The sequence below is a fragment of the Pelecanus crispus genome, chromosome Z (genome assembly GCF_030463565.1).
Source record: "Pelecanus crispus isolate bPelCri1 chromosome Z, bPelCri1.pri, whole genome shotgun sequence".
In the NCBI taxonomy this organism is placed as follows: Eukaryota; Metazoa; Chordata; class Aves; order Pelecaniformes; family Pelecanidae; genus Pelecanus; species Pelecanus crispus.
In genome coordinates, this window is record NC_134676.1 from 64,596,124 (window position 1) to 64,740,302 (window position 144,179).

Consider the following 144,179-nt stretch of genomic DNA (forward strand, 5'->3'; position numbering starts at 1 on the left):
GTTGATTAGTTTTGTAAAACGCTGCATGATTAGTATGACCTCTTGTGTTAAACATGGGAATATTCATTTGTTTATTCGCATTAATGAAACAATCAAGCAAGTAGATAAAATATCCAAAAGCCAGTAACAACACTGTCCTTCCCATTTCTACAAATAAATAGGATAGCAACAGATGTAGTAAAATTAGGACTTGTAACTTTTATATATGAATTAGAAAAATAAATGCAATTATTTCCCCATATAAAACACAGCTATCATATATTTTAGTCTACCAAGACACTAAAAAGATCACTTTTTTCTTCACATTTCTAATAAAACCTTGCATGACCAGAGTAGATGAAATTACAGGACAGTGCCTTGGTGAATTCTAAATAAAACATGAAGATTTACCAGTTTCTTAAAAAGCCCTTCATGGTAAACTAGGTCCTGAAGACTTTATCTTCTGTTAAGGAGAACACTTAAAAGAAAGTATCTTTCAGCAAACATAAAGGACATGGCATGCACAGAAAAGGAAAGATGAAACCTAAGCCTATCTAAATCTTTAACTAGTTCACAAAACATACACTCTGACAGCATGTTTGTGCAGGACTCTTCTTTACAGAGTGATAAAAGCCCAGGTTCACTAAGATTTTCATTTTCTAAGATCCATGTAATTCATGTGTGTGTTTGAGAACACAGGCAAAATGGGACTAGAGAGATGGAATTATAGCACCATGTTTTTTCAAAAAAACAATGGAAGATCCACAGCTGTGTTAAAAAAAAAAATCTTAAAAATAAAACTTTTTTTTTTTTTTTTGGTCTTTGGTGCTCAGGAGAGCTGAGTGCAATGGAGAGTATCCAAATACACTTCAGTATAATTTAAAAACACAGAGTGATGTCTTTGGAAAGTGCTTTATCATTGATGCAAGAATGTGTGTGTGGAGTTTTATTCAAAATTTGGTTGTTAAACAAATTGTGAATTATCACAAGGCATTATGATGCTGTATATCACACACACTCCTATTTATTCGTGCTTTTTTCCAAAATAACCTATGCTATGTAAACATACTCAGCCATTTTTAATTTTTGGTCCCGCTCTGAGTAGTCCACCTATACTGTACAACCAAGATGTTTACAACCTTAATGACGGTTGTTTGACTGTGTGTGTGCAATATGCGTTTGCTTTAAAAGGTACACCTTGGTTAGGAATTAAGTCACTGAAATAGTGACTTATAGCAGAGTGTATTTAAAAACTTCATTATTGATGGTGCCTCACTCAAATTTCTAAAATGCAAGCCATTCAAGGGTGTAGAGTTTCAAAGGAAATGGAATGTTGTGTAAGAGACAGAAATCATATGGATGTAGGCTTTTATCCTATACAGGCTTAGTGAATTTTGTCTTTGACATTAGAGAGCAGTTAAAGATGTAAGGAAACCTCCCACACTATTACATTTTGCAGCCCATTTTTTAAGCCACAGACAGTGCTGCCTGACTGGGGGGGGGGGGGAGAAAAAACAACCCCAAACCAACCCTCTTATAATCTCACCTAGGTGACAAGAATGGCACAGCTGTAACAAGGTAAATCACTTACCGCTTTCACGGTTCTTCCCTTAAAGAATCGTCCCTTAAATAGATGCAGAAAAGAGACTTTACCTGGTGCAGACGTTACTCTGCCCAAGGGAGCTGCGGGAATGAGTTATTCAGTGAGTTTGGGAGGGAAAGGAAGGGGAAGAGGCAAAACGGCAGCAGGCGACCAACTTAAGGAATGCAATGGCGCTGCATGCCCGGGAACCGGAGCCGCAGCCGAAGGCAGCTACTCAGTGACACCGATCCCGCTTGACGGTAAAGCTCCTGCCGACCCGCCGGAGCAGGGCTCCAGCCCCCAAACCCCCCCTGCGGAGCCCCGGCTGGCGGCCTCACGCCCCGCGGGCCGGCTCTCCCTCCTCCCGCCGAGGGAAGGAGCGGCCGACAGAAATCCGCCCTCCCTCCGTGGCAGGCCCGAGGCCTGCCGGGCAGTGTCCCCGCAGCCCGGCCCCAGGCAGCCCGCGGGGGCCGCGGCCTCTCCCCGCTCCCTCCGGCGGGCCCGGCCCCAGGCCGCGGCGCAGGCGGTGAGGGGCGCGGGCCCGCCGGGCCGGCGGAGGGGAGCTGAGCGCGACGCTGTGTTTTGCAGGGCGGCGGCGGCGGGCAGGCGGGAGGCGCCGCTGGACAGCTCCGGAGCGCGGCGCGGCGCCCATGTTCCGGAAACGGCGCAGATGTGAGCAGCGGCGGGGAGCCGGGGAGCCCCTTCCTTCGGCCCCGGGAAGCCCCGGGTTCCCGCGGCGGGCGGGGCGGGGCGGGGGCAGGGGGCGAGGGCAGCCCTCACCTGCGGGCGCGGCGCGGGCAGGAGGCGGGATCCCCGCGCGGGGCGGGGCGGCGGGGGGACCCCGCGCCGCCCCCGCCGCCTCACGCCGCGGCCGGTCCCCCCCCCCGCTTCAGGTGACGTGATGCCCGTTGTTTTGGTCCGCCCGACCAATCGGACGCGGCGGCTGGATTCTACGGGAGCCGGGATGGGCCCTTCGTGGCGGCAGCAGGACTCTCCCCTGCCGACCATAACGCATTGCGCAGGGTGCACCACCGCCCGGTCCTCCTGCGGCTTTAACGGCCCCGGCATGGACGCGCCGCGGCAGTTCCCGGCGGGCTTCGGCCCCGAGCAGCAGCAGCAGCAGCAGCAGCAGCAGCAGCAGCAGCAGCAGCAGCAGCAGCAGCAGCAGCAGCGCCCGCCGCCGCCGCCGCACTGTCAGCAGCAGCACGGCCAGGACAAGCAGAGCTTCCTCCAGCAGCAGCAGCAGAGCCCATGCCTCCAGTGCAACAACTGCGCCTACTACGGGGCTGCTGCGGCAGCCGCGGGGGATAACCTGCCCCTGCTGCTCCGCGCCTCCTCGCCCCTCTCGGGCGCCTTCCGGACTCACTCCTCGCCGCTCTCCTCCGCCGCCTCCTCCCGGCAGGGCAGCCAGCTGAACGTCAGCGAGCTCACCCCCTCCAGCCATGCCGGCGTGTCCAGGCAGCCTCACCAGTACCCCCAGTACCACCAGTGCCATAGCCTGCAGCAGCAGCAGGCAGCCAGCCCCAGCAGCAGTGTCAGCAGCGGCAGCACCCACCACCATCACCACCACCACCACCACCACCACCACCATCATCACCAGCAGCAGCAGCAGCAGCAGCAGCAGCAGCAGCGCCGGGAGAGCAACCCCTTCACCGAAATAGCCATGAGCAGCTGCAGGTACAACGGCGGCGTCATGCGGCCGCTCAGCAACCTGAGCTCGTCCCGCAGGAACCTACACGAGCTGGACTCTGAGTCGCAGCCGCTCCAGCAGCCGCTCGCCAGCCCCGCTGCTGCCGCTGCTGCCCCCGGCACCCCCGCCGCCCCGGAGATCGTGGTCTCCAAGCCCGAGCACAACAACTCCAACAACCTGGCGCTCTACGGCCCCGCCGGCCCCGGCCCGGGCGGCCCCAACAACGGCGGGGGCAAGTCCAGCAAGAAGAAGAACCAGAACATCGGCTACAAGCTGGGGCACCGCCGGGCGCTCTTCGAGAAGCGCAAGCGCCTCAGCGACTACGCGCTCATCTTCGGCATGTTCGGCATCGTGGTCATGGTCATCGAGACCGAGCTCTCCTGGGGCGCCTACACCAAGGTACCCGCCACCTCATGCCCAGCCCAGCTCGGCAGCCACCCCCAGCACCCCGCGGAGGGCCGGCCCCTTGGAGAGCCCAAAGCAGCGGGGCTGCTCGACCCCCGTCCCGTCCCGAGGCGCTCCCCCCAGCCGGTGGCGGGGGTGCCGCGGCCCCCGCTCTGCCCCCGGCATCGTGGGGCGAGGCGGCCCTCCCCGGGGCCAGGGGTGCGGGGGGGGGGGGGGGGGGGAGCAGCCCCTGCGCGGGGGTCTCTGAGGGACGGCGGTGTCTTTCTCTTGCAGGAGTCGCTGTATTCCCTCGCTCTGAAATGCCTTATTAGCCTCTCCACGATCATCCTGCTCGGGCTCATCATCGTGTACCACGCAAGGGAAATCCAGGTAACCTTTCCTTCCGTGGGTCAGTGCGTGCTGCTGGCATAGCTGGGGGTGCGAGGCGGTTTGTCTAAGGGCACAGCGGTGGTCAGCACTTGGCGCTTCCTGCTGGTTCAGAAAGCAAAAGTGACCGCTGCGCGCCTGCCAAAGTTCTGTGAATGGACCTCAGCCCTGGAGAGAAACACGGCGGGTTTATACGTGCCAGGAAGCTCTGCCTGCTAGGGACTGTTGCCTGCGGCTATGCTATAGGATCGCTTAGCCCTGAGGTTGTAACATGCTTTCTTGGTGACGTGCCTGCCGTCTTCTATAGATGTACAGCAACAGCCTCATATTTCCCAATGACTAAATTTCATGCTGTGCGTTTTCTCTTGACGGCAAGGTTAATATCTTCACTGTATGAGGTATGATATCTTCACTGCGCTGTCTTAGATACGCGCATACACTAGCAGAATGTTTAAGAGGAGGGGGAAGCTTAGGTTCGACTTGTTTTATTTAATGCTGTACAGCCACTAGGAATATGACAGGGGAAAACTGTTGAGAAAGGTAGGGCTAAAGGTAGGAGGAACGTAATGATGGAAGCTGTAGAGTAAGTCTCGCAAAAACACTCACAGGTTCTGTCCGAGGGACTTAGTTCTAATTTCAGTTGTAATTTTTGTGACCAAGAAATTAAAATTTGGCATTTTAGCTCAACTGAAACATACAACAGATAGATTTTAAAGTTTTGAAGGGAAAAATACCTTACTCACAGATACATCGGTGCTTTTGCTTTTTCAGATTAGTTAGAGATACCTTCAGATACAAGCTGAAACGACAGCTTTCAAGGACAAAGAAGACTTTTTCACTGGTACCAATCAGTTAAAAAAAAAAAAATTAAGAATTGTATAGTACCCTGCTTCTGTGCAAATGAATGCTGTAGTTTCAATGTGAAATGGTACCATAGTCTCCTACTTAGGGTAATGTTAGAGAAGTATTATGTTACAGAAGACTCTTTGCCAAATTGGATCCTGTTGTGCAGTCATTGCACATGCAAAACTTCTATTCCTGGCTCAGAACCCAGTTTCTCTGGATTAAAATCAAAGACATTGAAAGCTGTTTAATGATATAGTACTCAATAAACAAGTGTTCTGGTGAAAGAGCATCTTTATAAACTACTGGAGTACTAACGAAGAGGTTTCTTTATCTGTATAAAAATAAGTAAGTGGCACTGCTGCAGTGTGGGAGCCGCCTTCTCTGGTGTATTTTTCCCACCCAGTGTGGGTGCTTGAGGCATGGAGAGCAAAGCTGAAAAAAATCTCTGGAAACATTTGAATTACTCTATGCATTTTCCAGAAACTTTAAATGGAAAATTTTTTGCAAGATAACCAAGTAGTTGTAGGTCCCCATACGCATCAGCTCGTAGTAAGCAGTCACTCCAAGATTCGGCTGGGGTTTTTTTCAGGTCAGTAGTTACAAATTTTCATTCCCTTAGGAGTGTGTTACAGACCAGAAAAAACAATCTTAAAAAAGTTGTAATTCTGTTGTTTTTTTTTTTTTTATTGATAGTTTTAAAGAACTTCCTCATGTATGTGACTACATGGAAGGAGTTACACAATCATGTGACTTAATCAAGGTCAATGTAGTTTTCAGTGCTGACTGACAGTACAGAACACAAGTATACCTGCCTGTAAAACAGCAATACCCTGTGGTTTTGTCCAAGAGACACCAAAAACTGCAGTCATCATGGCACGGTCTGGAGTGAGCTGCAGCTTCAAGGGGGTCTGTCATTCAGCCTGAAAATGAAAAGGAAGTTCTCTTTTTCAAGGAGCCTGTTAGAAGGAAAGATAGTTTTTTAATGTAGGCACAGTCTGGTTTTGACAACACTTGACTTTTGAAAAATAAGGTGAAGAACATGCAGAGCAGAATTTACATCCATCTGTGGTCATAAATTTATGTTACACTTGACATCTGAAAACAAGAAGTACCTTTAAAATACGTACCTTAGGAATATAAGGAATCTTCTCCAGGCAAAAGAAGTTACTGCATAACCCTGATAATGTAATGGGTTTTAAATAGTCTTTAAAGCTGACTGTTTTCTGAAGGCACATTTGCTTTTAATTCAAGCAAATACCCTGCAATGTGCGGTAGAATGAATCACGTCTGTAGAATCATGCCCACAGATGGTTGGTTGTGTCCTGGAGGACTGTTGGCACCAGCTATTTGTCAATCCTGTTTAAGTTTGAACATTCCTTTCTAATTCTTCTCTGAAGCGTACTTAGACTTTACCAGTGGGTATAGTGTAAATAAGCAGGAATTCATTGAGAGAAGAAAAATTGTTCTATAGAACAGAAGAAGGTCAATGTATTCTGCTTGCAGCGTGGTACCTTTCATACGCTGGTGGAAGCAAACCAGCCTAAACATAAGTAGATTTTTCTACAAATCATGAAACTAAACATGTTGGGAAATAAAAAGATGACATTTTAGTAATTATTACTCCTTGCAGATTTAATATTCAGAAACTCCTGGTGACCTAAAATGCTGGTAAACGGAAATCGGCGTTTTTGTTCTTTTCAGTAGTCTGTGACCTTGATTTATTGGTAGGAAGTCCGAACAGTCTTGCTGCAAGCAAGTCTATGGCTGTGCCTAGCAGCATAGCAGATGACTCTAGTCTTTCCATTAAAATGACATTGGCCATATGTTTTGCTTTGAAAACAGTCAGCCGGTCAGTTAAACCACACTCTAGAGCTGGCCTGTCCCAGAGCTGCTGAACGTTTTAAGGGAGTTGGAAGTTTCTGAAGGCTTGCAGGGGTTCTTCACAGGAGCCGAGAGTCGTATATCCATGTGAGGGGAACGAGTTTTCTCTTTTGTCTTTTCCCCCCTTTGGACCATGGTTGATGTGCGGTGCAGGAGCTGGAGCACCGTCAGTCTTTTGGGGCGGGGAGGGGGTGGGGGGGGGGGGGCGTTTTCCGCCGCCGCCTGTTCAGCACCGCAGACAGCTCCGCACGGGGCGCGCGGAACGGCACGGCCGCCCGGTGAGCCGCCCGGTGAGCTCCCCTACTGCCCGGTGAGCCGCCCGGTGAGCCGCCCGGTGAGCTCCCCTGCCGCCCGGTGAGCCGCCCGGTGAGCCGCCCGGTGAGCTCCCCTACTGCCCGGTGAGCCGCCCGGTGAGCTCCCCGGTGAGCTCCCCTACTGCCCGGTGAGCTCCCCTACTGCCCGGTGAGCCGCCCGGTGAGCTCCCCGGTGAGCTCCCCTACTGCCCGGTGAGCCGCCCGGTGAGCTCCCCGGTGAGCTCCCCGGTGAGCTGCCCGGTGAGCTCCCCTACTGCCCGGTGAGCCGCCCGGTGAGCCGCCCGGTGAGCCGCCCGGTGAGCCGCCCGGTGAGCCGCCCGGTGAGCTCCCCTACTGCCCGGTGAGCCGCCCGGTGAGCTCCCCTACCGCCCAGTGAGTTGCCTGGTGAGCTCCCCTACCGCCCGGTGAGCTGCCCAAGGAGCTCTCCTACCGCCTGGTGAGCTGCCCGGTGAGCTCCCCTATTGCCTGGTGAGCCGCCCGGTGAGCCGCCCGGTGAGCTCCCCTACCGCCTGGTGAGCTGCCCGGTGAGCTCTCCTGCCGCCCGGTGAGCTCCCCTGCCGCCTGGTGAGCTGCCCGGTGAGCTCCCCTACCGCCCAGTGAGTTGCCCAGTGAGCTCCCCTACCACCCGGTGAGCTCCCCTGCCACCTGGTGAGCCACCCGGTGAGCTCCCCTACCGCCTCGTGAGCTGCCCAAGGAGCTCCCCTATTGCCCGGTGAGCTCCCCTATTGCCCGGTGAGCTCCCCTATTGCCCGGTGAGCTCCCCTATTGCCTGGTGAGCTCACCTGCCGCCCGGTGAGCCGCCCGGTGAGCCGCCCGGTGAGCCGCCCGGTGAGCTCCCCTACCACCCGTTGAGCCACCCAGTGAGCTGCCCGGTGAGCTCCCCTACTGCCCAGTGAGTTGCCCGGTGAGCTCCCCTACCACCCGGTGAGCTCCCCTGCCACCTGGTGAGCTGCCCAAGGAGCTCTCCTACCGCCTGGTGAGCTGCCCGGTGAGCTCCCCTATTGCCCGGTGAGCTCCCCTATTGCCTGGTGAGCTCCCCTACCACCCGGTGAGCCGCCCGGTGAGCTCCCCTACCACCCGTTGAGCCACCCAGTGAGCTGCCCGGTGAGCTCCCCTACTGCCCAGTGAGTTGCCCGGTGAGCTCCCCTGCCACCTGGTGAGCCGCCTGGTGAGCTCCCCTGCCGCCTGGTGAGCTCCCCTGCCACCTGGTGAGCTGCCCGGTGAGCTCCCCTACCACTCGGTGAGCCGCCCAGTGAGCCGCCCGGTGAGCTCCCCCGCCGCCCAGTGCGCTGCCCAAGGAGCTCTCCTACCGCCCGGTGAGCTGCCCGGTGAGCTCCCCTACTGCCCAGTGATCCACCCAGTGAGCTCCCCTACTGCCCAGTGATGTGCCCGGTGAGCTCCGCTACTGCCCAGTGATGTGCCCGGTGAGCTCCCCTACTGCCCAGTGATCCGCCCGGTGAGCTCCCCTACTGCCCAGTGATCCGCCCGGTGAGCTCCCCTACCACCCGGTGAGCTGGCCGGTGAGCTCCCCCGCCGCCCGGTGTGCTGCCCAAGCAGCTCCCCTACCGCCTGATGAGCTCCCCTGCCACCCGGTGAGCTGCCCGGCCGCCCGGCAGCACATGCATCCCTGCGGGCTCATGTTTTTAGCCTCGCGTTCAAAACCTGTTAGCACAATGGCTTTGTTTTTGAATTCCCTGGAACGTGCCCAGAGCTCTGCATCTGACAGACCAAAGTATCCATCCAGGAGGCTGTAGCTGCAGTATTTAGGCAAGAATAACTGTATGGATGCTGCGTAGTCTTGTGAAATACTGGAAATGTTAAAATATTTTCATCAAATAGGTTTTTGGTGATCGCGCTGTGTTAGTTATAATTCTGTATAACTTTAAAGAATAAAGGAGGAGCTGTTACTAAATTTAATAAATGTGAGTTAGTGTTAAGACTATAATAAAAGTCAATAAAAGTCAATATAAATAAAAGTCAAATGAAACTAGAAATATTTAAATGACAATTCATAGCTTACGTTATCATTTCCAGAAAAGAGGACAGAAATTATAAGCAAGTTCCCTTCATATCCCTCCCCCTCCTAGAAAAAAACCCAAATGAACAACAGTAGCAATGTTGGAGTTGAGGATAGTCACAACCCCAAATCTGTGTGTTCTCCTTTTGGTCCATTGTTGTCATGCTTATAATGCTGTTAAAAACATCACACTTGGGAGATTATGAAATACACATTGCTTGTCTCTCCAAGCTTGTGTGGTTGTTGATTCAGTTCTTCAGAGCAAGTGCCCTGTGTTTAGAAGATCAATGGGAAAAATTTAGTTAATCATTATCCCAGCCTAGAACAGGTATTTCTCCGACTACTATTCCACTTGAGAGTTTAAAGAGGTAGAGGAGGGAAGACCTAAGAAGATAGCATGATCCAGTTAGCATAATAATTTTTGGTGTATAAATTATCCACTTCATGCATAAACAGTTTGTTACTTAATAACTACTTTACATAATTGAAGCAGGAGCATGGAACATGGTTAAAATTGTAGTTCCTAGACACCTTATTGTTCCATTGCACATTTCTCTAGCAGAATTTGCTGTTAGATCAATAAATGAAGTGGAACGTAAGAAAGTTTTAGGTGGCAGTTCACATGGTAAAGCTGCAGTTTTTCTACTTTTATTGAAAAATCAACCTCTCTCTGTAGTCCAGCTGGAGATAGAAATACTTTTTAAGTATGCACTCCTGAAGTTCTACTGGCACTTTCTTGTATTACTCAGAGCAAAGGATTAAAATCAAAATTCTCTGAGGTTGACAGTAAGAGGTCTTTAATGTCTTTCGTTGGGCATTCCGTCATAGCCTGGTATTTCTTGAGAGATGGTGGTCACTGAGGGAATGTATCCACGAAACACTTTTCCTTTGATGCTGGACTGCTTAGTGTATCCCTTCTGTAAATAAACATTGCCCTTCTGTTGCCTGTCCTGAGTAAGACTGACCTGTGTAATGATAACCTGTGTTCTCTTGGACAGAATGTGAACCTCTTTTCCTTCTCCCTGATACAGATGCTGTCATGCAGAAACATGAAAGTTGTTGTCATTTGGTAGAAGTGAATAGAAATCTTCATTTTTTGTATGCCAGTTGAGATTTCTAACCGCTTCTAAAATGTACTGCTAGTTCATGCTTAGGTAGAATGCCTGTGGAAAGTCTTGCAAACTCCAGTGTTAAGGTTAAGCCATTGCTTTCACAGCAGAGCCTCCCAGGGCTCCAGGGAGAAAGCACCTTCAGTCCCTAGGTGGTTCTGAAGTGGTGGGAAAATAATGTGCTACTGATGGATTTGGAGTGAAACACTTTCAGTCTTCATTAACTTTATGGAAAGTTGTAACAGCTGAGAGCCCAAATATCTTGCTGAAGAATCAAGGATCTTTTCTTCTTTTCCCTGTTTTTGAAAACTTGAAGTGGAACAGGTAGTATTAGGAAACAGCGAAGGATGGTGATAAATACATAACTTGACATGTTTATTGTGCAAATAAATTCCATAATACATTATAGTAATAAACAGTTTACGGGACTTTCATTATCTTATTGGCATCAGTGGAAAGTTCTGTAGTAAAAATTTTGCAGTCATGAACAAATACGAAGTTAAACTCCCTTATAGTTTCCCATCATAAGTAGTAATGGGTATTCTGCTGGCCAAATTATTTATTTGTTTTTATCTATATTATTGTTTTGCCTTCACTGGGGTGATAGGTGTGTATCTCCTTAGCTGTCTTGTTAGCAATCTGTTGAGTCTGTGCTGAGTCTAACTTGCCTTTGCTTAGGTATGTTGAACCATCAGGGATTGCACACACAGACTGTAAAACTTCTGCTGCAGAAACAAATTAGTTAGATTAAAATCACAGAGAGCAAGTCTATTGAATAACAGGTGAAAATCAAGAAATAAACTTTGAGTGATAATTTTATTATGATCTAAAGTCTGTTGAGAATTAGTGATTTTTTTTCTATTTATTTTAATAGGCCTTGGATCGGGCAACAACAAAACTCATTGTGTAGCAGTTTTGATCCAGGATACAGTAACTTCATGTGCAGACTCAAAGATACGCTTGTACCAATCAAGTTTAATACACATTTCATATGTGTATTAAACAGAACATTCCATATGTGTAGTAAACAGCAGGAAATCATGTAGGAATCCAAGGGCACCATATCTGTCAAATTAATACCGTATCTGTCAAATTAACGCTTTAGAGTGTTTTTGTGCAAATACTTGTTTTAGTTCCATTCAGTACCTTTTTGACAGATTGTATCTGCAGAATCTGTTGACCCAGGAAAAGTTACAGGTGCCCAGTGTCTACGAAACTCAGCACTATAATGCATGCGGCACAGAAGGCAGGCTAGAAAATCCTTTAACGCTGGTCAGCATCCAAAAGGGTCTGAGGCCTTTTGCATTGAAGTTACATGTAGAAGATGCCTCTATTTCCAACAGGCTCCATTAGAACGTAGGAGGAGGTTGTACCTGATGGTCAGGACACTGAATGGTTGGCCTGGCCATACCTAGGATTATCTATTCACATGCACTGGTGTTCTGAGCATTTTTTAATGAGGCTGCTAGAAGTTTATTAAGACATAGTAGTGCATAATGAAGTGTGAGAAGGTATGTTATTGTCCCTGTTGAAGGAGAACATTTTTAACCAGCTGTCAGATTCTGGATTTGTATAAATTGTGTGGCTTAGCTGAAATCAACAGAGGTACTGTTGTCTATGATCTTAGAGGCATTCTACGTGCCCATCTTAATGTGAAAGTATTGTACGTGTCAGATCATTCAACTGTGGGGACTTCAGGTCAGAAAATTCTGTCAGGTACTTGACTGCAGCTCTGATTTGCCTGAGTTTAAGTGAAAGTGTGCCAAGACTGACAAGTGTAGATTAACACTATTGTGATTCTGGTTCTGGTTTGTGTGTGATCTATGAAATGTAGTATTCTGGGCTTTGAATTTGATTTGAGACATGTTTATGGTCCATTTTGAGCAGAGCTTAAAACAGGAATGGCTGCTGCATAGGACTTGGGAGAATTAAAAAGCTGTGTGGAAGCTTCTGTGCAACTTCAATCAGCTTTTTTCATCCTTGATTTTGATGATGAAAGCTGTTGTCATGCTCCCTTACTAGAGGATGAATTACTGCTCTGAGCTTATGAAGCTCCTTTTAAGACATAAATTACCCCTAAGAGAAGAGGCTGTAATTGATCTTGTAATTAGCTTTCAGGTAAGCTGGATATATTCGTCATTGTACAAAGTTTCTTTTATTAACTGAAAATAAACTGTAAAGTATGCAGAAAAACAAGTAATTTTGTGGGGAAGTTTCCACAGCTCTGTTCTGTGGAAAAGAGAAAAGTTACACATCATGACAACACACAAAAAAATAGAATTTAATACAACTTTTTTATGCTTTTTTTTAAGTAACATAAACAAACTATATTACATTGAAAAATATGAATGGAAAGACTTCCATTCAAAAAATGTGATATGCCAAATACCTACGTATCACAGTGTATTTTTAATGAAGTTGTGTAAATTGGCTTTGGCCCATTATTTTAATGAAAGCTACATTAAGTAATTTCTTCTTACAGTTGTCAGAAGATCGGAAGAGATTGTCATGAGAACATGTTTTACAGCTTAGAAAGAATTCATGTGTAAAGAGAGTGGTAAAACATGAACATTTTGTACTTTAAACGGGTGTATCTGAACCCAGGACTTTGCAACCAAAAATGTTCTGTTAATATCATACATAAATATTTTATATAATACTGTTTTAATGTAGTTGCTGGGAATCACACATTTATAACTTACAGATTCATTCAGCTTTTCCCTCTTGAACAGTCCCTGCAATTGTGCTCGTTCATCTGTGTGAAAACAGTCCTTAATAAACACTTTTATACTGACATTTTAAAAACCAAAAGGGTATGAATGTTAGATATTCAGTGACAGAGTGAAGAGGGATGAATTCTGAAGAGGGATGGGTGCATCTTCTACAGTGCTTCCTTATCTCACTCATTTTGGTGGAGACTGATGGACCTTTCAGAATAAAATCCCTTTTGAAGAAATACTAAACCTTTTGATGACAGATGGAAATACCCCTGTGAATTTCGTATAAAGTAAAACCAAAGGATAGGCCTTAAACATCTTTATATTTTAAAATCGCCACTCTTAGCCCTTTTAAGAGTAATTTGCTCTGGGTTGTTTTTTCTGTAAAGAAATGTATTTATTAAAAGAAAAACCTGCTCTGTCAAAGTGGCACCTTCTAAAGTTTTTTGCCTATTAATACTGTAGAGCTATCCTGATGATTAGGGGAGAGCTGGGTTCTGTGTTATGTGACTGACCAACACAATTGTTTATTGAATTCTAACTGAATACATATCGCAAAGTTACTGAAGACTGCAGGAGCCACGAGGCTCGTTAAGCAGAGTTAAAAAGCTGTACAGGTGTAACTAAGTATAATTTGTCTTGCAAAACTGTTGCTGCTGGTTAGGATGTGTCTGCGGGAAGGGACCTAGCTTGTTACTGAGTCTGGGTATTCAGAAGAAGGTATCAGAGGCAAAGGAAGAGTTTTTCCTTGTAAAAGAGCATATTTGAAATAAAAAATAATTGAGAAATAAATATATATGGGCTCACATCCATAGATTTTATTGTCACCTGTGGGTAAAGAGCTTCCTGAGCTTTCTTACCTGTAGTCTGCAATAAATATTATTGCCTGTAGTATTTTAGAGTGTAGCTGTGTGTCTTCCATAAACAGTTATACATCAGTTCTGTGGTTTCATGGGTAGGTGTAAGTTAGCCTGTAAAGAAGGAAGCACATGTATAACAAGCATTTATATTGTAGTTTTCATTGTTAAAAGGAATTACTTAGATAAATCCTCAAATTTTTTTCTGTCACTTAAAATCCTCAATTTTTTTTCTGTCACTTAAATGGTGTTTTTACAAAAGGAAACGCTGAGACCAAGTGTTCAAGTGCTGTGGAAGTAATGTGGGGGAGGCTTTGTAACTACATTTGAAGCTCAGGCTTGCCTATCTTGTAGCCTTATGCTCAGATCAGTCGTTTGTCACATAAAGAAGACACTGTTGTTGCTGTCCAGCTATGCCTATAATTTTCAAGAACAGCCTGCTTTAGTGGATGTCCCAAAAACTGCCATGTAAAATGAATGCAGTGCTCCACAGTATGTCCTAATGAGATACTGTTGGGAATCTTTATGAAGCGTTTTATTCCTATTACAGTTGTTTATTCCAGCTTTCACAGCACTGCTACTTCTGTAGCATTACTGCAGGTGTATGCAGACATTCACACCTGCCCTACCCCTGACCTCTGACAGTAGTGTCTTTCACTAGAATAATGCATTACAAAGCAATGCTTCATCTTCAGTCTCTTAGCAGAACAAAGATTCATCCCAGGTCGTGAATGGTAGTTCTTGTTTCATGAAGGTTGTTATGCTTTTAAGAATAAGATCTGTTGCAGCCAGGGAATGAGGCATGTCTTTAATTAAAAATAAAAATTGCATAGTAGCTTTGATTCAGTCCATACCATTGCATCCATAAAATTCACATATATAGAACTCTGATTTCAGTCTGGGAAACTGGAAGAAGACTGAATGTTCAGGTGTGGCTAGACAGCACAAAATAAATTGTTTTCTACCTGAAACAAATAATCAATATGACTAGCAAGAATGAGCACTCAGCATTCACCGATAGCACCTAGGTTTAATGAAGTTTTCGTCAAAAGTATTCTCACTGTATTTCTGATACAACACAAGTTACCATTTTTACACCAGTCATGCGTATTTGAGGTGTGTTTTGACTTCAGAGGAGAATCTGTATTTGTGAGTATCTAAATTAGTGGGATCTTTAGAGCCTTTCAATTTAGAGCATCCTGATTATATGCTGAGGATTTGATCCTTAACACCTTTGTTATTATTAAAATATCTTTTAAAGACAACTTTGAAACTCTTGAACAGACATTGATTTATGAGTAAGCTAAGGATGCTCTTTACCCACATTTTCTTTGCCCATGGAGCTGCTTTCTATGGTAGCCGTAAAATTTAGTTTTGGCCATGCAGCTACTACACCTGGCTTGTAGTGGGTTCCTTTGATTATTGATTCCTTTGTAGGGTACTGCCCAAGCGTGGTTCTTGGGCTCTGCATAAGGAATGGGCCGATACAGGAGAAATTCTTGTCTGTCCAAATTCCAGTATAGTTGAAAAGCTACCCTGTGTCAGCTACTACTGAACACGATCCCCATCTGAATGGTGTCTTGGGTAAAGTGGTTTCACACTAAGCCCACCCCCTCGTTTTGTTCTCATTTAGCCAATAACTTGCATTCTGTTGTGATTTCTGCAGTGTGATAGTTTAGAATAACTAAATCTGTATGTGGTAGGATAGACCAGTGCTAGGCCTGATGTATTTCCAGTTCAGCTTCCATATAGTTTTAAGATAGTTTAATGGCAAAATGTGTAAAAAAAAAAAAATTGATAGAAGACTACCCATGGGCAGTCTGCTTTCCAGATTTGGTTGTCAGATAGGAAAATGTTTGGTTTTCCATCTTTATCTGAAGCCATATATGAATACACATTTGTCTACCTCCCAGCAACAGAATGGGATGCAGTGGAGCCAGATGAGAAATTTAGCTGTGTGGCTGTAAGCTGGCAAACCATTCTTTTCCCCTGCCATTTGGTAATTGGAAGGAAAATAAAAAAGATGAACAGTTCTTTTATATACAGCCTGTCATAAGAGATGTCACTCATCCAAAATTAGTAATTCTTGCATTTCATCTGTGACTTTTGTTTGTATGTTGTGGCTGATGTCATCCTGTGTTAACTGCTGGACCTCAGATTTTTGCTGCCGTGGACTGTCCAGTTGAGCATAATGGTTGTGAAAATAAAGCTTTCTAAAACATTTTGAATAGCAATTTTATGTTTAAACCATGGAAGATAATGGGGTTGGCAGCATTCAGAGCAAACTTGTTTCATGTTTCCCCTCACTACAGGAAAGACATTGAGGTGCTGGAGCATGTCCAGAGAAGGGCAACGAAGCTGGTGAAGGGTCTGGAGCACAGGCCTTATGAGGAGCGGCTGAGGGAACCTGAGGGAACCTTATGAGGGAAGCAGCTGCAGTCGTAATTAGTAGTGATCAAGTAAAGCAGTATTTTACCTATAAAGAAATACAGGTAAATACCTGTAAAGAAACTTGTGACTTTGTTTAACCTGATGTTGAAAGTTGCCCTTCTTAAAGATATTTTAACTTAATCTTTGAAGCAGTTTGAAGGCTGTATCTGCTATATGGTTTAGCCAGAAGCCCACTTTAGGACTTCAGGAGTAACACGTACTAAGTAAATAGCTGTTTTATTGTTGCTCCCTCCCTGTTTTTCTTGCCAGGGTGAATTACAGAGGCACTTCTTGCAGGAATGCCTCTATACACTTAGGATTAGTGCGTGACTATGTTTATTAGGATTTTTAAATACATAAGTACATCTAACTCCACTCTGCTTCTCCTGCTGCCCAGTTCTTCGTTTCCCTTATTTAAGTGGTCATGCTTTAGGACAACACTTAAATACTTAGATTTTGCATTTCTGTATTTGGAGTTATTTTAAACATATCCTTAAATGAAGTTCCCAGTTTAACTGTGTTTCTAAGACGGTAAAAACACTACAGGGACTTCATAATTCCTGGGGTGCTGATGTGTATTCACCCATTGTCAGTTAAACAAAAATTTACCCAGTTTAAAAGAAACACACAAACTTTCCCAAATACCTGAAGTATTTGTGTCATAAGGAAATACTAAGGGAGGAACTGAGAAGACAGATCCATGTGTATATGATGTGTTGGTACCAGTTATTCCTTAAAAACAAGTTCCTAAGTTTAGAGTCAGGTGTACTCCTTTGGCAGAATGAATGAGTTAGCTCATTTATCTAGCTTCAGATTCAGTGTTTCTTTCTTTAACTTCTGTTTCCCCTGTTCACTTGCAAAAATATTGCCAATTTCTTCAGAAAATACATCCTTTTTTTAATTGGTTCCAGTTCTCCTAGGAGTAATGAAGCTGATCATCCCTGAAGAGAGTGAGGCTTCTCTCTCATTGGGAACAGTGGCAGATGGCAGCTGTTTTGGGAGATGGCATTTCTTTGTGCAGTGATCTGTAGAACAAATTATTTTTAGTACTGAATGAAGAAAAACAAATCCTAAATGAAGAATTGTAAAATAATAATTTAAAATTAACAACATAAAAATACTGAAATGTAGATAGTTCTCCCCAGTGAATTTTGCTTCTGCAAGACAACTGTAGAATCAGAGTTACTTTATTTCTGAGGTACTTGAAATGGGGAAAAATGTAACACAGACCACTGCTAGGTTTCTTAAAAAATGCATTCTAAAAATTAGTTCTGTAAAATGGCACGGTTATTTTATGGGAAGATGTGCTGTGTTCTTCATGTATGAAGTTCTGGAACTGCTCCTTCAGTGCAAAACTAAATTCATGCCTGACTTTGAAATCGGTGTTTCCATCCCTGTACTGGCAAGATCAGTGTAGTAGTTGTAGCAGACCAGAAGAAGTTTTTAAAGAGATTTTTTTGTTGTTGTTTTGGGATTATTTTATTATCATGGCAGTTTTTTCAATGTGGTCATTGTTTATATTTGTGAAAGTGCAAAGGGAACCTAAGCAGTTAATTCACTATTTCTTTGCAACTTTCCCTTTTAGATGTAATAAAGCTGGCATAGCTCATGTCCTGCTGCACTTGCTTAGCAAGGAGAGTGAGGCAGAGCAGGCCAGCAAAAGCAGCGGGTAGAGTGGGGTGGTGGCTGATGGAAGCTGAGTTCTGAACAAGTTGTGGTTAGGTTAGGTTAGGTTAGGTTAGGTTAGGTTAGGTTAGGTTAGGTCAGGTGCTGAAATGTTTTATAATGGCTGGCTACATTCAAATAGCCTTGCTCAGTCCCTAGGTTCTTGCTGAAAAAGCTGTGGTTGAAAACTATATATATCTTTTTCATTCCAACAATTGTATGAAGCTGCGATTCTGGATTGCTCTGGGTCACCCAGTGTATGTATTTGCTAGTAAATACATCTCTTATGTAGTAACATACATATTCTTTTTATTTTCTTTGTTATTTCTTCCTTGTTTTTTAAATAACAGAATAATAAATAGTATAAAACAAGATTCATGCTGTTTTAGTGAATTGGTCCCATTTTCAGAGTTTGCATGTTTATGCAGGAGACCTGTCTCAACTGTTCCTGCTGTGTTACTCTTCTTGCATTTAAGTGATATTCAGAACTTTATTAAAGTCATGCTCCTTCTGTATGTGCTTGGAGAACATTTTGACACAAGAGCTTTTGGGAACTGCTGGTGCTGGATGGAAGCCTTCCAGATGTGATAACTTAAGGAGCTTATTCTTATTGTGTTTTAAGCAGCTGGAGAGTGTGGGATCTCAAACTTTGGTATAATGAAATAGCTGTTAAATTAAGAATATTGTTAAAATGAAGAAATACTTGTCATGGACATTGACTTTGTAGAAACTCCTGATTCAGTCAGTTTAATTCAGTCACTTACTGGAGGGGTCTACTGAGTACCTGAAATGAGTATCTGAAATGAATATGGTAACCCTGAATGGTGGACTTTTATTTCTGGACCTCTGATTTAGTTCAAAGGTTCATAAAAATTCATGTAACTAAATATCTCCCTGTTGATTACAAATCTGAGGAAGCTCAACTGTGATTGTTGCAGCAAGAGTCCAAACTAAATTAAATTAGGAGATTGCCTTGTGAAATATCTTTTTAATGATTAATGTGAAAAAAATTTTGTTTTGATAATAGTTTTTTTTCAAATCAGCCCTTTCTATTAATAAGAAGTTCCTTATCTAATTCTTTTGATTTTGTTATATATTTATAAGCTTGTGATGATTTCTTAGTCTGATGCATAATTATGCTTTTCTCAGGGGGTTCTCCATAGCATTAAGAAAGAAATCTTGATACCTTGGAATGTCCTTTTTCTTCCTTTGTAGTCCTTGGATTTCAATTCTTAACGCTATTACCTGCATAGAAAGTTACTGGGTAGAAAGAACGGCATTTTTATGAATATATCACCTTCTTTGGGTCCCTAGGGCACATACATATATGTGGAGAGACCTGTATGAAAAGAAATTATGTATGTTCCAGCAATTGCTGAGTCCTATAATGGTCTTTTGGCATTGTAGGCTGTCGGGGGGTTATGCTATTTCACAGTTGTTTGAGATGAATGACAGAGCTGAAAGTCTGGCCAGTACCATTTAAAAATACTGAGCAATGCCTCTGAGTATCTTTGGAGAGAGAAAGCTAAAAAGAATACTGTCAGTATGTGATGTAAACCAGAAAGGAAATATGGGTAGGCAGAATTTAACGTTGTGTGCTTAGGCAGAATTTAACCCTGTGTTAGTTCATGTGATCACATTTATGATCATAAATGTCCTTTCTTTGTAAAAAGTCTCATAGAATATTTGGGGTAGGTTTTTTATAATGATCTGAGGGAGAGAGGGTAAAAAAGACAGACAAACCTGATAAGAGCATTGTTTAACATATACCTGTTTTTTAAAATGGCTGTGTTTATGTGTGGCCTGTCAGAGTAACTAAGATGTATTATTCAGATGTATTTTAATGTGAAGTTTTTGATGCTGTACTTCTGAAAATATGGTTCACAAAGACTATAAATGGTCTGAGCCTCTTTTATGCATTCCTTCCTGAGATGGTAAGGTTTAAACCCGGTCTTTGAGAGAAGTATTTTGAGCCTGCTTAGCCACCAGCAGACATAAACATGAAATTTTCTTTATATGCATTGGTGTACACAGTGTTTATAGCAAAATGTCAATTACTGTGAAAAACTAATTTTGCACAGAGATGCCAAATTTAAATAAATATACTATGCAAATAATAATTTTTATGCTGAAGCCAAGTACCAGACTTCCACAATCCTCTGTTTAAATTGACATTTTTATAACTGGGGGGGTGGATCTGTATGCACATATACATGTATAAGTGATAGAGCAGTCCAGCTTCCCCATTTGAATGAACTAAGTATATTTCATTAAGTAGATAGCTATATCCACGAGAGCTTGTGGATCAATTTCTAATGACCTCCTAGAAAGTTTGGTTTTAAATCTGGGCGGGGGAAACATTCTGGAAAATATAAGATAGTCAAGCCCTCATGTAATTTTGTGAAGAACGTATTCTCTGCCTTCTGTGCTTTGCATGCAGAGGTGTTTGATGCCTCATGACTTTATGTACGACTTGAACCCGCTAACATGTCTGCTCTGAGGTGGTGTATTTAGCATGAGGAGTACAGCAGCCCTCAGGAGCTCCTGCAGGCTCTCCAAGGTCAAGGACAGGCCTTTAGATAGCTTATAGACCATTTGATTACATCTCTTCTGTTGATGGAAGAAGGTCTTTTTCGTCCCCTAGTTAGGGGGAACTGTGTTAAAGGCTTGAGATGTCTATCTCCCACCACCATATGGTTTTAAATCATTTGTACTTAACGGGGTGCTGTGGGGCAATAACTTGGCTGTTTGGAGCACTGAGACAAAAGCAGTATCTTCTATGTTCTTTTTTGAGTACCATAATGGTCTTTTTGGTTGTATTTGGGGGCTACAAACTATAGAAAAATGTCTGGTCAAAAATTTTGGTAAATCAGCAGCCCCAGAGGCTATATTTTGCTACTGTGAATCACAGTCCCATCAGTTCTTTCATAAGCTTTAAGTGACTCCAGTATTTAACCATTTTAAATTTGGATTTTTAAATTAAACAATTGCAACAATATGTTTGTGAGTACAGTTGATTCCCCTTCTGCAAGGAATGCTTCCAGGAGTACAGCTGATGCTACCTTATCACTGTTTATTGCTTCCTTTTTACTCCTGTGTTAACGTATCCCCACAGTATTACAGTAGGGTAATGATACAGTTTTCAGATTTGTTCTTTTACCTGGATTGTAAAAGCATTTTTAGAAAATAGCTAGTTTCCTTGTTGTTTGCATGCACCAACATCCTCTGATAGCCTGCTATGAACCTGTTTTGATATCCTAATGATTTACAAAATTAACTTCTCTCTTTGTTTTAAGTAGCTTCAGAGAGTCTCTGATCTAAGTTGTCATTGTGTGCAATCTGTCTACTTTGAATGTGTTTCTCTTTTTCTCATCTGGTGTTATATGAATTTAACGAAGTCCCATGCAAATATACACATACCTATATAAATAGCTATGATATGATATTTATATTTATGTTTTTACTGTGTGACATTACAAATACCAAGTTTATTTGAAGTTAAAGATTGATTTATGTCTTTATTTACAACGTGCTGGAAATACATAATTTCAGGTGAAAATAACTTCAAAATTTTTCTTATAGAGTGCAGACTTACTAAAGGTATATGAGAGTTCTGTATTTGAAGAACCTCACAGAAAGCTGGTGAAGTACTTGTATTAGATTTCAACACTGAATAATTGTAAGAAACTTGAAAGCTATGAACAGGCAAAACATCTCTGACCTTGTCTGGAGTTTGGCCTTCTCTGTGGAGTGCAGGACTCAATTCTATAGGAAGACCTTGCTCACTCTTTTAATATGTTCTCTTTTTATTGCTAGCATCGTTCTCCATTCAAAAACTTGCATTTAATAGGTTGCATAATTGCAAGTATATAAAATGTGCATGAAATCCTGTACTGATTTCTGTGTCATTTCAGTATGTCCCAATTTAATTGTTATTCACAGCCTGGTTTAGAGGCCCGTATTTGTTCCAGAGTGTTTGCTATCCATCCTAGTTCGAATTTAGAGACACAGAATTGTAGAAATTCTCCTCATAATGATTTTGAAATGTTAATATTTTTATGAAATAGAAATGTTCATACTGGTTCTTTGGTCCTTTGTGCCTTCTGGTGTTTTCTACCTTCCCTGTTTTCACCTTCTAAATCTCACTATATGACAGCTGAAGATATTATCACTTTAAAATATTATTTTCATTAGAAGAAATAGGCACAACTGAAGTTGAGGGAATTTGATAGGGATCTTCTGTGTCTGCAAACATAACCCATTTCACTGAGGACTACTGAGAAACTTCTGTCTTTGTAGCATGTTAGGATTTCTTCTGCTGTCAGGTGAATATGTTATCAGGTATATATTCCATAATGATATCTTAAAGTTTTTTAAAAACTCAGTGATTAAATAACGTTTTCTTCTATGAGAATTGTAAGATCAAATTTTAATGCCTAAGTTTAACTCAACATTCTTCTATTCTTGTCTTTTAAATTGAACCAGTACTTAAGGTATCATTTTTCTTGAATTGCTTTTCTGCATATAGAATTCTTTTTGAAATCTCTGAAGATGGTAGGTAAAAGGGGAGGACAGAAGACCATTGCTTTTTTCAGCAGATTTTCCAACTTTAAAACAAATTTTAAAATACTGCCAGTTTGACATGTATTTGATACGTATCTGAGAATTGAAATATTTAACTCTGTTGTTAATTTATTCTTTTATTCAGAGACCTACACAGCACTTGAAAGATTTGATATTATCTAGCTCTTTTTCAGTCAAGGTGCTTACTATTCATCTGTATTCTGGGTGTTCTAAATACCTGGACCTCTTCATAACTTATGTACCACTTCTGTGATCTGACTGACAGCATTTGCAGGCTAAACACAAGAATCAAATGCACTTGAGCCTTACTGTAGTTTGAAAGTTTGGCCCTTCATACCAAACAGTACATTTGCTAAGTGCAAACCAGCACTTTTTTGGTAATACATGTATGCATACATACATGTATACATACATACATAAATTGGCCTTCCAGTATCTATTTGCATATCTAGTATGTGAAGTTTGCAGAATGACCACAGGTAAAAGAAAGCGTATGTGCTCATGATGCATACACTGAATTCACTGAGTGTGTTTCTTTGTCTTTAATAGTATTACAGTGGAGGTAAGAACTATATGTAAGTGTGGTGGTTTGACCTTGGCCAGCTGTCAGACGCCCACCCAGCTACTCTCTCACTCTCCCTCCTCAACAGGACAAGGAGAGAAAATGAGATGAAAAAATTCGTGAGTTGAGATAAAGATGGGGAGATCCCTTACCTATTACCAGCAGTGGCAAAACAGGCTCAACTTGGGGAAAATTAATTTAATCTATTGCCAGTTAAACGTAGAGTAGAATGGTGAGAAACAAAGACAAAAACTAAAACACCTTGCCCTGCTCCCCTCTTCCCAGACTCAATATCTGTCAGTCATTCCCAACTGGAGGTTGGGCTAGGTGATCTCTAAAGGTCCCTTCCAACCCAAAGCATTCTATGATTCTAACTCCTCTCTCTTCTCCTCCATGAGTGGTGCAGGGGTTATGGGGAATGGTACTCTGTCCACAACACTTCCTCTCTGCTGCTCCTTCCTCCTCACGCTTTCCCACTGCTCCAGTGTGGGTCCTCTCCATGGTCTACAGCCCTTCAGGCTAAACCTGCTCCAGCATGGATCCTCCATGGGCATTAGTTCTTGAAAGGAGAATCTGCTCCAGCGTGGGCTCTCTGCAGGTGGCAGTTCCTTCAGGAAATATCCACCTTGCTCTGGCACAGGGTCCTCCATGGGCTGCAGTGTAGGCATCTGCTCCAGCGTGGTCCTCTCTACGGGCTTCAGCAAAACACCTCCTTCACCATGGTCCTCTCCATGGGCTGCAGTGTAGGCATCTGCTCCAGCGTGGTCCTCTCTACGGGCTTCAGCAAAACACCTCCTTCACCATGGTCCTCTCCATGGGCTGCAGTGTAGGCATCTGCTCCAGCGTGGTCCTCTCTACGGGCTTCAGCAAAACACCTCCTTCACCATGGTCCTCTCCATGGGCTGCAGGGAAATCTCTGTCCCAGTGCCTGGAGCACCTCCTCCCCCTTCTTCTTCTGAGATCTTAGCATTTCCAGGGTTGTTTCTCACACTTTTTCCCCTCACTCCTCACTGTTTGTGCAGCGTTTGCCCTTTCTTAAATACACTTTCACAGGAGCACCACTAGCTTCACTGATGAGCTCAGCTATGTCCTGCAGTGGGGCCCACTGCAGAGCAGCCCCTGACCTTTTCTCACAGACATCACCGCTGCAGCCCCAGCAGTACGAAAACCTTGTTACCAACACCCAATACAGCAAAATGGAGAGAAAGAACATAAAGGGATGAAAAACAGGTTCACAAATACAGAAATTTGTTTTGTTTTGTTTCTTAGTATGGTTAACTACTTTGTTTCTTCTAGTATCAGTTCAACTGCAATAAAGTTAATTTGAGGTTATCACTTTCCTAAACAAATGACTGGAGCAATTTTTGGAAAGACAAACTGAATGCATTGGGAGGAGGATGTAGAGTGTGTTTTTGAACTCTAAAAACATATGCAGAGAGATTAGGCTAGTATTTCTAAACTGAAAGATGGAAAGGGGTAAAGAACACTGCAGGTGAGTTTTGGCTGTGTAGACGGTGTATAGTGTGCTGAAAATACTCTTCTTACAATAAAGATGGCATTCTTTGTATACTTTTCCTTCTCACCTGTTGAATTACTTATACATTTTTGAATAATCTAATTTTAAAATCCTGCAAAAGTATTTCCTCTTTCCTCTTTCCTTACTGAACAGCCTTGTGTAGATTTGGACTATAGTTGAAGTGATGAGCAGGTCTTCTCCTGTCACTGAGATTGTTATCTTCTTTGTCATTGTGGGTGATGTTCCTTTTTGAAAAGTTGCCCATTTGCAACTTCTTACACACTGCTACTCTGTACTAGCGAAAAATGCTTTTTGATTAAGTAAGATTTAAGTTTAATTAAGTAAGATTTATTTAGTAAATCATCAGGAACATTTACTGAACAGTGTGAAATGTTTCAGTACCTTTGTTCTTGGGTGGCAAACTGAAGTCCTTGATTGTGCAAGAACCAACGTGTTCATTTAATTTTCAGCTACTAGTAGACATCACCCAGCTGCCTGGGCTACTCTGATATTTGCCAGTTTTTGCTTTTCCGATTTTCACCATGAGATACCTTTCTGAGCCTTTGTGCAGTTTCTCATGTAGTTTTGCATCCTACGTTAGTCTGAATTGGTGCCTGAAGCTTGAAGACAGCTTAGATAGTTCTACAAAAGCTGTAATATCACCCTGTCTGAAGCATGGATATGCTCTAGTGTGGGCTTAACACTGCATCTTAGAAAGTATTTTCAATTTGTAATTCAGATATCCATTCTGAAAACACTTTCTTAAATTTGTCACAATTTCATGAACTTAGAGTAAGCAATTGATTTTGAAGGGACAAGGCTTAATTGGTCCAGAGTTTTGTTTTATCGGAAATGACAATTAAAGAAAATATGAGGAATTCTTAGTAAATAATACGTGAAAAATTAGTTTCATGTAGTTTTAAAAATAGTGCATTAAAAAATTCTTTTTGTCTTAACCAGAGTTATGTTTCACTTCATAGCGGTGCAGTAATGTCATTTTCTGAAACGGCATATTTAGTTTCTTGTTAGTGGTCAATGGCAGCTCTGAAAACTCTGGTATTTTAGAATGGATTTATAACAAGGTTTGTTAATGATGTACTAAAGTTAACCTTATATTTTATTATTTCAGTTGTTCATGGTGGACAATGGAGCAGATGACTGGAGAATAGCCATGACTTATGAGCGTATTTTCTTTATCTGCTTGGAAATACTGGTGTGTGCTATACATCCCATACCTGGGAACTATACATTCACATGGACAGCCCGGCTCGCCTTTTCTTACGCTCCATCCACAACAACAGCTGATGTGGATATTATTTTATCTATACCAATGTTCTTAAGACTATATCTTATTGCCAGAGTTATGCTTTTGCATAGCAAACTTTTCACTGATGCCTCATCTAGAAGCATTGGAGCATTAAATAAGATAAACTTCAATACCCGTTTTGTTATGAAGACTCTAATGACAATATGTCCAGGAACTGTACTGTTGGTTTTTAGTATCTCGTTATGGATAATTGCTGCATGGACTGTCCGAGCTTGTGAAAGGTAAGGTTGTTCTGTTTGTTTCATTCTTTCTTGTGTCTTTCTGGTTTTCTCTCTTGTTTTGCCTCTTCACTTTTGGATTCAGGGGACCTAAATATTTAACGGAAGGGAGGTTCCAGGTCCTTGATATTTTGAATGTTGGTTGGGTTGTATTCTGTGTCACAGATTGTCAGGAATGCTTTGCCTTTTAATCTGAAGGACTTCTGCAGAGAGGTTTGTGCCATGCTGTTTACTGTAGCATTGTGATTTGATTTCAGTGTTTTGATGTAACTTCAGGTATGATTGCTAAAACATAGTGGACAGATACCATAAAATGTCATTAAGAGAAGTTGTTGATATTCTGCATTGATATCAGCTTTCATTTATTTCATTTGTAAGTTAAATTTATTGAGGATAAAGTAGGTAAAATGGCCTTATAAAATTCCAGTGGAAAATGTTTGGGGTTTTTTTAATTTGAGTTTTGTTATCCTGTTAAAAAAAAAAAAGTGCAAAATATTGTTGGGGAGTTGGCAAGCTCAAAAAAGGGGAACAGGCAGAACAGTTACAGTAATAACTCTTTTTTCTTCCCCTAAAGATCAGAAAAACTTCATTTGAGAGGCAGACTTTCATTCATTCCAGCTAGTTTTCCAACCTCCCCCTCCCACAGACTTCACTGTAGGTGCAGAATAAATGGCTATCGGTGCTGACAGCTTGAAATTGAATTTCTCAAATGTAGCTTTAACAAAAAAGAAATGAGCTTCTGATTGGATAGGATTGCTTAGGAATATACGATAAGTTAACTCTAAGGAGACAATTAGGATGATTCTCTTTGAAAGATTTAATGTCTGGCACAGATCTTCAATCCTGTCATGAATTTCTCCTTACTTAAGCTGGAAGATCTTCAACATATTTAAGGCATTTTTGCTGCTGGTTTTTGACCATTTTGTTTTTCCTTTTTCTTTCCATGTCTGCCCATTTTAGAAGCAGTTTAGGAGAGTTACTTGTGAAAGCTAGCCGATTTAAATCAGCAGTTAAATTGCACACCAACTGTTATGTTACTTTCAGAAGTTATTCCTTGCATTACTTCTCAATTTGTTATAAAGAAAAATAGCTGATCTTATAAACTGAGTATAAAGATCATGTTGACATTGTAGTTTTTATTGTTAAAATTGGCAGCATTGTGGAATGTAGTTTGTTACAGTAGATGCTTTGTGTCAATGTTGTTTCCTCGTGTTATGGCAAGACTAATCATTTAAGAATGTTCTGAAAATGCCACGTTAACAGTGACTCTTGTGGCTTAACCTGGCGGGCAGCTAAACACCACACAGCCCTTTGCTCACTCTCCCCCTCCCTGTGGGGTGGCGGAGAGAATCGGAAAAAAAAGTAAAATTCATGGGTTGAGATAAAGGCTGTTTAATAGGACAGAAAAGGAAGGGGGAGGGGGGCGGGGGGGGAAATATACAAAGCAAGTGATGCACAGTGCAATTGCTCACCACCTGCTGACTGATGCCCAGCCAGTCCCCAAGGAGCAGCAATCGCTGCCCCCCAGCCAACTCCCCCCAGTTTATATACTAAGCATGTCGTCATATGGTATGGAATAGCCCCCTGGCCAATTTGGATCAGCTGTCCTGGCTGTGCTCCCTCCCAGCTTCTTGTGCACCTGGCAGAGTATGGGAAGCTGAAAAGTCCTGACTAGTGGAAACACTACTTAGCAACAACTAAAACATCCGTGTGTTATCAACATTCTTCTTCAACTAAATCCAAACCACAGCACTCTGTCAGCTACTAGGAAGAAAATTAACTCTATCGCAGCTGAAACCAGGATAGTGACATACTCTAGTTTTAAAATATTCCCCATAGTGGGAGCAGATGGAGTACTCTAGATATTGACTGAATCTAGAATAGTTGTGTTTTAGTAAGCATGTTCTGGTTTCAGATGTAACTGACTTCTGCAGTCTCTCCTCTTTGTGTCACATTCTTCACCTCTGTTCCCACCAGTTTTCTTTCAACAGAATTACTGCTCAGGAATTCCTGGGTGTCTACTCAAGCATTTCCCAAATCACTTGTGAAGTGGTTCACAACTTCATATAATAACTTCAGCATCCATTGCTGTCACTGTTTTACATATCATAGAACTGGTTATTAATATATATGTATTATTATTATTATTAAAAAGTAGCATTAAATAGTCACTGTGTTATTAACTTTTTAATAGATGCACATTCAAAATAAGCTTATAAAACTTGTGCCTCTCACAGTGAAAATTACTGAAAAATAACTGAGGCACTTCTGCATTCCTGTGATCCTGGGAAGATGCTTATTTGCTTGGTCAGGTACATTGAACTCAGGGCTGCGAACAAGGCTGAATTTTCTTCAACTCTCTGCTAAACCAGTAATGGATTTTCCACATTTTAATTTGCAGTTGCTGTCCTTGAAGTGATGGTAATGGTTTGGACAGCAAGCTGGATAGCCACTGACTCCTCTAAAACTGAAACAAAACACAATTAACAGCAAGTTAAATACAGAAGTATGAGAGTAATATGTCTCTAGCATAATTACCTTCTGTCAATGGAGCCCAGTCCAAGATTATGTTCCTTCACATTTAACAAAATTGTCCATTTTATGTTTCAAAAACACTAAAAGGGATATATTCTGGCTTTGGGAATTAGATACTTGTGTCATTCATGCAGGTTGCACAGCCAATTTTGCATGTTTTGCATCAGATCTTTTCTTGAGGGAATACGCAAGTATTTTGCCAAATGAATGATACTGGCCCTGGATTCCAGTTACTAATTAGTCCACCAAAAACCTGTAGATCCATAGCCCACAGAGAAGTACATTTTTAAACAAAGCTCTCAGAAGAAAACCCCAAAACCCAACACATCAGAATGCTCTTAACACTCTGCCATCTGAAGCTAAACATCCCTTTTTGTATAGCTGGAGACAGATATAATGGCCATTTGTCATGGGAAAGGACAAACATGGCCACTGAATCCATTTTGTGCTGCACAAGAGGTCATAGTCCTCAGAAGATATCTGCTGAGATCTTAGTGGCTTTGATTTGCTCAGAAGTTAGAAGTTTCATTTATAGAAATAAAATACATTTCATTCATCTGCTCTTAAGTTGATTTTTTTTTTCCTCAGTTTTAACTAGAGGGAATCGTTATTTGTTGGAATAGACTATTTTATGTACACAGAATGATCCTGAAAATAAATGTTTTCATTAGAAGGAATGTTTGCTATTCCGCTTTACAGTATATGTGAAACCCTGATGAATTTTGATACATTTAGCAGAAATTAGGAATTAAGAAACAGTCTGTTGGCTTTTTTCTGATGAGGGTGGATGTAAATGAATGAAATTTGATGGTGTTAAACAGGTCTCAGCATCACTTTAGCACCAAGCTCTTTAATTTATGGCATATAGTAGTTTTACATAAAGCTTTGCCCTAGCAGTTTTAGTATTTCTTCAGTGTATCAGTTAGCTGCGTCAGTTAGCCATCCAGTTGGAACAAGATGATGGTGATAAGATTGAATAGATTAAAATATGAAAATTTTGAAATGGAGATGAAACATTCTCATGTTATTCCTTGTCCTCAGTGAGGGTAGAACTCGAAGTAGGCAGTGTCCTTACTGTGAGTTGTGTGTGCTGAGCAAAAGCTGTTTCTGCTGAATGACAGCCTGATTTTGAGACTGTTGTTCTATTCGAAGTCAGATTTTTCTCATTAGAGGCTGTCCTGGGAATAGGAACAGAGATTTGGAAGCACCACATTTCATAGCAAGGAGAGTAACATGAAAAAGCATCATTATCCATCTCTCTAAGGAAAACCCTGTAGAGACAGGTTATGGGTTGAGGCAAGCAAGTTGACCATCTGAATAAAGGCTTCACTGCTTTAATGGTCATCTGACTGATCACTTGATAAACACTGAACTAAGGCCCAGCATGTGCCTTTCTCAGTGCCTTAATGGCTGTATTGTTAGCTCCCAGAATGCTAATTATAGCAAGTGACACTTTGGGTTGGTGAGCAAGGTATTTTCCAGGATTGCAGTTTAAGGTCATCCATGAGTGCAGAATGTAGTACAGATAATGATGGTGGGCCGTCAGCTGAGTATAAAGGGGTTGCTAGGGCTGCAGAGTAATCCGGCTGAGGGAGTTCAGGAGGAAGAGGTGGGGAAAGCACGGAGGTGTTGCTGGATACACAATGCCAGAAACTCTTGTTTTTTTATTGCTCAGGTTTTTATGTCTGTTTTGAGGGGAAGATTACATTACATAGGTTTTAATATCTGCCTTTTCATTGCCAGCATCAGGATATTGCTGCCTGTCATACGTGGGCTTCATAATGAAAATCTAAATTTTTTATTAGGTCTAACTCAATAGATGTTTGTGTTTATAACATCTCTGAGGCACATGATCTAGAACACCTATGAATACATTACTTTCGTATATGGATTATGAGCCCTGTAAGCAGATTACTTTTTGCAGTCTGATCTTGTTAATGAAATAGCTCTGTGCATGGTTATCAGTTGTTTATAGCAGTTAAAATAGAACTATTTGGTTTCTCAAAAAAAAAAAAAAAGGATAATATGCACAGCATTATGTCATTGAAAAGTCTGATAAATTTGCTTCACTCTTCTGGAGAGGACCTGTCTCTTCTGTGAGAAGTGGTCCGCTTTTCTAGGATATGTAGAAGGTAGTTGCTCTTGCTGATCTTTTATTTTTTCTGTGCAAAGGAAGAAAGAACCTTGTCTTCTGAATGCACATATGGCTATAACGTGCCCATGTGTCAGGGCAACATGAGCCGCATGTGGCCACGTTACACTGTTGTACGTCCAGAACGGCTCATATCACATGCCTGGAGTTACTGTGGATTTACAGCAGCAGAACTGAGAACAGAAGTGGATTTTCTGCTTACCCAGAGAGCACGTTTTTGGCACCATTTTTGGTTCTGTTTGTACCTCTCTCTAACTTCTGACAATGAAGTCAGTTCAGATTGAGTGGTTTGTTTAGTCAGCATGTCTTCCTCCCATCAGCTTCTGCTCTGTATTCTTTCCTTGATTTAACAAAAAAGCAAACAAACAACACCCCCCCAAAAAACCCCTTTCTGTGTGTGAAGGTGAAATCCTTTTCTGCTCTCAGGTCATTTGTGTTTTCTAGAAATAAATAAGTATCTGTCTTAATTCTTGGAAATGCGATGCCACCACAAAGCTTTTAGTAAGCAGCTTGTGCATGACAACTGCTAGGCAAATGTTAAGGATTCATTTGATACAAGCAGGTGGATGTACCAAGACTTTCAGTTGTAATTCATGAAGGAAAAAATGTTTCTTAGCTATGTAATTTCCTTGCAGTATGTGTTTGGTTTCTTTGGTTGGCTTAAGTACCTTATCTGAAGTTGTACACTGCACATATAACCCAAAGGCCACACTCCACTGGAAGTTGCCTTTAGCAGTCTCTGCAGTGCCAGTGTGAAGATTCTTGCTAGTAGTTTAAAAAAAAAAAAAAAAAAGAAAAAAAACAACCTTGGGTATTTAGTTTTAAACCCATTTTTAGCCCCAAAAGCTCAGAAGCAATGATGTAGCATTTTTATTTTTTCTAGCTAATACGTGTAATTACTGTCAACAGATCAAATAATGTTTGTGTATTGACAGTGCTGGCTGTTTATCACAATTCTTTACCTTCTCTTGTCTCACTAAAACTAAAATGTGTTACTTGCAGTCAGGTTTCTCCAGTGGTGGCAAAAGTTAAGTGTTGAATGTTCAACACAACAGTGATCAAAGATGACCCGTCATCAGCTTGACATGAATCTGTGCAATGAATGAGTCTCTGCCTTCTAGTCTTAATTCCTGGTTTTGCAGACTGATTGTAGATTAACTGTAACTGTAAATGTTAGGTTACTCATTATATTTACATCTCAGAGCAACTCGTAACTAAAACCAGATGCAACTGCTCACATTTTCATTGCAAATGTTACCAGTAGACATCAGATATATTGTTTTATCAAACAATGAAGGCAACAGGGGAGTTTATTAGTGAATGTCTGATACACATAATGCAGATCCAAAAAAGAACAACAGATCCAAATAAAAAATTGGTTTGCCAGATGTATCCAGAAGGATTAATAGCTAAATTATGTGTTCTTCAGCTGCTTGAAGACAAAACAGTTTATGTATGTTTAATGGAGGAAACAGAGGCACCTGTCCTAATGCATGTAGAGTTTGAGGGCTATTCCTTTAAATTCACATTTTCCTTCCCTTTAGAACAATGCTGTTTGTGTATTCTCAGCAAAAGAAGTTTGGGAATACAAATAAGAACATATTCTTCAGTTTGTTTGGATTTAGCGAATTAGCCTTATAGCTATGGAAAGTAACAATAACTGGTGCAGTAACTCTGTGGATATGGTCATCCCTTTACAAAAATTTATCAAGCCAAGATAGATTGGTGTTTCTCTAGTCCAAAAATAGCAGACCCAACTTGGGGGAAGGGAGTGCAAAAGAAAAAAATTAAGAAACAAGCACAAAAAAGTCCCTTGCTTACTTAAAAAAGATCTTATATCTGTTTTCCAGGGTCATCTAACTAGAGCAGGAAAACTCTTTGGTAGGTTAAATTCCCTTTTATTTACAAAGGATTTATATGTACAACAGTTGTATGAGAACAGAATGGAGTGGAAAAGCTGATTATGTGTAGTTTCAAGGTCTCATAAGAATGGTGAGCAAAATGAAAACTATTTCTCTAAATGCAAAAGTCTAAAGAGAAGGAGAATACCTATAAAGGAGTGCTTACCTGCTTTCAAGGACAAAATGCCTTTTTTTTTTCCCCCATTAATCTTGAATCTGTAAAACATAATTCAGGGAACAATCTTTATTCTGTTCAGCAAGAATGGTTGTACCCACTCCAAATTCTTTCAAATAAGAGAGCAATTTATGGACTTTTTTTAATCATTATTTCATTACTGGATCGAGAGATACACTCCCTGGTCCTTGCATTTTTAAATGCGGTAGTTCATTTTTTTCCTCCCCATTTTAACCAACACCTTAAACTATTCAGAATCTTTTGCTTCAGAAGTAGTCAAAACTATTTTTCATAATACTTCAAAAGCAGTCCTTAGAAAATATGATCCTACTGAAGCAGAAATCAATGTGTTATAACTTCAAAATATAATTTGTTTCTCTAGTAGCTTAATATATTTTCTCTAGTAGCTTAATATATTTGAAAAATGCACCCTGAAATGGGGATTTAGGCTTTACTACTGATGTTCTTTTGCTTCTTGATCTGGGTATGAGGCCACAGTAAGGAGTTTGTATCATGGTTGTCACTTAAGTGCTAATAAATGGGCAATGTGCTGACTGACCTCTGACCTTAGACATTAAAGAATTCCGTTTACTGGGAATTTACAATTCAGTCCTAAAAATTCAAGTCTATAAGGTCAATTACAGGCGATAGTGTGTGGGGAGTTGCACAGTTTAAATAAATTAATGGCTATATGAAGATAGAGGGAAACATCAGAAGGTGCTTTTTAAATATTTTATATATTCTTTATTTTACTTTTCTGTGTTCCTCCTCCTTTTAATTTGTTGTCTCAATACTTTCAGATTTTTTTTGCTTGGGTAGTTTTTTGCCTTGAAAAGTTCCAAGTCAGCTATAGTTTTTGCTACAGCTGTTCTTGAAATGGTAAGTGATTTGCAGCAAATTGGTAATAAGTATTGCAGAGGCATCACACTAGTGGCCAGCTTATGCTTAGAACTTCTGCTTAGGGATACAGCTGTGCTATATCCCTGTGTAGTTAACATATATATGGGGAGTACAGCTCACTAGACAAATCTTTACTACCAGTAGGTCCTATAGCTGTATATATTTACAGGTTACTTTAGTTTTTACCATGTAATTTGGTACTGTTTTGTCAATGCAGATCTGAAAAATCCTTATATTAAAATTGCTTATTCAAAGGGTCCCCAACAGTGTTTTCTTCAGTACAGCTCAGTTATGTACACAAGCCCATAATCCCTATGGAAACATTTGATATTTAAACGCCCAACAAAGTTTAACAGCAACTACAGAGAGCCCTAATTTTGTGTCATGCTGCAGACCAGTGCCCTGTGAGTGGAATGGTCCCATCACCAGCCCTTTTGGAACATTACTGAGGTATTTTATCAGTGTCAAGTTTAGAAATGGCAGCTTTCTTCTCTTAGTGGAAGAGGGCACAGCTCTCCTGCACAGCTTGATCTGTATTGCTCACTGTAAGAAATTAGTGCTGCAGGAAATAGGCAGTACGAAACTGGAGTGATGTGTACAGCATGGATTAGGGAGATCTGCCTTGACATGACACCCCTGGGTCAGTCTGTGAGATGGGCGCACTTGTCGCGTGCAGCTCTCCCTGAAGAGTCAGACTGAAGGCTGCATCTGTTCACTTGCCTTCTGTTCTGAGGAACTCGCCCTTAGTATTTTTTTTTAAATGGTTTTACATTAAAAAAAAAAATCGTTAGTCAAAGGAAAAGTGATGAAGTAGTAGAGGAAGGACATTTTGCCTTCTATATTCATTGCAAGTGACAAGGCTCTTGCACATTTTGGCCCAAAACACAGGGTTTCTCATATCCTGATACAAGTATTTCTGAAACACGTCAACCATATTTCTGGACTGAAATCCAGACACCTTTTTCACTTTTGTTTATACTGATTTACTTCAAATATTTTTATAAAAATACCCTATATTCTAACATTTGTAGTATTTTTTAGACATTTGTATTTGGGTAACTGAATCAAAAGGAATGCATTATGATTTGTTTTTTAACAGAAGCTTGTTCTCCTTTTTCCTCCATCATTATCAGTGGATGTGTATGTGTTCCTGGGATCTCAGTGTTCTCAGGTGCTCAGTGCTTGCTAACAATGAATTTGGAGTTAGGGCCATGATATGTGACTTTCTTTCTTAATCTTTTAACTGTGGAAGTGTTCGTGTGTGTTATCACCTACACACATGCTTCCAAAAACAGTGATGTTATACCAGTTCAGAGCTTGTAGGCTGGTGAATCAAGAACATTCTTGAATTAGAAAACAGAACACGAGTCTACTTGCAGTTATTTTTCTCTAAAATAGAGTGATACCCAGTATTTCTTTTTAAACCTTATTCTGTGTTAAATGAAATCCATTGGCAAAATTCCTATGGGTTTCCACAAGAGTGGTTCCCTGAATTGAAGTATGTTAATGGAAAACTGAAGCTATCAGTGGAATGTGAATTGTATCTTGGATTACTTAAGTTGCAAGCTTCTGGGTCAGGGGCTGGCTTTGTTCTGTGTTTGCACACTGTTTAGCACAGTGGTATCCGAGAATAACACTTACATATAAGATATTGCAGTAGTAATAAAAGTAATAATTTCCAGTGAGGAAAAAGGGGAGCTAAACACTTCTGGAAACTGGTGGTAAAGATTAATGCCTTCATGTGTTGACATAGCAATTTAAGACAAACGGTTCAGTTTTGATTGATGCCAAGCATGCTGACAGCTTGGGCTGAGAACACTGCCCAGGCAGGAGTAAGGCCCTGCTAACTGGCTCGTTTTCCCTGCAGAGACTCGCTGCCCGAAGTGGGGAAGGCTTAGGTGAGAGGCTCTGTATTCTCACTTGCAGAGGGGAAGCTATGTTCATGTCAGTCTGGCAGTGGGACCTTAAAATCCATGATCTAGTATGATCAGTCAGCTGTACTCCTATTAGGTGTGCGCAAGCACTGTGCACAGCACTATGCTGCAAACATACATCAGGTTGAGTTGGAATGGCCTGGCATTAAACTGGGGTCTCTGTGCTGTACTTTCATTTACGGTGTCTGCGATGCAGTGCTTAATTATCTTCTGATGCCAAGCTCGACAGCAAAAGAGACCAGTCCCTGATCACTGGTGAGATGCAATGGAAACAAAAAATGTTCCAAATGTCTGAGTAGCAGCTACTTGAATAGGATAAGAGCAGAAACAGTAATAGATAGTGTCACTGCCATGGGGCTACAGCCTGCTTTGGAACCTGATGCAAAATCTCTGGAAGCCAGTGGACTTGCATTGACTTCAAGGACTTTGATGATGGAGCTAAAATGATTGCATCCTGACTGTGTAATCACACAAATCATGCCAAGTTGTTGGGATGAGCCTTGGGTAAAACTGAAGTATCAGTTGTAAGGAATAGTGTACAGGTCTGAAAATAGGTTTTGCCAGGCTAGGAAATAGGGATGCATGGCAGAAAAAAATCTGCAACAACTGTTACTGGCATCAGTGTGCGTGAAAAACAATCTTATCATCACCTCGGAATATCTATCTCAGTGTGCGTTTGTGTGAGAGGGAAACAGGGAGAAGGATATCTGGCAATAACTACAAATAAAACAGCTGTTTTGGAGGGTTTTTGTTGTTTTTGAAAGATTTATTTATTCCATTCAGTCACTAAGTACTTACAAATAACTTTGACTTGCAAAAGACTACTTACAAGGTGAAAATAGCAGTAAAAAACAGTGTATGCTGTCTTTGAAACAATAAAACATATTGTAATACATAGACAAGAAATGACAGAATGATTAAAGATGTAACTGTAGGACAGAAGATTTTTATTAATGTTGATGTAGGCTTCTGTGATAATCATGATCACCTAGAACTGTAAACAAATGATTCACTTAATATAAACTGAATCAGATTCATATTGTGGGTATGCCAGGACTGCAAGATTGTGTCCCAGTCTTAGGAATACAATGATTTATTGTTCACCAGTGCTTATTTTGTTACGATGACATAATAAAGCAGGCCATGATCATGTTAAAGAGTATTCTTAATAATCATAAACTTGAGTAGATACAGATGCAGTTACATAACATTTGCTTTGTCTCATTGGACAGGCTGCGTTAAAAATATTTTGAGTTTTAAGCAACTGTGAAGTACGAAGCAGAAAGGTTTTAAAAACCTAGGAACTGAGAGTTGTGTGGGCTGAACAAATGAACATGTTCTTTCAAAGATCAGGATTTTGTCTAAGAAGATTAGGATACTAAAAACTAGCTTTCGAGAGCCATCTCTGCAATTCAGGGGTTTTCACTTACTACAGCTATGCTTTAATTTCCTTGCCTATAATGCTGTGACCCCTCTTGGGGCAGATTATTTGGGCGTCTTCAGCGGGTACAAAGAGACTCTGCAAGCAGGGTATGCACAGCTTGAAAGTGCAAAGCAATTATTACTTACTAATGGACCCAAAAGCTAGCTGGAATTTAGTGGACTACTAGGCTAAATGTCAGGCCACTCACCACCCCAGTAAGACACCAGAAGAGCCTTTGCTAGCCACGCAGGCATGAGCTGGGCGGTGAAGGTCTGGCCTCCACAGCTCCCAGGGACAGTCATCTGTGCTGCTGCATTGCCGCCTCCTGCCGTGCTGCTGACATTGATGGATGGATGATCCTCCTTGGCCTCAGCCAGACCAACCAGTCTGACCGGCCTTCTGTTTTTTTCCTTTAGGACCTTATACCTTTCCACATTGGGGTTTTACCTCTTGAATCCTTGAGCTACTAACCATCCCTCTCAAGCAGAGGAGGTATAGTTCCTTCTAGTTAGAGTAAAATCTAGTGATTATGACCTAAGGCACTGGTAGCTTATGGACATGCATTTTGGAACACATTCATCATTTGTAGAAAAGTAAACATTTGCATCTTGCTGCTTGAGCAGAGCCGCTGAAATTCCATTTTATTTCATCCTTGTATCTTTAGTTGGGTGTTTCTTTCTTAGGATCAACAGCAGACCAACAAAGATAATAAAGGATGCAGTTTCAAAGTAATATGCTTCTGGTCATTGCACAGTAGAGCAAACAGTTAAGTAGGGATGCGTTTAAAAATCTTTAAAAATTTGGGGCTCAGCTGTCAAAACATTTGGGGCTCAGCTGTCAAAACCTATGCAGGTTCAAGCTGTGACCTGGTGATCTCATGCTTTCAAATGAGAAGTCAGCATGAGCCATGAAAATCAATGTTCAGGAATGAGTACTGATTGAATAACTGGTGCTAAACTATCTAGGACTTAACAGTTGTGTGATACGGAAGTGTCATTTTTTATAAGACTTAAACCAGTGCCTAATTGTTATCTTTAAAGTCTATGATCTTTTTCATGAACACGAGAGAATAATATAAAAAAACCTAGCTGAAGTACCTTGTCTTTGTTTGCAAAAAGGACTACAAGCCAGTAATGCTTTTCTGCCCTTAGTTTGCTGCATATTAGCTGTCTCGTGCTGTCTGGATGTTTTTGAAATGAAAGGAAACAACAACGAGTCAAAAGACATTGTTGGCCTAGCTGACTGTGTAAGTGTTAAACAGAAGAATTTGATGTAAAAGGAAGAAAAAAATATTTTAGTCCCATTGCAGCTTGATGCTGATTGAGGGGAGAGGAGGATTTTGGCTGAGTGCATTTTCCTTTTTTGGCTTGTTTTCTACTGCTGCCACGTCTCTAGTAGGTATAGGATGGGTATAGGACATGAGATGTAAAGGGAGAAGCTGCTCCCTTGCTCCAGCTCCGCAGAAGAGTATGGAAGAGCATGGAAGGTATTTTGGTTAATAATCAGTCATGTCAGAAGGGTCAATGGCTTTGTTTTGAATTCAGTGTTTGGCTGTGGTACATCTGAGGGGGAAACTTAATATGGGTTTATAAAACCTTGCACACCAGCTGCTGGGTTTGCGGTGGGGTGGTGGTAGGAGAATGTGGAGTTTACTCTGGTGCAGGTCCTGTTTGGCAAATGCACCATCAGTTCGCTGCTTCAGGCTTGCTTGTGGTAGTTACAGAGGGATGACGTTAATCTTTGTCCCATCTCCTTCGGCCATAGTATTCTTTGTTGTTACTGAGAAACCTAAATTTATCAGTTGTGTAGACACTTAGTTTAATTGGCTTGACCTGAGAATTGTCCAGGATGTTTTCCTTTGCGACCTTTGTGTCAGTCCAGGGGCTGGACTGCATATTTCTGGGCATGCAAAGCATATGTGGGAAATGACCTTGCAAATCATTTACATTAAGTAATAGTCTTGAATAAAAAAGAAGATTTCTCTCTTCACTGAGTTTCAGAAAGAAGATACTTGACATTCTAATTCCTTGAGCTAAAGGTGATCTCTCACGTTATTTTATACTTTAAAGAATGCAATAGATGTACCTGCAAAGCTTCCCACAGTCTGAAATTGTAGAGACGCAACATTGCCTGAAATTGAACAGTGAGATTTCAGATCAAGTATTTGTGCCCAAATGTCTTTTCCTTTTGACTTTGTTTTTAATCATTCATCTTTTCAGAAAATCATCATACACCTTCAGACTAATGAGATTCTAAAATTGTAACCTCGACTGTTTAAACTTTGGTGTTAAATTGCGGTCTTTCACAGTAGATTCTTTCCAAGGTATTCAGAAGCACATTGTATGTTACATTTAGTTAAATTAACACCAAAGACGCTTGTCAGCTCTCAGTAATACTTGCAGCATTAATTTTCTTCCTTTTCCAAGCCTACCAGCATTTAACAAAAATTATGCATGATAATTCTTGATAATAATACTTTTAGAGTGGTATTTGTTCAAACAGTTGAATCTCCTTGCAAGCAGATCACATGGGTTGCTTTCCTTGTTCTTTGTGTGCTGGGAGGCAGAAGACCTGCTGACGCAATCAGTGTACCACAGCAGGACACTGGTGTCCTTCAGTGATTGTATTTTTGATGGCAAGGAGTACGATTTCTCTTGATTTTTGGAAAATGAGATCTAGCACAGATAATTGGCCAAGAAGCAGATGCTATGGCCTGATGTTCTAGTCTCTGCTGGAGACGCAACAATCTGCACCAGGAACTACACATTCTATTGGTTCATTTTCACTTTCTTTCAAAGGAAAATAAAAATTTAGACTAAAATAATGTTAGCATGGTTTTAATTGGATCAACCATAATGCTTTGCTGTTACTCAGGTAACCAGCAGTAGTGTTGTTGCTAATATAAACATTGAAGTGAAAGTTTTAGTATACCAAGAAATGTATGCTAAATGTATACAAATAATATGTAAATTCACAGAAGTATTAAAAAGTGGAAATTTTTAGTGGAAAATGCCATTATTTAATGATATAGAAGATGTTCTATTTGTTAAAGCATGAAATAGAGAATCCATCCTACAGTCCTGTTGTGACCTTGAACAAAGTCACTTGAGCTCTTTGTGTCTATTGCATGCAGAGAATTATACTTAGTGTTTGGTGTGGTGTCCTTATACTGAATAACAAAATGGTTTGAACTTACCCAGCAAAAAGTCCTATTAAAGTATGATCACAGTGCTAATGCTTTTGTAGTTTTTAAAATTATTGTACAGGTAGAGATGCAATCTAGCTATACCCATTTAGAGGAGCAAGGGGAGGGGTGTGAAAATGCAGGAAATGCTCTTAATTCTGTATGCTTACATTTGTCTTTCTCACGGTTTGGAGAAAGATATTCAGAAAATGTAGGCTACTCCTGCAGAAGGCTGTGTGGCTGTGCTGCAGCTCGGCACCTACTTCTCTTCAGTCACAACTCCCAAACCTAAAGGAGGAATTGACTGAAGCTGGGTGGCATGGAAAAGTAAGACTGTAAATCTTATGTACATTCCAGGTACTTTTAATCCGTATAGTTGGAAGTCTTTGTCCTCTTCCCCTTTGGGGGACTCATAACTAAATTTCTTGAACTCAAAAGTTGCCATCTAGAGAAGCCCAATATTTTTTTCTTTTAAAGATGAAAGATAATTTTACCTTTAGTCACATCTTTTCTTGAGTTCTATAAAGCTAACACTCAAATGTAGTTGAACTCTTACAGGAAAATTTTTCAGTCTGTGTTAAATATGCTTTGTTTATAAATTTTTATAATTAATATTTTGTAGCTGCAGAAATACAACTTAGGTATAAAGTGGTCCCAACTCTACTAGAATGAGACACACATCTTCAGTTCATTTATTCTTTAATGTCATGGGCTTTTGCTAATGCAATAAGGTCTCTTTGACCTGTAAGCCAGTGGTCATTACTCATTTGAAATGAGGAGCAAAACCTCCCAAAAATAGTCTTTTTTGTTATGCCTTGCGATGCTTTCAAATTATAATCTCAAGATACTTTTTATGAAGCAGGACAGCTGAAACAGTTAAGATACCAGAAAGTTGTAGCTCTGCAGTCACATTTGGAAATCTGCAAATGCCTGTGATTTTTTTTTTTTTCAATTGGATTCCGTTTCTGTTGTATATGTAAAGTCTTGCAGAAGGCCAGTTCTGCCAAGCAAGAGAAAAGAGGAGGATTAATAACTCCGTAAGGGCAGCATTCTTCTTGCTAGAACTAGACTTGCTTGTGCATATACACTTCCCTGTGTTTGTTCCATCAGTGAACTCATCTCGTTTCTAGGGCCAAGAGAGCACTGTAAATTAGATTTCAAGTTTGTTTAACATTTCATCTTCCTGCTTGTACTCTTTGTTGCAATTTAATACTAATTATGTTGACAGCCTTTATGAACCATTCCAGTCTGAAAAAGGAATAATTAGCAACAGTTGAAATTAAATCTAGTTTTCACATCAAGCCAGTATAGTTACAGACAGCATACCCAAATTCACATTCCCATCCTGTACAGCCTTAGTTAAGCATGACCCCTGATTATGTGCTTGTCTGTCTGAATCATGACCGAAAGACTTAAGTATGAAAGTCACAGATACCTCACACATCTACTGTATGATTTACATAGAAATTACCAATAGAGCAGCCAACAGGCATTAGATAATTTGGAATCATAGAATCGTTTAAGTTGGAAAAGACCTTTAAGATCATCCAGTCCAACCATTAACCTAACACTACCAAGTCCACCACTAAACCAATTCAGGGTAGAGTAGTAATTTCATGTTTCCTGGCTTGGTGGCTGGATTATTTTTTAATGAAAGTAAAAACTAGGAATCATTAAGGTTGGAAAGGATCTCTAAGATCATCAGTCCAACCATCAACCCAACATCACCATGCCCACTAAACCATGTCCCAGAGTGCCATGTCTACATGTTCTTTGAACACCTCCAGGGATGGTGACTCCACCACCTCTCTGGGCAGCCTCTTCCAATGCTTGACCACTCTTTCTGTGAAGAAATTTTTCCTGATATCCAATCTAAACCTCCCCTGACACAGCTTGAGCCTATTTCCTCTCATCCTGTCGCTAACTACTTGGGAGAAGAGACCAACACCCACCTCACTACAGCCTCCTTTCAGGTAGTTGTAGAGAGCGATAAGGTCTCCCCTCAGCCTCCTCTTCTTCAGGCTAAACAACTCCAGTTCCCTCAGCCACTCCTCATAAGGCCTGTGCTCCAGACCCTTCACCAGCCTTGTTGCCCTTCTCTGGACATGCCCCAGCACCTCAATGTCCTTCTTGTCATGAGGGGCCCACAACTGGACACAGTATTCCAGGTGCAGGCTCACCAGTGTGTGTCTCTTTTATTAAAGGATTTTTCCAACACGTTCAACATGTAGACTGCAAGACCCATGCTATAAGTGTAGATAGTGCAAAAAGTAAGTTCAGTTGCCACTCCATCCAGACTTCTCCCCCCCAAAACAACAGATTGACAATATGTAACTGCTCTTTCTTGCTGAAAATGTCATCTGCTGTATTACATTTCTGATAGCCTGACTGAAACTGTGGGATTCTCTCCACTTGCATTTGCCTTGAGAGACTTGTAGCAGAAGTCTGTCCCATAGTTGATCCATGTACGCACTCACTCCACCGTAAGACATATGGCACCAGAGAGACACAAAAATGTGTCTTCTGTGTAGATAACCTTTCTTGATCCCCAGTAAATGAAGGTCCCTAGATTAATCACAAAATTCTCCCTGAAGTACTTTCCTAGCCTTATGAATGAGTTGATGAATAGAACAGAACTGAAAAAGGGAGAAAACTTTGTTGTTGTTGTTAAGCGTTGACAGCCTCATGCTGAAATTTTATATGTTAAGAGTGTAAGTGGAAAATATTTATGTTACAAGTGTTTTCCTTCTTTCATTTTCTATCTAGCACTATATAGTTATGTTTTTATACTTCTTTATGTTTTATAACATTAAATGTACTAACTGTCCCCAGTACATCAGTAACGAACTGTTAGTGAAATCTGGCACAACTTTCAGATGACTCTCAAAAGTACACAGACTTTGGGTTTGGAATTGTCTTTATAAATATTCAATAGAATCTGTCTAGTTTCAAGCAGTGTGACTTGCAGCAGCTAAACTCAATACAGCCTTTACTTTTCATAAAGGAAATTAAAATATATTCAAGGAATAAGTACACTTTAGCTTGATTTAAGTTAAGCATATGGCTCCAGCAGTGTCCATGATACAGGGTGTGAGCCTAGTCCCAAATGTGAGGCAGTCAATGAAATTTTTTCACTGACTGCAGTTACTTGTAAGGTGCTGTGCTATGTAAGACAGTTCTATTCTCCAGTTTATCCAGAACATATATTTTGATGAATCTGTAGGTTATTGTAGTTTTTATTTCTAAGGAAAATTAAATTGGCTTGGGCTTTTTCTTTTTTCTTTTTTTTTTTTCGGTCGTCTGTTTAAAATGTTCAATTCATTAGAGAACATGTGTGTGTTGGTAGAATTGTTGATTTTCTCATGAAGTTTGGACCAAAAAAAGCAGGCTTTGAGGCTGTAAGCTTGTACTTAATTCCTTTTTAAGGAGGGTAATACATCAGCTTCTGCTGTAGAAAACCAAGGTACTAAAAAATAATTTCCATAATAATAAATTAAATTAGTTCCATGAGAGAAAAATAGCTTCAGAGTGTTTGGTTCGTCAGAAAGTCTTCTCTGAAAATTCAGCATCATCTTTGCTGTATAATTTCCCCTCCTCCTCTTTTCTCCCCCCCTTTCCCACATACAGGGGAAAAGAAAGGCTAACTTTTACCTAGTTACGCCATATGTCAGAAAAAAGGATGGGCTTAATTTTAAGTGCATAATGATTAATTCTATTTTAATTTCTAAAACTTCTATTTCTGAAGTTTTTCTTCAGCAAATTACTTCAGATTCTTTAGACATCAATTGCTTCTGATGATCTCAACTTAAAAAAAGAAGAAAATACAAACCTTTCCTCCATCTGGGGGGGATTGTGTGTGTAAAATAGTAGCAGGGTATCTCCAGAGAAAATGCAAAATGCAAGGTAGTGGAAAATTTTAGAAGGGAATTAGTTGCTAGTGAATATAATGAATGATTCACAGTACAGCTCATTAAGAAACTCTTTGATTTTTAATGGTTCATATTTCTGTCACAACACAGCTTTAACCAATGCTGTTATAGACTTCAAAAATTAAAGCAAACCTTAAAAATAGAATCATAGAATCATAGAATGCTTTGGGCTGGAAGGGACCTTGAGAGGTCATCCAGCCCAACCCCCCTGCAGTGAGCAGGGACAGCTTTAACTCAGTCAGGTTGCTCAGAGCCCCGTCCAACCTGACCTGGAATGTTTCTAGGGATGGGGACTCCACTACCTCACTGGGCAACCGGTTCCACTGCTTCACCACCCTCACTGTAAAAAACTTCTTTCTTATGTCTAGTCTAAGTCTATTCTTCTTTAGTTTAAATCCTTTATTCCTTGCCCTGTCACAACAGGCCTTGCTAAAAAGATTGCCCCCATCCTTCCTATAGGCCCCCTTTAAGTACTGAAAGGCCGCAAGAAGGTCTCCCCACAGCCTTCTCTGATATACAGAACTTTCTACTTTCTGTAGAAAGACCAGCTCATGGATATTTTGGGTTTGATTTTTATTAGCCAATGTGTATCATGGTTTAATCCTAGTCAGTAACTAAGCACCACACAGCCACTCGCTCACCCTCCCACTGCCCCAGTGGGATGGGGGAGAGATCGGGAAAAAGTAAAATTCATGGCGTTGAGATAAAGGCAGTTTACTAGGACAGCAGAGGAAGAGAAAGTAATAATAATGATGATAAAAGAATATACAAAGCAAGTGATGCGCAGTGCAATTGCTCACCACCTGCTGACCAATGCCCAGCCAGTCCCCAAGGAGCAGCAATCGCTGCCCCCCAGCCAACTCCCCCCAGTTTCTATACTGAGCATGTCGTCATATGGTATGGAATAGCCCCCTGGCCAATTTGGATCAGCTGTCCTGGCTATGCTCCCTCCCAGTTTCTTGTGCACCTGGCAGAGCATGGGAAGCTGAAAAGTCCTTGACTAGTATAAACACTACTCAGCAACAACTAAAACATCCGTGTGTTATCAACATTCTTCTTAAACTAAATCCAAACCACAGCACTCTGTCAGCTACTAGGAAGAAAATTAACTCTCTCCCAACTGAAACCAGGACAATGTGTTTGCAGTCTCAGTACTTTCTGGACTATTTGCTGAATTTTGCTTCAAAAGCAGAGCTATTGTTTACTCAGAAGAGTGGTTTGTCAGGGATTGGGACAGACATGTTCCCTTCTCCAGCTCCTGTCCTAAACCTTTAAAGCAATCATTCCACTAGATTAAAGAGTCACGCTCTTTCCATTTTGAATGCAATTTAAAGTTGAAGTAACTTCAAAAAGATATCTTGAGATACTATCACAATCTGTATCCTAACAGGCAGGGCAGTGAGATGAAGATGTTGGTGTCAATCAGCTTTGTGATTGAGAAGAACTTAAAGCAAGTTTGCTTCTCATGGTGAATGCTCTCGTCATTAAGGTGCTAAAGTAAAAAAAATGGTATCGACAGCTCTTTTTCTTGTGCACTGTGGGAAGCCTGATTGGTTACTTTTTCCCTAAGAATTTTTTCATCCATGTTGCTTCACATATGGATACTGAGGCATTTAAAGGGCTATTTTGCTGCTTCAGGACATGCCACTATTTTTGACAAAGTGAAGAATTTTGGTGTTATGCAACTTTTGGATGTCTAATTTAAGAGATTTATTTTTAAACATACGTGTTGTTATAGAGGACTGAGTTCAGTGGTTTTTAGTCAGAGCTTTGAGCATCCAGGTCAATCGAACTGTGAAGTGTGGAGTTGAAAGCTCAGAAGGTGAAGACCACCAAAATAATGGTAAGCTGTAACAAAGATGGTTAACTTTATGCAGGGAGTCTGCCAGAGAGCTATGAAAAATTAAAACATGGTTTTTCATTTCCAAAAAATGAGGCAGAAAATTGTACGACAATAAAGTATTTTGTGCTATGGTTGTCCATCCCTGGAGCAGAGCTGTACTTTTAATTGAAAAAAGTACTAGTGTATTTTTGTGAAGACTAAAAAGTAGCATATGATCATGGAATTATGGAGTGCATTGTAATACATGTGCCAAAGTTCATGAATAAGGATTGTTCCAGATCTTACTGTTTCAGTGCCAATGGCTACTCTTGATCCAGCAGCTAACAACCATTAAAGCCTGAGTTTGCCTCTTAGCACTTGAGTGATGTGAAGCATACTTAGTTTTTCTGGACAGTCTGGATATGTGTATAGGAGTTGGGAAAGGCTAGAGAGTTGAGTTTTTAAAATCCGAAGGCAACCCTGTGAAACAGGAAAACTGTTTTTGTTGGAGACAAAATAACATCAAATGTAAATAAATTTCAGTAGAGCCGGGAAAAGCTGAATCCCTGAGCCTGCTCTATAGCATGAGGAAGCTAGATCTATTTGAAAGAAGATTGTCTGAATATAATAAAATGTGTAAGTCCAAATACTTAACACTGGGCAAAATTTTGCACAGAGGATAAGTAATCTAAGTTTTCTGAAATGGGAAGAATCAGCCATGTGCTACTGTTAGTCCCCGCTTTCATCTCTAAGGGACAGAAAGATATTCCTACTGGCTTTACTTTCTTTTCTATTTCTCTTGTGCATATTTTATTAAAATAAGCCATGTTTAGACACAGTGAACCTGATTGTTTTTCAAAGCAGTCAGGATATATGTTTAAAAAACCCTGCTGCAGGTAGAGCTCATTCAGGTCTAGGAGTTAAGGGTTGGTTTAAGATTTTGGGTGCAGCTTTCCAAGATCTTAAGTTTTATTCATTATTCTACTGAGTCACAACAAGCATGCTGGAAGTAAATACATGTTATAGCTAAGTTTAAATCCCCAAACAAGCATTTCATTTCATTATTATGCTTCTGAATGTCAAAGAGGAAAAGCATAAATTTTTACATTTTTTTAGTTTAATTAGCTTAGCAATTTTATTAGGATGTTTGTTGATATACATAATGATACTCATAACAGAAAAGCTTTATTGGCATCAAAAACATCAGATGAAGACAAAGGCAAAATAAGAATTCTGAAATGGATAAGCATGGAAACACCAAATGGAAACATTTTAAAGGATGATCAGTGGAAACTCTGGAAAAAAAAAATAGAATAGAAATCCTGGTCCTATTGAAGTCAATGGGAGCTTTGCTGCTGACCCGAGTGGAGATAAGATTTTACTTCAGTTATGTCACTGCAAGAACAAAATAGCTTGAAATTGCTCGAAAGAACACAGTGGGAGTCAGAATATTACTATATTGGGGGATAAGCCCCAAAGGGGGAGTTTGGGGGGTGGTGGGTGTTTCTTAACTGAGGAAAGAAAAAATTCTCCTTGAGCAAACTCTCTAAAAACTTTCATAAGACACATTAGCATTTTCATATAGTCTAAGACCTTCTGAAGCAGTAGTTACCATTTTATTCACAGCAGTACTTTTTTGTACGCTGATACTAGGCACTCGTGTCTTTGCTCCTGGTCCTTTTAGTGGATTGCTGTCTGTCGCAAATCTAAAGGTTTCTCAATTTCTCAGTACTTGTAGAACTGATTCAACAGATCCTCCTTAACACTCTTACGCTTTTATTGAATGCAGGTTCAAATTACCTGCAAAAAAAAGCAAGTGATACTTTCAAGGAGCTTCAGCAACTTTGATATCTTCAGATTATGCTTGTAGCTGCATGGCTTCTCTTGGAAAGATGGAAAATCTTTCCATCTACCACAGCTGCAAACAGGTATACTGATTTAGCAGAACATCAGCTCTTTACAGCGCCAGGAAAACAAGAGTTTCACCAGTGGAGGTCAAATAAAAGTTTAGTATCCTTTGAAAAAATGGCAATTGGTCCTTATTTATTTATTGGCATGTTACCCATTGCCCAGGCATTGAGAGGTAGGTATCTGACAGCAGCTAGGGGTTTAAATAATTTTGTCTTCACACTTATGCTTAAACTGCAATTTATATTCAAGAATAACAATAAAATTTCTTAAAATATGCCATCTCACCCTTCTATATTTTTGTTGATTTCTTTCTCTCCTCTGTCCTCTTGTTTTCTTTTAGGTAATTTTTTCCTTCCATCTTAGGTAACATAGTAACATATGCTACTTATGTAATGATATTTAACATTTCTCTGTTGGATTTATTAGTTTTCCATAAATAGTGCACATTATTTTCTCTTAATAGAAAAATCACAAACGTTTTGACCCTGGTAGAAGCAATCCAGACAGCTTACTCACACCCATTACTTCTGGTTGGGTTCAGAACTGCTACTGATGTGGGTCTATCTGTATGAAATCCAGACATTTGCTATGGTGTTTTGCACTTTCATGAAGCGATTTTTGTGACAAGAACATTTTTGCTGCTGTTCATAAATATTTGGGGGATGTCAACAGACATGTTAGAAAAAAAACAGAGTGATTGTGCACTTTTCAAGCTGCCTTTCTGATCCTAAACCCATCAAGGCAGGCAAAATTTCTTCCACTGACTTGAGTCAGCCCCGCTGTTCCTTCCAAGAGCCATTGTGGGTTTCTTTTCTTTTTCTTTCTTTTAAACAGGAGGAAGTGAGAAGAAATAAAAAGACCTGTCTATTATCATCACTGTATTAACAGATAAAAAGCTGCCAGTACCTACCATCTAACTAAGACTAAAAAGGCACTTAGTAACAGAATGGCCTGATACTGTGGGAGAGCTCTAATAGCTGGTTAGATCAATCAATGTCTTAGCAGAGTCTTGACAAGTTTCTGATTTAATGGGCTGAGCCTGTTTCCAGCTGTTATTAGTCTGGAAGTTTTTAAGGTTTGATAAGACTAAACTCAGCCTGGATTGTCATTGTAGTGCAGGCCAGGAATTTCTTCATGATTATGGTAAAAGCAGGCCATTTCTTCCCTGCAAAAAGGGTCATCTTTATAACTGTTTTTTTCAGTTCTTTCCTTGACTTTTTCAAGAAAGCAAACCAAAGATGGCAAAGTTATCAGAGGCTGTCCACGGAGGCAAGATAAACTGAAATTAAGCTGCTAAGTGTGAATTAATGTGATACTTTGTTTCTTCTTATTCATCACTTTTTAAGATAAATGTGTCTTAGATGTTGAGATGTCAATGTGTGATAACTGTGTGCAGCTAAAAAGCAGATGTTTTACCAGTTAGATGAAACATCATCAAATATAAACATAGTTCTGATGGAAAGCAGTACTGAAAATCATGATACCAATAGCAAAACCAGAAGGAAAGGACTGCTGTTTGGTAAAGAATCTGGAATATTGCTTTGACAACCCAAGCCACTGCAGTATTGTCAGCTGAGTAATCTATTTATGTCTTCCTGAGATGAATGGTAAAACTCCCACTCAGTTTGGCTTGGGAAGGAATCAAGCTGTGTTATTTTTGCACAAATGTAATCATTCAGCTATTTTTGGTTTAAATTAGAGTAGTCTCAGGACTTATATATGCTGGTTGGTGAGAACTGGATAGTGGCGTTCCACAGGATGAGGATTGCCTGGCGAGTGGTGTGTTCCAGCTGCAGCACCGCCTGCCTGCTAGCACATTCCTTATTAGAGAAGGAGAGAAAAAATGGTATATAATACTTATGCCTGTGTGACTTCAGCCAAGGATTTTCCTACCTCTGGGGGATACACAGCTTTTCTAAATGACCCTTTATTCTGATGCCATGTGAGGCTGGACGTGATCCAGAAAATCAGCCTGTTTATAGCTGCAGTTTTAACACAGTTAAATACTAGCTCTTGTCTTCAAGTGGCTCACTGTTTCTAGTGCAAGTTTTTATTGGCTAAGAATAGTGGGCTTTAAATATTTAAATAAATATTTTTCTAGTTACTTGAATTTAAAACATAAAAATCTTTATAAAAAATAACCTTTATCAAACTAAAGATTAATGACAAGAAGTTTATATTTTGGAATTTGGTTGGTAATGACTGGATTTTGCTTTGTGTAGAACTCGTTGCTGAAAGGAAATCTTTGTTTCTTTTTCTTTACTTCCTGAGCTTTTGGGTTTCCAAGCTGTTCATGGTACAGTATTTTCCTGTTAGATTTCAGAGCTCTCAGGTACAGAGTGAATGGGTAGTTTAGGAAAACTGCAGTTGACTTCTGGAGTGTGTTACATCCAAGCTGTCTTTCACAGTCCAGCTGGAATGAGGAGATGTTTGTAGTGGCTGTGATGACTGATAGTGAGTGAGACAGCTCTGCTCCAGCTGTTCATGTGGATGGCTTTTCTCCCTGCTGTAATGTCCATTGCAATTGGCTCTGCTGGGGATAGTCTCAATAGCGAAGTGAAAAATACAGTGATGAGAGTGACTCTTCTCAGGCCTTCTGGTGACTTGAGTGCAACACATTAGAGGTTGTTGTGGTTTAAACCCCAGCCAGCAACCAAGCACCACACAGCTGCTTGCTCACTCCCCCGCGGTGGGATGGGGGAGAGAATTGGAAGGGTAAAAGTGAGAAAACTTGTGGGTTGAGATGAAGACAGTTTAATAGGGAAAGCAAAAGCTGCGTGCGCAAGCAAAGCAAAACAAGGAATTAATTCACTACTTCCCATTGGCAGGCAGGTGTTCAGCCATCTCCAGGAAAGCAGGGCTCCATCACAGATAATGGTTACTTGGGAAGACAAACACCATCACTCTGAATGGCTCCCCGTTCCTCCTTCTTCCCCCAGCTTTATATGCTGAGCATGACATCATATGGTGTGAAATATCGCTTTGGTCAGTTGGGGTCAGCTGTCCTAGCTGTGTCCCCTCCCAACTTTTGTGCATTCCCAGCCTGCTCGCTGGTGGGGTGGTGTGAGAAGCAGAAGAGGCCTTGGCTCTGTGTAAGCACTGCTCAGCAGTAACGAAAACATCCCTGTGTTATCAACGCGGTTTTCAGCACAAATCCAAAACGTAGCCCCATACTAGCTACGATGAAGCACATTCTCCTCGCTTTCCCCAAGCAAAGGCAAACCCATCCATGGGGTTGCTTTTGCTGAAGGACCTGGGCACACTTGGTGGGTGATGCAGAAGAATGAGGAAATCCAATGTGTACCTGAAGGGGATTTGATTTTGGGTGAGATTAGCCAGTGATGATGTTAACTGCTATATGATACTGTATGTCATCACTACTATGGTTGCTATATGCTATATCAATGGTATTATAGTAAGAGTCACGCAGATTAATGAAAAATGAACTTTGATAGAACCGGACAAGCACAGCAGTGATGGAACCAGAACTGTGTTCAGTGTGCCACAATCCAACACCACACACCATCTCTGCTGCCCTGAAGGACTGTTATGACAGATGGAGCCAAAAGTCATGGACTGAATGAACTCAACAGACTTTTTAGGATGGCCCACAGACTAAGGGAATCGTATCTGTGTGTATATATAAAAAGACAGGAAAAGTGGCGGTGATTAATTGGAATTTATTGGAAAGGGTAGAGACCTGGGCATGGTGTAGATGGTATAGAATAAGGGGTGGATACTGTCCTGGTTTCAGCTGCAATGGAGTTAATTTTCTTTCTAGTAGCTGGCATAGTGCTGTGTTTTGCATTTAGGATGAGAATAATGTTGATAACATACTAATGTTTTAGTTGTTGCTAAGCAGTCAAGGACTTTTCAGCTTCTCATACTGGCCTGCCAACAAGAAGGCTGGAGGTGCACAAGAGACAGAGAGGGGGCACAGCCAAGACAACTAACATAAGCTGGCCAAAGGGGTATTCCATACCATATGATGTCATGCTCACTATATAAACTGGGGTGAGTTGGCTGGGGTGCAGCCACTGCTCGAGGACTGGCTGGGCATTGGTTGGTGGTGAGCAATTGTTCTTCATTTGCATCACTTGTTTTTCTTGGGTTTTATTTCTCTTTTTGTTATTTTCCTTTTCATGACATTCTTCATCATCATCATCATTCTTATTATATTTTATTTCAATTATTAAAGTGTTCTTATCTCATCCCACAAGTGTTCTCACTTTTACTCTTCTGATTCTCTCCCCCATCCCATCGCGGAGGGGTGAGCAAGCAGCTTTGTGGTGCTTAGTTGCTGGCTGGGGCTAAGCCACAAGGTGCACTGATGGAAAAACATGGGCAAGTTTAACATCTGCTGTGTTCATTTTACTGTTCCCTGCATAAATGGAGTTCAGTCTTTAGGGCTGTGATAACTTTGAAAGTAAGTCAAAAAGTAGATGAGTAAATTTCTTTCCCCCTCCTCAAAACAAAGCAATTTAAATGCCTCCAATGCTCATTTTCAGTCATTCTCATGGCTGTACAAATAAAACGTTGCAATTCCTACTTGTTTAAGAAATTGCTTTTCCTGTTTTGATATAGATGTAATAGTTTGCTACCTGATGGTGGATGCAGGGTAGCCAAAGGCTCCCCTGGCTTTGCTTGTTCAAGCTTGAATCCCAAGTGATGGTGGTGCCTAGTGGCATAGCAGAGCACTTGGAAGTGTATGCCATCACAACTGTAATCTTATGAAAATCAGAAGGATGTAGGCATGTACCAGAATTACTAACCACAGAGATTCGAAAATCATGGGTGAGGCTGCAAAAAACCAAGACAAAAACAATCCACCTTCCTATAAATCTGTCACAGAAATGATGGGATTGTCAGGGCAGTGACAACACACAGACCACACCACACCCCCCCTTTTAGATTGTCTCTATTTAACTTACAGATTTTTAACTTGAGAATTCAGTCCTTCAGCTTTCCCTGTACAGTTGTGAGAGAAAGAGTTTTTTGATTCTGTTGAAAGATGAAATTAGGTTGTAATTTGCACGCTTTGCCATGCTTGAGCAGTTGAGCCCGTAAAGAGGGTACAAAGTATCCTTTTTTTCTTAGTCTCAGTAAAGTCATAAGTATTGATGATGATTTTTAAATTAAGTGTGCACCATTTGATTGCTGAACTATATCCTTAAAATCACAACCAGGTGAAATATTCAGAGTAGGAAATCCAAGAGCACTGAGCTAACAAGATAAAAACATTTGAACAGGTCCTTGAAGTGCGCTACTGAATATGGATGCAGACGGCTTTAATGAATATTTCATCTAGGGGACCTTACTAATTAAGATGTGTCTCCAATGAAACTTGAAAAACTACTGTTGTGCTTTTTAAAATTTAACCCTATGTCACCTTTGTTAAACTATCTCTACGTAGATTGGCTTCTGTGTTTTCTGGCATGGGTAAGGGAGGAACAATGGATAAAGGCTCCATTATCTTTTCCCTGTATTGTTCAAAGCTTAAGAGAGAGGGTTTGGCATTCTTTATGTGAAACTGGTGTTTATTTCAGGAACTTACTGTGTTGGATTTGAATATTCTGTTTTCAGTCATATCAATACTTGTATAATTATCACCATGTAGGGCTGACATTTTTTAAGTATGTAACTATTTGGACAAAATGTAGAAAAAATCAAAAGCATTGCATTACATTTTCATCTTCATAGGAAAACTGTTTTCTGTCTGAAGTACAGAAATGGCCAGGTTCAAAACCTGAAGAGGGGCATTAAAGAAACGTATTATAAATATCTATGTAAGCATTTATTGGTATTTAACTGCATTGCTAGCCTTAGAATATGTGTTGTGGCTTTAGCGCCCTTGAGGCTAAATTTTGGATGAAGCTCATCCAAAACCCATAGGTTTTTGGTCATATCACTTACATGAAACTCTGTAGGGACTTGCATGATACATAGGCTTTCTTGTTGCCTCCTGGATGGGATGAATGTGTCTCTCTCCCTGCATCCATACATTTTGCAGCTGGTTTTTGTGAAGTTTGTGAAGTGGAGACTAAAATCCATAACATTTAGTGCAGACTGGAAAAAAAGCAATGTCAGATCTCTTTTTGTTGTGCAGAGCGCTGTGGTCATGAGTTAAATCAAGTTCGCTGTCATTTTACTTACTGATCTTGTTGCTGTTGTGGTTATCATCATTTCTGTCACTGTCATCCTTAGGAGCTCCAAATGTGGGTTGTTACTGCATTGTTCTAGGTGCAGAACTAAGAACCTTTGAAAGCTTATATGAAGGATGTGAGAAGAACGACACTGACACCAGGAGAGAGAAGAGTACAGCCGAAATGTGGAACAGACTTGTTTGGAGTGATTGCTGTAGTCTCTGGCAGTCAAAGAGTTTTTAGGTTGTTGTAACTATCAGGGCATAGGTGGGGCTTTGAAGAAGGCAGATATTTATAGTGAATATCTTGCAAGTGAAAGCATAGGGAATTTCCTGAGACTGTCTGTGCTCACTCTGCATTCCTGCTCCATCATGGAGACTGCGGTCCAGAAAGGAAGAAAACTGAAGCAATTATTTCTGTTGTGGAAAGCAGGTTGCTTACGGATTTGTGAGCTAATTCTCTAATGGCCCTCTGCGACCCACTGTGAGACACGGAGTTAGGAACCGGTTAAAATAATGCCCTTGAGGATCCAACAGCACAGATAGCTAGCCTGAGGCTTCACAGCAGCTGCAGGGGTTATTGCAGCCTCGAGGCTGCAGTGGCTGCCACAGTCTCTGTTGCAGAGCTACTCTGTCCAGGGACCAAAATTCCACCTACATTAGGTAATTTTTCCCCAACAGAGTGAGTGTTGACAACAAGTTTTAGCCCTAAAACGTGTCCTTTTGGCTTCCCAGTTGATTAGGCGTATATGTCGTGTGAAGACTAGATTATTGATCCAAACTTGTTTTCTTTGAAAGAGAAAATGACATATTCCGCTAGAATATTAAAACTAAGACAACAAATGGCACATCAGAAAATTACATTTAATAGCTGACAACACAAAAGGGAGGTTTTGCTATATTTAAGGGAAAGATCTCTTGCCTAGTGGATGAAGGGAAGGCAATGGATATAGTTTTTCTTATTTTAGTAATGCTTCCAACCTGGACAAGTTGTCCAACTGTGGGATGAGCAGGTTCACGGTGCGCTAGGTGAAGAACTGGCTGAAGGGCAGAGCTCCAAGGGCTGTAGTGAATGGGGCTACATCTGCCTGGCCACTGGTCACCAGCATTGTTCCTCAAGGTTCAATCCCAGGGCCAGTTCTGTTCAAATATATTCATCAACGTTCTAGATGCAGGAGTTGAAGGCACCATTAGCAAGTTTGCTGATGATGCCAAACTGGGAGGGGCTGTTGACTCTCTTGAGGGAACGGAGGCCTTGCAGCGGGGTCTAGATAGATTTGGAGAGAGAGATTGGAGCATTGGGCTATGATTAATGAGATGAAATTTAACAAGAACAAATGCTGGATTCTGCACCTAGGGTGGAGTAATGCCAGGCACAAGTATAAATCGGGAGAGGAGTGGCTGGAGAGCAGCCCTGCAGAAAGGGGTCTGGGGGTGCTGGTTGACAGCAGGCTCAACCTGAGTCAGCAATGTGCCCTGGCAGCCAAGAGCGCAAACCGCATCCTGGGGAGCATCAAACACAGCATAGCCAGACGGTCAAAAGAGGTGATCATCCCGCTGTATTCAGTGTTGGTGCGGCCTCACCTTGAGTGTTGTGTGCAGTTCTGGGCCCCACAATTTCCGAAGGATGTCAGGGTCCCTGAATGCGTCCAGAGGAGGGCAACAGTGCTGGTGAAAGGGTTGGAAGACATGTCCTGTGAGGAATGGCTGAGGACATTGGGTTTGTCTAGTTTGGAGAAAAGGAGGCTGAGGGGTGACCTCATTGCTCTCTACAGCTTCCTGAGGAGGTGAAGTGAGAAGGAGGTGCTGGTCCCTTCTCTCTGGTATTCAGTCACAGGACACATGGGAATGGCTCAAAGCTGCACCAAGGGAGGTTCCGACGACATTTAGGAAGCACTTCTTTACCGAGAGGGTGGTCAAAGACTGGAACAGGCTTCCTAGAGAAGTGGTCGATGCCCCATGCCTGTCAGTGTTTAAGAGGCATTTGGACAATGCCCTTAATAACATGCTTTAACTTTTGGTCAGCCCTGAAGGGGTCAGGTGGTTGGACTAGATGATTGTTGTAAGTCCCTTCCAACTGAAACTATTTTATTCTAGTCTATCTTTTGATTACGAGAAATACAATGGCATACTTTTCTATTTATCTTGAACATATTGAAGGAGAGGGAAGATCTTAGGTTGTCTAAGTCAGCATTTACGTGATAGTTCATGATTAGATTTCTGATCACAGACTTACATTTAGGCCAAGGGGATGGAAATGTGCTCTGCTGTCTTCTTGCCCACACATCCTTTTCTGACTTTCATATTTACCTCAGACTGCAGCAACTATAGCAGACTTGTGTCTCATGCCACTGCAAAGGATTAGCAGGACTTGTACCCCTGATGAAGAGATTCTATTAAAAAACAAAAGGTTTCTGCTATTTTAATAGTAATAACAGAATACTAAATTATAAACCAACCTGACTATCTCTACTACTGGTGCTGTTGTACCTTCTGTTTCTTTACTGCTGATATCATTGTATTTGAGTTTTATTTAATTCCTTATAGCTGCTTTTAAAAACGAAATAACTGTAGAATACAAGAATGGTTGTATGACCAGTTAATGAGATTTCTTTCTGACAACACAGAAGTTTAACAAAAGTTTTCATGATAAAGAAATTGTTTTCTGTTTCTTTTCAGGTACCATGATCAACAGGATGTTACTAGCAACTTCCTTGGAGCAATGTGGTTGATTTCAATAACTTTTCTATCCATTGGATATGGTGACATGGTACCTAATACATACTGTGGGAAGGGAGTCTGTTTACTCACTGGAATCATGGTGAGTGTTTCTGAATGTATTAACTGGATACGAGATTAAGTTTGCTGCAATTAATCCCAAAACTCGTCGTAGCCATAAAGAAATATTTATTTGGTGGCTTGTAGAGTATATATACTTGCTCACACCATTTCCATGGTATTTCATTGCTGGTAATGGAATAGAGTGTTTTCTTCTTCTTTAGGTAAAATTCAGAAGCTGTGTAATGAAATACAGAGAAACAAATTCCACCCTGACGTAATTTGCAGCTTCAAAATCTCAATAGAGTCTTTCATTAAATGTTAAGGTATCATATAATCTCAATTTATCTTTGGACTTGTGTAATTGGACCAGTACTAATAATTAATCTACAGTTCTGACTTTTGTTTCTTAAAATTAAGTTACTCACAAAGAAATGTGATGGTGGCTGATCTAAACCATTTTCCTTGAGCACAGTTTTCTACATTATCTAAGTCTAATAACATACTATCCATAGCATTCTGTTGCTTTAAGTGGATTTATATAGTGCAATTTTCACTGTGAGAGTTTTTGTTACCATTGATACAATGCAGCAATTGTAGTCCATGCATATTCAGTATATATTTATTAGCTGTACTGAACGTCTGGTTTTAATTTTTCTGTATTGCACCATTTGGTCAAAGTTAGGCAGGGAGTAAGGCAATGTATTATAATGTCTGGGAAATTTATGCATATCTACAGTAAATTAGAAGTAAAAAAGCTCCAGACTCTGCCACTTTTATTTGTATCAACTTCTGTGTAAATGTCCCTGTGAATGAGAAGGGCAGAATGAACATCATGTATACTGTAGATAACAGTAAGATACATACTTGTTTCTGAATTTTTGCCATTGATCATAAGTAATGCAGCTCCAATATCTACCTTCTGTTAAAACAGGTATATTGGGATTATGGCTGAAAACAAATGGGATCGATTAGTTGCCCCTTTTGAACATATGTTTTGGCAAAATTTTTGTTTATAAGAGCGTATTTTGTGTCCAAAGAGTAAAACAGATCAATATATTTTTGTAATGTTTAAGCTTTTTTTCCAAATGCCTTTTTTTTTTTCTTTTAAACATCTAACAGGTTTCAGGTCATTGGCCTTTATTGAGAAAGACTTCCAGTATATTTTGCCGGTGGTGGCAAATGCATGTGTCCTTAAATACAGGGTTTGCAATGTAGTTGGAGGTACAGGCTGAAAGCAGAGAATGACTCAGAAAGGTTTTTTTAAAGGATGTTGGCTAAGCTCAAATCTGCCATCTTCTGGGGTATTTGCCTTTGCTCCTCTTTCTGAGCTGGATTTTGATGCCAGAGAGAATAAAACGTGGTCATAAGTTCATTAGGAACAAAGGAGGACAAGCAGTATATATTGCCACAGGGATGTGCAGAATGCAGACAGAACCCTGTTACACAGCTTTCCTTCTTCCCAGGCACTGTTCAGAAATAAGAAGCAAATATTTGAAGACGCAGGTATCAGATCATGTTGTTCACTCAAATTGTTCAGCACTTTCTGGCATTTCATTATGAAAAAAAGTTACAGTAACAGAAATCTAGGACCTTCAAAGCCCTGCAGAAGTGTGATGAGAACAGTAGTACTGATATTAATCATCTATGGGTTTCACACTGCTACTGTGTTTATGCTAGTGCAAATGATAGCAGCATCTGGACTGTTATTTTGAATAGCTGTGGGTAGCCTTATGATTTTATTATGATGAAAACAAGGTGAAAATAAAATCAGAAAAACAGACTCCAGATTATTGCAAATATTATTCTAAACACCTGTGAATGAACCACACAGAAGCTGAAATTGTAAGATTTATTTCTCATTTTGCTTATGACAGCACCATTTGGCTTCAGATGTAAAATTATTTATGGCAGTTGCTTCTGTTGCTTTGGTGAAAAACTAAAGTACTGACGAATACAAACCATTTGCACACACAACATGTATTTTTCACAACTGTAACAAGATTCCATTGAAAATTAGGCTTGTAAAATGTATGGATGATACTCATCTTCATGTCTTTGATTGTTTTTATGATTAAAAATTCTGCAGCTGCTTTGAAAGCATGAAGGCTCCGATCAGAATCTCATGGTAACGAGTTTGGGTTAAAAACCTCCAGAGGCAGAAAGCATTCTTAACCAAAAACCAAGCCAGGTAGCTAATATGTGATGATAGGTAAAACAATACCGAAAGCATGACCCCTAATTACACTTTTAAGGACTCCGCAATATGGCTTTGGCAAACATCATCTTTGAGAAAAAAAATATGGAGCAATGGGAGAAAGTCAGATGTTGAAATTACTCTTTTATTTCTTTTTTTTTTTGTAAAGGTTCTGAAAGATATGAAGTATGAAACAGTGAACAAAATAATGAACTATCTTCCAGCCTAACCTGCAGTACCACAAAGTTTATAGATCTTGAGTATAATTCTTTAAAACCAGCTACTCTTCTGAAACTTGTATAGTAACTAATTAATGTTCATTGTGGAAAAGATACAATCCTAAAAGAACAGACTGACAGATTTTTATTTCAATAGGAGTGGTTGATGGTCTAGTTGAAAGACACACCAGGATACTTGCTGAATGAATATACAAACCGTGTATGTGATTTTAAGAGCAAAAATGTGATTCCCTAGCATCCAAAGTAGCAAATGCGTTGTTGGATTAGTGTGATCAATACCAAATACCACTGAGTTTTTGCTTTTGGATAAGGTCCTGTTAAAAAGGTCGGAAGGGAGAATAGAAATACTTGTGAATACAAGAGTAGTTACACAAACCACTGAAGAGTTAATATTGGCTTTGCAAAACTGGTGGCCCGTGGAGGGCTCCTTTGGTGCCTTGACCCCAGTGAAGGGAGAGCCCAGGTGCCCTGATTGTCCTCCCTCTTCTGCCTCAGGAATTGCTTTGTGTGTGATGACAGTTGTACGGCTCAGGCTGAACGCTGCATTGTGCTCCAGCACGGGAAGTAGTAGACTTTATGAAGTCTGCTGATGGCACCAAGTCGTGATGGCTATTGCAACTGCAGCTACTGCTCTCTTGAGACACTGGCTCAAGTGACATCTTTTAAATTCTGCAGATGCATACTGCTGGAAAATAGGAAAATCTTTACTCATATTCAGATTATACCAAATTAGGAAAAAAGCCTTGGGAATTGTTAAGTAAGCCAGCAAAGAAGTCTGATTAATGTATTAGAAAAATTAAAAAAAACCAAAACAACAAACCTGTGAACAAAGAAGGCAAATACTGAAAAAATATGCACTGTCATATTGAACAATTTACTTTTTGATCTTGCAAAGCACTTAAATATATGAAACCTTAGTGAAAATATTGACAGAGTGTAATACAGTGTTGGTGGCATGGGTTAATGCAGAGATGCTTTACAGACAGGTAAATGAAACTGAACTGGGCACCTCAACTCGATTACCTATCAGTGTTTTTCCAATTTCACTAGGCAGCAGTAGTAGACTATGGGCCAGGTGGACTATAAATCAGATAGCAAATGTGTCCTCTGCTATCTGTATACATTAGGTAGATCTGCAAGAACATGATGGATGGATAGAAATATGAGTGCTGTCAGTGTTACCAGAACATGATATAGAGGAGATGGGGAGACCTATGTCATTTTCACCATGCCATGCAGCTCTTTGGAGTGTTGTCTGCCCACTGAAGATGCCATCCATGGTTGTCAGTGCACATGGAAGCAGATCTCTCAGATCGTGGTCAGCAGGCTGAGCTCAGCTACAGGTGGAGCACTTTGTGCTGGTGCTAAGTGGAACTGCTTATATAGGCAACACTTCTACCTCCTTAATGGCTTTTTGGAGTTAGGGTCTTGGAGTGGTTTGCCAAATTTTCCTTGCTTTATGAGGAGTATAATGAAGTTAACAAAATTTAAAGAAGGAAAGTAGAAATTGATGGAAGTAAAAGGAGGGGGCAAGTGTGAGAAGATACAGGAAGATGCATAATTATTGACTGTGAGAAGGGTAATTTTTGCAGATCTTTGTAAGCTTTTGTACCTATGCAAGATAAAATAATGGCAATCCATTCTTCTGACGCCAAATACAAGGATCTGTTGCAAGGCTTGAGAAGGACTTTTTTCCTTTTACATCCAGCATTATGTGGTGAGCTAGTGCATTTATTGTATAATGCAAACCTAAGGATGCAGAATCTTCCTGCAGAGCCAACTGCCAACAGTTAGAAGCGGACATGCAGAACTAGTAGGTCAAACCTATGTTGCTACAATAAAAGGCATGAGTTGCAATTGTCCTGTCACAGGATGTACAGGGTGGTTGGCTATAGCTTGGATGAAGATTGCTTTAAATGAAATAGCTGTTACTTCAGAGTGTCTGTCTCCCTAATGCTGAAAGTGCAGCTTAAATGCTTCTGTTATTCAAATGAACTCCAAAGACATTGTTAAGCCTGTGAAAGAACCAAATAAATTAGGAAAGTTTTCTTACATTTATATCATAGAGGTGGACAAGATTAGATGTTTCCTTCGGAAAATTTTTAAGTAACATCTTTTAACTGCAGGATTTGAACACCACTCGTAGGTGGAGAATTCTTTATCAGAGTAGTCGCAATGCAGTCAATGTGTACAATCTGGCCTTAGCGATACCAGTTTTTATTTGTTCTAAATTGTGAATCAAAAATTAATCAGATCTGATTTCAGAGGTTCTTGTGCTGCAGCTTTTAATGTCCTTGCGGAAGTCTGCATTTAGTTCAAAAGAATCACAATTCCTTTCCTATGCATCATGAAAAAAGTAATGAGGATGAGGTGTTTCTGAGAATAGGGGACTCTTCATCTAAGATTAAATTGCGATGTTTGTGCATACAGTTTTATCTCAGACTCAGACTGGTCTTACCAACAAATACAGAGAGCTATCTAAAAGAGGAACATGGCACCTAGAGTAGTATAGTTTTTAACCATATGATTTTTGTTGGTAGCAAAATCTGAACTGTAGTATCTTTGAAATTTAATAGTTACTAGATTGTAAGAAAAAGAGAAAAAAAGTAGATTCTAACTGCATAGTTAACATTGGCTGCAGATCTTCTGGGAGGGATGATTCCTGAAAAAGAGAAAAAGAAGGTAAACATTAGATTTGAGCAGTGAAATATGAAAATCATTTTACAGAAGTTTCTATGGATGATGTACAAAAAGGTAATAAATTATTTTGCGTAATAATGCCTAAAACATTGTGAGATTTTTAATGAAAAATTTTTTTTACATTGTTTAATTCTGTAATGACTTGTGGAAACACATAATTGTTTATGGAACACAGACAGGTATTTTGAATTACACTTAAAGAGCTGAAAAGGTAGGATTAAGACTAATATGCTGCTTTGTGGGTAGATAGGTATGGTTGAACTGATAGAAGCAACCCAATTTTCTGTAATAACAGTAAAAGAATAACAGATTGTATTTCTATTTAAAGGTTTACCTAGAACATTTTTCCCATTGATCAAGAATCTATAATATTTTTATCATTTCTACTATCATAGTAAAAGGTCAGAGCAATGTGGTGAATAGTTTTGTGGATGAGAAGCCTAGAGGAATTTAAAAAATCTAGAACGCAGCTCAGTTTTTACTTCCCTGAGAGTACAGGAAATTATGAAAAGCTTTTCATGCAAATTGGTAGCATCTCAGGTCCATGTCTCAGATATATGGTAGAATTTAATTCAGTTGGTTCTGAGAATTCATTAATAAATATAAGTGATGTCAGGATTCAGAACAGATTGTGTTTATTCCTTCTAACGTAATACAACCTAACCGGACAGTGTGTCAAGCAGAAATGTAACATGGGGAAGACAGTTAATGATGCTTGAATTATTAGGGTTGAAGCTATTAAAAGTTGGGCTGCTCAGAAGTTCTCTAGCTCCTCTCCTATTGTTATTCCAGCACACCAGATTGCCAGAATGGAAACTTTTGTAAGGAGCAAACATGGTTTAGGATTATTTTATGGCTATAGCTTGTTGGGATGAAATTTCTAACTCAAGTAAAGGAAAATAAATGATCAAAATCAAGTTGAGAAGCTCCAGAGTGTGATCGATGAAGCAGTGGTGGTTAGGCCAGTAATCTGAAATGTGAGAGGATGGCAGAGGCTCTACCTCCGTTCGAGTAAACAAAATTCCCTGGAAGGTGTAACCCTCTTTTAGAATTAGAAAAATTAAGGAGAAAACCCTCCCTTGGAAGGTCTTCAGTTTGTATCAGTAGAGCAGGGAGGTGTTTGAAGTGTTAGAGGACAGGAGAACTGTTTCCCACTTAGGTCTACCTAGGAGTTATGGATGCATTTCAGCAAGTTCAAAGGCAGTCAGTTACTGGCTGGAATTAACAGTAATTGTCCCATGGTATCTTTGTTTACATAGATGTGACTGGAACTGACAACTGTTACAGCAAAACTTCTGCTTTGTTTTAAAAAACGTGATTTGGTTTGGTTTCATCTGAAAAAACTTCAGATTTAGTACAGCAATTTTAATATATTTTTACAGGTATTCTCATGAAACTTTTGTATTTGCAACACAGGTGTTGGACAAGAACATCATTGGTAGCCGTCATCTTTAATTATTTAACTAATGTTTCCCATTAATGTTGTAGGCTGTTGAGCGTGCTCGTTTAGTGAAATCAGATTTCACCCTCCTTGCTCAGCAAAAAAGTTTTTTGCACATTGGCAGAAACCGTCTTGATCTCCGGGGTTTTTTTAGCTGTTATGACCATTGAAGGTTTCCCAGGAGCCCTGCCACTGTGGTGCATTCAATTCTTGGGCTTCTCCGAGTTAACACTGCTATCATTTACAGGTTCCTCTGCAGAATAGAGATTGTGTTCATTTTATAAATCATCATTTTCTGTGCTGTCTCAGAAGCCCTTCCCAGTAGCCAGCTTGCATTACATGAGAAAAGGAGTTTACTTCACCCGCGCTCCCTCTACCACTACCCATTACTGTGTCTGAGAGTATTTAATCAATTTCGTATTTGTATACAACATTTAACGCTCTTTGTAATTTTTATTTTTGCAACATTGCTAAAAGCCTTATGGACTAATTAGAAGTGAAGGAATCTGCTCTTCTGCTGTTCTATAGATTAGAAGTTTAAACGTTGCAATAAAATTCTAGCTGTGGTGCAGACAAACTCTGCTGAACACAATAGTAGCCAGGCAAATATTGAATATATGAAAATATAAATAAAGCAGAACTATTTTAGGTCATCTTTTTGGCTGAGGTGGCATAGTTGTTGTCCTGTTACTCATCCTATTTTGTTTCAGTGTTGCAAGGTTACACATCTCTCCCACTAAACAATGACAAATGCAAAACCACATTTATACAATACCATTTCTTTAGCCTCTGTCTGTCTTGTAGATGGATTCCTCCCTCAGCTTTTGCATTGCTTGTTTTGGAGAGGTTTTTTTTACTTCAAGGAAGTTTGGCGTTTTTTTTTTCCTCTTCCCTGGTGGTCCTGTAAGTCCAACTTCTAGAGAGCCAAATGAACAGAGTACCTGTTTAAATTCTTACAGGATTTTCATTTTATGCAGAGCAGCAGGAAGAGTGTTGTGCCTTTTCTGGTGCAGAGCTAAATTTCCCACCAGAACCATATGTCTGCAAAGCGGACCTTCTCTCTCCCTCAGTGGATCCCAAGGGAAATGAGCAAGAAAAGTGGCAACTGCTTTCTTTCAGCTACAGGCAAGTATAGCAGGGCATTTTTGTGACAACTACAGCACTAAAGACTGCACTTCACTTCCAGTCCAGTAAACCAAAGCTGCCAGGAGACTTTCAGCTGAGACATTTGATACACAGTGTTGCTTCCTTCCTCACCAATAGCACCTTCCAGGCATATGTGTGACCTTCAGGCAGCTGCAGAAATGGCTCAATTCATTGTTGTCTTGTACAGGTATTTTGGAACCTTACCGGATAAAGAACCAAGTGGAAAAGCCAGAGGCATTTACTTAGAGGAGTACAGGGTTTCTCTGCTGACCAAATGCTGTTTTCAGTGCAGCTTATCAGCCAGCGCTAACCATTCTTTGCCTTAGATAACCCTTTAGTTGAAGAGTTGCAAGCACCTCTCTTTGGTTATCACTAAAATTTGGCCTGTACGAGAGTGTTAGAGGTAAATGCTAGACTTTATTGAAGTATGAACCCTGCAGTTTTCAGTTTTTCAATCACTGTGTTTTGCACCAGTGTTTTGCACCCTCAGTCTTCACACTTTGTGAGCAGTAGGAAAAGCATAGGCTTGATCCAAACTTCATAGCCTCCCCCTCATTGGATACTTTGGGCAACACCAGCTTTTTCCTTCTAGCTGCCATGGCTATGTCTGCTGTGGTTTGCCATAATGTAAAATTCTGTGGTAACTGAGTTAGTCAGCTTTGGTCTGGTGGTTCTGATGATCAGACCAGAAGGCTCAGGGTGGGCTGCATCAGTGAAGAGAAGGAGAGAGGACTGTTATTAGACTGCTAAAGGCATCTCAGCTGGTATAATATATAATAAGTTTATTGATACATAATCTTGATAAACCACAGCAGGATCTGAAGGAGAAAAAAGGCAAAGTCAGGTCTAGTATTATGATGTATACAGTATAATTGGTTAATGCAGACCTACCATCATTATTTATTGTTATTTATATTCCTGTAGCACTTCAGGACTCTTGTGATCCTATTGATATCAGTACTGTATAAAGACAGTAGAAATACATAATCCAAATTCCTGAATGGTTTACCATATAGCAAAGAGAGTGAGTAACAACAAGGCATTATGTAGGATCAAAACAAGTGATCTTGGCAAGCCAGAATCTTAGAATCATAGAATGCTTTGGGTTGGAAGGGACCTTGAGAGATCATCGAGCCCAACCCCCCCCTGCAGTGAGCAGGGATTGAACCTGTGAACTTGGCGTTATTAGCGCCGTGTTCTAACCAACTGAGCTAACCCAGCTGGTCTAATCTTAAGTACCTTCACTGGTTTTGTTAGGCTTTGTCAAGTAATATCCTAAAAAAGAAGGGGAGAAGTTTGAAAGAAAACTATATATTAGATTTGTATGTGTTTCCAGGGAGCTTTTCCTAAGTCAAGAGATGATGCAAAGGATTTTCTCTGAAAGGGCTTATTAGAGCTCAAATCCATTGCTTCCATACTGATGAGATGGAAGAGCTTGGAGTCATAAAATATTGCAACAGAGGGCAATGTTCTATATCTGATGCCACAGAGAAAGGAATAGATGGACACAGAGCAGAGTAACATAGTAAGAATGTCAGGCAAAGAAAATAACCATTGCAGCAATCTGTGATATGGCTAAGAAAGAGGTAATTTGCTTTATTAAAGCAGATGAAAGGAATCTTGCAGTAATTCAGAACTAAGTGCCGAGAGACTGTGCGGACAGATAGGGAAAGTTGCAGTTTATGATGCCTAAGGGTAAAATGAAAGATAACACCAAGTAATTGTTATTTTGTTCTGAAGGGCGAGTTTAAGTATTTTGTTCAGTTGATATATGTAAAGTAAAAGTTAAAATACAATTAATTTCACCTTTCTTCTCTTGCTTTTTTCAAACAGCATGGGCTTGATGTAAAAAAGCCAATGCCTGTTGACATTTTATTTTTTCCCTCAACTTACTCTTTTCTTCCATTCATTTTTCTAAGGAATGTCAGTCATCATTTAGGCTTGTGTGACTGAGAAAATAATTAGCTTACTAGTGTTTAACAAGCACTTAAGTGTACATGTGAGTCAAATACCCATGCACACTTACTTCTATCAGGGCTACTTACCTTGGATTCTAGGCATCAAAGAGAGTATCAAAGGAGGGCTTTCATGGGCTATTGCTTACCTGCATGAGCATTTGAACTTAAGACATCGTTCTTTGTCCTGAACAGAAGCATGTTTACAATTAAAGAGATGAAGAATGTTCTAAAGTTGTTTGTAGATACATCAAAATGTTTTCATACAGTACAGCAGCTAAACAAATAGACAGTCAAGGCGAGTTCTGTCCAGTGGAAATGGGTGTAAAACTTATGCTTCAAGATTGAACTGCTCACAAATGCCATTTTTACATCACCATCAGAGAACTGATGCCACTGTGCAGTCCAGTGTTTGTTGCTTTGCCCAGCTGAAAGACTGAGGATGTGTCATATGTTTGTTTTCAGATGTCTTGCTTTTACTGAAGACTAATATGCACCATTGCATATCAAGCAAGAACTATTGTGCATTCAGGATGAGGTTCATGTGCTTCATCTTCAGATCCTTGCAAATAGAAAATAGGCATTGCTCAGCTCATCAGTGGAGTCCTGGTCTTGCAGTTTTATGGAAGCCCATTTTTAACTCTGTGATCTTTAAGGGCTTCTCCTGGTTTAGCAGATAAGTTTGTTCAGCTTGTACATGCTTTCTAGAAAACAGAAAAATTCAGGTAGATCAGCTTTGAAAACTGGTGGTTGCTGGCAAACCTTTTGTCATAGAGTACTTGAAAGAAATCATATTAATGGATGGTTAATTCTGTTATTACCTGTTTCCACTAAATGGAGCAAATGAACAATATACTCAGACTTTAACTTTGCCTTGCACAAGTTGCTTACACTGTGTGTGTTGTAATAATTTGTGTCCAGGTTTTTTAACAGCTGTGTCTAAATTGTCAGCACAGCTTGTAAGTGTTTAATGCTTCGTTTCATGTGACCACATACAAAACTTTTCTGCATAGAAAAAGAATTCTGGAGTTTTGAGAAACAGTGAAAGCTGAATTGTCTGTTTTTCAAATTTGCCTGAAATCACTGAAAATCTGAATAGTCAGCATGAATTAATTAGATTTTTTGGCCATTTTTTCCCCTTTCTTGTGAAATAGTCTTAAGTCAGACCTTTTAGTTCTGATGTACATCATTATGAACATTTACCAGCTAGCACAAATGATGCTTTTTAATTCTTTGAAATCTGACACTTGCTTTTTCATCTTTTACTTTAGCCACACATTGAATGGGTTGTTCAATGGGGTAGAAGTTGGTGGCTTTAAGATACATATATCTCTAGCTAAAGCTGCAGTGGACTGATGAGGGAACGTTATGAATATTCATGCTTTCATTGTCTTTTATCTCAAATTTTGACATACTGGAAGTCCTAAGTGTTCTTAAAATCAGGCTGCTTACCAAGCCAAATACTCTACAATAACTCTGTGATGCAAGAGGCAGACGGGGCTGACTGAGGAGTGCAAATTCCAAATAGAATTAATTACTGCCTTTATACTTGAAAATATATGCATTCCTGCCTTTTTCCTTTCCTTTGTATGATATGTAATGACCCTGAAAGTTAAGCAAGAGCTTGAAGCAGTGATTTAGTTTATTATTTACTTCAAAACAGTATAAAAAGAATGATGTTGGAAATTATAAAATGCAGTAATCAAATATAAGAGTTTATAGAATTTTTTTCTCAAAAGAGCCGTTCTTGCAGTTGAAATAATTATTGTGGTGCTTTTACTTAGCCTAAGTCATTTTGGTAAAAAAGTAGCTGCTGCATTATATAGTACTGATACAAGAAAAAAACCTGAGCATATGAGCATGAATTCATTGAATCCATGTTACTGATTTTCATGTGAATCAAAATATTCAAAAACATGGCAAGTATGATGCTTACAATGCTACCATTTTAAAGTGACTATTTCCCCTATTTTGTTTCTGCAATTTGGGATAATTATCACTTTATTAGTATTTTTAAGGGTGCTGAGATCTCTAGGGGAGCCATATAATAATGCAGAGCACTGTAACATAAAATATTAATTATCATCATTTACTTTAAGTAGAATTTCCATCTTATTTCTGTAAGCTGTTACTTGTTTAAAGAATGAGCATAATTTGTTTTCCTTCAAGGTACTGCAAAACATAAACAAGCAGATAATATGATACTTCCTTCTTTTGCAGAAATGCTAAAAGAGTTCATTTTGATATCCTGAAATCCCATCATGTCCCACAAAGGCAGGAGGGGTAGCCTGAGCCTAGAATACCTTGCTGTTGCAGAAAGCTGTTCTGGAGATAAGGAAGATGGCAGTGCATATACACCATAGAGGTGGTTGTCGTAGCTTGCTGGTGACAGTATTTTCCTGCTGCAGGCAGTGTCTTTCATGTGAGATATAAAGCTACTGTTTTTAACAGCGTTTGGCCCTTGTAACTGCTGTGCCACTCTGAAAAAGCATGAGAGTTAATCTCAAAGGCTGGAATAACTTCAACTCAAACCAAATTACTTTTGTCTGTCACCATTCTTCTAGCCTTTTTGTGGGGGACTGGAAAGGGAGATCTAATATTTCCCTCCCCTGGTAACTTGGCCTAAACAACTGTTTTGTGCCACTTTGCCTCTGGTGTCTGTATTAATAACCTCATTCAGCTTTAGCATTCTTGCTGTAAGGAGGCAGAACTCAGGTTGTGTCAATAAATCAATATCTGGTCCTGGTTATCCTGACATACTGGGCCAGAAGAGGTCTGCTTTTCTCCTCATGTTCTTGCTATTGTATGGGCTCATTTATTTATTTATTTGCCCACAGAGGAGTCTTCTGCATATTAGCAGATTATTAGCATGTTCCTTCACAGGAAGGAGACCAAAGGAGAGCTGTCTGTTTTCTGGGGAGGTAGGGCATACGATAGAGCATCTCCTGCCATCTTCTTTGCAGAAGGCTCAGTGCGTTTCTGAAATGCTCAGCCTTAAGCTGCATTGGTTGTCTTCTTCCTTTTTAACTCTTAGTGGGATCTAGAAAAGCAAAGGAACTTACAGCCCCATTTTGACTCATCTCATGGAGAGAGCAAGACCTCAAGTAAATTTCCATGAAATTCTATTGACACATGGCTGAAGAACAGAGGGAGAGGGAACAGCAAAGCTAGAAAGCTTGGTATTGAGGACAGGAGAGAAGCAGGAAATGCAGCAAAATTACAAGGAACTCTCAAAGGAATGTTGAGAGCTGTTGGTGATAGAAGCTTTGATAGGTGTGAACTAATTGCAGAGAATTAGGTGTTTGTGAAGGAGCAGATGGGTATCTTGGAACAACGTACCAGGGGAATGCCGAATTAATTAATTGAAGACTTTCACAAAATTCATTGGGTGCCTCAGTAAGTAAGCAGAGTGAGCAGATTCATTTTTTGGAGGATGCTATGTGAATAAGGGTTTCCAATGAGTTAACTTACCTTGCAGTCTCTGTGTGTTTATTAATGGAATTTGTATTTTGGAAGCCAGATTCAGAGGTTTCTTCTGGATTTTCTGGAGAGAGTAAGTTATAGAGGTGGGGGATGGAGAGAGAGTAAAGTAATGGGAGAAATAAAAAAACAGTGGAAGAAAGCTCTGCGAATGAAAATATGGTAAGCTTCAATGTGCAGCAACAGATTGCTTTATATTGGAGAGTAACTGAAACAGGTGCAATATCACCTAGATTGGAGTGAACCTGCAAGTTAAACACAGCCTCATACTTAATGTGATTTTTGTACTTTTTTAAAAAGAACCTGTAAAGATTTGTTTTTAAAAAAAAGACTAGGGAAGCAGAATTTATTAATAGTGTAAAGTAATTGATACCTCTAGATGCGTCTCATTACCTGGCTCATTTTAGCCTCTTTTCCTTTCCTCCCTCCCAAAAAAAAATTTATGAAGCTGATAAAGACACTGTCATTTCAAAGGGACAGGCACCTACACGTACTGGCTTTGGCCTGTTGTGAACATGCATGTCCATGTATATAGATGCCTATGCATACATATACACAGCACAGATCAGAAAATTGATCTTTCCTCTATCCATGTTTTGAAGAAATGGTCTTGTTGTATGTGTGCTATTTTAAATGCTATTAAGATAAGCAGAAATATGATAGGAAAAGATCGTGAAGGACTCAGAGAACAAAGGAAGTATACTAAAGTGATTAAATACTAAATTTATGATTATTTTTAGGCCCTACAGAAAATCCTAAGAAACTTTTTTTGTATGCTAAATACTAATCTAATCTTATTTCCTCTTTAGCAATTGCTGTAACCTTGAGACAATTGTTAAGACCAGGGTATTCTGCATTTGTTTACTAATATTCTGGACTGTAAAAGTTGTTTTGATCACCCCCTTTGTTTATGCACTAGAAATGGGATGTGTTCAAATTTTCAACCCCTGCAGGAAAAAAAGCAGAACTTTTAAATGATGCTGCTCACTAATTATTTTGATGCCTTGACAGTTTACCAGCCTGTAATTACTGACTTTTCCTATTACTCTGAACTGAAATAGCTGTAGCGTGTTCACTATATTTACCAGAGATGAATCACCTGATGCCTGCCATACTTCTACAGCAAAGGAGAAACTTCCTCTAAAACTCTGCAAAATGCAGTAGTAACATTTCGGGGGTTTGTTTTATTGTTTTCAGGGTGCTGGGTGCACTGCACTGGTGGTAGCTGTGGTGGCAAGGAAGTTAGAACTTACCAAAGCTGAAAAACATGTGCATAATTTCATGATGGACACCCAGCTAACTAAAAGAGTAAGTCACACTTTATATTCACAACTGAAAAGGGAATGTGTGCTAACTTATTTCTGCATTTGTTTTAACTAGCCTCCTGCTCCGTTCTCCTACTGAACTTTTTCATGAGCGTGGTTTTGCAAGGAGGAGGAATCAAATGCCTTGAGCTTTTCTCTGAGTTGAGGGCAACTGTGAGTTCTCATCAGATTTTGAGGATTTGAATATTCTTCTATAGAGAGTTCTTGCAGCTGGAAGATAATTGGTGTAACCAACAGTTAAATGCTGTGAAACTAGAGACTATTACATTAAACTAAAAAACTTTCATGTAGCATATGAGAAGAATATACAACATTTTTGTAGCTGAAATAGGTGAAATGACTGATATACACAAGAATTTCAAGCCTGTGAAGGACGTTCTTAAGAAAAAGACATATTCATAGGTTGTGAGTGAGACAGTCTTTCAAATTGCTTTGGGTGCTTAACACAGGGTTAACTTAGTGGCCCACGGTACTGAAGTGCCTTGAAAGCCATGATAATAATATTTTTAGAAGAGATTATGTAAAAAAACCCTCTAGAAGTCATTGGAATTAATAAAAAATATTTTGTAATTTTCCTTATGAAATATAATTTAAATTACAATAGCATCTTGGAAAATGAAAGAATGCTGCAAACAAGGCAATAGAAATCCTTTATTGAAATAAAACAGGTCAGTGTTGAGGGTACAAGAAAACGAGTAGGAGTTACACAGTCCTCTCAACTTGTTTAATCTTTGTTACTGAGAAGAACCAATACGGAGAGGAAGGTCCTTGACACTCACGACAGGAGCACAGCAGAGCTTGTCCTTACTGGTGGGTGGAGAGGGATGTCGATGCCTGAGCTGGAAACCACGGCTCTGCTCTGTGCAGGAAGGAGGTTGGCTGCCTCAGCACAGCTCTGTGCAGCGGTGCAGTGCTGCACGGCCACAGGTCCTCTGCTGCGGAGAGCTGTGTCATGTCTCTACACGCTGTGTTTCCAGGACACGTCGGCACACCGCCCCGGTTGTGCTGGCTCCCTCGTTTCTACGCTGGTCAACAATAACAGCCTGTACCTCCCCTAAGCAGTCACCGTGGGGAAGGACTAAGGATGAGGGAGAAGGCATTTCTCACATAGGTATAAAGGGTGTCTGACTTGAGGTTGTTGATTTACACCCCTGTTACAGTCAGCTAAGGTCTTGTTGACAGTAGACCACAGACAACAATTTGTCCCTTCCTAACACAGGCACTTTTCTAGTGTAACCTGACAGCTGAGCTCAAAATGTCTTTCAGGAGGGAAAAAAGGTCTTGTAAAGATTGGCCAGATTTTGAGACTGGTGTTCATTTGTGCATTTAAAGTTTATTTTATTCAGCTATCCTTCATATAAATCTAAATATCAGTCTAATACTGAATCCAAGTGATGCTTTGGTAGCTTCAAACTCATGAAACTCAGAGCACACGAAAAGCAAACCAAGCAAACAAATCTGAGATGCACATCAGGTCACAAATTGGTTACATGGATACTACAGAGGTTTCCTCACATCCTGAAGAAAGCCATACCTTGTGGAAATGCAAGGACTAGGCAGAGATTGTGAAGAGGTCTCTCAAATGTGATTGTATTTCCACTGAAGTCAGGACCAAGGTTCTCAAACACTTCTACAGCTACAACATGGCGACCTCTTGCTGGGAAGAGCTACTGCATGGCATTCCTGCAATGCCTTTACCTAGACATTGACTTACCTCTGGTGCTGCAGTGACTGGCATGATATAAAGTTGGGAGGAGAGAAAATAAAGATGAATAATAAGGACAGTTTTTCTTGGCAAGTAACCTAGTCATTCTGTAATTAATCAACCTTGCATTGAAATTCTTTGTCTGTAGTTTTCAAGCATTCTTCAAAATTTTGGAGGGCCTACGAAGGAACTGTAGGTACTTGTACCATTAACACTTTATGGAAAGCCTCATTTAAAAAAAATATTCAAAGCACTTACGAAATACAACACTAGCCACATTAATTGACAAGGTATTCTTTTCATCTCCTCAGAGAATGGTGAAAAGGAAACAAGAATAAAAATATAAACAAACCAAGAAAAAAAGTATGTTCAAACAGCTCTGGAAATTTAAGAGACTGTAAAATGGCTAAGAGAATTAAGAGGTACTAACCATAGAATAAGAAAGAGAGAAATTTTATGATCCTATTAAATACATTTAGTTAATTACCATACAGATAACGCATTAGTATTTCCTCACTGTAATTTATATTGCCATAAACAGCAAATGGTGCTAAGTCTTAAAGAGGGACAAATCATTCCACGATGCAAAGAGAACTGGTCCCGCTATCACGTTTATACACAGAAATTACTCGGCAGTCCCTTTGGTCCAGTTATTGCTTTCTGCCCTCAGTGCTGCAGCTTCTTGATGTACCCACTTCCCATGGTTAGGCAGGGTCTTAAGTGCATTATAAAGAGTTTGTACCAGAAAAGAGAAAACATGACATAATGCTACTTTTGTCAGCCTCGTGTTTTTCTTTTATTAAACAGGTGAAAAATGCAGCGGCCAATGTACTCAGGGAAACATGGTTAATTTATAAAAACACAAAGCTGGTTAAAAAGATAGACCACGCGAAAGTAAGGAAACATCAACGCAAATTCTTGCAAGCTATTCATCAGTAAGTACTATTTTGCTTTGCTTTTCCTCTCCAGGTGTTTTCTCTCTTAGTTTCCCTCTTGCTCATAGTCACTCTTAGTCCCCATGTCCCGTCCTGCCCCCTCCCTTCTCTCCTCCCTGCCTCCCCCTTCATTGCTCTTGAGGTTGATTTTTCTCTAAGAGTAAGACAAAAATAAGGTTTTACTGTGTTACCTGTTTACAAAAAAATAAAAAAGCATGCTGGCTGCCTATGTCCAATATGGGGTGAATCAAACTTGTTTATATATTTTTTAGAAGTTTCCCATGCGTCTTGAATTATCTAAGACTTTTTTTGTCTTTTGCCACTGAGAGTATCCTTTGTTGTTATGTATTTGCTTACAGGTAGTAAGATACAAGCTACAACAGAGGAAAATGGAAGAAGTTTCACTCGTAGTAGATGTAATAATTTAAAATCAGAATGATGTGATAGAAGACAGTCTCTGTGTGTAGCATTTAATGAAAATAATATGCATCAAGCATTATTGTACAGCCCAACAGCAATTAGTTGCCTCTCTCCACCATATATTCTCAGTGCATAAATCAAATGTTGGTGTCAGCTATGACCCCTGACATCCGTTCTAGAAAATGGGAGTATATGCCAACAATCATGTGATCTTAGAGCACCTCTGGCATGATTCAGATGAGTTCTTCCCCTCTACTGAAATCTTAAGGGGTTGAAAACAAGTCTGAGAATGGTAACAAGTAGTAGGATTAAGCTGAATTGCTAGACTGCAAGTATTTATCTGAAATTTATAATACACACTTGTCATAAAGCACATCAAAAACAGCAGAATTGCACAATGATTCAGTTACTCTTCCTTGGACTACATGGGAGAAAAAAAGAGAGACTTTTGTCCCCAGGAACCACAGATTCTTCTTGAGGAATGGTCAGGAGCCATGCTACTATTTGTCTGCTGTATTCTATGTTCCCATCCAGCCTGAGGCAGCCATTTGATTAGCCTATGAAATTAGTTTCTGTGAGATATTGGAGAGGTGTAGATAAATTAAGTAAATTTAATTTTTAACTGATGTTTTGATAACTTTTGAGTGTGGATCTGTGCCTGAGCCAACCTGTGAGGAGATGTGAGGGAAGATATGAAAAGAACACCTATGTGTCACCTTGCAGGAAAGACAGGAAGGAAAGGCCAGGTTATCATATTTCCTGTTAGTAAATTTACGCTAACAGTCATTATTTCTCTGTTTCATAGCAATGTTTTAAAGCAATGGGTAGCTAAGCTTAAGGTATGACATAGTCTATAAAACTTGATTATTATATTTAGCAAACTTGCAGGATTAAATGTTACTGTGCTATTGCAGAAATACTTAAAGGAATAAAAAGATGACAAAAGTCGAGGCATTTTTATGTGGATATAAAAAGTATATTTTCCCAGTTTGGTCATCCTGCTTAGCTTAAAGGATTGGGAGGCGGAGAGGAGTGGCAGGGGTTCTGGAATAGAGGATGGCATGTCCTGTGCATCCTTTGCTGGACTTGAATCCTTGATTGCAAAGGTTATTCCTTAACATTTTAACTTTGCTATTTACTTTGTCTGTGTGTATGTGTGTGTCTCTGTGTGTGTGTGTGTGTGTGTGTGCGCGTGCACGTGCACACACACGTTCAGAGAAAAATCTAAAAAGCACAGCAGGCTCGATCTGCAGCTTTATATATCATTCAAGCCCAGAAGAGCTTCACAGGATATAAAGTGGTGTTCTGCACCCGCCTTATAAATTCATTAATCAGGTGGGGTGGAGAAGGTGGCAGCAGTAAATTTTTCCTAGCTGTGTCAGCCAAACTTTGAACAGCTATGTTAATAATGCATTTCCTTCTGTCCTTTAGTGCTTTGCATCCCATTCCCAAAACTTTTGTATTTAAGCAAAAAAAAAAAAAAAAAAAAAAAAAGTCATTTTCTCAATATGCTGAAGAATGTGCCATGGATGAAAACATTGCTCTAGCAGTTTGCTTTCTTTCAGGTGTGGCAGAGTAGAAGGGTGCAAGTTATTTTTTCTCCCTTTGCATCTTTGAACTTTTCTCAAGTGACTCATGGCAGTATACGGCTCTTTTCCATCTTTCTGGATTCTTAGGTTTTTCTTGGTCCTCCTCCTTCACGTTTCCAACCATTTATTTCACTGGAGACAGAAATAAAAAGGAGTGAAGTTTCAGGGCCAGTTTTATACAAGAAACTAGAGCAGATCATGATAACAGTCTCAAACTCACGGTCACAGCTCTAAAACTGCCTTCAGCTGGTCTGGGTCTTTTTTGCTTCTCATGCGTACTAAATAAGATGAAGGTGAAATCATCACTCTAAATAATACTATTAAAAGGCATTTTATATATTGTATGAATAAGAAAATCTAAAGATTATAGTTAATGAGAAGGTTTGAAGCTATTGCAGGTTCTTCATCATGAATGCCAGTGAGTTAGACTCCACTTCAGGCAGTTACTGATTGAAAGAAGTAGCAACTCCCTAGGACTTCCCACCTGCTGAATCGAGCCCACTGTGCTCATTTGGTTGCTTTAGTATATTTTACAGTTTGTTTTCTTTTGTTTTGTCTTTTTATTTCAACAAAATGAAAATAGAGCTCGGAAGTAAGTTGTATAAGCTGTTCCTTTCTAAATTTGCAGAATTTACCACTGTCTGCATGCAAAAAATAGAATCTTTATTTGTGAACTTCAGTGGTCTGATTGCTGCCGTGGAAACGCGATCCAGAATCATGATCTTTTGCTGTGATAAGTGAAGTTCATAAAATCAAGATGTTTCATATTTTCTCTTAATGAATTTAGGAATGAAAGTCTTGACAGTTTTCTTGAAATCCGGCTGCTGCAGCTAAAGACTTGCCATTACCTAGAGAAACTTTTTTACAGTCTGTGATAGGTATTGGGTTGGTTACCATGAGGAATTATCATGTTGGTGTCAGCTGGTACTTGTATTGCTACAATAATAAATGATTTCTTGGAATTTTAGAATTAAAATTAAAATACTAACTGGCAAACAGATGAGTCAATGAATCTTAAGCAGGAAGCACATATTCTGCAAATTATTTGAGAGATGCTCACCAAAACACTAGAGTTATCATTCTCCAGTCAAATCATTACATGCTTACCTTTGAGTAATTATTCTGTTCTGACACTGTAATGATATAACTCCATACCTTGGAGAGTCCTCCATATTTTTTGCATTAGAATAGCTCCAGCTCCTAACCTCTGAAAGCACCATTCCTACAGTCTGCATTTATGTTGTGCTCTGAAGGAAGTGTCCAGGGGAAGAAGAGCGTATGACATTCCAGTAACAAGCCACTTGGAATGTCAATTTTTTTGTGCACAGATGTTTTCTACCTTAACAGAGCTATTACCATGTGTTTTAAAAGATACTTCAGTCTTCACAACTTATTTTCACATGGTGGTTAGCCTAGATATGAAAGGAAGTGCTTGGTAGGTAAAGTTATGAACAGAAACTTCCTGATTTTGGAATATCTCCAAGAAGGCTTTCTTTAAACTAGTTTTCTAAGTAACACCATCACTGAGAAACAGGCAGAGTATGCATTAGCATACACCTGCCACAAAATGCTGCCAAACTTATTTTCATTTGACAGCTAACCAAATGGTTAGCTTGCTTGGCCTTTGACATACTGGTGGACTGCATGATATCACACATTGTTTATAACTTGATTTGTTGTTTTTGAAAACTGCTATTGCCTGCTCAGAACAGCTGCCAGAAAAGTCATTGAAAGTCCAAGTATTTCTCTGTTGGGAAATGCTGAACAAATGACTCATTAGGGGAGGAATTGCTTATTTGTGAGAATCGCATCTACAAACCACTCATCTGGTAGTTAATCTGAAAAACATGGACTTTGTTTCAGGGAACACATAAGAAAGGTTGTCTTCCAAAGAATGTGCATAACTAATAATAATGCATAGGTAGGCATCAAAGAGAAAAATATACCTGTGTTGCTTCTTTCATAGTTTTTCAATGCTGTAGTTTAAATAGTGCATTGAAAAGGAATGTCTAATGTAAGTTTAAAATATAATCATATTTAGATTCACAGATTATGTAAGAAAATCAAATGTATTGGCAAGTATGTTGGTTATTTAGCTGCTGGTCAGATGGAAGTTCTGTTTAAAGTAATGAGAAACTCACTTATCACTGTATTTCCATCAGGTTCAAACACCTGCTAACCCAATCCATTTCCGACAGAACAGGGCTAATACCTGTATCTAGTCATGTAGGCATGGGAAGATTCTTGATTGCTACAACGTTAATGACAAAAAAGGGTTGTTCTATGTTTCTTCCCATACCTACTTGTCACGATACTGAGGCTTTGAGGAATGTTTTGGCTTCCTTTCATATAGTCTGGATAAATTGTTATCTCCCTTTTTGAATTCAAGTTTGACCATGGCAAATGGTATTCTCAAGGACATCACATTTCCTTGCTCTTTCCTTTTTTGCGGTGTTGAAGAAGCATGCTTCTCATTGTAGCAGGCACATGACCAATTCTGACTTTACACAAAGTACTCAAGGCATTGTCCATGCAGTTATTTGCTCTTGTAAGTTTTGTGCATGCTTTTTAGAAATCCTAATATGACCACATACACACAAAAATCTGACTTAAAATTCCACTTTTTAGGTTAAGAAGTGTAAAAATGGAACAAAGGAAACTGAATGATCAAGCCAACACTTTGGTGGACCTGGCAAAGGTTAGTAGGCAATTACTGTTAACATTCGTCCTTTCAAAATGAGGAGTTTGTAAGTGAAAATGTTATGCATTATACATGCAAATATTGTTAACAAGTTTGGGTTTTGTAGAAAATGAAAATGTGTGTTTTGTGGTAACACCTACTGAATGAAACATCTTGTTTATAGCTCTGACCAAAGTTTGAATGCACCTTTTTTTCTTGTACATTTGAAAAAAGATGTCACAATTGAGAGGCTGACCTTGAGAGCTCCTGAAGTGACTGCAGTGGTCGCGGTAAATGCTGAACTGTGAGTGGGCCATAGTAGTGTAGTGCTGTGCAGTAAGGAGATTTTCTGTCCAGTGATAGTGACTGTGCCATGAGGGACCACAGTACACAGGCTCTCATGCAGACTGGAATTGGAGGTTCTGTTTTTCTATATCTGTTGTCTTATGCAGCAGTGACTTTGGACAAGTAAATTTAGGTCTGCATTTGTTTAAGTTTTTATAATGAATAATAGCTGCCTACATTGCCAATATATCATAAGGCTTTATTAAACTTTTTTAAGCCATTTGAGATGAGGTAGAAGAGGCTATTCAGTTACAAACTGCTTGCCTATTGTTGCTGGGATTTTTCATTAATATAAAGTAATAACTAGGGAGTTAGAGGGCTGAGCTGGTAACATTCCAGGTTTCACAATAGACCTCAGTATTTAACAGTTACTTTGATCTTAATTTGAGGCTACATTAGAGACATTAGTGGGCTTTTCCTAAGGGTTTCTTGTACATCTCTTCACGTACCTCAAAACCCTCCTCAATTTGAAGTGCATCAAAGCAAAGATTAAACTCTTCAGTGTTCATTGTCCTTTTGCTTTAGAGAACCACCTGACGACTTCAGTTGCTGAAAATACTTTTCAGTCTAATGCTTCTGGCAACTGATAAGGACTTTTCAGATACTATTTAATGTAGACTACTTTGCTTTCAAGGGTTATGCTAGCATCTTGAAACAGGGGGCAGAGAAATGGGTTATCGACACTCATCTGATAGTGAAGTGCTTTACACTTCAGGCAGTCAGTCATCCAATTAATTTTTGTTCCCTTTGGATGGTTTATAAACTTCAACCAGTTTGTCTACTGAAGTACATTCAGTTTTGACTGTAGTTTAAGTCTAACCTGAAGTCTCAGTCTATCAGAGGGAGAAATTCAGTCATTATTTTTAACCAGTTCCAAGTCTCTATGAAATAACACGTTTCAGATTACATTTTTACTGACCACTATGGCATTCTAAAGTACACCCTATACACTTACTGTAACCAAGCAGTGTTTTGTAGAGGGCGGATAGATTGGGGAACGCAGAAGTAGAGAAGTATACAATTGAGTTTTTACTCCTTGCACTACATTTCAAAAACATTCCACACAACTAGTTGTTAATAGAGCCAATTCCAGAAAACCTGTTCAGTTTAAGGAGAAAGCAAAAGAATAGCATTTGTGTTCTGCTTAGAAGAATGAGGGTGATTAAAACCAGAGGAAGTACAGAAGAGTCAAGGATGGATCATGGCTTTGGAGCCTTTGGTCTCGTGGTGGCTTACACAACTGACAGTTCACAAAGCTTAGCACGGTGCATTTCTAAGCACCTGAACTTCCAAAAAAGGTCTGGCCTTTTGCCTAATCCATTTAGACCTTAACATCTACTTAAAATACATTGCATTTCTGCTCAAAAAATTTAGTAGAAAGTTTATTCTGAATCTACAAGGAAAATTATTTCACAAGACTAGATATTGTTACAATATTCATATCCCTTTTTTTTTGTGAAGTGCAAAAGCATTTATGAACCCCTATAGAGTTGTGCTGCTTGTTAGAATATTTGTAAGGTCTTTCTAAACCTCTGTTTACATCCTTCTACTTTCAGACTCAAAACATCATGTATGACATGATTTCTGACTTAAATGAAAGAAGCGAAGATTTTGAGAAGAGAATTGTTACTCTGGAAACTAAACTGGAAACTTTAATTGGTAGCATTCAAGCTCTCCCTGGACTGATTAGCCAGACAATCAGCCAGCAGCAGAGGGATTTCCTCGAGGCTCATATCCAAAATTATGATAAGCATGTTGCCTACAGTGCTGAACGGTCACGATCTTTGTCAAGAAGAAGGAGATCATCCTCCACAGCACCACCAACTTCATCAGAGAGTAGCTAGAAGAGAATAAGTTAACCACAAAATAAAGACTTTTTGCCATCATATGGTCAATATTTTAGCTTTTATTGTAAAGCCCTATGGTTCTAACCAGTGTTATCTGGGTTCTGATGTCAGAATCCTGGAAACCTGAACATATTTTAGGCCAAAATGAGTGAAAACTCCTTTTTTCCCCCCTCCTCCTCTCAGATGCACAGTGAATGCACCTATTATTGCTATATTAGATTGTTCCTCCTGTAATTTCACTAACTTTTTATTCATGCACTTCAAAGAAACTTTACTACTACAGTATATAATATAATAAAAAGGTTAATTTCTGCACATAGTTGCTTGGTTACTTGGACTTAACAACTAAAAAAAGCTCACAATCAAAAGGCCTAATTATAAACTTTTAAGAAACAAAATTAAAGCTTAATAATTATCTCTCAGTATGAAAACTAATTCTCTAAACTTTGCTTGCAGTGGAGGGGGAAAAAAATCAATATTAATCTAACAGTGTACTGTATATGTATAGTCATTTTAAAAGGTCAGACAGCTTCGATTTCTGAAGTGATTGATTAAAAATATGGTTTATCCTAGAAAATAAGTTACGAAGTACGCTATGGGTTTTTTAAATCTTCTTAGGGCTTTTGTTTAACATGCATTTGGTACACACACACATAGATAATATATATACATACATACTTATGTATATAAAATTATTTATGCACTGCCCATGGCAAAGATCTTTTAAACTGACTATTTGTAAAGCTACTGGCATGCAAAAAGCACAGGTAAAGTCCTGTTGATTTATTCAGAGTCTCATAATTATGCCAGGTAAGTATGTCCAGACAGAAGCATCACTTTCAAGCTGGAAGTCTCCCATTAATGCTGTTCGGGTTTTGAAAGTGTTAGGTTGCTACTTTCCCACTCCCTTTTTTTGTGTTTGATGTTTCTGGAGTGAATGACTGACACACAGAGTTATAGTACATACAATTGCGTGATGGCAGCACAGCGTTCTGTATACATTACATTTGGGTAATCCCCATGGTTTCTGCTATGCAGTCAAGCTTAGCAGGACACTTTTAGCAATATTTCCAAAACCTGTTGTAAAAAACCTGCTGTAGACTGGAGCTATGGCAGTGGGGTATCTGTGGTACTTTACAAATAATAAGGTCTCCTGATGTCTTAAAAAAACCACAAAGCGTAGTGTACACATTTGTGAAAAAGTTCTGGCTGACTTTTGTCCTGGTTTATATTCCAGAGTAGCTAAACTAGGTAAGCTTAAATGCTCAGCACATGCAACTTGCAGTCACAATTCCTAATTATAAACAGGAAATTATTTGACTTTTTGAAATATTTTATAGTACTTGTGATTTATGAAACATACTAGTCCCGTGTTGTCGTCCCCCCCAATTTACAGACAAGGGTGACACTATAGCTAAGTAGGCATGGCTGACTGTTTCCGAGGAATACTATGTCTGCCTAGAAGTAACTAACATGCACATTAAAGGAAATGCCGATTGCTCCATGAGACATTGTGAGTTCTGGTCAGTAGCGACAGGCAGGGAAGATAGGAGTGCAGAAAGTCAGGGCAGAGCCATGCTGGGCAAGACAGAAGAGCTGTTCTCCCAACACCTGCAATTCCCCAAACCACATACATAATCTGAAAAGCAGCAGACACTTTAGGCCAATTTAAAATAAAGGGTCTGCCAATTTCGGGGGTACAAAATATATAATTGATGAATATAAGTTACATCCAGAGGCATTGCTTGTTTGTGAAAAGGTCAAGAGTTTATTCAACACTTTTTATGTCCTTGACAAAGGTCAGGACTTTGCAGTGTTTTTCCCCCTAGATGAGCAGGATGGTTGCATGCCTTTGGAGTGCCTTGTTTACACACTGTGGTATTTTGTGACTGGAGATAATAAGCAGTATGCACAGTATTTGCAGTTCTGCTTTTGTTTTTATGAAGTACATTTCCAAAGCAAAAGATGGATGTTATGTAGTGCTAATGCTGTGTTAGCACAGTCCTAAACTAGATGAGATTTTGAGTGGTCATGAGGCCACCTGCTTTACACTGTTGGCAGGATTAGAAGTAGTGATTAATAATATTGGAATCTAGTAGTCAAGTTTCAGAATTCTTTTTTTGAAGATTTTTGTTTGTCCATTCCCCCATTTTTGTGTTTAATTTAGACTATTTTTCCTGTAATTGAATTTGAAATACACTTGCTGTAGCTTGAATACATTCCTTTTTGTCCTGTCAGCTTGAACTAGCTCTTTCATTGTTTACAACATCTTTTTTATATTTGCAAGACCCTTTTTTTTTCCTCCTCTGAATTTTACAACTGGGTTTTTAAAGAACTGTAGCTCCACATTGAAAATTCTTTTCCAATCTGTCGAGTTAAGTTTGAATTAAGATCTAGCTATAAGTATTGAGCTGGTTTCTTCTGATGTGAAAGAGCAACTGTCATCTTTGATCTCTCTTACAGAGTAGGACTCAGGAGCCTGAACCTACTGAATTCTTGCAGCTACTTCATTCAGGCAGGTCTGTGAGATGTACCAGGACTATCCCCATCAGTTGGGTTCTGTAAAGATCTGCCAAATTCTTTCGGATTCCTTCTTTGTTTTTAAAGCAAACAACAAATGATGACACCATGGAATACTCCAATTCATTTCTTAATTTACTCTAAAGCTCACTTCAAATATTTTATGTGCATTTTTGGTACTCATGATTCTTTTCTTCTAATACCTGGTTTTGAAAACCACTTAAGCGCTACATGTGAATCCAGTCCAAGAAAAGACAGATATAAACTTATATTCAGGAGAGCACAAAGCAGTATGGGTTTGATTTTCTTGTTCCTGATATAAAACTCGTTTTATTCTTTCCTTGTTTGAGTTTTGTAGTACCACAAATTCCATTACTGATTTTTTTTATTTCCAAAACTTACGCTCCTTCACTGTGTTCAGTATATGAGCTCACCAAAAGGAAAATGGTGCATTATGACACATCTCAGAAACTGCTTGTGTAGTTGAATGTAGATTTTTCTTGGAAAGATTGTTTACAAACAACAAGGTATATTTCTTAAAGCATATGGCGTATTTACCATGTTACAGTTGAAAAGCTTCATGCACCTTTGGCTTTAGTCTCACCGATAGGAAAATTCAGCTTTCAGTTGCTATTGAACTTCTCCTTTTCACTGCATTCCAGACACCAATTCCATTTATCAGTTACTTTGGAGTCTTGTTGCCAGTCCTTGCATTTTTAATGACACTTAGCAGAGATACCTTGCCTGTAAGGACTGAAATGTAAGATCACAAATAGGCCTATTCATGATGCTTAGAACTCAGTACACTGATTTAAATAGTATTTTTTAGTTACATTTAAGTTTTTGCAGGATCAGAATAATACAGTCACAGATACTAGCAAATTGCTCTGCACTTTTTAATTCTGCAAATCATTATCTATTGTAAGCCTGCAGCTCTTCCCAGACAGACTTGTGCGACTCAGCCTTTCTTTACCTTCCACTGCTCCATAAAGATGGAGCTGATACACAAAGAGCTTTATTATCTAAAAGTTAAACATCCAGCTTAGGAGCTCTGAATGGCTTCTGGAAGTCCATACCTTTCCTTGTAAGCTATTTAAAAAATGTGGCTCCCCAGACTGGGTCTGAATCACTGTCATCATTGGGGGTCAAAGATGGGTCATAGGCATACTGTTTTACTGCTGCTCAATTTATAAGACTCTTTCCATGTCAGATCATATGTAGACATTCAAATGGATACACCGCACACTAAAAGCATACCTAAGCATAAAAAACAAATGGTTTAAATATGAGTGTCTAATATTCAGAATAAAACCTATTACCCATATCAGTAGTACAAATGCAAATTCTCTGAAAACTCTTTTCCTGTAACTAAAAGTTATGAAAAATTTTTAATAAGTTTTATCTACAGAAGGAAGAATCTCTGATTAGTGAGTTTGTTCTCTCCATCTGCCAAATATTGCTCATATTGTTTCTTTTTTTAAAAGAAAGTCCTTAAAGTCCTTTTGCCTTTTTAGTCCACCCCTCTCAAAAGAAAGTTACTGAGTTGTGAGAAACAGCCAAATAAGGGAAGCGAGGAAAAAGCTAAGATTGCTCTGTCTCACCTTCAGAAACCTACCCCCAATCAGCATATCTACGTGCTCAGGTAAAAACAGTCACAATTTTCCTCCACCAGCACTCCTGGCTACCTAGAAACAAGCCAGCTGTAGCCCAGGGAGAGCACTGCTGTATCAGTACAGTCCTGAGGTGCAGCTTACACACACTCAAAGCCAACCATTTCTGTATATGTGGAACTTTATGTATGCATAATAAAATTAACCTACATCTGTCAATCAGGGCTTATGAATCTGATCCTATACCTGTTAGCAGAAGTACAGAGAAGACAGAGCTGTAATGTCTGTTAGCCTTTTTTCTCCAAACCTTGTAGGGAGCACATTTAAGGATCTTTGCCCTCTCCATGACTGAGAGAGTAAAGAAAAAGAGATGCTTAGCAGACACTTTGCCGTTAGGTGTGCACAGGTTAGGGCTCTGACCTGCCCAAGTGCTTCACAATACGCGTATCAATGCTGGTCCAGAAACCACAGGGTTTCACTTACTGTAGAGTAAGCACTCACACTCACTGTGAGTAAGCACAGCACGGAGCAAATAAGCCCCATCTCTCAAGAACAGCCTGATGCGCAAGATGATCACAATAAACAGGAGAGGAGAGCTGTGTTAATCTATGCAACTCTGCTCAAGACTTACGGCTTAGCATAGCACCAAGCCTAATGCAGACACTTGACTCCCTGCCAAGAATTGCTTGCAGCTGGGCAGTATAGCACATGGATGGAGCAGGTGCAGCATAGTCTGGGCTAGGGTGCATTGACATGCTCTGAGAAAGCTGAAATGGAGGCAGTTGCCAGAATTAGGATGATCATACTGCTGTATATTAGACTTTATTACAGTGGTACAGTTGAAGCTCCATTAGGTCAATAATTTTCAGGCTTCTGTATGAAGAAGGTTCTCCTGCAGAGGACTGCAGCAAAGCCTTTCTGCATAATGGCGGATATGCAACACAGCTGCAGTGCAAGAAAAACCATAAACCACAAACATGAACGTGTTGCAATCTAACATGGCAAGTAACCAATTCAGATGGAGAAGTGAAGCATAAAATGCTTTATGCTGACTTCCCTTACGTTCAGATTCACTTAAACCCATTAGTATCTTCAAATATTTAGGAGAATCTAGACTGTTTTCAATTATACATGAAGCAAGCAACAAGCTTTTAGTTAAAGGTTCTACTCTAAAATGATGCCTATTCTGACCTCTTGTTGCCTTTAAAACCTGCATTTCCAAATATCTCGAGTCTAAAGAGAAGCCACATGTTCTGCTAAGTGGTTACAACAAAGCAGGTCTCTCAGTAGAAGAGCATCTCCAGTCCAGTTAAATGATCACACATCATGTGGCACCACAAATAATAATGAAGTTAAAAAAACCCATTCAAGTGGGTGAATTGACCAGCTACAGGCTTCAGAGCTTAGAAGAGGTTTAAGTGAAGCCTCACTCCAGGTCTGAAAGTCATGGGTATCATGAAAAGTAAGAGACAGTGCAATTATATTTCCTGACAATGAACAATAGGGGCACACTGTTTGTGTTTAACACTATTCATCACCTTACATGGAGAAGTTGTCAAATTATTACAGAAGTATGAGGGCTGCTCATCACACAGAAATAAAGCAAGATTTTTTTAACAGAGAACTCCAAACCCTGTAATAGAAATTAGGAGAAAACCTGAAAGAGCTTCTGCTAGATTATTGTCTCAGAAGACAAGCACCTAGCCTCCAGAAAAATTGCAAGAGGTAAGGTTTCAAGTGGTCTCAAGCAAAAATTAAACAAAATAAAATAGCTCAGGAGCAGTTTTACACACTCAGAATTTGCCTTTAAAAAGAAAAAAGCCCAACCCTATACAATGTGCTGAGTACCACAAATCTGTGCAAAATGAAGTGGGGCAGTGCTCTGCCTCTCCAAAGTGACTGAGTCCAGATTCCTGCTGGAGAAGTTAGAAGTGTCCAATGGTCAGCACATGAATAAGCACATGCTTGTAGAACAAGAAATCTATCTTAAGAATCACTCCTAAACTTAACCTGCAGTTTCAAATGGTTGTGGCACACTCAGTAACATTGCAGTAACAATCAGAGCTCCAAGATTTTTTTTTGCAAACGTCACTTACCACACACACACGCGTGCACACAAGCTTTGGTTAAAAGGTCTGTCAACAGTGCATAACCACCCACACTGCCTCCATTCCTCCTGCCTGCCCTCAACCCTTTGCTCTATGCATTTGCCTCCAGCAGCTGCTGAGCGCCCGGAACTGTGGCTGCTTCTGTCAGCACCCCTAGTACAGAGCTGCTAGTACTGATCTGAAAGGCAAGGTGGCCCCAGGGCGCTTGAGAGGGCACTGGCCCAGTACTTGTAACTGGAGAGAGCAGGTAGCAAGACTCAACCTGAAGGTGGTCATGGCCACCTCGGCTGGGCAGCAGCGTGTAAGCTGGGAGTTACGATGACTCCATCCGTTCTTCGTCCCACATCACTGTATCACTACGTTCTTGTATTTCTCAAATGCTCTTATGGACTGAAAAATGGTTTTCCTGTCACATCTCAAGTGTGGTAAGACCTCACTCATTTTGACAGGCTGTGCCACTGCTGTGAGGAAAGCACAAGGTCTGCTGCTCCGGGGCGAGCACAGGGCAACACTGTGCCACTCAGCAGGACCCTTTCAGACAACTGTCTGATTTTGAGATTGAAACTGACAGCACTGCACCAGCACCGGTTATTCAGGGTTCAAGGGGAATAAACCTTAGTAAGGTGTTCCGGCTGGGCAATGAGATTTAGGAGCTTAGCTTCTAAGTGGGTAAACGTTAAAGTCTACTTCCAAAAAAATGAGAGAGGGAGAAAAATATGGTGCAAGGAGAGACATCTCAATTAGCCCTTCTTGATATCTGTGTTGGCTGGAGTTCAGAATCTCCCTTGCGCTGTGCAACAGTGAGACAAAAGACCTGCAGATTCACTCCTGAGCACCTGAGTTCAGAAGACAGTCCCAAGGCTGAAGTGTGCCAGCAAGCCACCTAGCTTCATTAGCTTCCTTTGAAACAGAGCTTGCAGTCAGTTTGGCTAGTAACGGTGCATCAAATGCATTGCATTATCTGTGGTTTCAACATGCTTTGAAAGCACCTCCTGCTGCTGGGCTCAGGACCCTCTGAGGAGTACTGTATTGACTTCAGGCAGCTCCGCTGGCACCACTGCCAGACCATTTCCACAGACGTGCCAGAAAATGTCCACGCCCATTGAATTCACCTGGTCATCAGGTACTGTAACACCTTGTACTGGCTGCTCAGCACATCATCCCTGATCAGGTCTGGAGAGAAGAAGCTTTCCCATGATGTCCGGAGCCACTTTGGAAGATAATGCAGGAATAGCTGAAAGGGTTACAGTTCTTTCAGATTTTTTAGTTACAATCTACACATAGAGGAAGCATTCAGGTATCAAAAGCACAGTGGTAGGAAGTTAGGCCATACTTATTTCAGTTATCAAGTACATGAAAAGAAACATGAAAATTGTGCATAAGAAATAGACTGCTTTTCCAGAACTCCCATATTCAGGGTTATATTTCCTGCCTTGCTACCCTGTTTTCTCCAGTCTATAAAATGTATTTAGTGATTCAGCTATATTTATTTTCAATTTGAAGCAATTGCTTTAATACAGCAGCATGAAATAGGGTCATTTCCAGAATTGCAAATATTCTTTTCAGTGGAAGGGAAACAGAAGAGAGAGGGGCAAGTAGCAGCTGGGCTTTCCAAATAAGGTTTGTAACAAATTTCAGGGAGGTAGAAATAGGACAGAGAGAGGGTTTGATCCTCAGCTGGCACAGCCTGCAGCCTCTTTATTACTGGTCAGTGGATAGGTCTGAATTGTCCTTTGGAGGCCGTGTCCACATCTGCCATGGAGAACACCATGCCATCTCTACAGACAATGTAGACATGCACCGGTGTCTGGTGGCAGTGCAAGGGCCTCTGTCTGTAGCCCACACTTTGCCCATGTGAACATCTACTCCCCCTGCCAGCTTTCTGTGTAAAGATCTCCAGCTGTAGCATACAATATTCAAAGAGGACTAGAAAAAAAAAAAAAAATACAGACAGCTAGACTGCTACCATACAAAATATTTGCTTTTAACTGTTTAACATTTGCCTTCTTTTTCCTTTGCATTAGAAAGATTAAGAAGGAAGACATATGAAGAACGGTATTGGTTTTATTCAGTAGGAACAGCTTGTTTCCATGACATTTATACATTAAGCTTTTTCTAAATGACAAGCAGATTGGCCAAAGTCTCTCTCTTTTTTTTTAAAGCTGTCTTCACCCTCCCCCCCCTTTGATCTTTGCTTAGTGGATGTAAGAAAGACATTGTCAGATGCCGAGGCCTTTTGTAACCTTCTAAGCTGGTGGAGAAAATGCTTCTTATGTGTGCATGAAACAGCCAGATACTAGCTGGTGGCATTTGAATGCACGACTCAGGATATGAAGTTCCACCTGCCTTGACTCACATTATTTGCCCTGCCAAGAAGCTATAGAATAGAACACGTCGCACTGCTTCACAAGTTGTTTCACAGTTGTTTGAACAGTTCTGGCTCAGTTCAGCTGAGTGCATGATAAATAGGCTGAGCAGCAAGGCTAGGTACAAGGCAACTGCACAAAGGAGCTCAGCAAAGGATGTGGTGACTTTGGTCTTGTGAATGAAGAAGCACTATACCACTGCTCTGTTTAATTCACTTAAATGGAGCCAGAAGCTTCTCTGAAGCTGCATGTGTATTATTGCTCCAAGTGATTTGCAAGATAACTGTCAGAAAATATTGATGGCAAATAAATTTATTTCTGTTGCAAGCCCTGGCATTTCTCCTAGATAACTCTCCAGTGGAAGGGAAGTCACTGAGAAAAATGAAGTTATCTATTCAAAGTAATCTATAGGAAATAGCACTCTTTTCCCTAAGATTGATTTCTAAACCCTCAGGGATGGATGTACATCACCCACACCTGTAAATATACTTGTAGTTCAGTGCTTCTGCAAAAAAGACGACATTCCCCCCCCCCCCTTTTTTTTTTTTGAGGAAAAACATTTGAGTTAACCCAAAAGCACAGTAGCAATGATACTTGTAGGAAAAAAAGATTATTCATTTCTGCAAGGTGGTTTGGTTCAGCTGTCTAATTTTCTGTATATGCTCAGATGTGTCAAATATAAAGATACATATTAGAGCAAGAACTGGCATGCAGATTTCTTCATCTGCTCCTTTCCAGGTGCATGCTGTAATGACTACCCATCTACCAGCTTCATTCTCCCTGTGATAAGATGCTCTCCTCTAGAAAGCAAGAGGGCTGGGCTCAGATTCCCATGGAAAATACTAAGTACATATTTCCCTACAGCCTCTTTCTTGTCTTACTGGCTGGGAGGAAGCCCTAGTGACTTAGTGCTTTGCTCCTTCTTTGGAGTCAGAGACAGTCTGAACTTTTGCATCAGGCAGCCCTGCGCAAGTGTAATATTAAAAAAATGAAGCTGGGATTTGGAAGCAAGCCAGACAGAGACCAGCACAATGGTGCAAGTGCCAGAAACACTCTGAGAACTAATGCCATTGTTAAATGCCCCTTGTGAAGTTAGTCCTAGGCTTTTTCTATCCCCCTGCCCCTTGGTTTTGTGGGAAAGAAAGAGGGGAAAAAAAGGCCTATAGCATTTTTAAAAGAGGAAGCAAAAAGATAATTGCTTTAGAAGTCCTTCTATAACAGAAAGAATGAACAAATAATATCTTTTTTTTCCAAAAATAATGGAACTGTTCTGCACTTTGGAGACTACTTCCACAGGGAGCCAGCAGTGAAGATGGGCAGTTTCACAGGTTGCCCTACCAAGTTCAGTGCTTTTGCTTTCTGATAGCTGCATTGCTCTGTTGGCATTCAGGAACACTTAGAGCATCTCCAGCACAACAGGTTAGCAATACTTTTGGCTTTATGAGGAAAATAAACACTAGTCTGTGCCAACACCCAGTTAGATTGCTGTTTACCTGTCCAAGCGCTATATTGGAGCACAGTAATATCCCACAAATGAACACTACCAGAATGTATCCCACCAGCCAGCAGGTCAGCAGAGCAGAAACTTCTGCCTGGTAGGTGTTTGTATGGTGCCTGGACATGCAATGCTGCTCCCCGAGTGTAGCTGGCAGTACCTGGCCAGCCTGCTGGCCTGCCCGCTTGATCTTCTTCTAGCATTGTTGCAGCCCTGAGAGGCACCAGGCATGTCCTGTCTTAGAATCAGGCCCATCAGATTATTTTTGCCACTTTTCCATTACAGTCTTAGACACTGAGTGAAGATTATGTTAACACAAGCTGATGCCTAAACTCCAGATTTCAGTACTGTAATTAGAAACTTTTATATGGAACACTCCCACAGCAAAGAAATACAGGCATTTACATGAATCAGTGAAGAGAATGTGCCATACTGCACATTTTGTTGCTTTAGGAAAACAGGTTGGCTTAAAAGGTCACAGAGATGACTGCTTAAAATTCTGCTGAAGAATGCTGACTTTAATAATAAAGGTTGTGTTTATTTGTTTATTTTTATTGAATGTTATGCTCCATATATTGCAATAAGCAAACAGGAAGACGGCGTTAAAGTTGTTTTTTACTATACTATTGATGCCACATAGGCCAAACCTGGCAAGCTGGTTAAAGTTAGACCATATACTGTTTGAGTGATGGTTATAGGAAAGCTTAGTCTGATCAAGATTAAAATTGCTTAGACATGAAAATGTACAGAACAGTTACAAAAACTGAGTTGTTAAACTCAGAGATTAGGGGCATTAACTGCCATTTTAGTGTTGATTTCTCATAGAAGGATTTGACTACCTGTTGTCCTATTAGTGATGAACTGGGAGATAAGGAGTGTCCTCTTCAGCTGTGATTTAAGAGGCAGTCAAATATAACAAGAAAAAGCTTAACTCCAAGACGAGTGGAATGATGCACCCAATTAGGGAGAAGTACTTTTTGTTAAATGCCTAAGCCGTTTTACCCCCACCTCAATTTACCTACTCATCTTTGTGTATCTGGGCATTTTTCTTCTAACCACCATTCCTAGCTGGCCCCCAAAAACAAGCTGGCCCACTACATCATCTGTGTAGGATGAGTTAGATCTCCCTGTGATTTTCCAAGATGCTTTGGATGCCAAATCCAGGTCTGAGTATACCACTAGACAGCTTGACTATCTTGGGAAGAGGTACATAAAACACCAGCTGAGTGGCAGCCAAACTCTTTTGAGAGCCCTGGTTCTAACATATCATTAAAACTATTTCTAACATATCATTAAAACTATTTTTTAAACCTCATTTCCCCTTGGTCAAATGAGGTCTCTCTAAGTAAACGGAGCAGAACATAAGGGCATAATATAGGAATTTTTGTAGTAGACAAACAAAAATGCTAGAAGAATCCTTGGTTATACATTAAATGAAGGGGAAAAGCTAAACCAGCAGTGCTGTTGCTGTTTACTTTTCACTTAAAACATTGCAAGAATTTAATGGTATGTAAAATGCTGTAAGTGATTTCTTTTACAAGACATTCAACAATTTCAGAGGTAATTTCTAACATGCAACCATTTGGGCATTAACCAGTCACTTAAAAAGAATCACATAGGGATTTGCTGCTGAAATATTTATGTAACATTACTGTTTTCTACTATAGTAGACTCTAAAAGAAGTACATGGGATAAGTTGACATGTTATGCTTCTCCCTTTTTCAGATTTGCATTATTTCAATATTCCTTGAATTACTGGCAAGAGATGAGCACTGTGGTTTGAGGAAAAAAGTCCATGCAGAGTTTTAAGATTTATTTTAAAATATGGGTGCTCCATTCAAACCTTACAGAAAAAATGGCTCCTACATCACTATTGATGACCTGCTTTCTTTTGGACTTCCACAGACTTGTCATTTGTATTTTCTTTAAGTAGTGACAAACACAAGGAAGTCTAGCAAGGGTACTAGTGGCACATCAACTGATCTGGAGTCATGTTTTTGCTACTTGACACTTCACTCTTCCTCCCAGCCAAGAAAGTTCAAAATTCATTGGACTACAGAAAATTTACAGTCCTCTGACTTCAGCAAGTTCCTATCAGTTCTATAACAAAGACAACCAGAGGAAAAATACCCTGTATGCCAATAACAGGGAATGGATAGGAGATAGAATTAAAGAAAGATTAAAAAGGTTATTAATTAAAACCAAAACCGCAAAAACCCCACAGAAGTATTTTGGAAACACAGTCAGTCTAGATTAATGATAGCCTTTTAAACAGATTTCAACAGGCTTTAGACAAAGCCCTTAGTGGTTTAACAGGATCAGAAAGAGTAAATACTACATCTCACCTCTTGGTCAGATGCTGAGACCCAGTGCTGTTTTACCTGTAGCAGCTACAGCCTTTCAACTCTGAATATATTTACTGGTTTCTGTGAAATAGTCCATTCAGTTCTTAATGAACAACAACATCCACTCTCAGCTCTGCTGGGAGTTTAGTTAACACAACTACTGACAGCACTCTACAGCTGAACTCCTCCTTCGCTCCTCTTTCGAAGGGACTCTCTTGTTTCCACAGGTTGTAAAGGGTTAACTTTACAGCAGTGGACCACTTGCTGACTAGAAATCTTCCCAGTCGGTTTTCAACCAGTTGTTACTAACTTCTGAGGAAGTCAGGTAATGCCAGGAAGCAAACACGAGAGCATCAAATAGCTGGCACCCTGTGCAAGTGTGGTTAAATTGTGGGCCTTATCGTATTATAAGCAAAGACAATGCAGCCATTCCTTGACACTAGTGGAGAGAAAATAAGTAAAAATTAATGGAGAATGGTGCACCCAAACTTCAACTTTTTTATACACACACACACACACACATACAAATCAGTCAAGAATTAATACTTAAAGGAATAAACAATCTTAATTTAAGATTTAACTTTCTATAGCACCTGTCATTGTTTTAAGATTAACACACCTCTGTTACTATATAAATTCATCTTCTCAGCTACCATTAACAGTTTCTTAAGTCCTGTAAAAATTTTATGTATTTGCACACTAGATCTTCATGACCTATTGCATCTTCCAAAGGAATGAAGGTATTTTGCTGCACGTTTGTTCCCCAGGAGGACAAAAGGGAAGTCCACTACTGTTGCAGCTTCTAGCAAATAGCGGCCATCAAGGAAAAGCAAATAAGCAAATCAAAGCAGTGGTGGTTGTGTGGCTCCCCAGTGCCAAGGGACGGCACAGAGGCCTTGCCACCTTGCTGCTGCAGTCCATGGGAGCTGCGAAGCCATCTAACTGCAGAGGTCTTGGGGACAGGGGGAAATAGGTCAGGACCACATCAGCTTTTAACACTTGATTTTGTTCTGTATGGGAACAAAGACAAAACAAAAAATAAATTAAGCCTTTCAAATGTATTCATGGTAAATAAAGTGGTAGTACAGTATACTGGTTAAGGGCACAGGACTGAGGTGTTCCTGAAGATGCTGGCTCAATCCCTGCTTTGCAGCACACATAAGACTAGCATTTTCCTGCAAATCAAATAATGGTAGTTTATACTTGCTTTGGACACATTTCAGCCACATACTCATTTGCAGTTCAACAGGAGTATCCCTCAGTTTTTCTAAGTCATGAAGGAGAACAACACTTCTTCATTAAATAATCTGTCCTCAATGAAAAAACTAATTTCCCTGAAAACACATTTGGCCACCTTCCCCCTACAGAGCATATGCCCCTTCCCATGCCACAGTTTGGTCGACAGACCCAGTGTGGAGCAGCATTTACTTCTAGGTAACCTAAGTTAGAAAGGCAGGGCACTATAGACTTCTAGCATGTGTAGACAAAGCAGACCCATAATACAAGCTTGCAATTACAATTCATTTGCTCTTAGCTATAGATCAGTTGCAACACCCATTAAACTTCTTTTTTGAGAAGGGAAGCAAATGGCAGTACGACTCATACCAGCAGATTTTGTTAGTGAGGAAATGAGAACATAGCTCACAGGGCACAAAGATGCTCAGCATTATTTTCCTCACCCCCTAGAATGGTTACCACTTTATTCTGTCAACTGCGTCATTGTTTAAAAGCCCGGCACCTTTCAACTCTAAAATACATCTTTTTCCTGTTAAGTACAGCTTAGAGTATTTTATTCCCTTAAGGTTCAATTTTTTTCTTAATGGAGGTGCTTATACATTATTCAATTATTTTCCTTAACTTCAGTAACAGCTGAGTACTTCCTTGGCTTTTATTTGAGGTGCCCAAAATCACATTTGTTTACACAAATCTGTTCATCTTTGCAGTTACCTTATTCACTCTGCTTGAAGCTATTGGACATGTACCAGAGCACTAAACAGAAAGCAACATACCAAAGCAACAGTCTCCTGAAATGAATAGGTGTGATCATCACATACAGTCCATCCTCACATCATTGAAAGTATGCGCTACCTCCTCTGTTTTATTTTCTTTATTACTAGTCTTTTGGATTATCTATATTGGCAATAGGGCAAAATAAGTTTATTCTGGTTAGCAAAGATTGGGTTTGTCTTGTGTTTTGGGTGTCACTGCACATAGTGAGACTACCCCTACCCTATCCCAAAGGCATCTAAGTCTGTACAAGTTTAAAAGCATGGGGGAAACTCATCCACCAAGTTCGCCACATAAAACTATGGCAGAATTTGGAGGTCTCAATCAAGACTGGACCCGTAAGCTCATAGGCCACCTGCTGCTCTACCAGCTTTTCTACCAGCAAGCTCTTGGCAGCTCTCTGCTAAGCACATGGAATTTGCATATCATATTTCAAAAAGACATAACCTTTCAGATACATTGCCTGCAAATCCTTGACACCTAACTTTGGCAGTCAGGGTCACACAGGATAAACAAGGAAATGCACAACTATCACATGACCAAAGCTTTCATTATGCCAGATCCTGTCTTTTTTTCTTTTTTTTTTTAAAAAAAAAAGGGGATTATTTGTCAGTGTATCAGTTTTATTAGTATCACTTTTACCCTATATGGAGATAGCACCTTTGGCCCAAGATATCTGTTGCCCAAAGTAACTTCTTTGACCCTAGCAAGTGATAGTACAAAAAATCTAAACCCATGTACTAAGGCTTTGGATTTTTGTGCTGCTGTTTATGGAGTTTCCCTTTCACTTTTCATTTTATGTTGGTTTCAGGGTGTGAGGTCTGCCTACAAATCCACTGCAAATTCCTTGGCTATGGCAACTAACTTGGAAGGGTACCAAATACCATAAGCATTTGATGACTGCAATCTATCTAAATTTAAGAAAGCTAAATAAAAAGCTAAGATTGTAGACAACCCATATGCAACAATTAAGATAAAAAAATGTATTTCTAGAATTAATTTACCTGCATATTTTATCTGTGGTATTTTCTTTCTGTTCCTTCGTTCCTGTCAGTTTGTGCAATTTCTGTCTTTGCTTTGAAACTCTTGCCCAAGAACTTCAATCCTTACAGTCTTGCACAGTTGCTTCTCTCTGATGGAGGGCAGACAGAAACCAAACAAGCTGCAAGCTTCCCTGGGGAATTCAACAGAGACCAAACCAAAAATACTTGTAGCAGCAGATGAAGCTGGAAAAGGAAAGAGGGGAGTCCATGCTAATTAAAACCAACATTGCCAGTTAGACAAGAACAACATTGGGAAACCCTTTCATGACCTCTGGACTTTCCTTACGAATACTTGCAAGTTTTAATACAGCTGTTAGTGCAGAAAGAGGGTCACCAACCATAGTTGAGTCTTTCAGATGGGCAGGCACAATCGTATCATGGGACAGTGGACTGCTGAATGTCAACTTAATCAAACTGGAGCTGTCATGGATGCTTGTAAACCTCAGCACCCTTTCTGCTCATGTGTAGCTGGATCTGCACAGTTATTAACTGTTACCAAACTTCAGAGAGGTGGTTTTAGCTTGGTTGTCACAAATTGGTCTAGAAAGGACAACTGAAATGTGTCTGCTGTTGCAGAAGGAGTGTAGGATTCCAGACCAGTCAGGCTCATATAACCATTTGCTTTTTAAAAAAAAAAAAAACCAAACAAACCACCACCACCAAACCCTCCAGCTTTCTCCAAACACATCACTCAACACCTTCTACATGGTTTACAAAGACTCAGAGATAAGCAGTTCCATGAGTGGAGGGACCACAAAAATGGTTGCCCAAGAGACCCTGGCTGAGCATCCAGCTCTTGCCTGGATGCTGCCAGGCCACAGCCCTTCCACCAGCAGTACAGTAATAGATCCTCTATTCCCCCAGCTGCTAAGTTCCTAGAAGTTTTGTAAAAATGTTTGGTTTTACTCTTCTACTCTACTGTTAAATTTTTCTGGAATTAGCCAACTCTTTCAAGAGGAAAGAAGGGACTGATTGATTGTGTAATCTTTCATACCTCACGGCTTTAGGAAGCCAGGTCAGAGCACCTTATATACTCCCACAGAAGTACTAATCTCTATCAAAACTAGCTAGCTAGCTAGCTGTTGCACAGTTATTGGTAACATAGAACTAACTGGGAATCACTGCCTCAATCACGAAATCTCATTCCCCTACAACTGCAGAGAATCCTAAAATGGATGTCTAGCTCAGATGTTTCCACAGGGCTTTCCTTTGTTAATTAAATATCCTGGCTGACCTGTGGCAATGATACACATGCCACCTTTCAGAGGCAGCTGGCAGTGGAGGTGTAGAGGAAAAGAAGGAATTTTTGCCAATAGACTCCTAACATACACTTCATGCATGAACTACGGGACTACACAGAAAGCATTGGCAGTTCCTTAGAAGTTGGAGTCCACAGCACCTGGAATACCTCAGACTCTTAGTAGCTTATAATACAGCTTTTCAGGCCAGAGCAATCTAGCCATGTAAATATTAAAGCACACCAACACTTGCTCATGTACACATAAAGAAGTCTACCTTCTTCTCTCAGCCCACATTTACCACTGATGTTTTTATTTCTCCTCAACATAATGTGATATTAACTATCAATTCTATTTTTCAAGTTTGTATGTTCACTATTATGGTAGGACACCTCAACCTACCCCTCCTAAAGATCGTAAGACGTGAAGGCTACATAGTGAGATGGAAGTAAGTTGTGCAGTTGTCTTTAGCCTGACAACAAGGCTGAAGATTTTCATTCCCTTGTCCCTCACCTCCACTGTAGCAGATACCCCAAATTTGTGCTTTCATGGGAGAAGAAAGCCCACCACCACACTATTGCCCTCCTAACCACTTACATCCAACAAACATGTCTTCATATTTGGGATGCATTCCACTGCACATGCAAAACTGGCAAAAATGTACAGGCATTCCTATGAATTCTGGGTTTTGTGCACATCTTGGCAGTCGTGTCCAAGACTGCCTCCTTTGCAATGTAAGTCTACAGTTCTGAAGACAGTAATCATGGGTACTCCAATGCACAGAATGTACATTGCATTCAATCATGGAAGAACTAAAACAGACCAAAATTTTTCTCCCAAAAAACAGTTAGCATTAGCTCTTCACTGGGAATAAAATATTTGCAAATATTACTTTGGCACATCAGTTATCAAATTTCCTTTTCTGGACACTTTTTCCTCAAGAGTTTTTACTAAAGTTTTTACTAAAAGTTTTTACTAAACTTTACGAAGTTTTTACTAAGATTTCATTAAATCCAAACATCTGTGCAGCTTCTATTTGCCATATACGGAAAAGAAAATAAATTCACAGGATGATGCTATGTGAAAAATAGTTGTAAACAGATGTCAATAAATAAACCAAATGCTTGGTGCAGTACAAGGTACACCTTGATTTTCCTAAACACAGTAAATAAAAGTCTTAATGCTGTTAGCAGGACTTAATATTAGCCTTTGTACACAGTTATGTGGCCACACATTTCTGGGTGAGCAAGTTTATGGAGAAATATTGATTTCTTCATGTTGGCCTTAAAAGTGTCCACATATAGCTCCTAAATCCATATGCCAGTACATAAATAACCAGCTTAATTTTAGAGCTTGGAGAATGCATTAGCCTCTATCAAATTTCCTGATGCTTCACATATTGTAATACTTGGATAGTAGTTTGCATCCCTAAACAACAGCATACCCTCCTAAATTTTGAAAATCCTGTCTGTTTAAACTAGTTTTTTTATGTGTTCTGTGAATAAGTGAAACTGCTGCCTGTAATGTAAACAAAAATGCATTGTCTAGTTTGATCAACTAACTACAACCTCTTCTGCTGCACCCTCCAAACAACTGAATTTGAACAGTATTTGAATCATCTGCTGCTGTCATTGCAGAAACCAAGTCTCCATTCTCTTAAATAGGTTGAATTTTAGTTGAGACCCTGTATCCATCTCAAGGAGTTTTTCTGAGTCTTTCAAATTTCAGTAAAGAAAAGTAAAGAAAACAGGAAGGGCTAACAAGGATAATGCATTTTGTTCTTCTCCAAAGCAAATCCAGGACAACCAGCAATGCAAGAGGAAGGGTTGCTTAGCACCAGAGCACATAAAGAAGACAGACGTCCTCCTGCATGATCTCTTGAAACAGAAGGTTTCTGTTTGCTAACAAAATTAGTTGCCAAAAGAACAAAGATCGGCTGTGCTTGCAGTCACTTCAATGATTTCTGGAGATAAATGGCTGACAGGACAGCAACAGAAAATGAAAATTAAAGACAAGACCTTAGCAATAAGGTGAAATTAGACATGAAAATAAATAGTTCTGCCTTAATTACTGTATTCTCTGACAGAGAAATGGAGTCTCTCAAATGTGTTTGAAAGTCAAGCTGGTATAATCAAATCTACTTGAGTTGCTGTGGAACTGTTTTTCTTGAAATAAGTTAATGTTAAAAAGAAAATATGAAGTTCATATTAATTACCTATTAAGTAAGAATGTTAAGGATCATATTACAGAACAAGTTTAAGTATCATATTGCAAAATAAGTTTAAGTATCATATTATAAAATAAATCTTAACTGCAGTCTTCATTGTAGCCAGCAGCCCTCTACCTCTTCTCATGTGAAGCATTACCTTGGCAGCTGGAGAGCAAGATACAATGCTGACTACAACCAAGAATTAACATGAAGATCCAGTGATGGCAAACACAACAGGGAACAACTGCACTATTTCTCTTGCGGCCTCTTGTCCCCTACTACATTAATGTCAAAGGCAGCCTCAGCCAGCTTCACATATATCCAAAGACACTCACAGTCTGTGCTCCTTAGTGTCTGACACCAATACAGAATATGGTATCCTAGACAGGGGTCTTTCAAAATGTTATGAATTCAAGCAAAAACTTCTTTTACATTTAGGGAAATCCCATTTAGGATGAAAAGCAGTGTATTTTGGGCTCTTAAACCAGTCTGTTTCAGAAAAGACATGGATTGAAAGCTTTACTCATGTCTTCCTTTTCCTTTGTGCTTCCTATATGACATAATGAAGGAAAAGGTAACAGAGTGTTTTCAGGCATGCAACCTTTGTGAGGGGGAAGGAAGGAAAGAGGAAGAAGGCAAAACCAAAGCAGATTCATCTTAGTGCTGCACTTCTGAAATTTCAGCTTGAGAAGCATAGTCAGAGATACTACATTTCTTAAGAAGGTGCTAAAATCACAGTTTTAGAAGATATAATTATTACTGAATGCTGTTCTACCTCCTAAACAAATAACTACTTAAGTCTAAACTTGTCTAGGCAATGATATTTCTGGCCATGAATACACTGGAGTAATAACTCCTTTCTGGCTACACTAGCAGTTCCTTTGTAGACTGTCTTCTAGCATAAATTAGACTTTTTTTTCCCCCCCAGGACCACTAAACAGTGAAGGGTCCCTGTGCAGATGTAAGCCTTACATACATTCTGAGCATGCAACTAGAGTAGGAAACACACACTGGGTCTGTCTGTCCTTAGCACAAAGCAGTAATAAAGAAAGAGGGTCTCAGCCCTATGCAATCCTACCTTGCTGCTTTACAGATCTGATCAGAGGCTGATGAAACTCAGAGATTTGGTTTGGGCTTATTGCATTCATAAAAAACCACAAGATTCAGGACTCTGCAGGAATACTGTGTGTGCCACATACAGCCGTGACTGCCCAAAGACAACTGGAAGTCTGGTAGGGACAAATGAAGTATATAACTGGATTTGGTTAGTCTAGATGATAGCAGTGTTTCTGGCTTGAACTGTGTCTTCACAGGAAGACACGACAGTTCTCCACAGATGTGGGACTTCAGTGGCTACCCCTGCCCAGCAGCGTGGCTACTGGCGCTGGATTTACCTAACAAACACACTTGCACATGGGTAAGCCATCTGGCACTGATGTAAGCTGTAGTCTCCTCATAAACAACAAGGAAAGCATCTGAACGACAGGGTTCATGAATCTTGATCCTTTACCTCTGGTCATGGTATGAATCCTAGCCAAAACCCAGAAGTTTTGTTTCAGCTGCAGCATTCAGCGTCATTTCTCTCAAAAGCCACAGAACCAGAATTAAGGGCCACTTGCTGAATAGTTAAAGGAAAATTTCTAAAGAGTATCAAGAGTTTGGTGACTACCATTAAACCATTGACAATAGCCATTTCACTCTCCTCTGTGAATGTGTAAGTACTCAAGAAAATGGAATAAACCAGTATGACTGCTGCTTTAGGACACATAACACCAAAGAGTTGCAAAAAAAAAATTTTTTTTAAAATAAAATCTGTCTCTTTGCACCCAAAACACTGAACAATCTGGAATTATTTTGTTTTCCCACCTCAAAAGTTCTTTTATAAGTTTGTGAAGAGTCTGTGAAAATCTCTTGGTTTATGATTGAGATCATCAAATGTCAACGGGACTTATTTTTCTGAAACTATGGTAGCAGCTGGAAGGTAACTGGTGGTTGAGAAGGCAAGGTGTGACATAAAGGAGATGAAAAGACTTATTAACAGAATGCAGATGGTGATACTGTGACCAGTTTCTGAACTGTCTTCAGTCTGTGACAGGGAATCCTGTTGACCAAATATTACTTTAGCTTTTCTTTTACCTACTGGCAAGTGTTGGGTACACTGAAATACATAAGAACACAAACATGGTACCTCAAATCAACACCTACCTCAAAGAAGTTTAACTCATTTTTAAAGAGGTTTGGGGAGGGTGGAGGTAGAGATGGGTGGTAAGGAAATGCTCATAATCATAAGGTGCAAAAACTTTCCCTGCTACTCACAGCACATCCAAGAGAAGAAACCTGTCATTTACATATTATAGCACCTAAAAATTGTTTTTTAACTTCACAAATACATAGCCCTATAGCACACATTCATTTCTGCCAATAGACTGAAATTTCAGAGCAGTTTAATATGAGCAAAAAGATTAAGAAAGGAGAAAAGCAAACATTACTGCCAGTTCACCAACTGAACTGTTGAGAGCACAAGGCTGTCTTCCAGCAGATGGCTGAATACCACCTACAATAGCCTTCTAGACCAGAGAACTGAACCTGCTGGGAGTTCCAAGTACTTCTTTAAACTTAATATTAACATCATATCCATTTGGGGAAGTTAAAACCTAAATTAGGTTGCTATAAATACTGTTAATCCCAGTGTCATAAGAAGGAAGTTCAATTAGCTCAGACTGGTCACAAAAAATCATGTTCTGAAAATGAGATAATGATGAAACACCACATGTTTTTTTAAAATGAGCCATTCTTTCAGTAGCTCAGAGGGAAAGCTCGGCAGTGGCAGAAACCAGGAGTCTTTTCTGTTAAAACGCAGCAGCTGTTTGTAAGGGCTTGTTGAAATCACCATGAAACTTGAACCATACTGGAGGGAAGACTGTGAAACAAAATAGCCTGTAAAGAGCAGCTGTGTCTGAGGAGTTCAGCTTCAGTGCTTTTCAACTGTGAGCTCCTTGCAGAGAGCTTTTTCCAGCCTCAGGAAAGAATTCTCTCAATACCAGGGTCAGAGGAATTTTTAAAATCTCCTTGGGTCAGAAAGCTCATTTATCTGTTTTGACTTCTTGCTAAGACTAACCCACCAGACTTTCAAGAACTGAGAGTGGTCCTCCCACTGGTAAGTGACTGAAGCAGCCAACTCACTGACTACCAGGGATAAAACACTTGACCTTGTGTATTTAAAAATAAAAAATAAAAAATCTAGGATTACTTACAATACAAGATAAACCACCTTATATTCCATCTCCTGTGCTACAGAAGACAGAGCATAGGAGTCTCCTCGATGTTGCTTTTCCCTAATGAGGTAAAAAATAGATAACCATAAGCATTGTAAAAGGATTGCCAAATTCTGGGCCATTTTTCTGGGTGTTGCCACTACATATTTACACAGAATTGCAGCACACATTACTTTACAGAAGTTTCTAGTTATGCAATTAAATCAAATAGGAGGCTTTGTTATACATAGACCATAATATCGCCTTTGTAGTAATGGCAAGCAATTCCATTCTGTAAAAACCTGTGCAAATCTAAACCAGTGGGAACGAGGAAAGGAGGCGAGAACTCCTTTGAGATATCTGCAGAGACACAGCACACCCAGACCCTGGGAAGAGCTGCCCGAAAGCAGCAGTTGCACTCTGCACGGTATCTAGCTCATCTGCCACAGCTTCTCTCTTCTGTAACTCTTGGCACATATAGGGCAAGAGGATATGCATACCCAGTTAAAAAAACATGCAGAGAGTATAAAGCCATTTAGAGTCCAAACAACAATTCTTTCCACAGATATCAGAAACCACGTGGGTATGTAAGGACTACACAGATTTTGCAATATTTGCAATAAGTGAGGTTAGTTATGCATGAGGAGGGCAAACTGGCGGTCTGGGGCCCAACCCTGATTCAGGGTGTTTGAGAAGCATAGTACTTAAAAGGGATTTGAACAAATCACAGCAGTTCTGCACAGCAACTGCCTCCAGGACTCTAGAATTAGTCCTCCCTCTACCCTTCTCCAGCTCTGAACTTAAAAGAGCAGCAGCTCAAGCTCCCCAGCCCTCTTGTCCCATCAACCAGAAAGGGACACTCAGCTGGATCTGCAGCGCTCCTCAGAGAAGAGGTTGGCTTGCCATCTGCAGCCCCGTTTGCATGTCATTTGCCACAAGACCAGACAGGACAAGGGTTGGCTCACCAACACAAGGGCTGCATCTGCTCCTGGGTGGATTTATAGAAAGATGCCATTTAGACAGGTCTGTCAGAACCCATCCTTGGTTTGTCACAGCACCCACAGTTAAAAAAAAAAACAACAGCAAATTAAAATAGGTAGCACATTTACAAAGGAAAAGAAGAGGGATATTTTTTCCTGACCAATTCAAATCAAATCTGATTTCACCCTCACAAATACAGAGCTGTCGTGTAGTATGCTCCCAAAATCTGACCTTTCTACTTTCTTGGTCATTTTGGTACCACATCAGGTCAAAAGGGGAGAGGAGGAGAGGGGAAAATGAAAGATGAGAGTTCATCCTTGGGAACTGTCAAGTTCATTTGAGTATAAGCAGTCCTTGCACATATACCTTAAGTGCTATTTTCCCCATTTATAACATGTTCCATCTGAACACTCCACAGCATTTCACACTCGGTTCTTACAACATTACACATATCTGCCAATGTGGGCATCTCAAGCTCACATGGTAACAAACAGAGTTAACACGATAGCACAGCATTAGGGTCAAGGCTGAGCAAAGCCTTGCCTCTTTCACGTGCCTGCACAAAGCCTCCATCCCCATTACTGCAGCTGCTCTGTCACATCCCTTTCTGCAGCTTGGTTTGCTAGAAGAAGTAGTGCGAGAAGGATGTTTGGAAGGGAAGGGTTCAGAGGAGGACTGTGTGGCTGCCACTTTCATTTTTGGAACTGGAGAGCAGACATAGCAGGAATGGGAGCAGGGAATCACAGATCTCCGTTGGCAGCATGTTGTACTGGAGGCAAGGCAGTCAGCCAAGACAAGGCTGAGTTTTCCATTTCTAATACTTTCTGCTGTTGCAATGCCCTGCCAAGAGGAGCAAGTCAGAAGAATATAATTTCATAATACATGTTTATTCTGCTTACTGGGAACTGAGCATTTGAAGGAAATCAAATTTATTAGCATGTCTGATGCATTGCTACTTGCAGTATGTTTTCCAGGTCCATAATCTGTAGTGCAATGGGTTGGAAGATGAGTATAACAGAGAACCCATGAAATATCACATTACCACGAGGCTGGAGCTGCTTAAATTTAAAAATTAAGTGAGAAGAAGGTCTTAAAAATGCAGGACTGCAGGACGCCAGGGCCCTGTGTGCAGAGAGGAGGGGAGGGGAGGGGAGGGGAGGGGAGGGGAGATGAGACTCTGCAATCTTTCCACCCTGCTCCTCAGGGTTTAGCTGCCTGTGTTCAAGGTTGGCTCTGTCACAGTGCAGCCGTGTAGCCTTGGATGAAAATCCTGTGAAACCAGCTATGTTGTGAGAAAGAGCTGTGAGATGCCTCATGGAACACCTCTTCCTCCTTGGCTCACGAGCTTCATCTAAGCTCAGGCTTTTGCTCCTCGGTCCTTGCATGAGCCATCTTGCAGATATGCGCTTCCTGGCCTTGCACCTTGTTGACCCTGGTCCACTGACTTGGCTCCCTGGCTTGACCTCCTACTAGCCTCATTGGTGGGGCTGGTATGGTGGCCACAGGTCCCCTGGCTGCTCCTCCTCACTGTCCCAGCCCTGTGCAACTCTTCTTTTTGGGGTGCTGTAGTCCTGTGTCCTTGTCAGTGAGGGCATGGCTCCACCTGCCTCTCTGTCACCCTTGGCTCCCAGCACTTGTGGAGCAGCTGGTCACTGACAAAGGGTGTGTTAAAAACAAAATAACTTTTGACCCGGAGAGAGATGTATCATGTATCAGCATCACAAACTTATCTGGAGGATGCACCAGGCTACCACTTCCGCAGTTGCTTTGGCGCTTTCTTTCAGAGATGCCCTCCCTGAAATGCTCTGAGCAGCTGCTATCCTGCCCTTCCCTGCCTTCTTTCTTTCACAAGGCTAACAAGCAGCCAGCCTGCCAGGGGCAGAAAGCAGGACAGCCTGGTGGATTCTTTCAGAATTTGTTCATGTTTAAGTGGGGGCAGTAGGTGGGGAAATCTATGAAGATCAGATCTTTCTTCTCACCCTCCCTGAAAAACTGTATGCCAATCAGCCTGCGCAGCCTGTGTGGGATCCTAAGAGTTGTCAAAAACAGAAATCATGATGAATTCTCAAATTATATCTGCTTCAGGGAAGGGATATTCCCTCTCACAAATTTGTTCAGCTCTGCTGCACTGCAGCCCCTAGGCTTGAAATCAACTAGTAATTTCAGTTCTGTTTTCAGAACATGTCAGAAATCTCTGAAGACACTCACTGAGAACTGGTTGCAATCATTCCAGTGAATTAAGTGCCCATTAGGGACTGTCATTTCTTTAACTTGTGAAGATTGTCTATGCAGGAGAGTTAGTCTAATCTAGAGCACTATCAAAGTGCTGTTGATTTTGATCAACTCCAGTAGATCAGGCACTTGCTACTTTGCTATTCACTTTCATACAGCACAACAGAAAAATCAAATGCTACCCAGGTCACCAAATCTTTGCATTTTTTGTGATCTTAAGAAATAACTTTTTGCTGAACAGGAAGAATAGAAAACACTCTTACTCTTCTTCTCTCACCCAACAGCTGTATTCAGATGCTGGGAATTGTTTCTTTAAACAATTGCCACTAAATCTTTACAAATATAACGTCACATTGCCAAGGCATGTGTGGGAGTTTCTTGAGCAAGTTGCCATGTATCTTTTTAGCATGCAAACTATGTAGCAAAAAGGTTGCTATGGTAAGCATGCAGGTTTTTGCTTTTTAAAAATGCAGCACCATATTCCATAATCACACAAACTTCTGCAAGTTGCTGGCAAATAAATGCTGCTACTCTGAGCTACCTCATCTTTCAAATTCAACTTTTTTTTTTTTTTTTTACTTTAATTTCCTTCAGGAACAGAAATTTTACCATGCAACACTAAATTGTCAAACAATAGAGCTGTTTATGTATAAGCATTGAGCTGCCCACACACCACTCACACTTGCTTTCCAAAAGAAAAGAGTTTAAGACATTTTAGCCATGCAATTGGTAGGATTATACTAGTTTAATAACACACACATTATAGTCCTGTTCTGTCATATATGTCAACTTTTTCACATGTTTTGGGCAAGATTCTTTTTTTGACAACTGCAGTATACTAACAGGAGTTCAGCTAGCAGCAGCACTGGACCCTAAGGCCTGTCACTACTGCTCCTTATCCAGAAGTCACTCAGTGTTATTAAAAGGAGTTCTTAGATTGATAGTCTCTCTATTCTTCCCAACCCCATCACATCCATTTTCACTTAACAAAATCATCTCATCTACTCTCACACTCTACTCTGTCCCAGCTGACCTTCATTCTCAGCAAATTAGTTTAGAAAGCACCCACCACATTGTACAGAAGGGAGGGGCATATATTTCTAGAGCTTTTCAACATCTTCCAAATATTCTTTTCTACGCACGAAAACTGCTGTGCTTCCATGGAAGCCTCTGCCTTCTTGGAGTTACTCTTGCATTTCTTGGCTTCCTTTGTGTACTTATGGCATCAACTACACTGCAAAGAAACCATTGCTCTGTACTTACTAACATCTCTCTATACGTACCAAATACTGTGGCCTAAAACTGGCAGAGGAATACTCTCTATGTTTGGAAACCATGTAACGTGGTTCCAGTAAACCACGGAAGCACAGGAGCTTCCCCTTCTCCCCCCCACCCCCCACCCCATTTTAAGAAAGACTTCCCACCTGTTCTTTGTTTTCTTCCAGTAGAACACAAGTTTTCTATCAGGACTTGTTTATGCTTATTTGGTGAAAGTCCATTGCATTTGACACAATACAACACAAGCTCTAGACATTACTGTAAGGCATCAAGGACTTCAGAAGGTAATGCAACGCTTGTATGAAGTACACTGAAGTGGCTTGTGCTTTGTATGTGTTGGCATACCTGACTAGACGTTGCTCCTCATACACTTGGCTTGCTTCCTAGGTGAAAGACTAGTCCCCTGCTGCTTTTGGAAGAGCAGAGGACAACCCTTCTCAAGTTCATTTGTGTACTTCATATTTTTTCTTTAGCTGGTTTTATTTTGTGTAATCTTTCTCACATCAAGAGAGTTTCTGATAATGTTTGTGGTTTGCTGATCTGGAGAGGTCAAATCTGTCTTTCTCCCGGAACAGAGATGCAACCCATGAATAAATGAACAGCTTTGAGCGTGCCTGAGATAAATTAACCCTGAAAAAGCTGCAAAAAATACCCAAAAGTGCCTTTCCTCACCACTGCCATCAACTCTTCCACATGCTATATTGACCACAGACTGGATGCAAGTGATAATTTCTCTTTGTCAGGTTAGCTAGCAGGCTAAGCAAGAGTTATTCTCCAGGTGTTTTGAAATCACCACAGTGATTATAGAGCAAGTGGACTTTAGCATTGGTCCTGCCCAAATCTTTGCAGATAAAAACTTATCTTCCTGAATGAGTCTCCAAGTCATCATGAGGACTTTGCAAGACAGCACTTTTTCAACCTCATGCAAATTCAGAGAGACAAGATCAGATCTACCAACACCCCCTCCCCCCTGCCAAAAAGTCCAAGACAGCAAAGCCAGCAAATTCTTATGTTTGTTAATATTGCTGAGCACAGTTAATACATAGTCTTCTCAAACCCATTCTGAAAATCTTTGTTGCAATCTAAGGTCAACTGAGTGGCTGCAGAACTAAATCAAATGTTATCCCTTTATTACATTAAAGTGTTGCCTTTTCTCACTTTAATTAGCCCAAAAGCTTTCATAGTAAGGTAAGATAAATAACATTAGGAGAATTAAAACTGCTGACAAAGTTTATTCAACATGCAAATAAAGAAAAGTTGAATATAGCATGAAAGGCCTAAAGGAAACAAACATTTAAGAAAGGCTTTTCTCTCCATTCCTCACCCTATGGTTTTAAAAAACAACAACAACAAAAGGAGACAAATCAGAGCCAAGGAATTTTTTTGCTCAAGCGCTGCATGCAGAATGTGGTTACAGAGAGCAAACTACTGCTTGGGGAAACTGTGGGGCATTTTTTTCAGAAGTTTCTCCAGTTTCCCTGGATTATGCAGAGCCTCAAAACCACTGAGGGTCTGCTTTCCTGGTCAGACTCCCTGTGGGATACAGGCCAAAAAAATTCAGGCACCTGGAAGCTTAGAGTCAGGAATGGATTTTTACCTGCAAATTAGGAGGACATCTATTCTTTATCAAAACCATTTCTTGAAGATATATCCTTTGAATTTCAGATCTGCCACCACCAAACTTCCCCAGCAGAAAAACAAACAAAACAAAAAACTCAGAAACACTTTTCTCCACAGCTATATAGTTTCTACTAGTTGTTTGAGATACTTACTACTCTTCTCTGTAATCATACTGTACTACCAGAAATTTCCATCAGAAGCTACTATTGCCTTTTGAGAACAGAATTCCCAAGGAGACAGAGAATGAGAAAAGGGAAGAGCAATTATCTGATGTGGATGCAAACTTTAGTACTAAGAACAGAAGGCTGTTTTTATTTTTCAGGAGATGAAAATACCTGCAACAGTGACTTACTCAGGCACTATTTGTCTCCACTATCTCTCTAACTCCAACAGATACTAAATACATTTTTTTCTGCCCTTAACATTTATTGTTGGAGAAGGGAACGTTTGATTATAAAAGCTGTGGGTTGAAATGAATAAAGATAACGCAATTCTGAAGGTGCCAGAAGTCTGAGGTGCATCAGTAGGACTCCACATTAATTTTCTGATTTGATTATGCTACTAGGGTGTTTCATCTCCTTTCAGCTTTACCAAAATGAAAAGAGAGACAGTTATAAGAATGAAGACTGGGACAGGATCAGCCAATAAGGGAGGCAAAATAATGATTAGCTGATTATTTTCACCTGACATTTTTTGACACCCATATGTCTGCAGTCCTCTACTAAATTTACAAGCAAGGCACCCAGTGGAGTGGGAAAGTACAGGTAACCCTCTTTATCACATTATACAAGGAAAGCATGCAATGTTTTGATATGGTTTGAACAACTTTCTTATTCTACCTATGAGAAATTTCAACGAAGGCAATTTCCTTCATACCTTTGATAGTGAGGACCTACTTAGTTTCTTCCTACTCACTAGCACATAAGGCTGGTTTAATTTCTGTTTGTGTTTACCTCCAGTTACCCTGCTGTGCAACAACAAATCTACCTCTGTACCTCAACACCTGACACCAGTGCAAGGTAGAAGCAGCATGTGTGCACTGAATTTGATACAACAGCAAACCAGCAATGGAAAGCCAGTGCAGAAACATGAAGACCTAAGTCTGTGCACGCACACGGACTTCCTTTCAGTTTTCTGCTTTTTGCAGAGATGCACAGGCTTAAGCCTCAAGGGCACAATTCTTCTTTCACACTTGGTAATAGCAACTCCCATGCTGAGTTTCATCAACTCAGCAGGAAACATACCCAGGTCTTGGGTCCTTATCATACAAACAGCTTCTTGGTATGCACTGTCTGGTGCTGATTCACCATTTGCAGAGATTAGCACTGATCTTTTCCTAGTTCAGTTTCTAGACTGAAAATGTGTTTAGGATTTCTTATAGCCCTCCCAGATGTTAAAACTCAGGTGACTTGATCCTGAAACCTTTATCTTTTCCCATAATAACCTGCATACCTCCAGAATTATGGTTTGAGATATAAATGCCAAAATAGAACTCAACATTTCAGGATATTTCCTGCTGCGCACCTTCAGAGGTATGAACATTAACAGGTGTTTTGTGCACCTGAGTTTCTGCTGTGCTTGAAGGCTACTTAATTTACGAGCACAGCTTTCCACTCCACTCTGAATGATGTCTCTAGTATTGCATACTACATTGCATAAGAATAGCTCAGATAAAAGGTATTTTTTACACTGGGATACAGTCATCATTGTGGAGACCACAATATATTAGGCTTATGCTTTCCAGCATGAAGTGATCCTGCATCATCCTTTTAGGTTAAGGGTTCACAAAAGGTTTGAAATCTTACACTTAATTGAGAGAAGATTAAAACAAACAAACAAACAAACAAAAAAACCCAAACAAACAAAAAAAACTGATATGAATGAAAGGAAATCACGGGAATGCTTTCTAAAAAACAAAAAAGAAAAAAAAATCCCACTAATGAACTAGAGGCAGTTTGCTTTCTAACCCCATGAGAGGGCAAAGTTCCACCTCTGTTCTAAACACATTTCATATTTGCAAAAGACTAACTGCATTATCTCTTTCAAGGTGGGGTAAAGTATGTGTGTGAACATCAGGCTTGACTCAGAAGATCTAGATGTGATTCTAGTGGCATCAAATCCATGGTTAAAAAAAGGGTTAACAATGCACTGTTAGGAACACGGTACCTTTAGCTCTTGGACTCCCAGTACTGGACCAGAAGATGCTGCAGCCATGTAGTGCAGAGCCCTGCTGTGGTATAAACCAACTTGGGTAGATCACATTCTCACAGAAAGATAATTTTTGCATACACAGGCTTCAGGCTAGTTTTATGCTGGCTAATGAAAGAAAGAGAAGATTTTATCTTATCTATTTTCTTTACCACATCCTTTGGCAAGTTGTACAGAAGTGTGATCACATGCCATACCCGATTCAGGCCAGATTTTTGTCACTGCATGACTTGGTACTGTGCTGATCCGGTTTCATGATTGTGGAAGCAGCAGCCGAAAACAGCAAAGAGGTTTATAAGACAACAAACCTTACCCTTCTGAATAAATTCTGTTCTATGTGTAGCACATTAAAAGCTACTGGGACATAAACAATTCCATCATCTTCATTAAGTATCTCTCTACAGAGTTTTGGTTTTGTAATTGTACCAGTTCTTTTGGGTCTTCTGCATTGTTAGTTAACAGAAGACTGTATTATTTATACTTACAGGAAACTGACAACAGCTCCATGTCCTGACATTTTTAAAGTCAGTATCTGTCAGGCACTCAGCGCACCAACAGGCTCAAATGGTTTCCTCCTGTGCCCCAAGTGTTTAGCTGCCTGCATTCAAGGTCAGCTCTGCCAAGGTGCAGCCTTGGATGAAACTGCTGGGAGAACAGTTGTATTGTGAGAAAGAGCTGTGAGATGACTCCCTGAGCACCTGTCCCTGCCTGGCTTGGGAGCTGCATGTCAGCTCAGGCCTTTGCCCCTTGCTCTCTCTGACCTGCTGACTTGGCTTCCTGGCTTACCCTGGACCTCCCTCATCAGTGGGGCTGGTGCGGTGGCCGCAGGTCCCTTGGCCACCCCTGGTCACTGTCCCAGCCCTGCACAGCTCTCCTTGTTGAGGTTCGGTGAGTCTGTACCCCGGATGATGCAGGCATAGTCCTGCCAGCCTCCTTACCGTCTTCAGCTCTTGCTCCCAGCTCTTGCAGTGTTTGCTGCCTGATGATATCCTAGACTTGTCAATCTCCTTCTCTACCCCAGAGTTAACCAGTGCTTCTGGTTTTATTTCAGCTATTTTCAGTTTTTAGATTGTGTCCTTCTGCTGTCCTTTTTAATCTACGTTCCAGGAGTCTTAGGGGAGGTTGTCTTTTTTTATTAGAAGTTCTCAGTAAATTAGCATTTTTCACTACTTACAACAGTAGTAGTAGATTTTGTCAAGTTAGTTTTTTCTAGTTAGGGACATAACATAACAAAATATATTTGCATGAAAGATTTTCCCCCTCTAGCTGGACACTGACAGTCATCTAGAGACAAGAAAAACCACATGCTTCCCAGTTAATTTTGTTCACAGTGGACACTGGATTACTGGATTTCTCCTGGACCACACTGAATGATTTATGGCAGTTTTTAACCTCACTGATGACAATTTGCCTCTGGATGTTATGACTCTTAGCATATCTTAAATTCAGATATCATGAAGACAAGTATTAGTCTCAAGAAGCTGAAATGTCTCTGTTTTTCCAGTGCTGCAGCCTGGCAATGAACACCATTCAGATCCCACAGCATATTTCAGTGTGAGGCACGTCTGTTGTTATAAGTGTTTATTTAGTGCTTCTAGTAATTTTCTCACAATGCTTAAATATTTTTTTGTTGTTTGCTAGTGTTTCATCACCATGTGTTACAGGGTTACTACTCATTCCATGCAACCAAGTCACCGCTACCATTGATCTTGTCCTCTAGGGTACTAGTCAGTACTTGAAGAAAGAGCGAAGGGCTGCAGAAACTTATACTAACCAGCTTTTCCAAAAGAATTCAGCACAGGATTGATTATGGCTTATTGACTTCTATGCTGCTTTACATCATGGTGAACAACTCAATTATATAAATTCTTCTCTTGAACACTTCTAGGCACCAGCTTTTATTTTTTGTTTATTCAGTAAGTTATTGAAATTACTGTATGTCTGTACAGTGCATTATTTTGTGAGAAATGGCTATGATACAGTTGCACTTTGATACTGCAATGAACAGAGTGAAGAGAATCACCTTTTCTATCACTCCCTTCAGGAAGGAGGGAGGCTAGATGGTGATGCAGGAGAACTCTCCAGAGCAAAAGACACTCTTCCTTTTTCTTTTATTTGGCTTGTACCACAATATTATTTTAATCCACATGGGAGCTGAAGTTCTTCTAAGCTCACCATAAAGACACAGAGTAAGAAACAGCGGCGCTGAAATTTAGGACCCAGCACTTAAGTGCTGCAATTGCATAGTTCATCCTCACTTATGGCTCAACAGTAATAGAGGGATTATAGGAAGATCTGACAAATGTCGTCTTGATATTTGCCAGTAACAGCAAAACAAACATATCAGAAATATGCCAGCACCCAAGATGAATATATAATGCTTTTTCCATTTACATATTCAAAGGTGCAAGGGAAGTAAAAAAGGAGGTAGATGGTCCCATAGACCAGGTTACTTATTCAATAGGTGTACTGGTGCCCTCTCAATACCTACTCTTGTAAGCTTCCAGGTTTTCAACTCTCATTCAGATCTTCCCTTGTGCAAGTTGGCTCTCCATCTATGAGTTAAGGTCTTGAAAACTGCTCCCATGTGTTCCTTCTGGGCTTTGGCCATCCCTTTGCATCGGACGCTTGCCTGATGGGACTCATATTAGCCATAAGCTGCAGCCAGCTGGAGATGACAATTCCTCAAACTACTGCTGATTCCAAGTCACTTTCCTCTTTGCTGACATTCTCTTCTGCCCCATACACCAAGAAACCCATATCCCTGACGTTGTCTAGCTGACTAACAGACTAACTGAAATTTTACTTCACTTTAAATTTGCTGTTTCAGAAGGGCTTGTGTGATGAGAAATGTTTTTTCCCTGCGCTACTATATCATCTGATTGAACCAATTGTTTTAAGGCCATGCTTCTGTATCTGCACCTACTTTTATTCATCCATGGTTCTTCCCACTCCATCCACACCACCGCTCTGTATCATGGATTTCACAAATCTTGAGTATGCTCAACAGACATGTGCAGGTCAACCAGGCGATCGGGCCAAGCCAGCATGGGTTCATAAAAGGCAGGTCCTGTTTGAACAAATTGATCTCCTTCTATGACCAGGTGACCCGCCTAGCAGATGAGGAAAATGTTGTGGATGTCATCTACCTGGACTTTAGTAAAGACTTTGACACCATCTCCCACAGCATTTTCCTAGACAAGCTGGTGGCTCATGGCTCAGGCAAGTGTACTCAGATTCCATACAGAAGAAAAGGAAGTCACAAATAGAGGAAAAGGAAGTCACAAATTCTGTCTAAGCAGCTTTACCTGGGTTGTATGTGAAATAAAGCACTTATCTCTAGAATGCTCCCTTATAGGAGAATAGAGGCAAACTGGAGCAATTAAGAAAGAAAACTGTACTGCCTACACACTGTCCTGGTTTCAGCTGGGATAGAGTTAATTTTCTTCCTAGTAGCTGACATAGTGCTGTGGTTTGGACTTAGTTTGAGAATAAGATTGATAACACACTGGTGTTTTAGCTGTTGCTAAGTACTGCTTATGCTAGTCAAGGACTTTTTCAGCTTCCCATGCTCTGCCAGGTGCACAAGAAACTGGGAGGAGGCACAGCCAGAAGAGTTGATCCAAACTGACCAAAGGTGTATTTTATACCATATGACATCATGCTCAGTATACAAACTGGGGGAAATTGGCCAGGGGGCAGTGATCGCTGCTTGGGAACTGGCTGAGTGTTGGTCAGCGGGTGGTGAGCAATTGCATTGTGCATAATTTATGTTTTTATTATTATTATTATTTTTTTTTTTTTTCCCCTCCCTTTTCTGTCTTATTAAACTGTTTTTATCTCAAGCCATGAATTTAACTTTTTTTTTCTGATTCTCTCCCCCATCCCACTGGGGAGGGGGAGAGTGAGCCAATGGCTGTGTGGTATTTAGCTGCCTGCCAGGTTAAACCACAACAGTCTTTTTTGGCACCCAATGTGGGACACAAAGGGTTCAAGTTAATGACAGATCTGACCAGATCATGTTAAAACAAATTTATGATAAGCATTCATTATATTAGATTATATAGTCACTGGTCATCATGTTGATTCATTTGCTCTCAGAGTTGTGCTTATCCTCAGAGTTGTGCTATGTAACACCTTACTTTCCATATGCACTCCATGCGGTATTGTTTATCACCTCTGGGAGCTGGAATAAAGTTATCGCTTTGCTGTACTGTGTAACACTGGTTTGTGGTATGATAAAATTATCAGTCATGAGATTATACTCAGCACTGCTGTCATTCCCGTACTTCAGGAGCTTTGGGAGCTATTTCTCAGAAACTATTAATAACTACACTTTTTACCTCTTCTCCTTGGAGAACCAATCTATTCAGGAGACAGAGGGGGGCACTTTCCCCTGCTCCTTCACCATCCCTTTCTCCTTTTGGATAGTTACAACAGATCTTGAGAATTTTGAACATCCTTGGGATATTCAAACCAGCATCCTCCTACTGCTATGTCTCCTGAATGCGGTTCAGGTCTTGCTTAGGGTTAAACAACTATTTAAGAATATCATCCAGAGATCAACCCCTGTGACAGGCACTGAGGCCACTCAAACGCCCACGATGGGCACTGCAGTTACTCAAACCACCATGATACGCAATGCAGCTACTCAAACCTCGGTGACAGGTGCTTCAGTGACTCTAACCCTAGTGACAAACATTGCAGCTACTCAAACTCCAATAACAGGCACTGTGGCTGAACCAGAGAACCAACCCATGCCAGTATCAGTCACCCCTATACACAAGAAGAAATACAAGAAGATCGGCTCATTTAGTAAAGGATGAAGATGAGCCAGGGCCACCACGAGAAGAGGAGGAAGAGGCAGAGCCCATAAATGAGATGGTAACCACCTGATCCCTATCCCTGAGTGAACTGTGAGATATGTGAAAAGATTTCAGTCATCCAGGCGAGCACATCATCACCTGGCTTCTCTGATACTCGGATAATGGGGCCAGTAGCCTGGAATTAGAGGGCAGGGAAGACAAGCAGCTGGGATTCCTTTCTAGGGAAGGGGGCATTGACAAAGCAATTGGAAAAGGGGCATGAGCCTCTGGAGGTGACTCCTGTCAGGTGTGAAGGAAAGGTATCCCTTCAAGGAAGATTTTATATGTCACCCAGGCAAGTGGACCACCACAGAGGGAGGTATCCAGTACCTGAGGGAATTAGCCATGCTGGAGGTGATTTACAGTGACCTGAACAATGAGCAGTTATCTAAAGATCCAGATTAAGTCAGGTGCACATGATCCATGTGGCAGAAATTTGTATGGAGTGCATCATTATCACATGCAAACTCATTGGCAGTAATGATCTGGAAACATGGAGAGAAACCAAAGGTGGATGAATTGGCTGGCCAGCTCCAGCAATATGAAGAAAGTCTCTCTTCCTCCCTACAGGCCTGTGTCTCAGCTGTGGAAAGACTGTCCAAAAAACTGTTCCAAGAGTTCCAGCAACTCAAAGAGGATATGTCCTACTCCCCACCTGTATGGACCAGTATCTCAGCCATGAGGAGTAAGCATCCCTCTACCCAAGAGAGAGGATATAGTGGATACACACCATGGAGCACCCTGTGGTTTTACCTGCATGACCACCAAGAGGACATGAGGAAGTGGGATGGAAAATCTACCTCGACCCTAGAGGTGAGTTGCAAGGAACATCAATCACAAAAGGGGGTACCTTCATGAAAATTGCTGCTTCAGTCTCCAGTGGGCAGTTCCCCAGACAGGGTAAAAGGGCTGATCTTACCCCTGATCTCAATAAAGGGACTTCTGATTCGTATCTACAAGAAGTGAGTAACGAATACTATGACCAGTATGCAGGACTCCCAGAGTCCTGAGGGAATTGGCTGAGGTAGTTGCCAAGCCGCTCTCCATAATATTTGAAAAGTCATGGCAGTCAGGTGAAGTCCCTGGGGACTGGAAGAAGGGAAACATTGTGCCCATTTTTAAAAAGGGAGGAAAGGAGGACCCTGGGAACTACCGCCCTCTCAGCCTCACCTCTGTGCCTGGGAAGATCATGGAGCAGATCCTCCTAGAAGCTATGCCTAAGCACATGGAAGACAGGGAGGTGATTCGAGACAGCCAGCATGGCTTCACCAAGGGCAAGTCCTGCCTGACCAACCTAGTGGCTTTCTATGAAGGAGTAACTGCATCACTGGACAAGGGAAAAGCAATGGGTGTCATCTATTTAGACTTCTGTAAAGTGCTCGACACAGTCCCCCACAACATCCTTCTCTCTAAATTGGGAAGATAATAGATTCGATGGGTGGACCATTCGGCGGATAAGGAATTGGCTGGATGGCCACATCCAGAGGGTCGTGGTCAACGGCTCGATGGCCACATGGAAACCGGTGACAAGTGATGTCCCTCAGGGGCCCATACTGGGACAAGTGCTGTTTAATATCTTCATCAATGACACAGACAGTGGGATTGAGTGCACCCCCAGCAAGTTTGCAGACAACACCAAGCTGAGTGGTGCAGTTGACACACCAGAAGGACGAGACATCATCCAAAGGGACCTGAACAAGCTGGAGAGGTGGGACTGTGTGAACCTCATGAGGTTCAACAGGGCCAAGTGCAAGGTCCTGCACCTAGGACAGGGCAACCCCCAATATCAGTACAGGCTGGGGGATGAAGGGTTTAAGAGCAGCCCTGCGGAGAAGGACTTGGGGGACTGGTGGATGAAAAGCTGGACATGAGCCAACAATGTGCGCTTGAAGCCCAGAAAGCCAACTGAATCCTGGGCTGCACCAAAAGAAGCGTGGCCAGCAGGTTGAGGGAGGTGATTCTGCCCCTCTGCTCTGCTCTGGTGAGACCTCACCTGGAGCACTGCATCCAGCTCTGGGGCCCTCAGCACAAGAAGGACATGGACCTGCTGGAGCGGGTCCAGAGGAGGGCCACAAAAATGATCTGAGGGCTGGAGCACCTCTCCTACGAGGACAGGCTGAGGGAGTTGGGATTGTTCAGCCTGGAGAAGAGAAGGCTGTGGGGAGACCTTAGTGTGGCCTTTCAGTACTTAAAGGGGGCCTATAGGAAAGACAGGGACAATCTTTTTAGTGAGGCCTGTTGTGACAGGACAAAAAGTAATGGTTTTAAAGTACAGGAGGGTAGATTTAGACTGGATATAAGGAAGAAATTTTTTACAGTGAGGGTGGTGAAGCACTGGAACAGGTTGCCCACAGAGGTATTGGAGGCCCCATCCCTAGACACATTCCAGGTCAGGTTGGACGGGGCTCTGAGCAACCTGATGTAGTTGAAGCTGTCCCTGCTGACTGCAGGGGCATTGGGCTAGATGACCTCTAAATGTCCCTTCCAACCCAAAGCATTCTATTATTCTGTGATTCTATCAGAGGGGCCCTGCCTCCAGCCAGGTGGAGGAAAGGGACAACTGGGTTTACTGGACTGTGTGTTTTTTGTGGCCTGGCACATCAGACCCACAGGAGTATAAGGCTCCAGTGGACACCAGTGCACAGTGTACCCTAATGCCATCAAGCTATACAGGGACAGAACCCATCTGTATTTCTGGAGTGACAGGGGGATCCCAACAGCTAACTGTGTTGGAGGCTGGTGAGCCTAACTGGGAATGAGTGGCAGAAGCACCCCATTGTGACTGGCCCAGAGGCTCTGTGCATCCTTGGCATAGACTACCTCAGGAGAGGGGATTTCAAGGACCCAAAAGGGTACCGGTGGGCTTTTGGTATAGCTGCCTTGGAGATGGAGGAAATTAAACAGCTGTCCACCTTGCCTGGTCTCTGAAAGAACTTTTCTGTTATGGGGTTGCTGAGGGTCGAAGAACAACAGGTGCTGATTGCTACAACAGTGCACCGGCAGCAATATTGCACCAAGACTCACTGATTCCCATCCATAAACTCATTCGTTGACTGGAGAGCCAAGGAGTGATCAGCAAGACTTGCTCACCCTTTAACGGTCGCCACTGCGAAAGTCTAATGGAGAGTGGAGACTAACAGTAGACTATCCTGGTCTGAATGAAGTCACACCGCTGCTGAGTGCTGCTGTGCCAGACATGCTAGAACTTCAGTACAAACTGGAGTCAAAGGCAGCCAAATGCTATGCCACAACTGATATCGCTAATGCATTTTTCTCAATCTCTTTGGCAGCAGAGTGCAGGCCTCGGTTTGCTTTCATTTGGAGGAGTGTCCAGTACACCTGGAATCAACTGCCTCAGGGGTGGAAACACAGCCCCACCATTTGCCATGGACAGCACTGGAACAGGGTGATGCTCCAGAACATCTGTGATACCTTGATGACACCATTGTATGGGGCAACACAGCAGAAGAGGTTTTTGAGAGAAGGGAAAAAATAGTCCAAATCCTTCTGAAAACTGGTTTTGCCATAAAACAGAATAAGGTCAAAGGACCTGCACAGGAGATCCAGTGTTTAGGAATAAAATGGCAGGATGGACGTCATCAGATCACAATGGATGTGATCAACAAAATAACAGCTATGTCCCCACCAACAAGGAAAAAGGAAACACAAGCTTTCTTAGGTGTTGTGGGTTTTTGGAGAATGCATATTCCAAATTACAGTTAGATTGTAAGCCCTCTTTACCACGTGACCTGGAAGAAGAATGATTTCAAATGGAACCCTGAGCAACAACAAGCCTTTGAACAAATTAAACAGGAGGTAGTTAATGCTGTAGCCCTTGGGCCAGTCCGGGCAGGGCAAGATGTGAAAAATGTGCTCTACACCACAGCTGGGGAGAATGGCCCTACCTGGAGCCTTTGGCAGAAAGCACCAGGGGAGACTTGAGGTCGACCCCGAGGGTTTTGGAGTCAGGGATACAGAGGATCTGAAGCCTGCTCTACTCCAACAGAGAAAGAGATATTCGCAGCATCTGAAGGGCTTCGAACGTGGTTGGTACTGAAGCACAGCTCCTGCTGGCACCGCGACTGCTGGTGCTGGGCCGGCTGTTCAAAGGGAGGGTCCCCTCTACACAGCATGCAACTGATGCTACGTGAAGTAAGTGGGTTGCACTAATCACAAAACGGGCTCGAATAGGAAACCCCAGTCACCCAGGAATCTTGGAAGTGATCATGGACTGGCTAGAAGGCAAAAACTTTAGAATATCACCAGAGGAGGAGGTGGTGCATGCTGAAGAGGCCCCACTGTATAATAAACTGCCAGCAAATGAGAAGCAATATGCCCTCTTCACTGATGGGTCCTGTCGTCTTGTGGGAAAGCATTGGAGGTGGAAGGCTGCTGTTTGGAGTCCTATATGACAAGTCACAGAAGCTGCTGAAGGAGAAGGGGAGTCAAGTCAGTTTGCAGAGGTGAAAGCCATCCAGCTGGCTTTAGATATTGCTGAATGAGAAAAGTGGCCGATACTTTATCTCTATGCTGACATATGGATGGTGGCATCCCTGTGGGCTGGTTGCAGCAATGAAAACAGAGCAACTGGCAGCGCAGAGGCAAACGCATCTGGGCTGCCACATTGTGGCAAGATATTGTTGCCCAGGTAGAGAACCTGGTTGTAAAAGTGCATCGCGTAGATGCTCACGTACCCAGGAGTCAGGCCACTGAAGAACATCAAAACAACCAGCGGGTGGATCAGGCTGCTAAGATTGAAGTAGCTCAGGTGGATCTGGGCTGGCAACATAAGGGTGAATCATTTATAGCTCGGTGGGCCCATGACACCTCATGCCGTCAAGGAAGAGATGCAACATACAGATGGGCTCATGATTGACGGGTGGACTTAATCATAGACACTATTGCACAGGTAATCCATGAAGGTGAAACATGCACTGCAATCAAACAGGCCAAGCGGTTAAAGCCTCTCTGGTATGGAGGACGATGGCTGAAATATAAATATGGGGAGGCCTGGCAGATTGATTATATCACACTCCCACAAACCCACCAAGGCAAGTGCCTTGTGCTTACAATGGTGGAAGCAACCACTGGATGGCTGGAAACATATCCCGTGCCCCATGCCACTGCCTGGAACACTGTCCTGGCCTTGAAAGTAAGTCCTATGGCTACATGGCACCCCAGAATTAATTGAGTCATAGAATCATAGAATCATAGAATGCTTTGGGTTGGAAGAGACATTTAGAGGTCATCTAGCCCAATGCCCCTGCAGTCAGCAGGGACCGCTTTAACTAGATCAGGTTGCTCAGAGCCCCATCCAGCCTGACCTGGAATGTTGCCAGGGATGGGGCCTCTGCCACCTCTCTGGGCAACCTGTTCCAGTGCTTGACCACCCTCATTGTAAAAAACTTCTTTCTAATGTCTAGTCTAGTCAGACAGTGAGACTCATTTCCGAAACAACCTCATAGACACCTGGGCCAAAGAGCATGGCATTGAGTTGGTATATCACATCCCCTATCATGCACCAGGCCCCAGGAAAATCAAATGATACAATGGACTGTTAAAGACTACCCTGAGAGCAATGGGTGATGGGACATTCAAACACTGGGATACACATTTAGCAAAAGCCACCTGGTTAGTCAACACCAGGGGATCTGCCAATCGAGCTGGCTCTGCCCAATCAAAACTTTTACGTACTGTAGAAAGGGATAAAGTCCCTGTAGTGCACGTAAGAAATATGCTGAGGAAGATACTCTGGGTTACTCCAGCCTCGGGCAAAGGAAAACCCATTCATGAGATTGCTTTTGCTCAAAGACCTGAGTACACTTGGTGAGCAATGAGGAAGGATGGTGAGGTCCAATATGTACCTCAAGCAGATTTGATTTTGAGTGAAAATAGCCAATGATTTGAATTGTATGATGTCAATTGCTATATAATACTGCATGGCATCACTTTCATGGTTGCTATATGCTGTATCAGCAGTATTACAGTAAGAATCACCCAGATTAATGAAGAATGAACTTTAATAAAACCAAGCAAAGTGCAGCAGTGATGGAACCAGAACTGGCTTCAGTATGCAACAGTCCAATATCACACACCATTTCTCCTGCCCTGAAGGACTATTATGGCAGATGGAGCCCAAAGTCATGGACTGAATGAACTCAATGAACATTTTAGGGGGATGGCCCACAGACTAAGGGAATTATATCTGTGTGTAAATATCAAAAGACAGGAAAAGCGGTGGTGATTAATAGGAATTTATTGGAAAGGGTAGAGACCTGGGGATGATGTAGATGGTGTAGAAAAGGGGTGGATACTGTCCTGGTTTTGGCTGGGATATAGTTAATTTTCTTCCTAGTAGCTGACATAGTGCTGTGGTTTGGATTTAGTTTGAGAATCATAGAATCATAGAATAGAATCATAGAATCATTTAGGTTGGAAAAGACCTTTAAGATCATCCAGTCTAACTATTAACCCACACTACCAAGTCTACTCTAAGCCAATCAAGGGTAGACTAGACTAAACCATGTCCCAAAGTGCCACATCTACCCGTTTTTTGAACACTTCCAGGGATGGAGACTCCACCACTTCTCTGGGCAGCCTGTTCCAATTCTTGACCACCCTTTCCGTAAAGAAATTTTTCCTAATTTCCAACCTAAACCTCCCCTGGCGCAGCTTAAGCCCATTTCCTCTCGTCCTATCACTAACTACATGGGAGAAGAGCCCAACACCCACCTCAGTACAACCTCCTTTCAGGTAGTTGTAGAGAGCGACAAGGTCTCCCCTCAGCCTCCTCTTCTCCAGGCTAAACAATCCCAGTTCCGTCAGCCGCTCCTCATAAGGCCTGTGCTCCAGACCCTTCACCAGCTTCTTTGCCCTTCTCTGGACATGCTCCAGCACCTCAATGTCTTTCTTGTAGTGAGGGGCCCAAAACTGAACACAGTATTGAAGGTGTAGCCTCACCAGCGCCGAGTACAGGGGAACAATCACCTCCCTGCTCCTGCTGGCCACACTATTCCTGATACAATAAGAATAAGAATAAGAATAAAAATAAGAATAAGAATAAGAATAAGGAATAGAATAAGGTTGCTGAAACACTGGTGTTTTAGTTTTTGCTAAGTAGTGCTTGTGCTAGTCAAGGACTTTTTCAGCTTCCCATGCTCTGCCAGGTGCACAAGAAACTGGGAGGGAGCACAGCCAAGACAGCTGACCCAAACTGGCCAAAGGGCTATTCCATACCATATGATGTTATGCTCAGTATATAAACTGGGGGGAGTTGGCTGGGAGGCTGTGATCGCTGCTTGGGAACTGGCTGAGTATCGGTCAGCGGGTGGTGTGCAATTGCATTGTGCATCACTTATTTTGTATAATAGTAGTAGTATTATTATTTTCCCTGCCTTTTCTGTCCTATTAAACTGTCTTTATCTCAACACATGTATTTAACTTTTTTTTTTTCTCTCTCTCCCCCATCCCACTGGGGAGGGGGAGAGTGAGCCAATGGCTGTGTGGTGTTTAGCTGCCTGCCAGGTTAAACCACAACACACACAAACAGAATCAGTGATGTAAAAGTGCAGGTTTAACAAGAACTTTAAAGAAAAGTTGATCTAACAGAAAAATAAGAAAGAACTGTTAGTCCAGAAATATGTATATCTGACAATATAAGTATAAGGGGGGGTGGTGAGGGATGGTGGAAATCAGCCATACTGCTAAAAAAGCACATTCCTCTTCTACTTTCCTTCAACTCTCCTCTAAGGAGTTCTGTCATAACAAAACTGAGAAGTACCCCTGGTTTCAGTTTGGCACTATCGTTTCCATGGCAGCTGCTGTGGTGAAGAGCACAGGACTGGGCACTCAGACAGGGAGACAGAAAGGAAGAAACTCACAAGCTTTGTCTCTTTTGTCCCACAGGTTAAGTGACATGTTGTCGTGGTTTCGCCCCAGCCAGCAACTTAAGCACCATGCAGCCACTCACTCACTCACCCTACCCCGATGGGATGGGGGAGAGAATCGGAGGAGTAAGAGTGAAAAAACACTCCTGAGTTGAGATAAGAACAGTTTAATAATTGACATAAACTAAAATAATAATACTACTACTAATAATATAATAATGATAATAATAATAACAATATACAAAGCAAGTGATGCATAATGCAATTGCTCACCACCTGCCGACCGATACCCAGGCAGTTCCCGAGCAGCGATCACTGCTCCCCGGCCAACCCCCCCCAGCTTATATACTGAGCATGACATCATATGGTATGGAATAGCCCTTTGGTCAGTTTGGATCAGCTGTCCTGGCTGTGCCCCCTCCCAGTTTCTTGTGCACCTGGCAGAGCATGGGAAGCTGAAAAGTCTTTGACCAGCATAAGCAGCACTTAGCAACAACTAAAACATCAGTGTGTTATCAGCATTCTTCTCCTACTAAATCCAAAACACAGCACCATGCCTGCTACTAGGAAGAAAATTAACTCTGTCCCAGCCGAAACCAGGACACATGTCCAGGCCTGAGTCATCTGTTCCTCTGCTCCCTCCTCCTCCATATCGTCTCTTATTTGTGCAGACTGGTCCTTCTTTTAAATCTAGGGTCTAGTGTCACCTTCCTCAGCATTTCAATTTTCTTTCTGCTTCTCACATTGCAGCTAGAGCCCTATGTATCAAACATCCATACCTGGCTAACATCTTGCATCTCCTTCTCACGCTACCCTTGTTTGCTAGAAATGCTCAAGCTTTCCGCAGAATAGCTTGCTTCTCCCTGCCCCTTCATGCCAGTTGTGTGCAATGTGAGTACAGCTAACAGACTGGGCCCCTCCAGTGGCCATAGCCAAGCAGAGCTCAGGTCTGGGATGAACTGGGATGGAGCTGAGGAGCAAGATGAGCATCCACTTTAGTAGTAGGGAACCTGTGGAAATGCACATACAGATACCTCAGGGGAGGTCTGAGAGCTGCAGAGAGACTCCAAGATTTAGGATGGAGCAGGGTCCTGTGCTGCTCCAAGGCTGTAGCATCTCTGAAAGGATGGCCCAAACCACAGCCCACAACACTCACTATTGTGGCTCTTCCTCAGGACACACCTTGTTACTCTTACTAGTTTTGAGAAGTTGATTAGACTGCAGCTGATTTCTAGTATAAGGTGTTCTACATAAAAATTAGCATGCTTCTGGGTATCTTTGGGGGAAAAAAAAAATTTCCCTTCTTTATTATTATTCTTTGTACAATGAAACATTGGACCACAGGAGTGACAAGAGATGGAGTGCATATCACAAACTGTACAGCAATAAAACAAGAATGTGGGTTCCTGTGCTTGGGGATTTAAAATTAGGTTGTACAGAGCACTACTTATACACTACGAAAAAAACCTTTGTACTGCCAGGGTAATAAACTAAATGACCTCCAAAGTCTTTCTTCTGAGGTTGCAGGGGTCTTTTGATCTTTTTTCAAGGACCTATTCCTTGGTGTGCTCAACAGACTATACAACAAACTGGAAAAAAATTGAATAGGCTTAGCAAACCTATTACTACATAACCAGTACCCTGTTGCTGTTTTGATGTGCTTCATGTCACCAGGGAATTCAAAGAAATCCTTAATATCAGAGGAAGTCATTAGAGAAAAATCCAAAGGTCATTACCTTCCATGTTCTAAGTTTCATGACAAAATAGCCAGAGAACCAATAATTTTATTAAAAACTAACATCCTGAAGCAAATAAGTGAATTTGAAGCTTTAACTTTGTATGATGGAAAGGGAACAAATAGTTTATGAAACATTAAGTCCCAGTTAAAGCCGAGAGTCATACCCTCAACAGTTTTAAAGGCTGAGAGGGAGATTTTTATCCTAGGATTCAAAAGGTGAGCTCACACCAGCCTCAGCAAGACCAAACTTTCACCCTCCTGGATAGCCAGCAAGACTTGCCTAGCAAACGTGGCGCTAAAATAAATATTCTACATGCATTTTCCATAGCAGGCTAGCTGCCATTAAGAACCTCTCAGCATTATGTTTCTGAGGTGTTTTCTACTGGGAAAACAACTATGCCACTTTCTTAGTGGAAACCTCTGTGCCAGTTAGGAGCATTTTAGCAACCTGCCATTAATGCTTATCTTTGTACTTAATAGAAGTTCACAGCATAGCTTCTTCATTTTCTCTTCCTTCGAGACTATATCACATCTATAACTACTTTTTGAAAGAAAACCCCAAAATCTTGTGTTTACTACATTTAAGAACAATTTCCAATACACAGCCATAGTTACTGGCATATTACTTGTTACTTAAAGGAAAGCGTGAACTCCACCACCCACCAGCTGTACTCTGTCTCCTGTGGTGAGTGAGCTTCATTATCTCTGCAGGCTGCAGGGCACAGGCTGGCATGGGAACTCACTGCTGCACCACACAGCGATACACAGCACTTGGGCCACAGGGCCCACGCCTGCAATCACAATGCCTCAAGGTTTTCAGATGACTGTCTACAGAGGTACTGATCCAGTGTTCTCTGCATGTGAATGAGAATCCCACAGACCTCCAACTCGTACCTAGATTATACAAGATAACTGTTGTAAAGAACAAGCGATAGACTTCTAAATGCTAGAAAGAGTATCATAAGCTTTCTGTAGTTAAAAGTTACCAGTTTGACTAAATTCATTAGAATGTCAAATGGACACCCACGTAAGAAAGAAAAGTTTAAATATGTGCTGAACAGAGGAAGAAATAGAGAAGGGAGAGCAGGCTTTTGAATTTTTATTTAAAACACTGGGCAGTCATGCACTTCACTGAGTAGTTGTATTCCTCCTATTAAACCAAGTTCAACACTTTTTATATGAATCCACTGTATTTAAATTGACTATTCAGTTCATTTATATTTTTAATTCTCCCTTAAAAATGTGGCCAATGTGAATGCCTTTAAAAGGATGTCAACTGCTAGGATTTAGATCCTCTGAACAAGAATTCAAACAGACATTGACAAGCAAGACCTGACCCCTTAGCAGTATTGGGCTTGCGTGGCAAGGTTTTAGGCATGGGAGGGCCACAGGGGTGGCTTCTGTAAGAAGCTGCTAGAAACCTTCCCAATGTCTGATAAAGCCAATGCCAGCCAGCTCCAAGATGGACCCGCTGCTGGCCAAGGCTGAGCCCATCAGCAACAGTGGTAGCACCTCTGGGATAACATATTTAAGATGGAGGAAAAAAAAATAAACACTAGGATACAAACTGCAGCTGGAGTGAGGAGTGAGAATATGTGAGAGGAACGACTCTGCAGACACCAAGGTCAGTGCAGAAGGAGGAGGAGGAGGTGCTGCAGGCACTGGAGCAGAGATTCCCCTGCAGCCCCTGGTGAAGACCATGGTGAGGCAGGCTGTCCCCCTGCAGCCCATGGAGGTCCATGGTGGAGCAGATCTCCACCTGCAGCCCGGGGAGGACCCCATGCCGGAGCAGGTGGATGTGCCCCAAAGAGGCTGTGACCGCATGGGAAGCCCACGCTGGAGCAGGCTCTGGGCAGGACCTGTGGACTCATGGAGACAGAGGCCCATGCTGGAGCAGGTTTCCTGGCAGGACTTGTGACCCCATGGGGGACTCTCGCTGGAGCAGCCTGCTCCTGAAGGACTGCACCCCATGGAAGGGACCCACGCTGGAGCAGTTCATGAAGAACTGCAGCCCATGGGAAGGACTCACATTGGAGAAGTTCATGGAGGACTGTCTCCTGTGGGAGGGACCTCACACTGGAGCAGGGGAAGAGTGTGAGGAGTCCTCCCCTGAGGAGGAAGGAGCAGCAGAGACAACACATGATGAACTGACCACAACCCCCATTCCCCATCCCCCTGTGCCACTCAGGGAGAGGAGGTAGAGAAAAATCAGGAGTGAAGTTGAGCCCAGGACAAAGCGAGGTGTCGGGGGAAGGTGTTTTAAGATTTAGTTTTTTATTTCTATTATCCTAATCTAATTTTATTGGTAATAAATTAAACTAATTTCCCCAAGCTGAGTCTGTTTTGCCCATGATGGTAATTGCTGAGTGATCTCTCCCAGTCCTTATGTCAACCCCCAAGCTTTTTTATTAAATTTTCTCTCTCCCCTGTCCAGTTGAGAAGGGAGTGATAAAGTGGCTTTGGTGGGTACTTGGCATCCAGCCAGGGTCAACCCACCACACAGAATGAGTAAGGTTTGAGAGATTCCTCAACAGGCTGGAGGAATGGGCTGGCAGGAACCTTATGAAGTTCAACAAGGAGAAGTGCAAAGTCCTGCACCTGGAACGGAACAACCCCAGGCACCAGTACATGCTGGGGGCCACCCAGATGGAAAGCAGCTTTGCAGAAAAGGACCTGGGGGTCCTGGTGGACACCAAGTTGAACATGGGCCAGCAATACGCCCTTGCTGCAAAAAAAGATGAATAGTATCCTGAGTGCATTAGGAGGATGGTTGCCAGCAGGTCAAGGGAGGTGATCCCTCTCCTCTACACAGCACTGGTGAGCCCACAGCTGGAGTACTGTATCCAATGCTGGGCTCCCCTATATGTCAAAGACATGGATGCAATGGAGAGAGTCCAATGAAGGGCCACAAAGATGATGAAGGGCATGGAGCATCTCATATGAGGAAAGGCTAAGAGAGCTGGGACTGTTCAGCCTGGAGAAGAGAAGGCTCATGGGAATCTCATCAATGTATGTACATACCTGAAGGCAGGGTGCAAAGAGGACAGAGCCAGGCTCTTCTCAGTGGTGCCCGGTACCAGGACCAGAAGAAATTAATGCAGACTGAAACACAGGAGGTTCCCTCTGAACAACAGGAAACACTTTTTTACTGTGAGGCCAACCAAGCACTGGCACAGACTGCCCAGTGAGGTTGAGAAGTCTCCATCCTTGGAGATGTTCAAAAGCTGTCTGGACATGGTCCTGGGAACCTGGCTTTAGGTGGCCCTGCTTGAGCAAGAGTTTGGACCAGGTGACATCCAGAGATCCCTGCCAACCTCAACCATTTGATTCCTAACCAATTTGCTTTGCTAGCCTCTGAACAAAATTAGGATTGAAATTAATATTTTTTTCTTTTTCTTTGTCCTGAGTTTTTTGCAAGAAGTCTAGATACCATTTAAAAATACTTAAAGATCTTAGTGCTCAAATAGCTATAATAAACCAAACAAACATTAAATAGACTAAACAGTTAAAGAATCAAATCAGGCACAAGTTCAGAAAATTTTGTCTCCAAAATGGTCGGTTTTGTTGCATGACTGATGAACAGCACTGAAGGAATAGTCTTGTGTTTATAACATCTTGTGTTTACTAATTCTTACTTTTTATATTACAAATTGGAAGGGAGCAAGAACCAGTAAATAGGCAATCTAACCATAAGTTTCAGGAAGGTCTAGACTGAAATAAATGAAAGGAAAAGGAGAAATTTTTTAAGAGTTCTTACTGAAGAGAAGCAAAGTCACCTTAAAACCAGAGTTTCTCCACGTAAGAAGTGACACAAACTTCTAATAGCAAAGTTTCAGGGAGGTGTATGGGAATCTCAAGAAGCCTGAATTATCAAACATTCTCTTAATATAGTTTTTTTCTGCAGGCAGATATTAAGCATGTTGTGTCCTTACAATACATAATATTTTGATTATCCTATAAATAAGGGTTAGTAGCTAGGACAGAGCAAAAAGTCTTTATTTTGTTCTCTATTAGGTCAGAGAAGTAAGTTTTTCAAAAATCTTCACTTACACTTGTATTTATGGCATAAGCCATAACCTCCTACTCAGACAACAGATTAATAAATTAGGTATTTTCCATCTCATAAATTCAAAGTAACAGGAAAATGAAAGGCATCTGTTTCTTTTCTGCTTTGTTTTCAGGAATTAAGACTGTAGATCAAATCCCATCTGTCAGAATCTTGCTGCTTAGGATACAAACAATAATTCAATATATCAAAAGAACAGTATTATAAAGCTATTTTAGACTCACAATAAATTTGTTTCACCCACCTGAGAAAAAGAACAAAATCTTCCTGAATGCTTCAGAATTATCTGACTCGGACACTGACAACATGAAAGCAGTGGAGGTTAGTCATGTTTAACCAGGTGGCTGTAGTATTAAGTAGATCCATTAACCATGGCTGCTAGAGGCTAAGAATTATTTTAAATAGATATAACCCAGGTAAGCTTCTGGAGGTCAGGTTTGCATCTTTTCAATAAGAAAAGAAAAACATCTCCTTTTTCACACGGTGTCATAATAGAGGCCCAGAAGTAAAATAACAGAAGAGTACGAGGTCAGTTCTTCATCCAGAAGACTTTATTGTGATACAGCTGTACTGATCAATTTTATACCTCTAGCTGTAAAAATATGCTTTGCACTTATAGTGGTAAAATAAAGGGCATTAATTATAATTTTTAGCCGTTCACTCAAACAGAAGTGTGTTCATACTTTGATAGGATTCTAGATATTCATGCGTTGCTGAAAATTGCTGTCACAGACTAATCTTTGCTTTGCCCCTGGTTTTGACTCATAGATATGGGAAGGAGGATGGGATGAGGAGTTAAGCAAAGTCTAGTCTCTAGGATTAATTAGAGCATCCTCAGCATTGTTTGCACTTATACACGCTGTATCTTGGTGCTTCCAGCTTCTTCTGGTTGCAAGAGATTACTAGTCAAGCATACGTGCTTGACTGTTATCCCTTTTATCAAGGAATACACTTGCCATTAAGACAACGCTGTGAGAGGGATATAGATATAAGATAAACTGGCATCTTACTCATCAAAGCAGAGTACAGCAGGTGATACATGTATTTCTGGTGATATTATAGGTATACAAAGTTTACAAGTGTCCACACAGAAGCTGAAAAGAACTTTATATCTGAATTCACTGAAAAACAATCACTGATCTGATACTGCAAATAAATTCCAAGACTGTCCTGTACATGCAGAAACTGAAAAAAACCTGCACATTTTGTACTCAGAATTAATTTCTAAAGTAACTTTTAGAACACTTTTAACCAATAATTCATTGTAGTTAAAAAAAATGTCTTGAGATTAATCCTATTACTGCATGTTCAGCAAATTTAAAAAGCAATATTGCAGATGATAGTCATGAAGTTAAATTCAGTTTTAAAGAAAATAAATGCTTGTCCAAAAGTGCTATCTTCATAATAAAAGCTTTCTTTAAAAATCAGCTAAAAGTTAAAAAATATTTAATGGAGAAAAAGCACTACCGTCCTTCATTTATCATTGAGAGGGGAGAAAAAATAAAGGATGAGCCAGATATTCACAAAGTCTTCCTTTTCAAGACTTTCTATTTATATTTTTCAAAAATATAATTTCACCTTAGCTATGCACTTGATGAGAGGAAGTGCTTTAATGTCTGCCTGCATCCTGCCAAGTCATAGCTGGTAGCAGAGAGGTATGGTGCTCCACTCTCCTGCTGCCTTGCTGGTGTTACACTGCAGCATGAGCATGTAGCATTCTCCTTGTCTGAATGAGAAGTGAGAAAAAGGCTGTGGACTGTGATGATGTTGCTGAATGGTTTCTGTTAGACAGACAGCCTCTGCAGGACATGTTGTTCTGGTTTTGCTCTAATTGTCCCCAAAGGAGAATGACTTTAAGGTGAGTCATATTTGGAAGGTTATACTTCTGACATGGGGACATATCCCACGGTTCTTCATAGAACCACTGATCATTTGCTGTCGAAAACTGTCAGTTGAGGGAGGTTTAAAAGGCAGGGCTTTCAAATGTGGACAATTTCTTTGAGGGAGATAAGGTTCACAGTGTTTCACTTGTCCATTGATGTTTCACTTGGATTTTGGATACCATAAGTCCCACATCACTATTTTTCACCTCAAGGACAGTGGATTATTCTACGTGTAGTGACTAGAAGACATCTGACTTTCATCTTTTTCTATTTCTCTCTCTCTCTCTCTCAGCTCAGAGACCCTAATAACTCCTTTCTGTTACAAAACAAACCCATCAGAAAGTCAGAGAGTGGCAAGCCAGACCTGGGCTGAAAAGGAGATGTAACATCTGTGCTTCACATTGTGCAGGATACAAAAACCACACCTGCAATCCTACTAAACCAAATGCAAAACTTGACAAAGACATGTATCACTTTGCTTCTCTTGAAAGGAAAGTTTCTTTTGCCTGTAACTGATACACTCATAGCAAATCATATTTGTATATCTAGTCAGCTAGGTTGTCAGGTGGCATGAGTGAACATTAGGTTTTTGCTATCTGTAGAGCAATGTTGGTCTGCACTGTCAGAGAATTTGACCTTTCTGCTTCTTTCACCAGTTAGACTTTTTCTTAGGAGAGTATTGTGGAAGGGGCCTCTGGTGTCTGGCTCCTTTTTGTCTCAAGCACATTATGACTGGAAAGGACAGATTTCACAGTGAATGGAACCTCTTTATATGATTAGGAAATCATGCCTGGACTCACTTTGTATCCTCCTCATTCTAGATGACTGGTGCATTTCCATTGCTGTTTTATGATACTCTACTTTTTTGTAAGTGCTCAGATATCATTTTCATAGTCACTGTATAAGCCCCTAAAAAGATACATAGAGGGATAGATTACCCATATGTTTTATCTTATAATTCATAGAGTCATAGAATCACAGAATCGTTTAGGTTGGAAAAGACCTTTAAAATCATCAGGTCCAACCGTTAACCTAACACTACCAAGTTCACCACTAAACCATATCTCTAAGTGGCACATCTACACATCTTTTAAATACTTCCAGGGATGGTGACTCCACCACTTCCCTGGGCAGCCTGTTCCAACCCTTGACAACCCTTTCCATGAAGAAATTTTTCCTACTATCCAATCTAAACCTCCCCTGGTGCAACTTGAGGCCATTTCCTCTTGTCCTATAGCTAGTTACTTGGGAGAAGAGACTGGCACCCACCTCGCTACAACCTCCTTTCAGGTAGTTGTAGAGAGCAATAAGGTCTCCCCTCAGCCTCCTCTTCTCCAGACTAAACAATCCCAGTTTCCTCAGCTGCTCCTCATAAGATTTGTCCTCTAGACCCTTCACCTTCAGCTTTGTTGCCCTTCAGCTTTGTTGCCCTTCTTCGGACATGCTCCAACACCTCAATGTCTCTCCTGTAGTGAGGGCCCAAAACCAAATGCAGTATTTGAGGCTGGCCTCACCAGAGCTGAGTACAGGGGGACAATCACTTCCCTGCTCCTGCTGGCCACACTATTCCTGATACAAGCCAGGATGCTGTTGGCTGCCTTGGCTACCTGAGCACACTGCCGGCTCATATTCAGCTGGCTGTCGACCAACACCCCCAGGTCCTTTTCTGCCAGGCATCTTCCCAGCCACTCTTCCCCAAGCCTGTAGCATTGCACAGGGTTGTTGTGATCCCAGTGCAGGACCTGGCATTTAGCCTTGTTGAACCTCATGCAACTGGCCTCAGCCCATCGGTCCAGCCTGTCCAGATCCCTCTGCAGGGCCTTCCTACCCTCGAGCAGATCAACACTCCTGCCCAGCTTGGTGGTGTCTGCAAACTTACTGAGGGTGCACTCGATCCCCTTGTCCAGATCGTTGATAAAGACATGAAACAGAACTGGCCCCAGTACTGAGCCCTGGGGAACACCACTTGTGACCAGCCACCAACTGTATTTAACTCCATTCACCACAACTCTTTGGGCCTGGCCATCCAGCCAGTTTTTTACCCAGCAGAGAGTATGCCTGTCCAAGCCATGAGCAGCCAGTTTCTCCAGGAGAATGCTGTGGGAAATGGTGTCAAATGCTTTCCTGAAGTCTAATTCAGTGTTTGATTCTGTCCAACCCTTGTTGCAGTGGAACTACTGTATAAATTTTGCAGTAAATCTAGCTTCGTAATATGAATAGTTAGATGCAACCATAACTACATGTTTTCTGGATGGGAATAGTGAAAAAAAAAAAATAGAAAAAGAATAATGCTCTATAACTTTCTAAGATATCAAATAGGAATAATATTTCATCTTATCCAGAAATGATAAAATGCAATACATTTATCCACAGGATATAGTTATCTCTTTTTTAATGTAAGTGTATCATAAAGAGTAGAACATTAAATGTGCTTAATATGTGTGTTCATTATTACTTCAAAGGAATCATTCCGTTGAGTCACTGCTGAGTCAAAGCATAACTATTAACTGTAACAATACAGAAATATTCAAGCAGGTCATATCTGGGACAACCACTTATGGATTACAACCATTACAGTTTTATAAAAGACAGAACATGAAAATAGTGAATTTATATTTATGAGTAAATTATAGGCATTATCAAAGAACTGGGTAAGAGGTTTGGTTTAACATAAAATTCTCAAGGTTTTATAATTAAGAGGTTAGAACTTTGGTATTCTCCATGCCCATTTTTTTGCTTTAGCAATCAAACATCACTGAGTAGGCTTTTGTGCACTGCAGTTAAACGCTCAGGATAACATTAAGACATACAAAACCTCTGCTATAATCCTGCTATGCATACTGTAGGTTGGGCACCGCTCACTAATGTCAAACTTACTCAGAGAAAAGTGAAAAACATTTTGGTCAAAAATTCCTGCGTTATGTAACACACTTAGCCACTTTGAAAGTTCTTACCCACCGCTATTTTTATTAATTAATCTTAGTTTGCACTGCAACATTATGTAGGAACTCAGTTGTGGACTAGATCCCACCATGCTTGCCACTGTAAACCACAGATGCAAAAAGAATCTCTGCTCCAAAGAATTCAAAAGGTAAGCTGTTTTTCACTATTCTGATGGGTAAAGTTGCCAGTTATTCCCCAGATCTACTCATCTGAAAATTGCTTAGACTGCAAAAATGGACATGAAATTTGAACAGTATAGGGGAATGCAATTACAAGGTATTAGCTCAGCTGAAATGGGGAAAAGAGATGTGCAAGGGATAGCTCTTGACAATTCATTACCTTGCATGTGGAACATGCTCACAAGGAAAATGGTAGAACTTCAAAACTAAACAAAACATGATACTGGATAACATACTGTGCAGAGTCAGGTACAGCACATGGTCGGAGGCAAAAGGGATACTCTAATATTGTAGGTCATTTCCATCTCTGGAGTCTCTGATTTTTTTTTTTTTTTTAATTGTAATATATTTCAATTCATCAGCGAAAATAGGCAGTGCACATTAGCCAGTAAATTCAAAGCCCTACTATTACACACAGACAGACTGTGAGGCTTCCGTGGACTCGTTCCAAAAGAAAGATACCAACATTGTAGTGCAATTGTAAATACTTAAATATGACTCACCCTGCAACCAAATGATGACATACAGAAGAGGCTCTAAACTGTGTATAGTGATAAGTCATACAGCTAACATGTTGCTTAAAGAAAGCTAAGGATTTCAGAGGCATAGCTTGAAGCTCTGAGACTGTACTCAAGCGTAATTGCATGATTGTTTCTTGGGTCTGTCAGATACTAGTTCTCAGGGAAGTAAGATGAAAGAGAACAAGGATTCTCAGGTCAAAATCTTTCACCAGGTACTTCCGTTTAGTTATGAACCTCAAATGCTAAACATCCTTAAAAGGTACTTAGAAATTAAATACTGTCCTTGTTTATTGCTGAAAAAAATCATAATATGTTATTATTAACTCATTAGTATTATATATATTATCTTTGTCATGAGTCTTAAGAGATTTCCATATGCATTTCATACAATAGATACAAGTACCTTTTTAAACTCTTCTTTTTCTGCAACTGAAGGCATCCAAAAATTCAGTAAAAAGTAAGAGACTGCTATTTCCAGACCTGTCTGTGAAGGTTTAGAATGTCTGTAAATTACAGATGGAGGTATGGAAGGAAAGAATGATTAAAAGGAGATGTTTCGACCCACAGGAACAGCTACCTTGCACAGGTCAGTTTCTGCAGGTCTGAGTGCAGTTCTCTGGTGACATCTACAGAGTTTATGTGCTAGATTTGGATGACAGAAGACTGAGAAATTTTTAAAAAACCCAACACAATGGTGTACAGAAAAAAAATTTATTGCCAAGTAACTTAAATATAATTGCATAAGAAATCTCATGCCTTAATGCCTACATATATACATGTTGTACATTGTCTCTATACAGAAGACTCTTTCGTGCATTTCACAATTGATAAAATTTGTCTTTAGCAACCAGAGGCAGATTAATTTCATACCATTTATAATGCAAAAACATGATGAACAAAGAAAAACAACAAAGGTGAGTTTTGCATGATGACTGAGTAGCAAAGAAGCCAAGAGGCTCATAAAGCTTTTTAATTTTGCAGATGCCATAATTAATTTAGTTAGCTCTTCAAGCTGCATTTTTAAATTTAACTACATACATATATGATGAAATGAGACATTGCTACAGGCTGTCATTTTTGCCAAGGCCTCTATTGACACTGGATGCCATCTAGCAATTTCATTAACATTAATAAGAATCATCAATTTGGACATACCCCAATAGACAGCAAATTAGCCCACTAAGATGCATTTATTGTTGTAACTGAATGCAATATTTATTAGTATTAGCAGATGTAGTATTTATTATACAAGAAATGGAACTACAGTGAGCATGAAGTCATTAGATTGCATTAAAAATAGAAATGAGCTTAAGCTGAAAAATCTGTCATTTAACAACCTAAATATTTGTAATGTCTAGCTGCTGGACTTTGGTCTGGCTCTTTATAAAGGGTTCTTTGTCAAGACTTTGTCATGTTTTTTGATTCAAAGCATTGGCCAGATTTTACAACTTGGAGATGATCTGAAAAACAGGTAGAAATAAGGACAGCAATGCTTATGTCATAATTTCTAAGATTTAGTCTAGGTTAGATCTATTCTTATGGATATCATTGGGAGATAGGACCAGGCTTGTGTCAGGGGGCCAACTTCATTGGCTCCTCTGGGCACGGTCAATTTGCCCCAGCTTCCTCATCTAGGATGCTGCTTTTGCAAAGTGATGGAAGTACTATAGAAGAGAAAAAAATCATATCAATCTGCTAATATCTTTCTTACTTCTTTGGAAATTTTCTCTATCAGTGTTTATTCAGAATTAGTTTAGTACCCTTGTTAGCATAAGGTCATTTAATACAAGGCAGAGAACAGAAACAGGTTTTTCCCTAATTAAATATTTACTACTAACATCTGTGACTGTGGTATAACTCCAGCTCTGCCTTTTTTAAAGTCTGTTTCAGAATTCCTATCTTCACTTTGGCTCCTTAAATTGGAAGTATTTTGTATTGCTAGTGGAATAGTTGTATAACCAAAAGCAAATGCCCATCTATTTCTTGAAAATGGCTCCTTTATATAGAGAGGATTTAGGTTCAGAGTCAGGCTGCTGAAGAATAAAGAGTACGTTCTCTGTCATGGGCACCAGATAATTGTTCTTTGCTGACTTTCCTCAAATGGAAATAAAACCTGTTCATATCTTAAAATGAAAAATACATGTCTTGTTTCCCAGGTATGCAGGAATGTTTATGATCAATATAAAATGAGTTATGAAATATATGAAGGACTTAATTTTTCAAGGGAGTTTGCAAGGAGAAAAGGTTTTGTCAATAAGTATCTTCTGTTCTCCAAAAGGCACATAAAATACCTCAGAATACTATTTTCTTTCTGTTTTAGATAAAAAAATGTGAGGTAAAATCTTAGTCTATTTTATGTTTTAAATTCTAATAGGTACTTTGAATATTTTTACCACTTTCTACAATTTCTTTTTCCATTTCTTTCCCCTAGAAATAAGTCTTTGTTTACCTTTCATTTGGAATATAAACTATAAATGAACATTTATAGGGTCTTTTGAATTAAAATAGGTCTTCCTTACTTGTCATTCATGATGATATTCCCATAGAAGATGGTGGCTAATGTTAAGATTTAAAAATGGAGGTTATTTGAGTTATTATCCAACCCTGCAAAATAATGATAGTACAAAAAAACCCAGAAACCAAAACTCACATCTCATTATGGATTTAAGCACATTAACTGCATATCTCTCAGCACGTGCTTCCATGAAGGACCTTTTCAGTCTTTTCTTCCTAATTCAGTTATCGGAACAAAATAAACTCTCTGAGCCTTCTGAGATGAAATCCATACCCTGTGCATCTTCCCCCCCCCCCCCCCCCCCCCCGTTATTGGAAAAAGGACTTTATCAGAACAATTTTCACAAGGAATTCTTACTCATCAGTGGTCACTGTCACAAAATGCTTTGGATTTGAAAGCTTTGACATGAGGCATGTAAGCCCAACTGTTCTTGCTGCATTGTCTCAATAGGCCAGACATCTTACAAAGATTAGCAAGGGCAGAGGGACTATCATTGGCAGAAGTCTGTGGCAGAAGAACTCAAAAGCAAAATGTTCTTTTTTGGTCACACTTTGACCAACAGGAGGCTATAGTAAAATGGAAAAAAGAGAAAGTAAAACCATTTCATAGATGCTGCAGCTGCCAACATTAGGAAAAATAGGATCAAAATGTACTTTATTTGTACCTTTTTTGTTGTCCCTCTCAACTGAAAATGGCCAGATCTCTCACTTAAGGATCAGAAGAAATTAATTAATTCATTAATCTCCCATTAATGCCACACTTCAACATTTACCAGGAGCTTTTCAGATCAGGTATGCCTGAGCAGTGACATTTTCGGGTTTTCATAAGGTTAGCTGCACTCATTTTTATAATATTTCAGGCTTATTTGTGTACCATTATTAAGAACAAATCAGAACTGTAAGATAAACAACTTCCTCATGCCTGTGTCCTCACTTCTAACTGTGAAAGCAACTCCTGTTAACAACCCATCTCACCTTCTGAGTAGGATGTTTCAAAGGTCAGGACCAAACAGAAGGAAGTTTCTCACACATTTTTTTCAGGACAGCACAAAAGACAGATGATTTTGTTTAGAAGAAATTAATATTGATCAACTAGCAAGGACTGCAGTGTTCAGAATGTAAAAAATCAATGATTATTTTGGGCATAGGCCCATATTTCATGGGCAATGAGGAATGGGTATAAGAAGTGAACCTGCATATTTCTTGGAAGTGCAGAATACTGAATGTCCAGGGCAACCAAACAACTTCTGTAAACAAAAATTTTATTTCATAGATGGTTTTGTAAAACCATCACCTGTTTTTTGTAAACAAGCAGTGAATTCAAAGAGGGAGGTTGGAAAAAATATTGATTTCTAACATTGTTTAATGTAGCTGAAAACCATTTTGTTAGAAATAATGATTAACATGTTCAGAAATCTGTCTGCAGGATGTACGCTGCTTTAGATAAAAGAAGTCAGGCCTGTCCATAACCTGTCTCTAGAGGTTGTACATAAAGAAGGTTTGCTACCTAATGCTACCCCCAATACCCCCAATTATTATACACTGCTCTTCAGCTGATGGTGGCTTCAAGCTATTACAAAACATCTAGAAAGTATGATTCATGCCTTCAGTGGGGTTATTACACTCAGTATGAATAGATGCCTTGCAAGCAAGGAGAAAATAAAGAGGTGAGATTGGTAGAAATTATGATACTTTGCTTGCTGTGAGTTTGTGGGAGAGGTTTTATGTTACACCAAAAAGCAACCGAATTTTAGAACCCTTATGATGTTTAATTTTTTCCTTCCATTTTAGATGATGACTATGACTAATTTCCTGATGGAGCTGCTTTCTTAATTTCTAGAGTAAGGTTTGTATCGCTATTTCATGATTAGCTTCTGTTGGTTGTTGGTGGTGGGAGGTTTAACTATGTTAATCAACTCTACACTGTGCAGATTACTTTAAAGTCATTATTTCATGCAAAATAAAATCGTCCACTCTGTACATGCTTCCCTCAGAAAATATACCCTAAGCCAAGGTGATGTGGGAGAAAAAAGAGGAAAACATGTATTGGACACCCTTTGTGGAAAGAGAGCTTGTCAGCTAATTGACTCTTGTGGGTTGTCCTTTGTATGGCAACAAACATCCCTTACTTCATTACTTTTACACATACTATGTACAGCTTAATTTTCATAATTGCACATAATTGTAACCTTTTGTGTTTTATTTGCACTAGAAAAAAAACAAATTTCCTTTCTTTCCCTCTCTATACGATTTACCTATGATTCCCTTTTCAGTGAGGAAGGCTTAAGAAGAATAGCTGGCAAAATTTCAGGTTAATATGGTGAAGGTACTTAAAACATTTATGAACCTGACACCAATAATCGCATTCTATGACCAGAGCTGACACCTGATCTCGTTGGCTGCAATGTAGTCATCAAATTTCATCAGGGCACCCATCAGGCTTGTAACATTTCCCGCCTCCTGAGCAGAAGACAGCACACCACCGAGCAGAAGACAGCACGCAGCAGCAAGATCTCAGCTTTGGAGATGGGGTGGGGACAGACAGATGGACCATTTCTTAGACTGACCCTCATATGGGTTGTGAAATCTCAGCCTGCATTTCCACTTGCACGCATTTCACACCGCTGTAATTTTGCAGAGGCCTCCGGCGAGCAGGATGTTGTGACAAAACACACCCAGGTGAGAGGAGACTAGACATGGACCCATTTTAAGTAAATGGAGACAGTGAAAAGAAACAAATGTTTCTGGAGCTCATCTCTCCAGTTTCCAGCCAGCCCCAACAAACTCCAGAGGAAGCAAATGGCAGTAAATGAATTACACAGGTAGCAGAGCAGGACAGCACATTTTTGTAACTAGTCTAGACTTTTGTGAGATTATTCTGTGGTCACTGCATGCAAATTAAAAGAGATGCTGTAATAAGCAATGGCCTGAAACTAAACAATTATTTATTTAGTTACTAAAAAGTTAGTAAATATTCATAAGTAATGTTTTTACAGTGGTTGTTGCAGGGCTGTTGCATAACTATGTGGTTATAGTCTGACCAACTTTCTAAATAAAAAAATAAATGAAAGACTGAGAATTTTATTCAGCTCAAGAAGTGTACGTAACTATCACACACCTGCAATAAGCACTTTACATATGTAAAATATTACAATCTTCTGTGAATCAGTCACACATCGTAGTTCTTCCATCTTTTCCTCTTTAAATGTCACACAGGTAGGGATGCCTTCAGACATCCCGGGATTTGGGTGTGTGTGGGGTGGGGGAACCTGCATTAAAGACAGAAAACAAAGTACCCTGTGCCACAAATTGCACTTCTGAGCAAAGGTAGCATACAGCATGCATGAATTATTCTGACTGAAGTGCCTGTGAAAGCTGCTAGTTTCTGCAGGTGTAGAATGTCCTGCAACAGCATGACAACTTGGAGGGGAAAGCCTAATTGTGGCAACAAAGAGGAGACCTTTCTCAGTCTACATTACAAGCACATTCAAATAAGCTAATTGAATTCCTTGGAACTTTTTATAGAAAGGAAACTAGGCAGCACCCAAACTTTGTAAAGTCAGAAAGTGGCTATAACAAAGCAAAAACACTATAAACATGTCAGGAGAAATCTGGGGAAGTCCTGTGTTAAGTGGCATACTGAGTTTATCGCACTGAAGGAAAGAAGACCAGAAACATAGTCTGGGCAATTAAGTAGCCTAGGCAATTGTAGACTTAAGTCTTTTGTTCCAGTAAGCCTAATTATAAGGATCTTTAGAGCTATTGTTAAGTTGATGTGATTTGAGTCACATCAGTTTAAAACATGTGTCCCACCCAGAAAAGCACTTAAAAGGTGTTTAAGTACATGAGCACTTTCATTGTAGTCAGTGGAATTACTGAACGTTTACTGTCAAGCAGATGTTCAAGTCCTGCACTGAATCAGTTTTCTCATTGCTATTCAGGAGATGGCACAGACCAGTATTTTTAAAAAAACTCCAACAAAACCGAACTGCATGGTTGAGTTAACAAACAATGAGAGTTTCAGATGCCAGTGACATGGCTTTTCTTAGTTTTAACAAACATAATACCATGGGATTTTTAGTGCTTGCAATGAATCCCCTAGCAACTTAGTCAAACAAAGCCGGAGTATAACAATTCTTGACAGTTTACCCAGAAGACAGGAAACAAAATTTCGTAATTGATTATAAGGAAAGGAAAACATATTCAGTTTTTCAGATTAGCCTTAGTGATACAGCCTGCCCAATTTACAAAGAAAATGGTGACAAATAAAAACATAGAATCATAGAATCATTTAGGTTGGAAGAGACCCTTAAGACCATTGAGTCCAACTATAAACCTAACATTGCCAAGCCCAGCACTAAACCATGTCCCTAAGTGCCACACCTACACATCTTTTAAATACCTCCAGGGGTGGTGACTCAACCATTCCCCTAGGCAGCCACCTACTGTTTTAACCTGTTCAAAACATTAAATGGAAAGCAGAGCTCTAAAACTGGGGAAAGTGCCTCAAAGTAAAGAGGGGCAATTTGTAGAGAAACACTGGAAGAACAGCTTTCTCTGCAACACCAATCCTGAAGAGCTCTAATGAGCCCAGGAAGCTGAAACTACTGTTCTGAAACACCATTACTTTGAATCTAACAACCTCAGCACAGTAAAGAAACGTCTTCTCCAAAAGTGAAGCTATAAGTCTTCCATGGCAATACCCTGTACAGCAAGAGTTCAGCATTCCTTTGGTCTAACTGTCACATGTTTAGCTTTGTGTGATGGCCAGCAGGTATCTGATAGCAATGATGGCTATCAAGTCACAGTTTTATTATGTGTAGCCTCAGAATCTGAAATGCTTATTGTAAAGTATTTCTGTACAGACAACCTCAAGATAGAAATGAGACAGAAGTAAGAAAAACATTCCATCTAAAACAAAATAATAATAGCCTTATTTTGTACTGATACACTAATCTACTGTTTCAGAAATCTTCCCTGCTGTTTAATGTGCCTATCATATGAACGTCCATATGGTTATTTCCTGTTCTGCAGTAGCCGATGAGTAGAGATGCTACATGATAGCAATACTTCCTCTCAGCTGGAGATAAAAGAAGGAGGAAAAACTTCAGAAAGGGCTTTCACTGTCTATGTAGGGATTTCCTATCTGCTGGCAAGAAGCAAAACAGAGAGAAATAACAGCTGGCACCAGAGGAGCAACAAGTGAGGATAAATCTACTGGTTTTGTGAGCATACGGACTCTTCTGCCATTCCACTAGAAGCAGAGAATAGTATTAACACAGGCTGCTACTGCTGCTTCATAAACCCAACTCACACATTTAAGATATCTATCATGGTGTGTATGGTAGAAACATCAAACCACTTTGGAAGATATCCACTTAGCTTTAAATGAGGAGGTCTACTCTAATGATCTCTGCAGCTGTATAATTTTTAAGAATTTCTTTAAAGAGCAGGGCCTGATGACAGAGATGTAGGTCTGAGGATAGGAAAAGTAAAGACTGTTATAAAGAAGCTAGGGAACCAAAAAAATGACTTCTGAAATCCCCTGGTTCTTAAACTCCTAAATGAAAATGTGGGTTGCTGTTAACAGCATAATCTAAACTGTACTCAGAGTTATATCTATTTCCAATATGTGGGTGTTTGCGAATAATGCAACATCTTAACATATAAATAACAATGAGTAATTGCTGAATTGTGCTGTGACATATGGAAATCAAGTCTGAGACTAAGAAGTGCTGTAGTAAAACAGTACAGATCTGCTGACTGTATGTCAGAACATTCAGCTACAGAGGGGCAGTGGAAAGAAAGTGAATAATAAAAGAACTTTTACCAAACAATTGGTGATCAAACCTGGTTGCTTTCCAACTGCTTTGTGATAGCACAGATCTAATTGTGCAAAACTTCTTTTTACCAGTAGTACCAATTCTGAGTCTGATAGCACTTTAAATGATGGGTTAGACCCCATCTGAGGACCACATGCACATCCAAGGCTCAAGAAACCCTTCTCCCTTGCTTTCTTCTTTCAAAAGGTGTAAGAATCATTATCTTCATATTGCCATTGTCAAAGACTCTTCAAGGTTCTGAAGGGAAATACTTAATTTCCAAGAAAAAACATTTTCACTAAGTAACTTCATAATGAACCAAGCTATATTTTTCATGGCAGTCACTAGATGGGAATAGCCCAGCCATTTAGAGTTTGTATGCAAATCATTTTA

The 144,179-nt window shown here is 40.6% G+C and overlaps 1 protein-coding gene across 3 annotated transcripts; it reads left to right on the forward strand.

The window, feature by feature from the left end:
- The first annotated feature begins 2,211 nt into the window (after nucleotides 1-2,211).
- On the forward strand, nucleotides 2,212-80,852 carry KCNN2 (potassium calcium-activated channel subfamily N member 2). Of its 3 annotated transcripts, XM_075726444.1 has the most exons (10): nucleotides 2,212-2,233; nucleotides 2,455-3,650; nucleotides 3,930-4,025; nucleotides 25,650-26,068; nucleotides 34,382-34,393; nucleotides 56,729-56,894; nucleotides 71,207-71,317; nucleotides 73,847-73,974; nucleotides 78,612-78,681; nucleotides 80,565-80,852. In XM_075726444.1, the coding sequence occupies exons 1-10, from the start codon at nucleotides 2,212-2,214 to the stop codon at nucleotides 80,850-80,852; spliced, it is 2,508 nt and encodes an 835-aa protein (XP_075582559.1). The 3 variants fall into 3 exon arrangements, with proteins under 3 accessions (XP_075582559.1, XP_075582560.1, XP_075582561.1); XM_075726445.1 differs by lacking the exon at nucleotides 34,382-34,393 and having other exon boundaries at nucleotides 56,753-56,894; XM_075726446.1 differs by lacking the exons at nucleotides 2,212-2,233; nucleotides 34,382-34,393 and having other exon boundaries at nucleotides 2,463-2,737; nucleotides 2,786-3,650; nucleotides 56,753-56,894.
- The last annotated feature ends 63,327 nt before the right edge of the window (nucleotides 80,853-144,179 follow it).

Bases quoted from the DNA above. Each gene is read 5' to 3' on its own strand.
- KCNN2 (XM_075726444.1), top strand. From the start codon at position 2,212: ATGTTCCGGAAACGGCGCAGAT. The intron at 71,318-73,846 runs GTAAGTCACACT...TTTATTAAACAG, and splicing joins ACACCCAGCTAACTAAAAGA to GTGAAAAATGCAGCGGCCAA. The intron at 78,682-80,564 runs GTTAGTAGGCAA...TTCTACTTTCAG, and splicing joins CTTTGGTGGACCTGGCAAAG to ACTCAAAACATCATGTATGA.